Consider the following 144179-nt stretch of genomic DNA (forward strand, 5'->3'; position numbering starts at 1 on the left):
GCAAGGTTAATTGAATATGTGAGAGTGGTCTGGGCGAACCGATGGTCTAATTATCAGCTGACCCCTCACAATCAGATGATTGCCATTGTTGTACTTCCGGTCAGTTCCAGTTCTATCAGCACCGCTTCCTGCCTCATCAGTCTTGTGGGGAAAGGCGGCGAGAAGGTGAAATGAGGGATTTCTGCGAGTGAGCTGGCGAGCTAGACTAGGTGGTCATCTAGTTAATTAGTTTGGAGATGTATGACTTCGAGTAGTACTTTCCTGATTCTGTCACCTGGAGTTGTGTTCAGGATTTAATCTGCAAGACCCAAGATCTAAAACTCAACTTTAAAGATTTACCACCCAGAGTTAAATTTTGAGGATTACATTATACAATTCAAGACTCAAGATTGAAGGAGCAAGATGTAATGTGTAGAATGCAAGACCAGAGATCTAAGATATAAGATTCAACATTGAGAGTTTTAGGATGTACCGATGTACCGATGTACTCAAGACTCAAAACTCAAGAAGCAATATCCAGATCCAAGATCCAATATTAAAAATAATATACCCAAATTGAATCTGGGACTGTTGTTCTTTGTTCCTAGGCTTTTAATGAATATGCCTATCAACTTATATACAGTGGTGGTCGTAGTTATAAAGCTGCATAAACAATTTATCATTCTACGTTCTCTTCTAAGCTTCATTCATACTCATGTGTGAGAGTTGGTGTTTAGTTTTCAGTAAAAAGTAATACAATCATACATATAAAGTGTTGGACTAGAATATAAAGTAATTTTAAGTATCTATATATTAATAGACATGCATGTTTCTTTAAAACCTTTTTTATCAGCTCGTGTGCATCGCAGGAAAAATCTACGCATATTGTTAGGAAGAAATTTTCCTGTAGATGTGCAGAACCTCTTTATAAATTAAAATATGCTCAAAAATAAGCACAAAACATGTATTTAAATTTAAAAGAATAACACGAGCCTTATGTGTTGCCGTGCTGGTGACGAAATATAAACAGAAAATCAAAACAAATGAAAGAAAGAAATTACTCCAATTACATGTTTTATTTACAGTGTGGGGTGAAAATAGAGAAGTACATTACATATTTTTGGTTGAGTTTTCGACCACTGGATGGCCTCTATAGTTCGGCCGCTTAGAAAACGACCTGCGCGCTAATGCTAAACCAATGCTGGAGGAGGTCGCTTTCTAAGCGGCCAACCTATAGTAATGGCATAAACAGTATGCAGTTTCGTTATGTTTTGTGAAGAAACTATACGTGCAAAATTGCGATTTCCCTGACAAGTAAACAGGCAGAAAATCGTAGATCGCAGTACTTAAGTAGGGCATTGCGGTATGTTTAAGATAACCCGTAGAGTAAACTAGATTGCAGAGGCGGAGGATGGTGAAGGGTGAAAGCGTGCAGACGGGGGACATTATGGCGGGAAACAAGGCGATATTGGCGCGAGATTGACTGTCACGGTCGCCATGAAGGTGTCACGGTCAAGGCAGGTTCTTGCACTGTGGTGCAGTACGGAGTACGTTGCAGGCACAGCAGGAGGGATTCTTTGGTTAGGTTGTACAATGCAATTGGAAGCCTATATTTATTTTGCAGATATTCGTATTTTGATTTAAAAATTGCCGTGATACGCTATAAGGCTATTGTACCTCTAAACTTCCTTCAAATCCGATAGAAACCATATTAGATTTGCAAGTACTTCAGACGTTGAGACCTACCATCTTATTGTAAAATCTGAAGTCTTGGTATGTTCATTTTCGGTTGCGCAGGAGGCTGAAGTTTTTTCTCGTTTTGTTTGTCGTACTGGGTCTAAACTAAATTAGAGTTCTTAGAAAAAAAGAATATATGTTTCGTTAGGCTGGGTACCCAATTCTTATATGTATTGCACTGAATTACTGGTAAATTGCTGTATTCATCGCAAAATTAAATCCATCACTATATTTTCTTTGAAAAAAACTAATTATTTTTTTCAAAAATAGTTCAGTCTTATTATTGAATTAAGAAACGAGGTAGGCTTGAAAATTGTTTGATTGTTTGATTTTGTGATTAATTGCGCTGAAAGAAATTTTATGTTTTTGTTATCGATTGTGCGTCGTTTATCGTATCGTAATTTCGTAAGGTAATTTTTCAACGTGTGTTTTACAATTTGGTTGTGATATTACAACGAAAGCCGTAGTTTACAAATATGTCGTTGTAAAAAGCAGTCAGTTCAGTTAACTAACTCAAATATGTTTTATCCTTGTCTGTGTTTTTATATACCTAAAACTTGTCATCGGCCGATTCATACGGCTTTGAAAACAAGATTCGGATGTTACAATACAATATGACGAGAAGACTATTTCCACTATTCAAATTCATCAGTTTAATCTATGATTGTATTCAAGAACCAAACACAAATCGACAATAACTTGACTTCACGCTCCTACTTTCATAAATACAAAGCGAACGTTCACAAATCGTGTACCAACTTCGTGATCGTAGAAAGATTTTGAAAGTGTAACTCTTTCATCACTAAGAACAATGGCACAAAGCTGTATCATTCATTAATCAGTGAAAACAATTATAATCAATGAAGAGGCTACTCCCATTGAATGCAACTCTGCCTAGAGCTCGGTGCAACAATTAAACCATCAGTGGTTAACGCCTCCAGTCACAAAGTGATGGTACGACCAGTTTTAAAATGACAAGTTAACATACTGTTGTAACTTGTAGCATAAGGCTATTTTTCTGTTCTGTTTGAATAATTTTTTTTTTAACTATTATGATAAAATAACGTTATATTTGTAAATTGTTGTCTGTCCACTTACATGTAGTTATGCGACCAAAGAGGAATGCGAACACTATTACAATTTGCTGGTTACATGCTTCAGGTCAGATTATACAATAAGATAAGAAGTTTACTTGAAGCTTTAAGTACCCAAAGTCAACGGTTCAACTTGGGCATTTGCTATAAATTATAATTGTCGCAATAGTACCGTAATGGTTATATAATATTTATTACTAGTGCACATGTTGCTCGAATTCGAGCAATTACAAAGTATTACAGGAGTTATTTCAGATTGAATAACAGACATATTTACAATGAGTTTAAAAGAGTCAACTCAAATATTACCGTTGTGTAACTCAGACCCTGTTTATCTTCGTTATTGATAAACCTAAAGCATTCCGGACGGTTCTCTCCTTCTCAAAATGCCTCGCTGTACAGGCAACACAGGTCATTAATAGAGGGCCAATTGAGAACGAAAAGTCGTTTTGGGGTAGTGTATTTGTAACCAAATAGTTGAAGTTGTCCAGGTTCAGGTTCAGACTGTGTCGTTATCACGATTGCGCCTCCTGTCTATGTTTCGTTGTCGTTGCGTCGGAGACATTTAAAAGAAATAAACAACAAATAATAAACAAATTATAGCTACACAAAACAACGATAAATGCACAAATTTAAGTTACAATCATGCTAACACAATCCATCATAGCAACACAAAACAACGATAAATACACAAATTTAAAATACAACCACGATCCGTCTTGGGGGTTATGTTTACACAAACTCAAATATTAAATAAATGTACTCGTGTTTCATTGAATTGAAAAGTAAATAACAGCAATAAAATTATACAGCTGATCAAAATGTAAACAATTATGTTCTTCATAAGGATAACATGGGAACTTTCAAAGCCACTGGGGCAGAGCCCAAGGGACTTTTTCAAAAATGTAAGGTCAGTTTGCAAATCTACGTGACACGCTCTTTCCAATGAGACGTCAATGGATAAAATCGGTTAAGAAATGGCGGAGGAGTTCAACCGACAAACTTTCGTGTAGCGTATTAATTATATAGATATTTATAACAGCTTAAATTTGTATACCTATGATACTCATATAAATAATATATTTTTTTTAAAGGAGTTGTCGTTCTTTTATTTTATAAAGGGGACAGCCCCCGAGGAGTAAGTGGATAATGTTAAATGTAAGCATTAGTTGATATGGACCGTAATGGACGTCAAATTATAGCTCTTAGTTTAGTTAGTAAAAGAACAAAGCCACAAACCCGACCTCAAAAAGTTGATTCTATCCAAAATGGCGGAGTTTTAAAGTTTCCCCTTAAGTTTTTAAATCCCATTGTTGTCAAATATTGTAGTATGTTTATTCCATATTCCATCGGTATCAGCTGTTTTACTTCTTGTATAACTTAGCACACAAAACACATACAGTAGCTAAGCTAAGCAAAACACTTGCCGACTTGCCAATTACTTATGTAACTTCTACAAAATTAAGAAAAACTCTAGGGTTACACTAATTTAATTTACATCTGAAGAACTACATTGTTAGTCACTAACAAGACCACAAGATCGCGCCACTCATCCTACACTCATCTTCATTCATACTTGGCTTAAAATGCCTACATTTGTATGGCATTTCAGATTAAAGTATTTAAGTGTTGTTACATTCTCTTCCGACGAGGCAGTACGATCAAGTTGTGCACAGACGCTCTAGACACCGGTGAAGTGGAGGGGGGGATCAGCTGTTTATATCACCTCTCTCTAACCTCAAACCCATTGTTGCTTCGGCAACAGGTGAAGTAGTTGAGTGGTGTGAATTTTGCGCTGTGAAATCTCGTGATTTCGAACTTTCGATCGCATGTTCAAACCGCCCAACCTGTGACAGATGAGGTGGATTTTCGAAAAAGTGTTCTCTGAGAAATTAAAAGGACATCCGCAAATGGATAACATCTTCCGCCAGAGAAGAATGCTGGTCCCAAAAAGGTACGGTGAATTGTATTTATATAAAAACCCTATTATACAGTAGATACTTTTAAAATTATTATTCTCTTAAAATATATGTCTTTTAAACCTTGGATGAAAAACTACTCTACCAATTAAAATTAAAGTAATTTTAATTGCCAAAATTATATATCACCAATAATATGTTAAATATTAGGTTAAATAAGCATCATAGGTTTTAAAGTCATGAATAGGCCTAAAGTATTGCTTAATCGTATACCGTAACATGTTTAAATGTAAAATATTGTAAATTATGCAATTTTAACACTAATATAATAGAGGATTGAAATACGTAGGAATTTAAACATAACTACAAAGTATTGATTAGGTTCTGTAATATTTGTTATTTACAGAATATTTCTATTTTAGTTTTTTTAATACGCAACAAAATCTTTACATCTATTTCTTTTAGAGTATATTTATTTATTATAACAAGCTAATAACAAAATTCGATGATTCTCTAATTCGATTTACTCAATCTCAACAATTGATATTCGATTTATCAAAAGTAAAAATTAAAACTCTCGAGACATTTTAGCTTAGTGTACGAATTATTTACCAAAATTTACAAAAATAATATACGTAACATATAGTATACATGCTTGGATTCAAATTTAATTTATCATTATAACAATTATTATAAAACCACTTAAAACTTTCGTAGCTCAAATTAATCTAGGAATAAAAATACCTTGCAATCTTATTAAAAAATATAATACATCGCAAAATTTAATGGTAAATTATATTCACAATTTATTTACTACTGGATTAAAATGCATTACTTTCGTTTCAAAAAACATTGCATAATGTAATGTAATGTATAAAAAGTTGTTGGATCGAAGTTATAAGGAAAAGGATTCCGGATTGCAGAGTATTTCCAAGGTCAAACCTCAAGGTTTTGAGCAAGGCTGTTCAATGATTTTCTTTTCTTTTGACTGTATCAAATTGGTCTTATGTGATCGTTGATCAAATTATAGTTGATATGTAAGTGACACCCATAGTAAATATAGCTTAATGTACTTAATTTTCCATTGAATGTATATTTAACGAGAAATCCGCAATTATTGAAGCAGTGACAACAAAGTTTAGTGTGTGTTTAAAGGGAATGTAGATTATCAAAATCTGGAATACAGAAAGTAAATGCTTAGGATAAGAAATAAAACCATTGACTGTACAGTCAATGTTAAAACTCATCGACTGGGTATTACTAATTTAGGTAGCCTACTGAAATATTGGACATGTATTTAACATTACTGTAATAAATCATAATACCCCCGCCGCAGCAAACCTGCAGACTAAGCGAATTTCCATTTGCCTGATTGGATTTACACTAAAATGTCTTCTTAAAAATATCACATTTATTCCCTATTTAAATAGAATCAGTTTAACACATACTTAGGTTTGCTGCAACAGGGAGGGTAAAAGGGTTTTTTTAATGTAAAATGTTAATAGTTAGTAAGAAATAAAAATATTTTCCAAATTTGATCAAAATATGTTCATAAACAAGCGAACTACAACAGTTTACTTATTCTCCATAAGAATAACATGGGAATTTTAAATTTACAATTTTTTGGAATTTTCTCCGTAACCATTAGGCGCATAATAACACTTCAATATACTAAATTATTTGTTTTTTTAAGCTCTACAAAATGGTTTGGAAAGAAATTGCTAAATTTTATGTTTTTTGGGTCAAAAATGCGAAAAACCTATTTTTACCCGATAAAACCCCCTGTAAACCCCCGTTCCCATGGTCCGATCATGCTGGATCGCGAACTCGTTCGAATAAACGTAGGTTTACACGTTTGTACCAAATTTCATCAAAATCGGATCATTTTTGCTCGAGTTATCGTGCTAACGGACATATATATATATATATATATGTATATATATAAATATATATATAAATATATAAATCTATATATATATATATATATATATATATATATATATATATATATATATATGAATTTGAACGGATGGTGTTTTTGGCCTCTAGGGACCTCAAAACGAAAAAAAAAATCGGTCCCGCGTCCAGGTCTTACCATGAGTACTACGGTAATAGCTTATTCCCTATATGGGAAATTCGCTAAAAAGGAAATTTTTTCTGCAAAACATATTTGTCAAGATATATTAATTAATTGGCCTACTATCTTGTTTACGTAAATCGCCTTTAGTGTAAAACAGCATTACGAACACCGAGTGAAATCAAATATTAATAAACATGAGACCTACGGTAATAGCTTATTTCCTATATGGGAAATTCTCTAAAGTGTATAGTAAAGTAACAGAGCTAACCTACATTGAACACTTTACGTGAACGACCAAACCCATAGCCGTCTGTAGTATTTTATCTCTAGTATATTATATCTAGTATACTAAAGACGGCTATGCCAACCCTCAATACAATGTAAACACGAATAAAATTTACGATAACCAACAAAATTAAACAAGTACAATATGTGTTTCCTTTATTTTTAGTGTCTGTGAACGAAAGTAATCTGAAGAAAGGGTTAAGAGCGATCAATATCCAAGAAGGTAGAAAATTATTGAATGAAGCGTCAAAATAAACAATGACCAGCAACGGCCATAACCAGGGAAAGTGGTCAATGAAAGTGCAAACCACAAAAAGTCGATTGCTTTCATGATTCATTGTTGAGCTAAAGTCATTGTTGTTGACCATCACCTTATTATAGTGGCATATGCATTAGCTGTCAATATAATGGAGTGGATAAAGAGACTAACTGGAAAATAGGTTGATTCAGTTTGACATTAAAACCAAATTTAATATGGGAACGTTTGCCATTGCTAAAATCACTGTTTGTCGATTAACACTTAAAATAAATGTGCTTTTAATTGAATTTAATTTAATGCTTTTAATGGAAAGTGACAAAGCAATAAGATTCCGGTAAAGTTCTGAAGACACGTCTATTGAAATTGCTACTCCCTTACCGAAGTCTAAGGTGCCATAAAGTAGTTAGCAATACACAAATAACAAGATCAAGTAAGTGAAGCCTATAAATACGAAAAAAACATCAAATTTAAGCTCAATAGTCTCATTATTAGGCTTATTATTATTATTATCAATTAAACAATTATTTAAATTTGTAAAATGTGTTAAGCACGATAACCACTCCTAGCAAATGACCAGTTACCTCACCTATTCACAGAAACATTTATGTTAATACTTGCTCTACTTTACGGCTACTTGTTAGCGACAAACCCGGATAATGACTTGAGGATCGTTTGCAACGGTGACGGAAACGTCACAGTGCCTTGTACAAACTGTTACTGAGCATAATCTGTTATTTTTATCGACAAACCCAGATAGATTACTTGAAGTCGTTTAGCTTGGTAATGTTGATAGAAACGTCTCGGTGACTTGAGCAAACTGTCACTGTGCGTAAACTGTTATTTATTAATAACAAATTCAGATAAATTAATTGAAGTATTTTGCAACGGTGACGAATGCGTTATAGACTATCAAGTAAACTGTTTACAGTTTTTAAACGATTTCATCTCGGGAAAAAATCATTGACGCCGTTAATGACTGGCGATGGTTTTAAAATACCGATACATTGTATTTTACTGGTAAAATTAAAGAATATGAATAAAACTTAAAAAAATATGAAGTATAAGCTAATTGTATAATATGTCAACGATTCGTAATCTTTATAACCCGCGATGAATAAATTAATAAATGTATAATTCTGGTTATAAGTATTAACATTGTGTTGTGAAGTTTATAGTTTTCACATCGAATATGGTATTTTTAGGCGTCAATAAACATACTCTATCGTAGATTGTGAATCATCTGAAAGAAATGTGTTAATGATTGTTAAGGTAAATTTAATTTCCATCTGGTTATGTGCAATTAATTGTGATTCTTACTATGAGTTTCTTCTTAATTTACTACCTTTAAAACTATGTTATCGAAATAGTCTAGTTGATCCTCCTATTGGGACTGATGATGATTGGAGTTTCCAATCGAAATCGATCACCACTTACCACCTTTTTTGTATATTTACCGTCTTGTGAGTAACAGTATAAGCGTAAATACAGAGTGTTTGTGAACTCTCTCGAAAAAATTCACAGGATTATTCCTTGGGCTAATACATGAATATTTTACATTATAAACATAGGTCGCCGGAGCCTCGTTTTCCGTCTGTCTGTCTGTATGTGTTTTTTATAAATAACCTTATAACTCGAGTTTGAATCAAGGTACAAACTTTAAATTTGACACAATTGTGTATTTTGACGTGTTACACAAACAAGCAAAATTTCATTTCGTTGACTATAGCCGTTTTAAAATGGTGGCCATCTAAAATCTTTGACCTCAAATTACATGAAAACCACTAGAGTTGCAAAAAAACACAAGAGTAACAAAATTTAGGAAATTTTATGCCAAATCAAATGACACCTAGATTTTAAAGATCGGACAACAAACAGCTGAGTTATACATTTTTAAAATAATAAAAAATTTCTTTACTGGCTTTTAATTGTTATTGTTTATTCTTAAAAATCATCTGATCCTTTCTAAATTGTCACAAAAATGTAAGACAGCTGGTTGGACAGATGATTTTGAGATTATGATCACACGATTATTTTGAGTTATGAATTTTTTTATTAATTAATAATTTCTTTACTGGATTTTAATTGTTATTGTCTATTCTTTAAAATCATCTGATCCTTTCTAAATTTTTACAACAATGTAAGACAGCTGGTTTGCCCTAACAACAAAATTTAGTTTTTTTACTAGATGGTAAATGTATTAAGTGTCCTATTTTTACCTTAACTATTGAGATCTGTTTAAGGTTACGTAATGTACTCTGTATCAGATGATTTTAAAGAATAAACAATAACAATTAAAAGCCAGTAAAGAAATTATTAATTATTTAAAAAATGTATAACTCAGCTGTTTGTTGTCCGATCTTTAAGATCTAGGTGTCGTTTGATTTGGCATAAAATTTCCTAAATTTTGTTATCCTTGTGTTTTTTTTTTAACTCTAGTGGTTTTCATGTAATTTGAGGTCAAAGATTTTAGATGACCGCCATTTTGAAACGGCTTTAGTCAACGAAATGAAATTTTTCATGTTTGTGTAACACGTTAAAATACACAAGTGTGTCAAATTTAAAGTTTGTACCTCGATTCAAACTCGAGTTATAAGGTTATTTATAAAAAACACATACAGACAGACAGACGGAAAACGAGGCTCCGGCGACCTATGTTTATAATGTAAAATATTCATGTATTAGCCCAAGGAATAATCCTGTGAATTTTTTCGAGAGAGTTCACAAACACCCTGTATATGTTTTAAGTGTTATAAGACGTTTCTTTATTTACTTTCCGTATCGAAATAGTGTTATGGTTATTCACTGGTCGCAGGCATTTAAATCACAGAGTAAGCGCATGCTATAAAGGCTTTGTACGAAGGCTTTGCTTGCTCGCACGAAGATTATTATTTTGCATAAACAATAAAATTAAAATACATTTATCTCCCAGCAAAACTTGGCCTACCAGGGGCTAAATAAAAACACGAAGATGCAGAAGGAGTCGAGTAGCACGCAGTAGAACGTGCAACGAACCGAGACTTTCGCGCCAACTAGCACACACCTCCCGCCAATTATAACAGCGGGACAAGTTCAAGGTCCACGAATCTTGGTGGAAAAATCCCTGGGGTAACTGTAGGGTCTGGCACGTTGGTGAATACACTTTTGTATGCATCTACGCCACGCCTTTGGCGTTAAAAATTGTAATGAAACGGCTTAAACCCTCTTCTTGTTACTTACTAACGGCGACCTTTTGTTAGATAGCATCAATCAATTAATTGATAGTTCAATGGATAAAGAAATCAGTCTATAATTGACCTCGCTTGGAATCGACCTTTAGATATTAAGGCGAGCACTATAACCACTTAGCTACCCAGAAGATTTTAGTGATCAAACTCATTAAACTTTTGAGGATATGCCAAGAATAGATGCAGTTAAATTATGTATACTGTAAAAGACTTATAAGAATTATAACTTATAAGGTTAATATATTAAACAGAACCATTCCTCTGTGCACTGTTAACAATAAGTTTCATATATTTTATTTTTGTCATTATGTCCTCATTATAAGGCTTGTTCAGAGCCGAAACATACAAATAAAAAAAACACACTGCATCAATGGCATTTAAACTCAATACCAAACACATGGTTACGATATATTGCCGCACTTAATAAGTGCATTATGCCCATTTTAAAAATTTTAGTCGTTTTACGAACATGTAATGGCGAATCATCATTGTTTAAACTTACTACTGTATTACAGTCGCCCGAAATGCAAGTGGTGCATTAATTACACTGACATTCATAGATTATTTATAATATTTTTCATAATATTTGATATTATATGAAGTAATGTTAATAAATTGAGTTTTGTATATAAATCTTTAATGCATTTTAGTCAGGTCAATTAAAGAAAATAACCCCAAACCAAATATAGTATTTTTTGGATTAAGTTCATTGAACGTATAAAATAACTTATTTCCCAGTAACAAGAAATGCCATAAAAGCGTGCAATTAAATAAAAAGACTAACCTTTTGGAATTTGAGGTACCTAACGATCCGATCGCAGGCTGTAATTTTACCGTCTCAAGGAAGCGGTGCAAAGAGTGAGCAAGATGGTTTTAACGATCTTCGAGGTCGATAAATTTCAGGTTTAAGTGGCTCTAAGGGGTTTTTCTCAAGAAACGATGGTTTATTACCAGTTTATTACTGTGCTCGGAGAATGTCGGCTTATTTGCTTTCACTACAGAAAAAAAAACTTAAACGATTCTTGATGGATTGTAGAGTAGCTACAAACTGTTAATTTGATTAGTAGTTTGAAATGTTGTGTTTTAAGTACGGTAATTTTAAGTAGGTATTTTTTTTTACATAAGATTTAGCATAGAGGCACCTAATTATTTGTACTGTATAGTAATGTTTCTGATACAGCAAAATTCTATTGATGGTTAGCTCTCTCGGCTAAAGTTGTTGCTTTCGATAGCTAAAAATAGTTTGGTAAAATATTTTAACCTTATAAAATAACAAAAAAATTTGGTCCACTTTCTTGTAATTTGCTTTCTTAACTCAATTTAGGCCTATAAACTATTTTTAAAGGACCTTTTTTCCTCCAAAATATATTTTTGTATAGTTTCTTCAGACTTTACCAATTTAGTATATTATACTGTTAACTACACGAAATAGTCTATATTAATTTATATCTATAATATATAACATAATTTTTTCCAATATCTATGGACTAGGCTGTAGTAGAGGATAGCTTATGCGGCATTTTTAAAATCTAAATCCTTCTCTCAACATCTCAACTTCTTTTTGCAAGATTCCGTAGAAATGCAGTAAATCCAAACATTTACAGACAACAATGGGTGTGTCATTCGAACACAGTGGTCCAAAGCGAGAGTCAACAGCTGTTTATTGTCAGCTGATCCGAGGTTTATTGCAGTCAGCTGTTTTGTGCGGACGATTCACGATGACGCATAGTATATACACTGTACAGCACCGAGAGAGAGGTTGTAAGGAAACCGGTCATTATCATGATTAGATTTTATCTTAGTACCTCCATTACCTCATTATAGAACACCGACCGCAGCGCCTTGACCATGAAGTTTGATTTGATTTACTGTGTTTGTACTTAGCATTACAGCAACTCTTTTGATCTTCTTAATGCTGGATAATACATTTCTCGTGGCTATTGACCACCTGCGTTATTCTTTGTATATCGAACTACCGTAAAAAAGGTTTTAGCCCGTCTAACGATATTTAGAAATCGGACAGAAGTTTTCTTTCACCTTTGACCCTGTTACACAGACACTTCAGTTCATGTGATGTTTGAGAACCAATTTTGAAATCAGTGCAATATATTTTACAACTCCTTCATTAGTACACACGTTATTCAGACTTTTCTACGTGAACGCCCAAAGTAGGAAAACCTTTCCGTCTGCCATTCTCCACATGTGATAGTGATACCAGAATGTATCCCATAGTCACCTCGGCGGCGGGGGAGTACAGTGGCCGTTATGTAACGGTAGGATTTGCTGGTTTGCTCTGGAATACCAACCCATGGCCAATCTGAGAAATGGTCGTATCCGTTGCCACGGTCACAGTGTTGTATCTGCTCCAGTACCACGAGTATCGGCTGCAGACTTGCATGGCAGACCTAATGAAATCTACTCTGAGAAAGTAGGAAATTGAGATTTGTACTTAGAAATTAATTTTTTTGTGCCTTCCCTAGTGTCATTTTGTATTAAAAAATCCTTAGGTACTCCTAAAAAGGGAACTTCCGTACATTTTTCTGGATAAGCCGGGAATCGAACCCTTACCTCTCGAATGTTCAAGACACAGTTGTTACACCTACACCCAATAAGTGAGGCATTTTAACTTACGGCTTCGACAAGGCTCTAAAAATATGAGTTCCAAATTAATGTAGCATAGCTCCAGAAAGTATACCTTCCCAACAGTAATAGCTTTTAACGAATATTTAATTAGAAACGACAAATGATATTGCTTTAAGAAATTCAAATAGGATTAGTTCAATTCACGGGGGTGTTAATTATCAAGGATTCAATCAATAATCTATAAATACTCAATAAATAAAAAATAATCCATAGATCAATTGATAATCAATAATCTAGAATTAATAATGCTATTGATTAATCTTGAAGCACTACACATTGATTTCCTATGTAAATAATGTTAATACATGAATGGGAATTTATAAGTGGGACTTTTACTTAGTTTTTAAAACACATTTGTCACGAATTTAAAAATCACTTTATTTTAATGAAAATATGCATGGAGTTTAATACTCTACAAGTTTACTTTGATTGCCGTAAAAAGTTTGAGGAACCCAAGATTTTACAGCTGTGAAAACCCTAATTGTAAAATAGTGTAGGTGCAAATATGTAGCCGTAAGAATGGCTGAACTCAATATATGTCTGATATGGCTAAAAAGTTTAGTTTTTAAATAACATTGCTTAGATAAATACAACTCTAAACTAGCATGGCTCACCGACTGCAGAACTCTTAACTTCGAAACATGTATAACTTTGAAATAGCTTGGCTCAAACACAATTTTTTTTAGGTGGAACTCAGAAGTAGAATGGGACGAACAAATTAATTGTGAATTCGAAACTAGGATAACTCCAAAATTTATTTCACTAGTAATTAGATCTGATTTGATAACAGTGGGCGATGCAGGCCAGTCACTGCTACGATGACCTTGAGGTGATTGATAAGGGTTGTGGCCTTGGGGTTGACTGATAAGGGCACCATCGGAGGTCGGCCAGTCCCAGGTAATGCCAAGGCTGTTCAAACATATGGAGCAATTCACCCACCACTCTATTTGTCCCAACTGTTTATTTTATTACCCGGTCAAATCATTGTATACTTCGTTGTTTGGTTAACTTTTGGAATGTCATGAACATTGTTTGTACTGGAATCGCAAGGGTAGAACGCGTAAAAATGGTTCGATGTGATTTGGGAAATGTTGTAACATTCGCTGCTATCATATACTGTTTTTTTTCGAATAAGCCCGCTTTTTTATTGAAACTTTCAACAATGAAAAAACAGCTGATTGCGAAACAAAAGCTTTATGTTACATGTCTTCCTCGCTATCCAAAATCAATGCTATAGCATTGGAAGCATACATTCAGCCAATTTTTATTTCCGTTATGTTCATCTATAACATCTATGTAACATGTTTAAACAATTACATCTCAATAGTTTAAGTTGTCAGTAATTGAAGCTGATAAAAACACTTCCACCATCCACCATCTCACTTAACATAATTGAAAAGAGAAATTAAAATCTTGAGGTTTGACAAATTAACACGATGCTGACAATTTTGAAAATCCATTTCTCGTAATATACAATCACAAAACGATCCTGGAAATAAAACATAACCTTGTCCGTAGTGCGCTTCTTTGGGAGATTTCTTTCCTGGTTATTTCTGTGAGGTTACCCAAATTTGTGGTCGGAGTCCCCTTCAACTAGCCTTCGATGGTAGTGCCAAATCAGCGATGTGGTTAAGAAAACACGGTAAAAGGGAAATTGTTTTGGCAATAATCTTATTTGGATATTTGGTTTTGAAGGGAAAGATTTGGGAGAAAATTTTAAGTGGTATGAAGTACTGTAGTAGGATGATGGTTAAACCAATAAGCTTCTGGTAACTCTGTTAGCCTAAGAAGTGGTAATTTATTTTATCGGTTTTTGCTATACAGAATATTTTCACTGTTAATAGGACAATATCCGGCAATACAAATGAAGCACATTCTTGAGTGATGAATGTGAACCTAATTAGATTATTACTAACTTAATTGCTTCAAAGTTTGCTTATTTGGGATGAATAAATACATTTAAAATATAAAACCAATTCAATTGTGATTCATTAATAGATCAAGACAGATGTATACAGTTTTGCTGTTTGTTCCCTTTTATGAAACCATAAATGGTCACCCAATATAGGTTTTTGGTTGAGACCTTCCTTTGGCAGAGATTGTCTAGTCTACCCACAATATCAACCTTGTTGACTGATTTTGAATCCATAGTTACAATATTTTTCCAAATTTGACGTATACAAAGCATTAACCATGATGGTATATAGTCAATGGTATTACCTTACAGTGGCCATGATAAAACGTGAAACTACAATTATATATAGTAACATGTTTAAATATTTATGCACGTGTGAACATGATGTTTCTCATGCAGATTTCATATGGATCAAAATCTTGATACAGTAAACCGGTCGTCGACTTCACATCACGGAGCGCTGCCTGTATGATACAATCACCACAGCTGCGTCGGCGGTAATCTGATGTACATAGAGTAATGCCGCGGCGAGTTAAACAAAGAGTAAGAAGCACACACCATGGAATATAAGAGGAAATTTGGTCCTTACCGTGCCGGATCGACATGATGTTTATGAACGCTGTATAGTTTGGTTGCAGCTTACTGTACAATACTTTTTAATATGAAATATTTAAATCTTCATTATTTTCATTTTCGGGTATTATTATTCATTTAATAGGTAATTGCCAAGAACATTTAGTCGGTGCAACGATTTTGATTATGCTAGCCATAAATTAATAATATTTCATCATCGATTCACTTTCCTTATGGTTTGGCTGAAGAAACTTGAAACATATGTTTCGGTCCTTATTTGTGCGTTGCTTTTTGTTAACTTTTATATACCTTGATTTTCGGCTCAACTGCTGTAGTTATTAAACCAACTATACATTTCAATAAAAAAATCACCAAACAGGTGCTTTATGTAACAAGTGCTACAAATCGTTGACTAAGGATACACTATTATGTACTAATATAATTGCGGACTAAAGTGCTAGTTAGCATCTAACGCATCAACGATTGATTTATAATGACATAGCGGTCTTGTAATGCTTTCACGTTGTTCCCAGTAATAGTTGCAACGTCCCTTTCCCATCGTTCCACTGTCCATGTACCAGAGTCCGGCGTTCCTATCTGTCGTTGACGTTCCTGTCTCGGACGTGGCTTCAGGCTTTTCCTACGAGTGAAGGGATTGGTCACGTGACACGTGCTAGAGTTTGGACCGTTTCTCCACGTCAACAATTAATTACCTGCATTGAGAAAGAAATTACTTGTAATGATTACATAATTGAAGTTCATGGCTTTTCAAATTTAAATTTTTTTATACATTTCTGTGTCGGGCAATTATTACATAGGTTTTTTTTATCTAAGTTAGGTGCATTTTGACTAAAATAACTTTTTGAGATATTTGTACTGGAAGGACACTTTGAAGATGGATAAAAACAAATACGTGACTATAATCATGTATAGTTCAGTCCAGTGTCTGGGAAAAGTGAAGGCAAGATGTGTCTTATCTCATTTAGTGTCTTCTCTCATCTAGGACACTGGACTGAACTATTACTGAGTATTATATTTGGGTCCTATATACATGACATAACGCTGTAGTTAATATAACAGAGTAAACTTATTTACGGATTTATTTGGATTATCCACGAATTTCTCTTCTCAGTTTGTTTGGGTAGGTTTAAGTTAGTTGTGAAAGATAAATTATCGACTACTGTAATACAATTTAGCTCCCTCTTATTGGCATATATATAAAACCAAATATTCAGTTGAGGCCTTCTTAGAGAAAGTTCCTTTTTTGTCTAGCAAATATTTACATCGGGTTTGATGTGAAATTTAGTATAGACATACATGTTAAAATTTTTATACGACTAATATTCCGCTCTATATAGTATATATATTATAAAAAATTTGTGTTTTACAACAATATCAACTAATAAAATACATTTAAATAAACAACAACAACATCTTACTGAGTTAAGGTATTTAAGAAATGTCTACATTTAAATTTCAAGCATTTAAAACTGTTAAAAATAAAGTATAAAATAATTGCGGAAAGTTAAATAAAATTTTGTTGAAATATTGAATAACACCTGTTGACGTCCTTCATGAATAAGTAAACAATACTACATAGCTAGTGTGTTTTTAGGGAACCCCTTATCACTTTCAATCAAGGATGCTATTGGCCAATCTTGAAGCAATACACATCGATTTCATATGTAAACAATATTACTACATCAATGAAAATCTATACTTGGACATTCTTCTTAGTTTTCAAAACACATTTCGTCACAAATTCCAAGGTCACTTTGTTATAACTATAAAAAAAACCTAAAAATAAAATTAATTCTTCAAGATAATGTCACTCAATATTTTGTAGTCGATATTTAGAAATACGATTTAATATAGAAATCAATGTTTTGTGGGGTAAACAAGTACGCATCGAATTTTTTTGCAAGGATATTTATTTTGAACTAAATTCATGCAGTTACGTAACTCTTAATAACGGAGTATTCGAATTCTTTTTTTAAATAAGCCATTTTAAGTAACTACAGAAAGTGACAATACTCTAAATAAAGAGTTCTAAAAATCTGAATATTAGGAATTAAAAAAAACACGTCCTCAGGAATAAGTTGAAAGTTTTAAAGCAATGGAATTGTCGGATTACTACTAATACAACGATCCGTGTATAAAACAATGCATTCCATTTTCAATTTAAATTTACAGAAAGTTAAATATAAAATATTATTTTTGGCATTGTATTTATTTAATTCTCTTGTAAAACTAAATGGTTATGGAATTTTAAGCTATTGCTTAGGTTTTCTCATTCAAAAGGTCATAATATAGAAAACTAAGATATGAAATTATTGCACCAGTAGCTCACTTAATTTACTTAACAGTAACACACACTGTGATTTTCTCATCCATCTAGTTTATTTAGGAACAAAAAAAGCAACTGCTTGCCCATATAAATGGAGTATCTACTCTGGTATCTAAATATCAATACTAATTCATAAACATCAAATAGAACAAACAGGTTTACACTTCATCGTAATCAACAGCTGTTAAGGTTTTAGATACTTCAACACCTGTTTCATTGTTGACACCGCCTTCTAGAACGCTCTGGTAAATGTCCAGTCAGCTGTGGCGGTCCACCAGCTGATGATCTGATCAATCTCATCCAACCATCTCACACTTTCTCGATTAAATACTTCCGGTTCCTCTTCAGGATTTCTCTAGTTGTTTCCGACATTATCGGTTATCGCTTGGATCTTGCTGAAACCGAATCGTTGACTTTCTTCCCAGGTGTTTTCCGAGGGCAGAGTTCGCGTAGGCTGTTAATACAGATGACTCTTCACTTGCCGAAGGAGTTGATTTAATAACGGTTTTGGGCGAAAAGAACTCTGAACCTTGAAATGATGATGGCTACTCTTGTAATTGTATTTTATATAATGTAGAGGTTTCTCAGGTTTATTGACGAATTGAAATAGAAAGATTAATCTATCAATGAGTAGAGTCCACGTCTAAGATTTTAAAACGAAGACATTTGACGTGTTGGTTCACATATTCTTAGACAGTTTTAATCATTTATATTGGACATAACTGACGGATACACAAACTGAAGATAGTACGTTTACGTGTAACGGCAAACCATTTAGTTTTATTCCAGTTTATTTTAGAACTAAATTCTTTCTGGCGCTTTCTAGTAAGCTAACCACAAACTTCATTATACTTATAAAAACACCCAACTTATCGTCTACGCTTTTATAGCATGCTGTGCAAGAATTTGTTGTACAGTATTTAATAGTCCAGTGATGGTAATGCAACATCTATAGTATGCGTTAGTCCATTCTGAACCTCTTCTTCTAAAAACATTATTCGTAACCAACCACAAATCAGTATTCCAAATAATTTAGACAGTTCGCAGCAATCACCAACAAACATTGTTATTAGCAATGACACAGAGAGGCATTCCGAAAAACAGCTGATTCTTTCACCATTAGGTAGTTGAAATAATCAAAAGACAACAACTATTGATTAACATCCAATCACCAGCGCACGAGATTCATTACAAAATATCGGTGAATGTGGGTGACTGATATAGTGATATAGAGAGAAAGATCTGCAAGCTCACGAGTCATGTTGGCTAATAGACTCATCATCATCCGAGCGATCACTGCAATCACTACATTCACTTCCTAGTGAGAGACATGCCTTTCGTTCTGCGGGGGTGTAATGGTGTAATGGCGTTGGTGACAAAGTGACGAAATCGAGAGCCAAAGCCTTTCACAAAAGGATTAAGTGCAATTTCGATTAATGGAATGGAAAAGTGCAGTATTGCTTTCAAATTCAAATATTACTAGTTCCTGGTCAGGAATGAGTTTGGGCTCATTTTGTACCCATTGATCATTGGACTAATAATAAGCGATGTCTTCAATAATAGGTCAATGATGTATTGGAACAAAATAAGGAACAGCTGTAAATATGTGTAAAATGACTCTAACGTTGAAAATCACTTAGAAAAACTGCTATCTTGATGTTGGTGCATGCCTGTTACTGTACGTCTGTAAAATGGTGTTCAAATATTGCAGACATTCTAGACTCTGTTATATGCAATTTGATTAAAAGGGAAATGCGACAATTCTGTAAAATATGGAAACGACAAAAATGTGAGACAAATTTAAAGCCATTCCACTCATAATAGATTACAAAACATACATTGTTGTAAACAATTTATTGGACCAAATCATGTAACTAAAAAATTACAGTTAGGCCAAGTTTTTGTTGATTGTCTATAGCTTTGTTAGTGTAGTTTTACATATAATATTTACAAAATACTTATAAGGGAAAGCGATTCAAACCCTGTAAACTATTGTGGGTGTACCGTAGGTAAAAACCTGTCACTCTGAAGCCTATACACTAACAACACTCACAATGTTAAAGAATACTCTTTATGGCCTTAAATTAATTTTCTTTAATAATCACCATCAAAAATAAAGATATCTAGTACTTCTACCAAACTAAAATGTTGCAAGACAGTCTGATTTATAAAATACGATCCAACTCACACTCCCTAGAGAATTATGTAATTCGTTTTCACTAGCGAAAGACTAAATAACATGTTATAACCATTATAGGCTTTAGAGAAACACTATACATACGACTACAGGTCGATGAGAAATTGTAATTCCCTATAACAAATAGTTCGTTAAAGGAAATTGAAATATAGGATTTAAAACGCTCGTCAAACCACCTGCAGTTTGGACATAATGATGATGGAGATGGCAGAAGTAAAGAAAGCAAATAATTGAACTTTATCGAACACAAAACACTACGCTCTCTTTCGTGACGTGAGAAATTAGCGGAAGGGATTGTAGACGATTGTAGACCGTAATGACAAAGTGATAAGGTCGAAGATCGCACGCGCAGTCGCGGGAGGTAGGGATGATTTTCTCTGCAAGGACATTGTACTGTACTGATAGAAATTTGAGAGTTGTTTGTTTATCGTTCCAAATGTATCATATAGTGGCTACTTCGGCAAAAATCTCAACAAAGAAACCCAATATTAAAATGTTTCGCATAGTCGATTTTACTCATGCAATCGCAATGGAGAAGGTCATTGATCAAAATTGTGTGCGTAGTGAAAAGTTCTGGTTATACGCATAAGACTCAAGTTAGCATGTGTTATCTGATGGCTATTACTTTCGAGGTTCATTTACTTGAACTTTTCTCTATTAAAGAAGTCCCACTACTAAAAGTCATGCAATTTATTCCAAACTTGTTACCATTCTCTAACGATTCAACGTTTCATCAACCTCAGTTTCTCAACCAACAATTACACCCAGACGTCTGTATGTACGCAGACGCAGACCTATGGAGGACACGGACTTGGGAACTTCTCAGACCACAATGGCCAGTCCCACCATGGGAATTGGGCAACGGCCTACTTGGGATAACTAGGAACATGGGGAATCATCGGAGTCAAAAATGCCAGAGGTTAAATATGGGCTCCGGTACCGTTACGGTTTTGTTTCCCAAATAGCAGAATTGGAAAATTACAATTCGCGAGATTCGTCATGTGATTTCACGTGTAAGGTCAGTGGGTTGTTGAATTTTTGGTCGTTTGGGTGGATTTTTGTGATAAGGCAATTGTAACGGCCATGGTAGGAGAAAACACTGGTATTGTTAATATATAATGTTAGCGTTAGACAGTTCTCACACATAATATAAACTAATTAAAAGCATGTATGTTCAACAACAATGTCAAGGATACAACACAATTAAATATTTTCCAGGAAAGAAAAACAAATTTTTGACGCATTATTATTATTATTATTATTATTAGTATTATTATTATTATTATTATTAGTATTATTATTTTCTGCTTTGTGAGAATGCATGCATGGGTGATTCACAGTGACAGGTTATGTTCAAACGACTCTTCATGTTTTCTTTTTTCAACCAACTCGGCACTGCCTCTGCAGTGCAAAAAAGTTCAAACATGGTCTACGAACGATGAAAACCAAAGAGGACCAAATATATAAGGAATCCAAATCGTATTCCGTAGATTGTAAAGCAATTTATTTTTACTTTGATTTTTAGTCTGCTGCCAATTACTTTGTTTCAAGTTAAAGTGCCTGCTACAAAGCGCCTTAAAAATAATATATTTATGAATATTTGTAAAAAAATGTTAACATTTTGTTTGTGAGGTTTATGCATCAATTGGACCTCGCCGTCAAGTTTTTTAAACTTGGTGATTCCAAGCTGTTGTAATTTCTTTAAATATATTTGAATTATTTGAATGTTTCAGTTAATACTGTATGGTTTTTAGCATTTTAAATGAGATGTTGTTAAATTAGATAGGAAACTTGGCGAGGACATTTCTTTGTAACGCATACATAAAACCCTGTTGTATTTGAACTAGTTCAACTCCACTTCGTTCTGTGTTCCATCAATCAATTGACTACACTAAAGAATGAAAACATCCAGGTCATTTAGTGAAGAAAGTTTTACGTTTAATTCAGTTATTGTTCAGCTTAATGGAGAAAGTAACAGTTATGAGCTGTGAAATTTTCAGATCGTTAATATTTTCGCTTTCTGTAAATGATCGGACTACATTCCTAACTATTCAAATTAATAACTTCTTTATTAAAGTAGACAGACAATTCATTACTTCGGAACAACTATAAGACAGCCACAAAATCCTTGGGGAGTTACTAAATAATTGTTAATGTATCGAGATGATTTTATTTATCATTTTATGGGTTGAATAAGAATTTAAAATGCATCACAAGATATTTTTTTCAAATATTATTTATCACAATGGCTTACGAGAAAATATATTCTATCGAAAAAAGATTTTGAAAAGCAAGATAGATATTTGTGCATAAAAATATTTCTTACTGATTACAATCGACCTAATACAATAAATACTGTACAAACAATAAGTTCTGGTTACTACAAACTTGTCGTTGTAAATTTTTGTTTGTAAAAGTATTTTACGACTGATACAAAACTGTATACAAACAACGTCCATAACAATATTGAGGTAATATTGCAATGATTGCACAAGAATCATATATAGCTATGTTAAAGTAAAATTTACAAACCTTTTAAAACTTCTTTACTTTATTGGGTCCCCTTTAAAGGCTAGTCAAGTTTAGAGTAATTATCTGGTTAACGGTACCTTACACTGTTTTCTCTTCAAAATATTCCGCATCTTTGTTTCTGTTTCGGAAGCCTAATTGAGCTATTCTCATAGTCAGCAGGACACATAGTTTAACTCATAACACTTTTAAAACATTTCTATATCTCTTTGCTTATATTTTTGAAACCATTAAAGAAAGAATGATAAACTGTATGGCGAAATATACTCATGCATATGTTTACTTTCAACGAAAACAATGGACATTCATTATAGCATTACCGGCACTTAAAACTATTTAACTATTATTTTGGTAATATTTATTTTTAGTGGAAAACCAATATTTGAATTGCGTTTCAACACGTTTAAAATTTTATATATAATAAAATAATATCGTGAAAACCCATGCCTAGTCTGAAATTTTCCGTTTTTGGTTGGAGATAAATTTTATACGAATCGATAAATATATACTTACACCCCTATTAAACTCGTATGGCAAAGATACTTATACAATTAGTAAAAAAATACAGTTTCAGCCATAGTGTACTTAATTACTGAATTGAAACGTTCTGTCTGCTCGACTTATTATATTTTACATGATGAGCCAAAAATACTTTTTGAATTTAAAACATAATGTAAGAAAATAGAGATTTAAGCAATCGAAAGTAACGATTGAATTGAAGTCCAACAATCAATTTGGTGAAGGAAAGTTTTTTTTAATAAGGTAAATTTTTTTGGAATTCCTTGTTGCAGGTCTGCTAAAGTGGTCTATTATAGCAAATGTCGTAAATTTATGATGTCGTTAAGTTCGTTAAGCATTGCTTGTGTACAAATTTACAATCCAATAGACTGATTTTCCTTATTTGTGTTTTTATTATAACATCCCTTAGGTCCAACCCGTTTGGTAATTATAGTAAGCTAACCTCTCAAAATCTACTTAATGAAGAGCCCCACAGATTTTGACCGTTTCGCGGAATATTTTGCGGAAGTGTAATGTGATATTGGCAACACTGGAGGTGTATGTCAACAATCACATTGTTGTAAACAGCTGATTTTGACGTACGCCAGCACAGCTGATATAAGTGTCGTATTTCGTCCTTCGCTCAGATGTGTTAGTTGGTACAATGAACTTGGACTTACCTTCAATATTACCTGTATTTAGTATTTTTTTCGGTGTACAATTTCATTTCCTCGTGCTAGGCAACACCCAAGTATTTTGCTGATTATATGTAACCTGAGTGGGGCGATGTTAGCGAGCATTCAGAGGTTTGTGGTATTTTTTATTGCGGTTGGAATTCACAATTTTTGTTATTTGCAAATGAAAAATAAATAAAGGACTGAACATTAATGTTGATATGTTTTCGATTTTGTGTGCTGTATCGAGTATGGTTTTGGTCAGATTGATTTAAATACATTATTACATTTTATACCTGATACAAAATAAATTTTTTATTTTTTTATTTGGGGTTGTAACTGCCATTAAATATCGTGATATACGTAACCACAGAATACCGTAGCTACCACAATATGGTAGCTAATTCATATTCTGTGATAATACTGAATCTTATTGATGAGATCTAGTTTGCAAAGTGAAATACCGATTTTCTAACATAATTAAGTATAAAGACGCCATTAAAAAAACTAATTTGTAATTAATTATTCGCTTTAGCTTATTCATAGAAACTGTTATACTTAGTAGCTAATAACTAATTACTTTATTGCGACATTGAAAACCTGTATTTTAAGCTAAATATGAATACAGTTGAGTGTAGAAAGTAGTAAGGATACTTAATGTAGCTTTGCTGTGGTCAGGAATTAGCTTAACTGAAGTAAACAAATGTATACCAGAAACTATTATAGATTTAATCAAATCATAGTGGATTTGTATCAAATTGAGTTCTACATTAATAGAACACAAAATTGACGGTTTATGTACTATTTTCAATTAAATTATTGGACCTTTTCCGTTAATTCACAACTACTAGTTTTTAGAGCAATAGATTATTAGCAATGGAAGTAGTAGTGAATTAAACTTTAGGTTAAGCTAGGTTAAGTTAGTGTAGAGTTTAGTATAGAGTGAGAAAACCCTAACCTAACCTAACCTAACCACATTCCACTATAGTGGTAGTGAATTAACGGAAAAGGTCCAAATTATTTACTTAAAAGTCTACGTAATGTAGTTTGCGATTAATGAAGTTGTACATTAGGGATGTCTTGTACAATTTGTAAATGTACTATTAAAACTCTATCATTACCTCTTCACCAACCAATATCCAATCAATAATCGACTCCCCATTACTGTGGTCAATTATACCACCATATTTACTGAGTACATATTAGTGGGTGAAAGTGCAATAGACGTTTCAGCAGGTTGCTGATGGCGTACTCCTGCCTGCAGCTGGTTGTCCGCCTGACCCAGTGTGTAGACCTATTTGTGTGTCAAGGTCCTGGACCGGTCTACGGCTACTCGATACGTCGTGACTTCCTGGTGATACGAGTGTCTTGGTCATGATCACTGGCCAGACCTCAGACATCAGACCAGTCGACACTGACTAGGCAAGGTCCGTGGACTCGGCAAGCCTTAGAATGTTTCAAGGGATTAGAATTAGATCAGACTCACTAGATTTACTCGATGTAACTCGCGGAGGGATTAAGGAGGACATTTCCTATAACTTACAGCGTAATACCATTGGCTATTAGATACTGAAGGTAATACGGTTTCAAACTATCACATGTCTGGTAACAATCATTAATAATTTTTACCAAAGGCTCGATTCCACGAGCGAGTTTACAATACGGTAAATCTGGTCGGCGAGTACGGCATACAACATCCGCTATTAAATATCGCTTGTTCACACTTGTGCCTAAACTTGGTTAGTTTTAGCTCACTAATTCACTAAAAATCCAGGTTCCAGCAGATTATACAAAGCTTATTCTGTAAGTCTTTTAAGAGCTTTTTAAATATCAGCAATCGAGTGAGTGTGGCGAGTACACTGGGCTAGTTTACGAGCTCTGTGTAAAAGCGACGTACTTTTTAATGTATTTTGCCAAGTATCATTGCATCAATGCATGGTAGTGTAAGAGTGAGATGAATTGTGTAGCTCTGTTACTGAAGTCCAATGATCGAAAAAAGCTGAGTAGTTTTGAACCATCAAAAACTATGAACCTTTTTCAGGATTGAATTTAGTATTTTTTGCGTTTAATCTAGACAGTTTCATAAACTACCCTTAATCTAGAATATCAATGATTACGGAGTCATATTTCAAAATGGCCTCCCTTCAAACGTATTGTGTTATTGAAGACTTCCACAGACAAAAACCTATTCCAAGCTGAGGCCAGCCTTGGCCACAGACGAAATCACTATCAAGCCAGTTTCCCATTAGAAACACTTTCCGCACAAGATGCGAAAGTGAAATAATCTAACAGCAAAACAACAGTTGGTGGAAACGGTCCAGAACGGACAATTCTGCAAATCGCCTGCTTTCCCTGACGAGGAACCCCTACGGTGGCAAATTGTAATTTGAACTCGTGAAAGTAAAAGTGTGTTTAGCGGGTCCATTGTGAATGCGCCCGACGTCAAGGACTTGCTCTTATTCCAGTTACGAATGTCCTCTTGTTATGCAGGAACAACTTTCTTTTTAGCGTTGTTTGTTTACAGTCTGGAAGACCAGGGTTGGGCCAACAGAAATAATAGGCTGTTAGACTCGGAACATGCGGATGAATGAGCAAGTTTGTGGATTGCGCAAAGTTTGTGAAACAAGACCAGTTTCTTTCCTCTAATGAATGCAACTTCAGGCCCATGTCATGATGATGTTGTTTCTCTGAATCACTGCAGATGTCTATCTCCCTAGTAAATTATGTACAACAAGTGGTGCTTCCGTGTTTATATTTGCTCCAGGTTAACGAAAGGTAGATACAGAAACTGGCCAACAAAATTCCTAAGGCTAAGCCCCGTGGACTACAAAGTAAACAAATATAATATGTATGTGCGTGCGTGTGTGTGTTTTCGTCCACTATTTATTGTTTGTCTTTTTACTATCCAAAGTCAACATTCTGTTAAGATAGCATCATTAATGCTGCAGGCAAGCACTATAATAACGATACTAGGCTATCATACAATTTACAATAAATTTAAATTCGTCATTGTATTCTACTACACACCTGTTTGAATCAAACAAAATTGTATAGGACTATGTTTTGCAATGATTTTGAGAGGTAGTGTTTTACCAGCATCGTAAAAATATAGGAAAACACATAATTAACATTTTAGGAAATTTCCATTGGCCGTTTACACTCTCAGAAGGATTCTCTGACATTTTTCATCGCACCAAAATTAAGAAAAGAAAGTGGGACATCCAAAAGAGGATGAAAGCAGCAAGATCCAGCGAGATAGTCGGTCAGGCTTGTCGAGGGTGAGAAGTAGCGCGTGCGGAACATCTAGTACTTGACCACCCAAGAGGAATTCATTGTGTGCTCTATGTGAGGCGCAGGCATCGCTTACTCTATGGCGAGTGTTGATCACTTGACAGAGCGAGCAATTTGGAGGTATACAGTTATCTAGACGTGCCGTGGAGAGTCTACTATAATAGGCTTGATCGATATGGTTTAAAATCTCTATGATAACCACTGACTACAATTTACTCTATGGCAGATGGAAGAAGTTTGGGATAACTTTACAGATAGAGCAGTTTTAAGGGTACACTTATCTTGAAGAAATTTGTGTTTGTTTGATCTAATGTAAAATGTAATGTTGACATGTTGAGATTGTTGCAAGATCTAACGCTCCTAAGGTTGTTTGCTCTGTGGAAACCACTGACCATAGCTGACTCTATGTCAAGTGTTAGACCACTTGACATAACGAGCAATTTAAAGGGTACTCAGCTATCTATAAGCGTCTTTGAGGGGCATTCACTTCTGCTTAATCTAACATAGCTTGTGATATACGATGTTTGCTCTACGGTAACCACTGACCATAGCTTACTATGGCCTATGTCAAGCATCGCTGAAGATCGCAGGCTTTGTTTTATGAGTTCCTTGCTCCAGGGTAGACTAGCGGTCCATCCCTAATTGGCCTATCCGTGATGGTCGTTGCCTCCCGTGCTTTCACGAACTAACCATCATCTCCGGCAAAAAGGTAAAAAGTTTGGTTGCAGGGGTGAAGAAACTGGAGTGCGGAAGTTTGCAACAGGTTTGAAATATACCAGTTTGAATTATCTTCTTTGAAGCATATGATACATAACTGTGGTTGTAGAAAAATATGTTAAATTTATGTGGCTTACAAACTTGGATGTGTTCTTTCGTAACAGTTCCATGAAAGGACGTTTGATAGCGCACCGTTTAGGGGGTGATCTTTCAAACTTCTGTCCTGAAGAACTAGGTCAAAACTCTGTCAATAGTTTCAGGCTTTCGGTCTTTTTTCTAGATGGCTTGTGATGTAAGTTGTTTGGAGACTATTTAAAACTGTACGTGTATAAATAAGATTAATCTACTTATGTTTAGTTTTGTTTATCACTAGAGACACCCCGGAGGAAGGATGGGACCTCATAGTTACCTTCGTGATCATATTATTTCAAATGCAGTAATTCCTAAAACTCACCAACCCCCAGCAAAACGTTCAGGATTTGGTAATTTAATGTATGGATCCTCACGGTTCCCTCCTTTCGCCTCGCAATCATTTCACCTCAATCCTTTATTATTTGAGGACCCCCTGTAACTCTCAACAGTTCTCTTACTTTATCTCCTCAGTATTTATATAGTTAGATAATAGATAATTGGATAATTCTCTTAGCTTTTAATAAATCTGGAAAAATATAACACTTCGCAGTTTTTTGTTTTTTTTTTAAGAAAGATCTGTAAGCTTTTCAAGATTCCTTTACTCAAAATCTGGCACTTTCCTTCACAAGCATATCACCTCTTCGTCCCCATCGCCTTATCACCATTGTTTTTCTATAAAATAATACAAGTCCGGCTTTTCAATACTCTAAAACTCAAAGCACCAACTACCCATCGTTACCTCCCGAGTGCGCCTGAGATCAGCTGTCAGCGCGGAGACACTCAAGATCAGATCGGTCAATGTCAGCAGAGTGACAGTCATGGTCAGCTGAGATGCTGTATTGCTGATAGCAACTGCTTCAGCACGCCACTCACGCCACTGCTGCCACTACAGCAGCCTTTCATTTCCCCGCGTTTCCCGCCCACGTGCAGTCTGTCATCGCCATCTGATATAACTGTAAGTGATGCGTGCGGTTGAAAGATGACATGCACATTGCTGGACGTACTGGCAATAATTGGGAAAGCTTCGTATTAGAAAGAATAGTGTTTCGTTATTCAATCGTTGTAAATTATTCATGGATTGGGGAATGTGAAAAAGTGGAATTTCTAAGGTACATAAAACATGCATCTGTTTGATCGATTATAAGAAACCGAGATCATTGACTTAATTTCATGAAGTATAATTCTTGTCTATATCGACCAGCCTTCGCCATATTACTCAAAGATGACAGTTTAAAAAACACCTAATACAATGTAGTGTTTCTTTTTTCTCTAGATTTCCATAGTATGCTAATTTATGAGGATATAAAAATCAGGTAAAGAAAACTTTAAGGTCAATTTGCTGACCGTTGTATAAATTGATTACATTTTATTTCTTAATTTTCTTATATATTCCAAACAAATACAACCTAATCTATCTGTAAACTGGTTTTGTTGTCTGGAGTCTGGAACGTTACCCAAAAGGTTTAAGATTAAGGTTAAACGATAAAAACCCGCACTGTCATTCATGGTACTCTTGGGTTATCCAGCAAAGAATCTTCTTCAACAAAGGCACCAGATTTTACAAAAAAAAAAAAAAAAAAGTCTAGTGATATTATACAACCTCAATTACCCTAAACATTGGGAAACATTGGCTCTCCGAATAAAATACGTAACTACGTTTCTCCATTTAAGACGTCGTATGAGGAAACATTAAAAACTAAAGTAATTACGTTGGTCTTTGGTTGCCCTGGTTGACGGATTAATGAAAACATATATGGGTGTTCGCCTTATCACCATACTTATATGGACATCCTTCCTAAACCTATAAGGACGTGATATTCTTCCTAGATGTGAATGTTTTCCTACACGCAGATGTGAGGGAAATGGCGAACATCGCCAGGAAACATTATCATAATATACAGTGCAGAACATATGAGTCACGAGGCGATAAGTTATAAGTGAAGTATTAAAACGTTGAAAATTGTGTGTACTTATTTCTGGTTATTAACCTGTTTAGAACTGAATAAAACAATCTAATTCTATTTATAAACTATTCGTAAACAACAGACTGTCCTCTAGTTTATTTACCAAAATATAAATAATGCAATGTAAAATTTAGCATATAAAACAAGGATAATTCAATATAATTGACAACAACGATCTTAAGGGTTGCCGGACAGTGGACACATGCCAAACCAGGCTTCAGACTTTACGAAAACAAGTCTTCTCCCTGAATCCGAATATAATAAAACACCCAAAAACAATAACAACAAAATGTGTATGTTATTTTTACTGAAAATGCAAAGATTGAATACGTTTTGTTTGTTTATACAACAAAGTTGCATGAATTGAATGTTTGAGGCTACGAGGTCTGGAATTTGTATTCTTGTGGTCCCAAACGTTGGTTCGTGACGCGGTGTTTAGAGAAGCTAATTTATAGAATGGCTGAAGAGACCTGAATACCACACAAAGAGTTGGGTTTTGTTTATTTCAGTATCTTTTTAACACATTATGCTCAGTATGATAACTTAGTACAACTAATTTTACTTGACTTAAAAATTATAGCACAATATATAAAAAGAATAATGAATAGATAACGTGAAGACGTTAGAAAGATAATTTACTGCCTTTACATATTTTCTTAGACACTTTTGAGGATTTATGGATGGTAAAAAGTTAGTAGGCCCCACAGAAAATTATCAATAGATCACAGTACAAAGTTTACTATTATCACGTCATAATAATATTCATCGTCACGAATCAAAAAGGATTATATACCGAATCCAGGAAGTAAAACAATCAATATACACATTAGTAGGGGTGTGATCGGCCTATTGGATGCAGCGCGAGGCTTCTCCGAGTTCAAATCCCGCCAATCGTCAAATGCTTTTTACAATGAGATAATACTGCAGTGACCCTAGCTGGGTTCGGAATTCACTTCAAACTGTAGGTCAACTAACCTTGAAAAGAAAAAAGTTAAAGTCATCTCAGACAAAAAGGACATTCTGGGGATTGAAGGACTCCCTTCACTAAAAACAATAAAAATGTAATTTTTGATAACAAAACCAACTTAAGTATTGATAAGTAGTGACGTGTAGTGGATATGTATCACGAATACTAGACAAATGCCGCTTGGCCCGAAAGTAAACGAAACCCCTATACTAATAGCATTAATTAATATGTGGTTTTGTTTACTTTTGGGCCAAAAACTTCATTTGTTTATGTTTATGATCGATACCTGGTCTTTTCTAGTATTCGTGATATGTATTGATGCTAGTGATACTGGTTGAAAACGGAAAACTTCATGATATAAATGTTTATCAACTCAACTTTGCACTATCAAAGTTCTACTAGGCAGAATCACCAATTTTTACTATGCAGTTTTATTGATATCATACGAACAAAATCTGTTTAGTAAATGAGTATAAATATTAAAATATGTTTATTAAAGCATAAGTCTAAATTACCTGGAAAACGCTAATATGTGACAGTAGACAACCTTACATATTTCCAATAGGAATGGCAATGTAAAGTTTTGGCGCAAATATAATACAAATCGCTTGCTATGTGTAAGTATATTTGAATACACAATTACCTAACTTAGTATAGATAAACCGTACATAAATCCCATAATACCACCGAATACCACGACGTCCCTGTATCCCCTTCCCACAACAATGCTACGGTCCGTTTCCAGCTCCGGCCACGTCCCGCAATGACCATAACTGTCCACACAGTTTCTCCAGTCTCCAGGTCCAGTTCGCTACTTTCCCGACGTATTTGTTCACGTCCAGATTGTAGCAGGGAATTACTATCCGCACTGACCCGAGAAACTCGGACGTGAGGGTCAAGTTGACATGAGGGACGGGCGTGAAACCGACATACCGCGGCGAAAACGTCTAATAACTGTCCGGAGAGATGAAGATTTGCTGTCTCTTGTTCTAGTTAGAGTGTGTGGGATTTTGCAGTTTTGACAATCTAGTAACGGATTAATCCAGAGTTATGTCAGTTGCTTTTGTTGGTACGAAACTGAGCCCGGAATTTCTTGATCATTGAAGATTTTGATAAATGATTCTGGTTGAACGTAGGCGTTCTAGGTGATCGTAGGCAGTCACAAAGCTACACATACCATTTTCTGAATTCTACACTGTCTTATGTTCGTATTCAGCTTTAAAAATGTGTACCTAATCCGATGCTGTATTCGAGTGTATCGGTCCATTTGAATCACTCTGTACGGGTTATACACAGATATCAAAGACTTTGTTACTATGTAAATTGTATAATGTTAAGTGTACCTATCTAAAGTGTATCATTTAGTGTGACTACTGTCTACTAGATCTCTCGATAACAATCGTGACTTTTCATAGGACCTTTCCCTAAAGAATAATTTAGGATATGCATTTATACAGTGTGTTTCCAAATTGTCTGGACATATTTTGTGGACTTGTTCCATGGGCTAAGACAAACATAAAGTATGGGTGCCTAGATAATAAGTAAGTAATGCCTAGATTTCTGTCTGTTGGTGATTTTTGAAAATTATTTTATATCTTAGGCATTTTTCAATATAGAAAGTTCTAAATTGGTAAAAATATGTAGTTTAAAAGGTAAAAAAGCTCAACAATTTCGTTAAAATATCTCAAGCCATTTCAATATGGCGGCCATTTAAAATAGTAAAATTTCATGAAAACCGCAAATATTAAGAATGTTATTTTAATAATAAAAAATGTAGAAAATTCAAATCCAAATCAAATGAGACCTTGTTTCTTGAGTTATCAATTGTTCTACACTCGGTTAAACGCAATTTAAAAGGACTACCTTGTATATTGTATAGGGATCATTTATTGAATCTTGAAAACCATGAGTAGCTTGTTATATAAAATGAAAGAGGAAATATTGCACTGCTCAATTTCTCCTTATTTTGATTAAATACATAACTTTCAATTGTAGTTTCTATACTACGAATTCTGCTGGATTGTGTTTGTATTACTATTTAGAATCACAATAGAGTCTGAAAAGGTCGACTAAATTACACGTTATTCCAAACAACTTAATTTTGTCACATTCTTTCAGATGGTTGATTTCAATTTCACAGTCTTTGTTTTCATGCAATCAAGCTCTTTTCAGGTTCCATTCATAGTCTAAAAGTTGTCTGAAACAATGGAAATCGCAGCCATTGTTAGTCTAATGCTTCACGGTTATTAAGCACTCTGATCTTTGACCCGCTGGCTCTGTTTATTCTAAAGTATAAATTCACTTTCTCGACCACATTTACGTTTTTGGAACGAGACTACTTGTCGTAAACTGCAATGTATGGCTTATCAGTGCTCAAGAGACTTCCAAAATGAGCTCCTGTGTTCGACGATGTGAAACATCTATCATAGATTTAACATACTGTACTCCATTACAGATTCATAATTTAGGATCAGCTGAAGGCAGTTCAGTAGATGTTTCTGTATCGTATTCATTTAGACCCTTTTGAGGTTTACTGTTTTTCCAGTTATTTCATCAACTTCAAAACCTATTAGGGCCAAATAGAACGATTTATTTTTGAAATTTTGCTTAACTACTGATTAGTACAACCTATAAAATTCACACTTAACACACATTACACACATCAGAATTGACTGCAGTTTTTCATAATAAAATGGGAAGCCTTCTAGCAATATCCAAATAAAGTTGCTATGTTTCTATGATAGAATGGGGAGATCTCCTTACCCGCCCATCCAGCTACGTGATAGAAGACTGCTGGATATAACAATAATGCGTTTAGGGACATAGATGTCATATAAAGTAGACTGTTATGGTGAATTATATCAGTGACACGTATTATGTAAAAACAATCGGTACTTTCCTGTTAAAGGGAACATTCATTATTATCGATGATTTTTTCTCGATATATCGATATTAACAAATTGAAACATATCAGCTGACAATTACGAAAAATATTGTTCAGTATCAACAAACATTAATGAAATGAAACTGTTCTAAAATAAATAACCTAACATAACTAACCAAACTTGCTGTAACATTTAAAAATTCCGCGTTTATAACTTGCCTTTTATATTCAAACCCAATCGGAATTTTTAAATGGTACAGCAAGTATGGTTGGTTATGTTAGGTTAGCTTAGAGCAGTTTCATTTCTTGTTGTCAATTTGTAATGGATCGGAAAACAAAAACATCGATATATCGAGAAAAAATCATCGATAATAATGAATGTTCCCTTTAACAGGAAAGTACCAAACAATCACTTCACTTAGCTCTACACAACAACTTTTACTAAAATGCAAACGCGCAAAAGAAAACAACTTTAGTAAAGGACATTTCTAAGTGGTAGGAAGCAGTTATTCTCGCCGACGTATCCTTCGCCCTGTAGGATGCTCATCTCTTCCTAATTGGGTTTAATTTGAGCTAACGACATTGCGGTAATTGGTAGTCTTTAAGTGTGGCAATTAATCTAAACAATTTATCCGGTAGCTGCACACTCATGGCGTGGCTGGATTCAAAGATAATTTGTTGGACTGTGGTATTGTTTTGGTTTTAGTTTCGTGGGGTTCTTAAGTTTAATGTTCTTTTTTGTAGGTTTTAACTCTCTTTGTAACTGGGTCAGAAACTGAAGAAGTAAAAAAACAGTACCCTCAAACTACCGTCGAAAATCTGTATGTATCATAAGCTTGAGGAAATTACGTCACTGTTTCGAATGTAAGCTAATAATCATAACAGTTCCATCTGTATATAAATACAAACCTGTTTAAATTCGGAGCGGTGACGTAGTCTGTTTATGTTTATGATCCATACAGTTATCTGTTCTACTATACGTTTAAATACACTAACTTATTTTACAATTTGTTGACAAAATATGCTTACTGTTTGATTTGAATTAATTGTATGCAGGGGTTTAATCACACCCTTTATCAAATTACAAACTAAGGCAAATGTGAACTAGGTGGTTTTTTGTAGCCCTGGAACAATCAATATTTACTTCTAAAATTATTTATATGATATGCCAATAAGTGAATTTAATATATTTTTAAATTTTTATAGAACACCTTTTAGAGAGGAATAACGATTAGGTATTCTCGTTTGAATACTTAACTTTGTTATTTGAGTTGGAAAATTTGAAACCGTGTTATAATAATCACAATTTGTATAAATAACAAGTATTGTATGTTAGCAACATCCTCAAATGATTTCTAGAACATCGTTATCCATTCAGTATCTGAATTTACAAATATACGACCTATTATTGTTAGTAGAACTAGGCCAAACTAAAGGTCAGACTTTGAAAGTACTCACTACGCACGTCATATATTTGTCAAGTACTCGCCTTTAATTTTACACGTCAGTTGGCGTATAATTTGAATCCGTAAAATTAAAGTTTATCTCATCCTATTGTGGGCCAATTCAATGACAAAATCGTCCAACTCTTTGCATCACGTTACAAAATGATATAAATATTCCAAGGATAAGGTCAAAACGCATGATATCATACTGTTCGCAACATACATTGTTCACATGCAAATTTACCTATTTTATTGCGTGTGATTGTTGATGAAACAGTGATTTAATACGTTGACCTAATCCAACCAAGGTAATATAAAGGCAATTTAAACCATTAAAGTTGTATATTTTATAACAACGGTTTTAATGCTAAGTGAATATTGAAAGTGATAAGATTACTTTAAGTGGTCATTTAATACTGTGTGGCTTCGAATAGTTGCTGTTGAAGAATGGCCTCTTGGCACTGACGTCTTTATAAAAAGATATATTTTTAAGACTTTCTTATTTAGAATTTTTACCAAACTCTTTTTTGCCATCCTTTGCCATTCTACAATTGACTAAATCCTCGATTCTCCATTCTCTTCCACGTGCATCGCACTCGTCGCACAATGACTCTGTTCATTGAATACAGTAATGGTTGCTAATATAATTGGATTGATATGCTTCTAAAATACGCTTATTTTGACATTTTTATTTTGCCTTTCTTACCACACCATTTCCCCCACATAAACATCGTGAACTTTACTGTGCGCATTTGTTATATTCCGTCCTGCTTTCTGAACTCAATTTCAATAATTTAACACTTTTACATATGTAGTGAGTTTTCACAGAGTTTTTTGTTTGCAGGACCAGTGAGTTGGTAGCCCTGATGGCCATCTCCAGCACCCTGTTCCTGTTCCTACACACGCGGGAACTACACACTAAACTGCGGCAGATGGAGACAAGGGTGCAGACTGACGACCTCACTGCCAACCAAGTCTCAGGTTCGTGGTCAAAGATCTTTTATAATATCATGTCTATATTTCACATTATAAACTTTGAAAATAATTTTGCAATTTTTGGAAACTCGAACACCACTGCGAAGTTAAAGGAATTAAGGAAGGAAAAAAATAGATTCCAAAGAGGACCGCGTATATTGTCTTGACGTTAAATTGTCTCTACGTCAAGTAGTTGTCTCTTCGTCAATTTGACTTTCTTGGACCACGAGAAAACTTGACGTTGGACGTTAGCAAGAAAGGATACAAATTGACGGTGGCGTACCCGTCAAGTTATAGTGATTGAGATTTTTGGATAAAATGTTAAGAAGAATTAACAGTTAAGACAAGGAAGATTCTTCAAGAACCAGCAATAAGGGAAAACTGTTATACATTTGATTAATTAACTCACTCGTAATGCGATCAACTTTCATTTGAAAACTACATACCTCTCAAGGATTAAATAACGTCGTCCATATCATTATATAACTATTACAGTTGTATTTGCAGCTCAGTACTAACTACGGATCGTAATAGCTACTACAGCTAGTCGAAAGTACTTAACAGAATGACAGTACTTAGCTAATGAGTGGCAACTACATTAGCTTCTTATACATTACTACATTACCTCGTACCTTCTTCATAAGCGTTACGCGCGTCGGTGCTTTTTCGCGGGAGATATTAATGCCTCCAACATTATTCAATGTATATACTTATACTTGAATTATTTACAGGATGGTAAATTACGTAAAATATGTTGCATTTGTATCGATTTCGACCATTTACGTCGGATATCATCAGGCCAATAGGAGACTGAGATGATCGGAATGACATCCTAGCTCAATACTATTACTAATTATCCAAGGACAAACGCAATTTTAGTGTTCTAAGTCTTAAGATGTACCTGATCAAAAGTCCATGATACATATTATTTTTGTCAACACCAATCATCTTGTAATTAAATAAACAAATAGGCTGAGCAGTATTGGAAGGGATAATTTTCATCCTTATTACATGTTGTTTAGGAAAACCTTTTTTATGTTACCGTCTAACCTCAAAAAATTATGTGTTACTTGCAACATAGACATTTTAAATCAAAATATTGGTTATTGAACTCATATTCAAAAGAACTTCTCATAGATAAGTCCAAAAATGGAAAATGTTCAAATTTAAAAGCACTAAAGAAAGTAATTTGCCTCTATACTCCGAAAATCTCTCTTAGATTCCTGTCTCGTAATTCTGTGGTACTAATTAAAACTCATAACCAGAGGGGAGGCTATTAATTATTTGGCATGTAAATATAGTATACAGCTTGGGTGACAGTTGACTTTTACTTCCGTCATTTCTATCCTTTCCTTCTTGTAGAGGTGTAGCGAATCGCTCATAGCAGTGATTGTTCAAGAATTACTACTTTCCATTAATTGCTCATTTTCACTTTCAATCCATTCCCTTTGCGCATTCCCGAAAAAGAGAGCCCTTCAATCGAGGTGTTAGATATCTTATTGGGATATTATTATTTTTAAAAATCTCAAAGGCTTTTGAAAATTAATAAATTTATGTAATATCTTTGGCATCTTTGATATCTTATTATATAATAATATGCAAAATAAAAAAAATAAAAACATAAGTATATGTTTTGTAATATTTAAAAATGTGGAGTAAAGTTAAACTCAAACTACAGTACTGTGATGTGTGTTTGGTTAATTCCATCGGATACATGTGCACTACACAAGATGTTCTTTACAAATACCGAGCTCAATAATACAGATCGATTTACCACGAATGTAGAGATGAGATGAATGGTTATTGTATCCGACAAAAAATACAAGGATTTCAAAAATAATTCGTTGCTTAGCCACATTTGATTTTAATCACTGAACTGAAGTATTAGATAACATTTTTAGAAGAACTCGTATTACCATTATTGAAATTATTTCAAGATCATTCACGTGACAACACTGCAGATTTACCAGCACGTACTATAATTTAGTCTTGGTGAAATGTCTTCAACATTTTTTGTAGAGAACGCCGCTAGAAATCCCTAAATTAGTGGTAAACCAAAGAAGTCTGTAGTGTCAAACCGCATCTCCACATGTTCTACATTACCGCATGTGCAGGAATGTCATATAATTTTCTTTGATGACAAATAGTAAAAGGGAACGAACCTTGAAACAAAATGTCGATCATTCAAGAGGGTTCTTCAACCACTTAATTGCAGTTTAGGTATCCTCGGTCTCTTTAAACCTACAGCTTCACAAAGGCATTTTGGAAAGGTGTTTTAAATAGTGCGCATCCTTGGACCCGAATCCGCTCATAATTAACTGTCATCCTTTCCAAAGGATCGTCCCGTAACACATCCTTCATGATCCTTACATCACGAGGATGACTTCACACCTTTCTAGTGGGTTGTGCGTGCGAGGAATTGCGCAAACCGTTGCACAAATTGGCGCAGTTCGTTACCGTTTCGTAGCCCGTATTAACATGGTAATTAGCGCAGTGACGGGGTGAAGTGTTTTGTCAGCCTTGCGAAAACGTTGGAGAAGAGTTATCGGTCGACAGTTCGTTGGAGTTTGTCCGCCCTTGCTCCCTTTGTGCCTTCAAGGTTAAAGATTGTCGTAATGGTCGTGATTACTGATGTCTACTTGGAGTTAAAGGATAAGGGTCTCTGCCCTTAGTTAATCGATTGGGTAGACGTGTGCAAGGTGATTGCAGACAACTCTGTGATCGACGTACCACAAGGCTAACTGTTACAATGTACATGATTCGATCATTCGACAGTCTCTCTATTTTAGACTTCATCAGCCATTTGCTCTGTCTTCGGCTCTCTATGTTTTTGTGCAACATAGCTGGAAGAAACATGGACTGGTGAAACTCATCTGGTAGAACAACAAGAAAAGATATTGGAAAGCTGAGATGGATGGGACACGGAGATAATTGATAAATTATTGAAAATTCGTAGGCCTATTGCTAGCTTTCTGAAATGTGGAAACCCTTTTTTGAAGACTCAACAACCATTTAAGTGTCCTGTAAAACGTGTTATGATGATTTTCGATTTTTTTTAGTAATATTCTTTATAGAACAAAACAAGGGCTAGACGAAATTAGCTACTGGAGATTCATGAGAGCAAAACGGTCTTTGCATTTTGTGAAATGGGACCAACCTATATAGATTGTTCCGTGATATAATAATAACATCTTTCACGTCCATTAATGGATGGAAAAACATTTGTCATAGTCCTGTTGTATGATTTCACACGTCTTTGTTTTTAACAAGCAACTAAACTCACACATGACTTTCCGTGACCCTGAGCGAACAATGGTTTGGCTTCTCACATCCTCAAGGTCTTTGTCCGGGCGGCCAGCGAACCGAGCATATAAGAAAAATAAACATCTCTATAGGTACTGTATGTAAATAGAACCGATAGCTATATCTCCATCGAGACGAATACATTCCATTCCAATGTTTATCTAATTTATCTAAACACACTGAAGTAATTGAATCACATTTTAGAAAATGAAATCAATTTATTAAATCATCTTTGTTATATTTGGATTCAATATAATACCTTCGATTATGCTTCTATGAACCCCCATACCTCAGACTGTTACGTATGTAGTATAATTTAAAATTGGAGTTTTTTTTACACAATGCGTGTTTTAAACTAAAATCTCTTATCAAATTTACGATCTGTTAGTGTTCATTTGCTGATGATCGGGTGATGATGTTCCTATTTGAGAGGATACTAAATAAAAGTCTTAAAATGCTTTATACATTAGTTTTTTCTTTACTTTTGTTGTTGGAAAATGATAGCGTTTGAAACTAGTAGTTTGGTAGAAAGCATATGGATAAAAAATGTAAACATAAAACGCTTTTATTCGCTTCGTGCACGACCCAAGCGATTTCTATGTGAACAATGCAAATGACTAAATTTGAGCATTGTGTTGGTGCAATTTAGCGTTGAAATGACTGTTTAGATAAGAGAGGTTGTTCTATACTGAGCTTAGACCTATATTTCTCCAACAACAGTTTATACTTAAGGGCAAGCCTGATGTGTGGTTTCATATATTTGTGAAGTTCCCGATATAGGCAATGTTATAACTTGGGTGGATAGCAGGGATATTATGCATAAGAGATAACTGAAAGTAAAATATGGACAATAACTTTTAAATACTTCTGCTGTCAAACAATTTTGAAACTCTTCAGATGCCATTTGACAATGACAAATCAACCGACCTGCAAATGATTTTGGAGAAGACATGATTCCTCCTGAAATTCATGATGAGCTGTTTCCACCGCATCTTGTTGTTAAGTACTGATTTCCGACGACCAAAATGTCTCTGCAAATCACCATATCAACATCATGCTTATGATTTCAAATCAATTTGATCACCTAGTGATAGTCCCAATTATGATAATACAATTCTCATCGTGATTTTGGAGTCCTCTTTGGACATAAATCCTCTGACAGAGACATTTTGTGCTTTCTCTTCACAATCAATTTTTACTTCGAAGATGTTTGTCATCTTGAACTTCACTTTGAAGATTAATCATCTAAAAAATACCTTTACAACTTTCAGACTTGACAGTTATCGTCTTACTTAAGGTTTCATTAATCAATCTTACATGTTAATTGACTGATTTAAAATTTTTTGGATTGAATGAGTTAAAGAACTAGTGGTTGCCTATACCATTACCATCATAATATCTTCAAATTTCTTTTCAACAGAGATTTCCACTTGATAGACTTATGTTGCTTTCAAAAATTAATCATATAATTTACCTGATTTGAGAAAGTTTGAATCAAAAAGATTATCTGCTATAAATGTCATGATATTTCTTAAATATTCAAATATTATTTTCATTCTTCCTGGCATAAACTTATTGTTGTACTCAAGACCAGATATTTCTATTCCAATCAGTGACAGGTAATAAACCCAATTAATTATCCATGTTCTCCTTACCATTGGACATTGATCTTCAAGAATTTGAATATTAAAATAATACCTCAACTCTACACGATTGTTTCTTTATAGGTATTTTGCCCTTAAGCTTTCCATAGTCCACGATCTCTACAGAGTAGGAATCTAGGCCCAGCCATTCTTCCTACTTCAGGTGCCTCCAAATTCGTAGGTGCGGACCTAATCCCAGTAATCGCTGCCTCCTGACTGTTCCTCGCTTCATTACTTCTGAGCCTCACCGCACGAGGGCTCCACCCCACACCCGCATCTTAACCTACTGGTCCACATTCTTGCCTCACTCGATCTTGCCTCTTACTTCACGAACTGCTAATCCCGCATTCACGCACTTTTTTCACGAAGAGTTAACTTGTCTCATACAACACTCCTATCCTAGAGAAGACTGCAGACTGCAATAATGTCTAATTATATGTAAGTATACATTATAAACTATGATGTCGACAGAGCTGGATGCGTAGTTTTTGGAGTTTTTCTTTTGGACGATGAGTGATGAAAGAATATGACACCTAAGTACACCTGGTTTTGGAAAATGAATAATAAAATAACTAGGTGTACAATGCAGTTGTCTGCTTGCAATATTGAGCGGAGCCAGCATATTCAATATCAATGATTTTTTTGCATTTTAAATAGAATGCCTATTTGCAGAGGTATCCAAAGTCAATCATAAGTCAGGATTAAGTGAATGAATCGTCTACTTGCAGGAACCGTATTCTATGTTTCATCTGGTTCTCATAAATTAAATGTCTACTTGCAGTATCCAATGCCAATGATATATTTGGTTCGCATAAATGGAATGCATATTTACAGATTCTAAAGTGAATAGTACGTATGGTTCACGTAGACGGATTGTTTACTTGTAGTATCCAAACCCAATGGTACATGTAAATGAATAGTCTACTTGCAGTATCCTCAATAAATCAATGGTCCATTTATTTTGTTCACATAAATAAAATGCCTAATTGCAGTATCCGAAGTTAATGGTAGGCTTAGGCCTACTTCTGCTTCACTTATATGGGATGTCTATGTGCAGTATTCAAAGTCAATGATACGTCGGGTTCAAGTCAACGAATTGTGTTATATTTGGTTCACATTAGTGGAATTCCTATTTGTAGACTGCAAATAGGAATTGAACATGTTCCAATCAGATAGATATTCAAAGTCTACATTAATTGCACGTCTTGCTCACATAAAATGCTGTAAGTTATTTACAGATTGCAAACGCAATATGGTGCATCAGCCTAATTCCGGCAACCCTTATTATTGGTTTAAGTCCTGTGGTCCGAATATTACCATTTCAGATTTATACCTTCCCATATGGTTGGTTACATGACTGTGCCAAATTTCCTGCAGATCGCTTAAGCCTGTCAGGTGGAGCCTGACCTGTATTTGTAAAACAAAGGCAGTGAGTGTAGTATAAGAGCTTCGCTTCACTCCGCTCAATAATTTCGATACTGCAAATGAATCATGGTAGGCCTAAGCAATACCTGTATTATTAAAAGGCAATAACGATTATTATTATATTATTATTACCCATTGTATGTAGAATTTGCTTTTCTTTATTTTTTTTCAATGTCTTCTTTCTTCATTATTAAAAAAAGAATCATTTATTTGTACAGAAGACTTATTTGCATTGAACATTCATAAAACTCACCAATTCAATTACCTCAATAACTGTTTACCAGTATTATTGTTGTGAGGGATTGGGGTTAGCCTCACTTAGTATAGGCCTATAACTTAGGTCTAGTTTTATTTTAGCAGTTAAAAGTAAGAAATTGTCGTCAACCACTTTCAAAATTTCCCTATTGTGCAATAAAATTTATCAATACAACTATTTTATTGTCTAAGTTACACCATTTAGTCTTAAACCTTACCTGTAAACCACGTGGTTGTGATTTCATTTCGTAAAACGATTTTGTATTTTTAGCTACAAGAACATTTTTTACAAAGTTTCTTGCAAATCAAGGGCGGTGTGATTTTTGTTGGTATAATTATGTTGTAGTGTTTTTTTAATTACCTCGTTTTATCTTCTCCTTCTCCAAGCAACATAAACTTAGGCCTAATTAGTTAACTATTCATTGTTGTTAAAAAGAACAGAACCATTTTACAATTAAATATAAACGGCATGGAGTTTAATCACTCAATATAGAACTGATTGTTAATCATTTCGTATTACATACAATATACTATAATATGCTCTTTAGTATTATCCAATTTTTTCTTTTGTACTGTATTTATCATGTGGTAGATTTGTTGACTAATGTTAAGGCTCTTGTTTACTTTTTAGTGTTTACTCGCAAATAATGACATGGCGACCAATTAACCCATAAGGCCCATGTTAAATTTCCAAAAGTTTGCATTCATGTAGGGAAAAGTCCTATGGTCCGATTTGTACCGTTTCAGATTTATACCTTCCCATGGTTGGTTACTATGACTGTGTTAAATTTCATGCAGATCGCTTCAGCCGTTCAGGAGGAGTATTTGTAATAAAAAAGCAGGAGTGTAGTATAAGAGCTTCGCTCAATAATATAATCCAAATACACACCTGGTTTTTAAGCCAGGACAGTTTATATAATGTCCAATGTTTTACAAGTGTTGGGTCCTGTTTTAGATAATGTTTTTTAAGGCTGAAAGATTATATTCAATATAATATAATGACTCTCAAACAAGGTGATACATATTGAACTGAGCCCAGTTATGATGTTTGATCTATTATTATCATTGATGTTGATATGTCCGGCAAAAACTCCCTTTAGCTACAATTGACAATCACATCTTTTACAGAAGCTACAGGTGATACAACCTTGTACAGATATCTAGCATCAAGTAATGTGGTCAAGTAAGGTGAATCACGAATATATCAGTCAACTCTGTCCCATTTCTCCTACGGCAGTCGCAGATGGAAAGCTCTCGCCGGATGGCAGATGCCACTACGGATGTGACGACCTTTGACCTTGACTGCTGACCGGTCGCCAAGAGAAGCATCTCGCCACACGATGGATCAGTTTCGGCAGTGAAAGTATGTGAAATTCGACATGGCAGACCAAAACCGGCTAGTGTTACTTGGGGAGATCGGTGACATTTTCTCGTTCACTTGAGAGTGCTGGCGACAGCAAGTGGGGAGTATACTGCGTAGGGTGATGTTTTTGGGGTTGGTTCACCTCCAACTCTAAGTGGTATCAGGTTTTTAGGTCGGATGAAAATTGACTGTGGCCACTGAAGCAGTCGTATATGGATCAGGTGAAGACATGTATGGAGAACATGCTTATATTTATATAACACTTTCAGGTTGGTATTACATCTGCACACTCTGTCATTGGTTTTATGGTCAAAGAGCGAAAGGTGGCGTAAACTTGTACATATCATTTTTAATTTAAAACAGTGGATTAGTAGTTTGTAGATCTTCGTAAACATTGCCTAACATTTTGTAATATATTTCCTATATTATATATATAAGTATCAATATATATAATATCAATATATATAATATAATATATATAATATCAATATAATATATAATATTTTATATATATATATATAATATCAATATGATATATAATATTATATATATAATATATATATAATATATATATATAGGTATATATATATATAATATATATAATATCAATATCCTATATATAAGTATCAATAATAGAGTGAAAAAGGGCGAAAGCACCACTTACTTCTCTGAGGCTTTGCACATCACAAATATTAATTTGTATCCCAATATATTCATAGTTGCTGAGTTGTTACTGTGCTCACCTTGTTTTTTTACGTTGCCGGATTGATCCTGAGTAAAGCTACTGAATATTTGATGGTTCAAAACTGGATATTTTAATGAACGGCCAAGCAACAGCTGGAATTAGTAGAGGTATCATTTCTGAAACAAATATATCATTACGAAAACCTACATATAATCCGAACCAAAGCTATACTTTCATTAATATTTCGCAACACTCATTTCGCCTGCCATTTTTGGAGTCTTACACATTTTGCTGTATCAGCGTCGCAGAATATAAACAAAGCAATCGCTCAATTAAAAAAGAACTTGAAATTAAAAAAAAAATGTAACCACGCAATAGGATTTGTAGTACTTGTAAGTAAGAGGTCAAAAAGTAATAAGCAAAAGAGAAAGAGACACTCTCCGTTTTATAAAATGACATAACAAATTGCAATACTATAAGTCCATACAAGGATGAATCATGCTTGCATGATTGTAAAATAACTATTCAAGGCATAATGACCAATCTATTTCTCTACCAATGACTCTTTGATCAGGATTAGCCTACGTTCGGGTTATCGGGATTTGGATTAGTAAGCCTCTAGTGTGCTAATAAAACTACGATTTCATTCATAGTGTTACGTCTTAACAAGGAATGAGGAATACAGGAAAGTACTTAATGATAGTTACATAAAAATATTAGTAAGGAATAAGGAAAATCTGAAACTGAGACTGGTCGAAACTTTCTCAGATGAAAGTGTTTCCTCGTTTATAAAAACTTTGAAAGTGGCCTAGAATAATTTTGAGCTGGATAGTAGAATTCCAGATACATTTCCAATCCAGTATCTACTTCCTCAATCCTGTTTCCTGTGTACATTCCGCAAAAGAATGTGAACCTGCAATGATGTCCATACATTGTCCGGTGTAGAGAAAGCGAAATGCGAACACGATTAATCCTGTTAGAGTTCAATAATGAAATACCTCGTGAGTTAGATAGAGTTAATGGGTTATTGCAGACATTTGATTAAGCTTTTCTAATCAATAGTGTAGGGTTAACACACTGTGTAAATTAAAAGCAGTTTATGTTGTGTGAATGAAGTAAAATGTATTTTGTTAAATTAGAGTAGAGTTAATAGAAGTTGAGGTTTTGCAAAGATTAGAATTGCCAATTATTGTTTTACTCTTTGGTCTTGGTGCGTTGAAGACTCGCAGATTGAGAAAATAGTTCCAAGGTAAACGCTACTTCCAATTACTGCTGATGTAAGGGAAACTGGTTATTCTAGCGTGTAGAGCTGCTCACAAATAACTATTCAGAATTTAAACAGAAAACACGCTATTCCAACCTTCAAGGAGAGGCTAGGCACATATTGTTTTAATAGGTGTAGTTTGGTATGTTTATGGTAGTTTTCACTTTCAATATTATTGCTATTTTGTTCGGCTTTTTAGTGGAACAACATGATTAAATACATGAGTACTGTATGTACTTTATTTACAAAATTAATAAATACTGTAGGTTCTGTATTTTTATTTCAAAATTGTCCTTTAAAAGGGGGTTTAAAATCAGGCTGTATGCATGATGATAGTATATTCGTAGAATATTAATAGACATTAATAATAGTTTACGTACATTTTTTCACAATATGTATACAGAATCATAATTGTCGTCACTATGTACGAAAATTTCTTGTGTACGTTTTAAACTAAATTTAGCTTTTTCCAGCGAGGCTACAACATAATCATAGGAATGCAATATCTAATATTATTCATAGTCAATAGTTTTAGCAACTGTGATAGTTGATGGGGAAATAAAGCATGCTATAGTTAAAGAAAAGTTTACCTCATAAAACCTGATTAAAATGTTAACGTTGAAGAATTGTCCAGGAGCCCATTCGGCTTACAACTTTATCACCTCCATCACACCATAACCATAAGCCTTAAACCATCTTAATATGTTTTATTCTTCTTGCCTCAACTCTAAAATTGATATAAAGTTTATCCGTGTTAGTTGTTATTGTGTTAGTTGTCCGTGTTGTTATATCCATAGTTAATGGATCATGCTTGTTTAAACTGCCCGTTTAGCACTCGATTCATTGTTTATTTTTTGCCATCATCTTTCCAAAATCTTGTAAATTTTGAATAGTCAATTGACCAGGTTTCAGTACTGGAAGATGGAGAGGAGCAGAGTATAGGTGTGGTCGACGCGACAGCGATCTTTAAAGCTATAATTACCATCGCACAGCATCATTTCAGGGGCGCTTTCACCAATTAGGGTCCAAATACTGAGGACCCCAGGGGTTCGTAGCTTCTCTAAGCATCATAAACCCCTTTACGAATTGTAACTATTATGTTAACTGCCCAAACATTTTTATTCATGAGGCAGAATCTGTATTACTTCTTTTGTGTCCTATTTAACTGTATATCAAATTGGATCATGTGACTTACTTGTTATTACAGTTTATTTTACGCTTCCTTACATACGCGTTAAGTGGCTATTGTGCGTTGTATTTGTACAACTTTAATGCCTTATAAGGAGATCTATGTAATCTGTTTTCCCGTGAGCAAATTAAATAGGATAGAACGCACGAATATTCTCTGATAAAAGTTGTGACAGAGGTATCATCAAAAATCTTCTTTTCAATTCTGTGAAATATTGGCATTATTAAATCAATGCACATAGTTAAAATTTCTTGTGATAAACTATCTTCTCTACTGAACAGCAGAGTTATAACTGAGGTCTGTGATGTGTTAAGGAAATATTTTCTATGCTGATATGCTGCATACCTCCTAGACCACGAAACTGCAGTTATGTCGAGCAGTTGTTGGGGTTATAACCATCACACCAAGGGTTTCTACATATACCTCCCGCTCTATCACTACAATCACCAAGTCATGAATATTACGTGTACAAGATGCCATGTTACACAGGCTGGGTGTTGGTGTTCGTGTCTGAAGTATCTACGTAACACTTCTGCAAACATTTCTGAATTCATAGGTATTTTTTTTTTTAAGACCTCAACTTTACGTCTACGTGTACTAATGATGAGTGAACTAATGGCATGGTACTAATGGGCGTGATTCAGTTGCAGTGAAGAATGAAATTACTCACAATGGTAAGCCTGTGATGGTCGCCGTGTTGAAGTGCAGGAGGAGCTCTCGACATGACTGAAAAGTTCAGGAGGTGATCTGGAATTGTCACTCTTTTCTGGCCTTCCTTTAAATCAGAATCTTTATCCAGTTCGTGCCCAGCAATTTCTGGCGTAAGTCCTGTGTTGAATATAGGTATTTAGAAGATGATTGCATCGCTGAACTGACGACAATAGGCCTACGGGTCGACTTATCGGATAAGTCACAGAAAGTCCATCTTCAACTGAAGTTGAATTATGTACACAAAGATGGCGGAGTGTAGAGTATGCCTAAATCCACTTTTAAATCTCGGTGTAGTTGAAAATTGCCGCATGTGGTCCATAAACAAGATAGTGAGGCAGAAGAGAAGGTCTTAGCCTAAGACCTGAATACCAATCTTTATATTTCCAATGCCAAGTCCAAGTGCAGAGATAACACCCACATTGCACGGTATCGCGCCATCGGTCCAACCCACCACACGAGTCTCTCGGCCGAGAAATGTGGATCGTCCGCGAAAGTTTTGAGAGAATAGTTTGCCCTTTGACCCCTAGCTACATCCGGCCACAGCTGGCTGTATCATATTATATTGCTGATTTGCACATAATGGATGCGTTATTGAATAAAGCCATTTAAATTCCTTTGTTAGCCTTATTAGTTAGCCGTTTTGAATCCATTGTAATTTAATATGCCTTACTGTCTTTTTGTGTCATTGGAGTTTCTAAAAGGTTTTTATTTTTAATAGGATATATAACTGTTAATCTGTTCAGTCATTAGTAGTATGTTTAGTTTATGATACTATACAGTATATATTCTGCAGCAGTAGTTCTGTATGAGGAGGTTACATTTAAACATCTAGATATTAAATAACGTCTTGATCAGCATTGGGTGTACGTGTTATTAAATTTACATTCCGTATTAAGATATTGTCAACGTTGTATGATTACAATCCTTACTACACTTGTATAGTAGCTTAAGTCAACTCCATGGCTTGGTATATGAGTCTTTGCCATGATTTCATAGTTATCATGAGCTCGTAAGGTACTCCAGCGTCTTTTGGACGGTTCAAAATTGAACCCTTTTCCTCCATGATTAGACTTAATAACTCCTGATAAACAACTGGTCTTAGTCATCTTATCCATTCCAAATTCAAATTGAGGCACACCTATATGTGTCCCATCTTCGAAAACTATACATTTTACCCGTCATATTAGATATTAGTTCGCAGTTCATTCGTCTCACTACCACTTCCATGAAGAAGTATTCGTGTTGTCACCTTAAGCTCGTCACAGGTCGCTGCGTCCGAATAGGCCTTCTACAAAACATTCCCACAATTACGGCAACTAGGTATAAATCTGTGTGCGCCTGAAAGTGTTTAAAAGTAGCGCCATCAGGGCCGTGGTCGGGCCGTGATCGCCCGAGCGCAAACCCGTGTCTCCGAGTCACCCTCGCCTTCGATTTTGGAAACTAAATTAACCATTACGTATCGAATTGCCAAAATAATCAGTGGTCCTGTCAAGTTAGATCGGAAGTGAAACTATTTGAACACTTTTTACCAGGAAGCAATATTAGTATTGACGACTGCATCATATTTTATGTTGTAAACAGAATATAAACGTAATAACACGGCAATGATAGATGCAACTGACCATAAAAGTAAATGTTTTTACAACTGTTTCATGTAAATAAAGTCATTACTTGTAAAACTCGGCCACGGTATATTGGTTCACATTAATCTTTTCCATATTTCAGACAAGTAATATTCAACTTCTTCTCATTCAACAATTAAGGTGCAACAATTTTCCTCAATCCCAAATCTTCTAACCTATTAACAGACCGTAGCATGATAGGTCATAATAATGACTATAATTTGGTTCCTTTGGAATTAGTTTCCTGTCTGTCGCGAAATAGGACATATAGTGCACACCATTACAGTAAGATAGTAATTACTATAAGAAATTCACAGTAAAAAGGTTCTCTACAAAATTGTTACTTTATTCGAATTTTAGGCTGTTTCATATTATTATTGCATTTTCTACTACTTGGCTTAAAATACCTACTTTGTATGGTCGCCATTTGATTGAAAAGTACTTATAATTCATTCACATAAATTCATGTCCCTGATAACTAAACACTTCAATCAGTATTGAAATGGCCTCTTTACAAACATGCTGAACCCAAGGAGAATGCACTTTATATCATTATTGCTTCCATACGAATGTCCAATTTAATCTACTTTAAGAACATGACATTGTATAAACGAGCGACAAACGGAACCTGGAGACCTTTGGACAACCGGTTCGCGGATCTTTCTGCGACCCACTTAGTACCAACTGTCGCAGAATCTTCCGCAGCCAACTTGTTCTCCTTGGGGGATTTCATCCCAAATCTGGGATAGTTAGTACGTGGGATGAAAACTGAATTCAGGGGTGCGTAATGATTTTCGAAATGTGACAATAGTATATTTTGTACCTAGGGCCGAAAATGACCACTATGATACTGATTGTGTATTTAATATGCATTCATGTTTTAAGAAAGTAAGCGGGCAACTGATTTTGTGGCTCTAGGGATGCAAAAACCTGCTCGGTCCCCAAATGACGATGACAGCTGGCATGGCCAGCAAAACGTAAAACAGATAAAAACATCATAGTGTGGTGAAAACAGATTTAAGGTTTTCCGTTGGCCGAATCAGAATGACATTGTGTAACAGTTGTTCAACGATCAACCTATAAGTTTAAGGGGCATTTTCAGAAAAAAAGGTAGTGGTTGAACTAAATCAATCCAAAAAGATAGACCTTTGTTCTGTGAGATCATTAAAGATGCACTAGATTTAGTTTAGTGAACTAAATTTGCAATCGTGATTGTAAACAAGCGTTTATGAAAGGAAATTAATTATGCGTAAAGATTCTTTGGAAGTTACTTCGATTCTTCATAATTCAATTTGCTTAGGAAATATTTCCTAATTAACAACCTGCGATTCTTTATAGTTGGCTATCAGTGGTTCAGTGATTTTCGTGAACAGCACGGGCTAATTAGAAGAATTGTACACACCAGGTGATGCGAATCCAAATTACGTTACGTTGGGTTTCGTAATTGATAATCATTGTAGATGATATAATCTGTATGTTAGCAGTAAAGAAAATAATGTTGGGAAAGAGCTTGTTTTATCTGACGAAGCCCAAAGATATACTGTATCTCGAATTGAGTAGGTGGATTTTATTATATTTGAACATTATTTCATCACAACACCAAGTCTCACTGAAAACCTGGTTTTTGTAACAGCAATATCGACATTTCTCTTCATCCGCATGAGACGATTTATTATCGTTCCCTAAAATCTACTTTCAACGAAATTGTTTGAATCCTGAAGCATTTCAAAAAAGTTATTTTGAAGCATAATTTGCCCACTGTGTCAAAACTACCCATGCAATAAACGTGTTATTGATGAATTGGGGAATTCCGTTCGAATCCGATGGTATGAGCAAAGTGACATCAAACATTGTTGTGCTAGGTGCTAATTTTAGTTCGGAAATTTTGTAATTATCATGCCCGTGTTAGATTATCATATGTGATTATTTGTTATTGACTAAGGTGCTATTCAGCTAGGGATGATCGTGACTTCTGTTCTAGATATTCGGGATTAAAACTTCAAGCAAGACTTCTGAAAATTGTTATCACATAGAAAATAATGTGAAACACTCGAGAAGAAGTGTTTAACGAAATTGATACTGTTGAGTCTACCTCGGTAGTCAATGGCTATATAGTCCTTGGTTTGCATCTCTAGTAACCAGAAGATAGCTTCATCTAGACAATCAGGAGTCATCATGTGGTCAGAGGTTTTCAAACTAATATACTGTACGTGGTTTTCTTCGTCGGATAACATCCCGTTCATGGCTACAACCTTTCCAGTATAAGGTTAAATAGATTAGTAGTGGAATCAATCGCATTCATTTTTTGGAAATATGAATTCGATAGGAGTTTAAATTATTGACTTATGAGAAGTGTTACATCCTTTTGACAAACGTAATGATAATAACGTCATGACGTAACTAGGCTAGTGACCTGTGAGAAAGTTCTGTTCTGTAAGTAAGGGTACTAATTCAACCAATCACAACTGAACTTTTAACTACGCATGTTTACTATGGAACCCAACTTAGATGTTGTTCACCTATCTAGAAATAAAGGATACATAGTAAGTCTATTTCTCTGTGTTATAGAAACACCAGCATTTAAAGTTGTATGATCTCTTTTAATTGTTTATCAATTCAATTATCAGTTTCCAATTATCAATTATCAATCATTGATATGGGGACGCCACCTCTAGGTGCGTATTTGGACTCAAATATGGGTCGCCGGATTTCTACCCCCGGATATTTACCCCCATGAAAAAACGCCTACGTCACTTTGACGTCACATGTATGGGGGTAGATTTCCGGCCGCGAACTTTTAGGATGGATAAATTATTATATATTCAATCAAATCGCATTTCACGGTTTACTTAACAGTTGTAATTAATCAAAATTCTAATAAACCTGACACCGGAACTTTACCCCCGGACATCTACCCCCAGACATCCACCCCCGGACATCTACCCCCGGACATTTACCCCCAGACATCTACCCCCGGAAATCTACCCCCAGACATCTACCCCCGGACATCTACCCCCGGATATTTACCCCCAGACATCTACCCCCGGATATCTACCCCCGGAAATCTACCCCCAGAAATGTACCCCCAGTGGTCAAATCATAAATGTCCGACCCCGGAATTATTTATTTCCGACCCCAGGAAATCTACCCCCCGTGCTACACTACGTATCGGCCAATATTCATTGTTGTAGTTGATTTTAGTAATTGGTTTATAAAAATAATCAATGGCTCTTCGTTTAATAATTACCCTCTAATATCTAGTATTAAGCATGTGATATGTCGTTGTCTTGTTTAATGTCATCTATCTTCCCAATTCATTAAGCTGTTACTGAATTAGGTGTCATTTTTAAGCTTAAGATTCAGTGCAACGCAAATGGTAATTAAAAAGGATATTTTGGTAAAGGGCTCCAAAAGTTTAACCATAAGCATTTGATTTATTTTCAGGCAGTGATTTAAATTGTTAACTAATTTTCACATACACTCATAGCTAACGGCACATGTACGAGCGCAGATCGTGAAATTTAAAACGTATCACTGAAGGAGGTTATTTTCTGATTACTAGTGGTAAAAATGCAATTAAATGTTGATAAAAAGCCTGCCATAGGTTGATTAATGAATTAATAATTTTTTCACTATCAATTACCTCCTAGTAATACAAAATAGCATAATCCCTACGTCGTAGACACAATCCGGAGTTCTACATTGGCTAAAAAGTCTAGTTGTTTACACAAATAATTAATCGTAAAAAATAAAACATAAACATATTTTATGATTGGTTCTGGTTGTCAATGCTGGTTGTGAAATAACGGAGAATAATGAAAGACAATAAAATTAGATATTTCGGGATAGGGAAGGTATTTTTACCTCATGGTTCTTTTGGTTTTACGAATTTATTTTAATGAAATTAGAGTTAAGTATGGACATTGCTTAAAATTATATATTTTTTGGTCATTTTTACGTTTCATACATTAAAGAAGCCAAAACAAGTCTTTATCTCAATTTCTGTCTGGTCTGTCAAGGCCCAGAAGGCATTTTACGTGGCCTCTTCTCAAAAACTAGAGCACCGATCGTGATTCGATTTAAATAGTCTTTTTGGATTCGGTGGATTGACAAGAGTAACTTTAAGCCATTTAAATATGGCCTCTCTACTTTTGAATTAAAATAAATTTTGTCAAACCCCCAATTTTTTGCATTTTTGTCAAGTTTAGGCTACTCCTAATGTTTACCAGTAATTTATGAAATACTAGCTGTAACCCGCGGGCTTTGCCCCGTTTAACTTCTTAATTTTCAAGATTATCTCGTTCGCATGGCTCAATCACGTCCTGGTTGAAGTTTGTTCGCTACGCTCACTCACCTTTAGGTTGGAGCTCGTTCGCTACGCTCACTCACCTTTAGGTTGGAGCTCGTTCGCTGCGCTCACTTGCCTTCAGGTTAGCTCGTTCGCTACGCTCACTCACCTTTTGGTTGCAAATTAGCTGTTGTCATAAATGTAAAAGAAATAATAGTGCTGCACCCTGTTGGTAATCCTTGTAACTTTAATGCTATTGAACATCATAGAACAGAACCAACTTGTTTAATTGAAACAGCTGTTAAGATTCAATAATTCCATTTCTCATAAGGTTAACATGGGAAACTCCAGAGCCACTGGGGCGGAGCCCAAAAGGATTTTTGAAATAAGAATATGCCTATATGTTAATCGGGAATGTGAGCTATCATCATGCCAAATTTCAGCCCAATCCGACCAGTATTTTTCGCGTCCACTTGTCACAAACATACATCCATACATCCATACATCCATACATCCAAACTTTCTCATTTATAATATTAGTAGGACTAATAATTTGTTTGGAGAATACGACATCAATGAAATAACGAACAGCTGTGAAAGATGAAAAGCTGGATAAAGATGATTTTTTCTAGCTGTCACTGGAAATTTGTTATTACATTTAGTTTACAAATACTGCAACCATTTCCGACACGTTTTGTAATAAAATCCAAAACCAAGTAAGATTAAAAACGTTGTGACTCACGTAAATAAAAGGATCAAATAAATCGTAAGTGCAATAATATGTAACTAGTGTACATGTTGCTCGAATTCGAGCAATTGCAAAGTATTAAAGGAGTTATTTCAAAATGAATAACAATGAATATTTACAATGAGTTTAAATGAGTTAGCTCAAAGATTACCGGTGTGTAACTAAAACCATGTTTATCTTCGTTATTGATAAACCTAAAGCATTCATCCGGCCGGTTTTCTCCTTCTCAAAATGCCTCGCTGTACAGGCAACACAGGTTATTGATAGAGGGCCAATTGAGAACGAAAAGTAGTTTTGGGGTAGTGTTCCATCTCTTGTTTACAGATGCAGACGATCTATTCTGGTTTTCAACCTGACTTAAAAATGGAACTGATTAGTAATCTGCTCACATTTCACCTTTAAAACTGTTACTGTATAAAGTTAGTCAACCAAAAAAATCCAACCAAAAGAAAGTTGGTCAACCATTGGAAGCACCTTCTAGGAATAAATCAAAGGCTTAGGGGTCAACCTTTTGAAGCCCTGATCAAAATATCCTTTTTAATTACCATTTTGCTCTGCGCAAGATCTTAAGCTTTAAAATTACACCTCAATTGTAACAATCCGCGAAGTAGGTCGGGTGAAAAAGGACTGTTACAGCTTATTGAATTAGGAAGATAGATAATGTTAAACAAGGAAATGACATATCGCATGCTTTAAACTGGATATTACAAGACAATGCTTAACCGAAGAGCCGTTGATTTCCGGGGGTAGATGTCCGGAGGTAGATGTCTGGGGGTAGATGTCCGGGGGTAGATATCTGGGGGTAGATGTCCGGGGGTAGATATCTGGGGGTAGATGTCCGGGGGTAGATTTCCGGGGGTAGATATCCGGGGGTAAATGTCTGGGGGTAGATATCCGGGGGTAAATGTACGGGGGTGGATTTCTGGGGTTACATATCCGGGGGTAGATTTCCGTGCTATGGCAAATCACTTCATAATCAAACAATTACATGTTGATTATTTAATAATATATTGGGGGTAAATTTCCAGTCGCGGGCTGTTTCTCGACCGTGTATAGGCCCCGCCCCTCGTGACGTCAAAATGACGTAGGCGTTTTTTCATGGGGGTAAATATCCGGGGGTAGAAATCCGCTACCCCTCAAATATGAGTGAAGGATGAGTCTAGAATGGTGTGAGATGATCTCTGTGTAGCTGTGTTACTGACTAAGATCAGCTGTTTCATTAGCCAGGACCATTTATTTAATGCACAATGATCAAGAACAGCTGGGTCCAGTTTCGGACCACCAAATCTGACTTTTCTCAGGATCGAACCGGCGGCCTTTTGACTGCTAGGAGAGCACTATAACCACTCGGCTACCCAGCCAATCCTGTTTTGCCATATGACGTTGTGCATTAAACTAGAACTTAAGTCCGTTAATAATGTATGGATATAAATATAAAGATTCAAAAAATATTTTAATAGACTCCACATCGACCCTCTATGAATTCTGTGTGCTTTTAAAACTGCATTTTGAGTATCGTTCTATTTGTTTATACACCACCAGTGAATGAAGTGCGATGATATCATATCTCTATAAATAATTAAATAAAATGATTGAGTTGCGCACTGAAATGTTACTATGTATTGGTTTTGACATTACTCTGTAGTTAGCGATTATAAATAAATATATTTTTACAAAGTTTTTATACTAACATTTTAACGATCGGTTAATTATAATAGACACATACTGCAGTAAGTACTGGGTGATATTTCAGGTATCAGCGGGATTGAATAGCCTCTATTTCCAAGACAAACTATTGTGCTCTAGATTAGTGTATGTTTAACGTAGTATGATACACTAACCTTAATATCTGTAATCACTAATAATCGCTTAGCACTCACGTGTTTACATTTAAATTTAAATGCTACTCTATTATGAAAGATTTGCCAAAAAGATAAGTGAAACATAATTATTTTCGATATCTAGAAGATCTGTCGGCACATCAGAGGATTTAATGTGAAGCCCTCCCCTAATACAAATAAACCAAATGCAAATCGAAGATAATTACGGATATGGATGGTTATAGTATCCGGTTTTCTCCGGGCAAAAAGAGCTATAATGGGCTGCGCTATTACCGGAGAACACTTTGTGCTAAGAATGTTTTGTCTTTGATCATAAAAGATAATATCTTAATATCGTGAACGCGTGTGGCTGATGGTCGGATTTGCTTTTGTTTTTGAGTTACTTATGAGCACATAATATCTCTGTGGATGCAGTTACTTGTATGTAATTTTATGGCTTTGTAGTTTATTTTGTAGGTAAGGTGTATCCATTAATTATGTCTACAAAAAGAGTCACAGTTTGTTTATAAGTCCCGTGATAGAGTGCGGTAGTTCTGCCCTACGGTCGCGGGTTCAAATCCTACAAATGGCCAATTTCTTTTAGTTAAGTGCTACTGAGGTGACTTCGTGGTTCGGAATCCAGCATTTAGGAAAAAATGGAAGTCACTAAGATTATAACTAATTGACCTGTATTGGAGCACTCCCTCTTCTAAAACCATTCTGTATCTGTAACGTCACACATGTTGTTTGGAGGCAAAATATTCAAACAGTAAAACAAAACGTGTTGATTATTGATTTTCTAGTTACTTCTGTCTCCTTATCCGCGTCCTGTCAATGGTAAACAGTACTATTTGAACTCACAATTTTCTTATAAATTTATTTCTTGCGGTTAAAACGCAAAGAGCTTTTACTTTTCAAAATACAAATGTATTAAACCAACAACAATGATGAAAGATCAATAATGAATAAGAGTTGTAAGTTATAGCTTTTCTACAAACTTGGCTTGAATAATTGAAAATATGGCCCGTAAGGATTATGATTACAAAATATTATTTGACAGGTGTGCGGGTAGAAAACGAAAATCTAAGATAATGCTTGATGTGCCTACAAGCAGGCGCCATCATCATGGTTAGAATATAACGGGTTTGTTCAGGATTTAGTTTAAAAAGTTCGTTTCGTCAAGATTTCACCACTTAGATCCTACAGTGTCTTTCTAATTTCTTTATTTAAGTGAGTGTTATAATGTAATCGTACAATGTACACAGCCTACAAAAACCCTTATATTGATGGTTATCACAAGATTAGGACCCAAAAATAAATATTTTTATTAAGTGGAGTTAAATACGCGTTTCTAAAAAAAATAACATACGGGGTAGCATAAAACAAAATACGAACGAGTTACAAGGAAATTATTCTTATCAAAAGATCTTTATGAAATCTAGATAAAACTTACCTCTGCAATGGGAGGTCTTCGTCTGATATATTTTGATGTCCAGTAACCTATAAGCATAGACAGTGTGTTTTATCTATGCTATAAGCCAGTATAAATCTTTACCCTAGTATTTAATCTATGGCTCCACAGCTTTGAGCCAAGTGCAAATTAAAACATCATTATTAAATGGGTAAGATTCCTCTACATGACCGTAGACAAAAATGACCTACGATAACCTAAATCTTGAGACATCTAAACATAATTTGACAGTCTTAGCGACAGTTATGTGTGACATTGTGTCCAAATCACAGTTATGTGCCGTGCAGTGTTGTGTGTAATGCCACATGAATGTCACATTAGGGTCAGAAACTGTTACAATTGTCGCTGGATTTTACGATTCGGCATCGTTTCAGGGTGGTCTACCGTACTCAGTTTATATTCTTCCTGATGGGTTTGGAAAGTTTCTATCTGGCCACAAAGCTAACACATTACTGCCTAAACGTGTTTAATCCATAAAACATTTTAAAGTACACTTAGTTTAACTAGTTTATAGTTAAGTGTAAAGATGGTGCGTAAATTACTTCTTCAAAGTAGCATTCTTAAATTAGATTCCAATCGATCATGTGAAATCAGTAGTACCCAGAATAAACCAGTACAACAAAATACTCTGAGTTAACCTTGTATTTTCCTTGTCGTTCCGATCATGTTTTTGCTTGAATTGCCGCAAGCTATGACCCATGACATCCTCTTTACACGAACTTGGAGAGGGAATTGTCTGAATTTAGAGTTAAAGACGTTAATAACACGAGTATATCTTGTCTGTCAGATCTGCGTCTAAATACGGAACAAGCCTTAACTTGTTTATTCTGTCTTGGTTACGTATTGAAATACTGTGGGAACTGGGAAACCTAGGCTAAGTATTCTTTGATTTAAGATTATGTATATAATTGAAATACCTTGTTATGTTATGATATGCTATGTTGATTAGATGTTACGATGTATATAAAAAGTTTGCCTCTCTATTTTTACGTGCATTACCCGACCCGCTGATCGGCTTATCGGATGTACATCCGATTGCTATGGCACTTAGGAGAAAATGGTCTATTTATGCCTGGGAATGTTTCTTTCATCCTTCCGACTTTAAAATCCCTTTAGGCTCTTCCTCTCGGCTTTCGAAGTTCTGAAGTGGTGTGATTTAAATAAATTTTCACTGTGGCCCATAGCATAAATAGTACTACTTGTATTTTTATTTGTTAAACATTTCAAATGCTTTTTATTTTACACTATGACACAGATAATGGAACAAAAATGAAGCTTAGAGTTTACCTGAGAATCTAAAGATAGTTGACTCCATCCTGAGTGAAGTTTTCAGCGTTTTGGCGGTTCGTTGATCTTGATCGTTGGTCATGGTCAAAGAAACAGCTGATCTTCGTCAGTAAAAAGATGCACAACGAAGAAGAAGAACTTCATTCTACACTCTTCTTGCATTCAAATCCTTCTTGAAGTGCGCACTTTCGCTTTGCTGTCTTGCTCCTGTCGCTCACCTAGGACCGGGCCTAGAAGTAAAGAATAAATAAATCAAAATATTATTTACTAGCTGTTGTCAGCAGCTTCGAACGATTTTGTTTGATTCTAGATAAATAATTGAAAATTCGAGTCAGGTTAAAAGACCAATGAACTAAGTTGTATATGTTGATTATATGCTAATTGTATGACAATATTGAATGTTTTGTTGTAGGAGGAAGCGGGATGTCCGCAGTCAGCGCCATGATGAGGCAGCTTCAGGACAGTGGCGAGGTAAGCCTTTTACAAAAGTAAGTTTCAAAAAATGAGATAGATTTAGATTAGATTGGTTTGGATTGGATTAGATTGGAGTGGATTTTAAGGCGAAGATGTGTTTTGAATAATGATATAATGGTACACCCAACAATTGAGTTTTTTTTAACAAAATATTTTATATTGTCTTTGGTCCAGGAATGATACTTCAAAAGTTCAGTACAGATTTCAGTGATACCAAGTATATTTTAATATTTTGAAAATCTACAATATTTGTCATATAGAGGTTATAGTCTCTAAACATAACTGTAAAGTTTAGTAAATTTATTTACTTTAAAATTTTAATATGATTTATAATTGGGTGTTTATTACTTAGTGTGGTCAACCAAGAAAGCAAAGAACTTATGAAAGTAGCTTTCTATGATTTATGATAGAAGTTTCGTAGTTTGCTATTGCTGTTTGTATGTCATGTAGCATACAAGATCCTCTATTTATGTTACATAAATGTATCCACAAGCAATTTACAGATCGGCCATTGATGCAGCTTACACTTTAAGAGATGTATTTTTTTCAATTGCAATATGGTACTTGTACTAAACTATTTACTGAATAAAAGTAGGATAACCTATTATTGCAGTTACCAAAATCCGTGATATAGTTGATAAACGTGAAAACAATTTTTTTCTCATCACATCCCTATTTGCATTGCGAGCCCTATTATTTTCATTGCTTCTGCTATCTCTTCTAGGTATCTTAGAGAAACTATAAATACCAATGAAACATACTAAGAAAACACAAAGTCTAACGCAAGTCATTTTCTTCTTGCACAAATGTCATTACAACATTTTACTTGAATTCACTAAAACATCACCATCTACAAATAACCCCATTTTCGTATGGATGTAAACAAAATTGCATCATAGTCATCTGTTTCGATGTAAACAATAGTAAACTTGAAAAAGTTCAGATGATTGACAACAGAATTCAGAACAAACTAGGAAACTTTAAAAGCCTACGACGATCACGGAATATCATCCAAACCCGCAAAAGGCACATCTAGAGAAAAAGAGCTTTAAATTGATACCCAATATGCCTACAAAAATAAATATTTAGGGGTCGATTTGCAACAAATTCTTTTAATAATATAGATTGGTAAAAAAAACTACTGGTATCTGTTTTCATGATATAAATACAAATATAAATAAATTGTTTAAGTCTGTCTATAGGCTATAGGGTGGGGTTGAAAAAGATCTTTTTATGGTAATATTTTAATGGTATTTTTCTACTAGATAATTTGTTAATTTATTTAAAATCAAGTGATATTTTCTTTATTGTTAATGTAACCTGGTAAATGCTTTAAACATTTCAGTCCCACTTAAGATATTTTATTTTGCATTGGAATGATGATTTTTTTATGCCTGCCTGGTATTGTACTAGTGGCTTTTAAAGTCAGAGTTTTCTAAATAATGGTTTGTGATAATAGACGTGTCTAAGATTTACCAGCCATAAACTACCTAGTTAAAATACCAAATAAAATAAAATACCCACCGTAAAAATGTCTAATTCTTTTTATTCACACCAATCATCATTGTAAAGGCTATCCAAATTACAATATTATCCTAATGGCCCATTTTTGAGGTTCAAATATTGTCCAAACTTGTCCATATTGGTTGAGGCATAAAGGCAACTACAAAGGAGTTAAATAAAAATAAATATTTCATAATCTTTATTTTATTTTTTTTATCTAAAAAATGACTCAAGGGTAAGTTTATATAGATAATAATTTATTTATTTGTGGGAACAGGATTACAAAATTACTCCTTACATTCTAATGATTTTCAACTATAACATAAACTAAGTACTAACCAAACTTCCAATGTAAGATGGGTAAATGTACCATGACTGATTTTCTGTTTTTAGACTGTTTTGAGATTTAATTTGGAAAGTTTTTATACAGAAAAAGCTGGTGTTTGGTAACAAGGTGCAAGGTGCATACCCCATCCTCGTCACACTTCTTCCCTGCATTTACCTTTGGTTCATACCAGAAATTGTTTACATTGTAAATCTAAACATGTTTCAGACAACTACTAATTAATACACAAGGATACAAACAAGAAAATACTGAAATAAACTAAAATAGCAAATTGCAAAAGATCGAAACCACAAACCACAAATGAAAGTAGATTGCATTTTATTTGCATCAGAACTAGTTTGGTTAGGGAGTGTGAACACGCAGCAAGTAGCTCATCTTCATCACTTTCATCTTGCCTTACTTTGATGGTAATGGTACCAGATGATGGTAGATCAGGTTATACTTCCCGTAAGTGGATAACAGCCCGCAGATACCGGATGTGTGGGAAAGAGGTCGTGGATTGCCAGACGGCTGGTCGCTCTCAGGTGGTATGCAAATGAATGTGATCCATTGAAAAGTTTGCAATTGAAAGAAAAATCATCACTAGAATGGTTGTCAATGCTTTTCAAATTAGATTTTTTTTTTTATCGTATGAAAGTTTTTCATCAGTAATAATTTTATAATTTAGTCTATTCTATTTCCAAAACAATTTCTAGCAACCTCCTTGTTACCACGACCAAGACCTTAAACATCTTAGTACATGCTAAAGTCTAACCGCCCTATGTCTAGGCTTACATATATTTCGTTTGACTTGTTCAGCCAGCGCTCAGAGTTAATATAAATTATAGAAAAACCTTCAGTTAAATGCAGTTGTATTTGCAATATTTTGTTCCAAATCTTAAACCTCCAATAGCATCTACCCGCCTCAGCCCAAAAGCGGTTGAACAACGTCTATGTCCCACCCGGTCCCACCTTACCATCCTAGGATGCTAAGGCTCTGGCCCGGAACAGTTTTACACATTTTCTTCAGGCTCCATTGGTGATTGGTGGGATTAGAACCTGGGACTTGAGGCTCCGAAGCCCTGAGCCTTACCACTCATTAGGTGGCAACAAAGGCTGATGATTGTTAAGCTCTGATCCTTTTCTTTTCCCAAATTTCTACAAAATTATGCTTTCTGTTTTATAGATGGACAGTCTAGATGTGTCAGAACTAAATAATACCGCAAAGGCTCGCAAACAGCTGGTGTTCTTCAACCGAGTGCCGAAGGTTGGCTCCCAAACGTTCATGGAGCTGCTACGCCACCTTGCCATCAGGAATAACTTTGCTTTCCATCGCGATCACATTCAGAGGGTGGAGACCATCAGACTAGCACCTACTGAACAGGTAAGTTTGGAGGAAAATAGTAGAATTGAAAGTGATATGGGTTATATACTTTTGCCTTTCAAGCCCTAAATTCAGTTAAGATGGTTTTTAAGAAACTCTGTTTTGGTTTTTATCACTGTCAGCCACCGTAGTCACGGAAGCCTAAGAAGAGTGGTTTTACTTAGGGGAACAGAAATCCTTGCTACCATATACATGTTTCAAAAACAAAAAGAAATTGTACTGTGCACTTACTTTTTTGATTTACTGGAAGTATAGGTTGACGCTAATGATCAACTCATGGTTTCTGAAATTCAAGGAATAATCTTTCTCGACAACAGATAATTATGGCAAAATGTTGATGTTGAAATCTCACTGATTATTGTTTATGGACTCTGGGTGACACCTGTTCAGGGGCATATAACCTGGATATAAAATTTTGTACAGCTGTACATTGGTGGTTTCATCATGTAAATTTGTAAAGCAGGCGTAATTTTTACAGACATAGAGTGGGGGTTGTCTTCAAATACCAATGAACTATTGAATACAAATACAAATTTCCAAGAGCACATTTTAAGAGTTTATTTTAAAGACTAGCAGTATTACTAGAACTTGATTTGCGGGGGAACGCGAACGGCGTTCTGGGTACCTCTCTTTCTGAAGGATAAACATACTGGCATTATTATCATAAGAGGGAAGGGGGTCATAATTCACTGTAGGTTACAGTTAATTCCGGCACCTCATTTTTTACAAATCGAGCACTGAACTTTAATGATCATTTGAGCTAAGCAGTAATGGTAAAGTGAACATTAAAAGCTAGCAAAACCTTTTATTGCTGCCAGAGGCTAGCGCTTATAGTTCATAAAGTATGATTTACAGCTAAGTAGAGTTGTAAAATATCTCTTCAATTGTGTTTTGTACTATCATACTTATCACCATTCTCCATTTAACAGGGCTATTTTGTGCAATAAACCTAGTAACATCTTCAGAAATAGACCAGATTGTCTATTAACAGTAGTGGTTTAATGAGTTGTGTCGTGACACTTTATGACACTATTCTTATTGACTTGCTCTTAGACTCCTACTAACTATACTAGTTAGTAGGGTACCTATTGTATTCATGTATGTATTATACTAGAAGGTGATAAAGAAGTGAGAACATAATTAATGGTTTGACATTATAATGACAAGATCAAACTCTCGCTTTGAGGCTCCACTGACCCTTAACACGGCCCTGAACTCTTTTCAAAGTCCTATGTTTTAATAAGGTGACCTGTGCTCTCCCCGAGACGATGGTGAGCGTTACCCCATTAAAAAATTCACGAATACACCACTGCAGCTACAGCTACTAAACAGGGTGTCCCAGTCCACCCTGCCGGCTTCTGTAGCACCAATATGAAAGCAAATAGAAACATAACTGCAACTTAAACCCCCTATGTTGACCCCAAGGAATTCAGCAAAATTATTTTTAAACCAAAAAAAAGCACATAAAAGGGCAGATTTTGAGAGGTGGGATGGTTTTTTGGGTTTAAAAATAATTTTGCCGAATTCCTCGGAGTCAAAATAGGGGGTTTCAGTTGCATTTAGGTTTCTATTTGTTTTCTTATTGGTTCTATAGAAGCCCCTGTATAATTTTCTCAATTTAAGAGTAGTAGGGAAGAAGTTAAAGGTGATCATTGGTAATGAAGACAAAAAAGAATTCAATAATCGTGTAATTTACCGTGGAAGGAAATCCAATGAAATAAAGTTGTCCTTTTTTACTCTTCTAGATAAGTATAGATACAAAGCTTAAGAGGTGAACTTTATACAGAGTTACAACATTATCTCATAGCTTGAAGCCATCAGTAACAGGCAAGATTTGATCCCAAACCCTCAGTGCAGAAGTCCTAAGATTCTTCCACTAGACCAGCCGTGCCTGGTAATACAGACATACTATATACTTTTTTTTAGTGGAATCTAAACAGAGTTGACATATGGCAAATTCACATGGATAAGAACGCAAGAATCCTTGGTAATGGTGGAATTTGAACCCTAGCATCAAAAACGAAAGTCCTGCCTTGTAACAAATATACCTTTATTACATAATACCATACTAATAAAAATACATTTTTGTTTCAGTTGGGGTTGGCAACTATGATTGACCAGTATTCCACTCCATCAGTCTATGTCAAACACATCTGCTTCCTGAACTTTACTCAGTAAGTTTTAAAAAGGTTTACAACAATTGAGTGAAGTGTATCTCGAACCATATTACAACCCAATCATAGTCAGTATCAAGGATTATGTAGTCGGCATTTCACTAATCGTACACTTATATAAATTGTATTTGGCTTGAAACATGCCTTATTTGTGCCCTTATTCCTAGTGTAATTGTTATATCCCTTCAAAGAAGCTCCAAGGTGAAAGGCTTTACTTGTTGTGCTCTTTCGTAACTTACATAGAGTTTGTCTCATCGGTTTGGAGCAAAACAAATTACTGTATTAAGTGTTAGAGTTATAGTAATAGTCTTACATGAGTAATTTTTGTACCTGCTTAATTGTTTAACAGGATGGCTCCAATGCGATGATGACCTAGTAAAACTAAATTTTGTAGACTCCTTTTTTGTATCTTATAAAATCCGAGTACTTGATTGATACACTCAACTAACCTCATAAGCCATGCCACCCAATTGCACGAATGCTATAACAAATTTTTTGCTATAACATGTGTTTCTGTTTTGTTAACGAACGTTGATTGGATCAAAAGTAATATTATATTTAATTACTAGGACCGAAAGTGGCATTTTCCGGCGCACGCTCAACTTTTTGTGTGAGGTGAAGCCGAACACAGGGAACCCCAATTTCACGTGCAAGGCAAAGCCGAGTATGTGAGAGCAATTTTCATGTACGAGGCAAAGCCGAGGACGGTAATAATGGAGCAAGTGCCGTATAATAACTTTCGGTACGAGTTATGAACGATACTTTTCATCACGATGCCAAAATTTACAAACACAGAATAGCAGACCACAGTATTATTACAACTATTTTATTTCTCAATTAATTTGATAGAAAATAAAAATAATACCAAAAGGAAACCTAGGTATTTTTTTTATTAATCTTTAAAACATAAAAAAAATGAGAAAATATTCTAAAGGAAACCTACGTATATTTCTCCATAAATTTTGTCTAAACATCAAAATAAAAGAATAAAACAACTTTTAACAATACATACAGCTGATTCAAATCATTAAATTAAACCGTAACAAAACACTAGCGCGTGTAGTGAATAAATTGAGAACTAATTTGGAGCAAGGGAAAATCAGCTGATCGATTTTCCCTCGCCCTAAATTAGAGCTTGGGAAACGACTACTTTCATTGATGTCAGCTAGTTACTTTCGTAACGGAGTAATGAAAATTTTATTCCAAGTCCTCTTATTCCACATTTGCCAAAGAGAAAATGCCTAGAATTATACATAAATTACTAACTCAGCCACTAATGTTATGGTCGATTCACAAAATTTAGTCAGAAGTTCCCTCACTACTTTTTTTGCGTAATGTATATGTTGCAGCTGATTGACGTTTTGGCAAACCTCAGCTGTTCAGCTATTATTTTAAAGCTAGTATTAAGTGAGGGGATAGATTTCTTCCCCTAAAACCGTCTAAAATTTTATATGAACGAAGTATGAATTAACCTAGTATGGAATACCTCATATACTAAAAATGAACAATGAGGAGATACCATACAAACACGTTCAACTTAAAGAACTTTATTTCTGGGGTCCAATAGATACATTGACTTTGATGGTTAAAATAATTGTTTCTTGGCCCCCCCTAAAAACCTGAACCTGAGCCTGGGGCCCCACACTGCATTGTCTGCAGGGATGTAAAATTTGCCACTGCTTCAGAATCAGATAAAAAACTATTGTGTACAAGCATTGAATTCTATTGAAGCACCATGCTAAACAGTGATTGTTGTGTACAGTTTTGGACTGCCCCAGCCCATCTATGTGAATCTGGTGAGAGACCCAGTGGAGAGGGTGATATCCTGGTACTACTATGTGAGAGCTCCCTGGTACTACGTGGAGCGCAAACAAGCCTTCCCAGACATTCCACTGCCTGACCCTGAGTGGCTGAAGAAGGTAACTCGTGGCTCTCTTACTGCATCATCTAACCTATAATTCCTCTAGCACCAGACATAAACATCGGTCATCAAGAAATTTCAAAAACTTTTATTAAAACAATTAAGATCACCTCATTACCTGTCTATGGCAATGCTTGAAGGCTGGCCTGAAATAAATGTTAGACTTCTAGGATGAAAATTGATGGAATGGATGGATTATTTGAGTTGTTTACACAAATGAAGGCTTTGAACTTTAATACTTTGATCAATAATTGTCACTGTATGTATATGTCCATCAAGATTTTTAGGATGAAAGAACCATGGTAAAAACAAGCAAAAATAAATCAATGGGTCTCAAAAAGTTTAAGACACGTTTAGTTATTCACTATTGACAATACAATTTTTTATTTTCAATTTTTATTTTTGTTTTCTTAATCACAAGAAAAGCTACTAAGAATCTCATCTTGGATTTCTCAAATGGTATAAGGTTTCCTAATTAATTATTATGTTTGGCCATTTCACCTGACGACCAATACATTTCATGTTTTCTTGCCACAGGATTTTGAGACGTGTGTTTTGAGAGGAGACAGAGAATGTCAGTACCTGGAGGGAGAGACTAGGGAAGGCATCGGTGACCATCGCAGACAGAGTATGTTCTTCTGTGGTCACAGTGAGGCCTGCACGTGAGTAAACTGACTATCATATTGTTTGTGACATACACAGTAGGTAGTGTATAATGTAGGATTATCTCAGCGAGTACAGAGATAGTTGGACTTAGAGAGAGACTTTCGTAAACATTCAATGCTGAGTATCACCAGAGAATTTGAGGTATGGGAACTAATACTTAATGAGAGTTGTATATGGTCCCATCCAACACCTCAAACGATAACTAAGCCATATACACCTAGAATTATTAATTTTTCGTTAACTCATTAAGTGTGGTAAATATATCAGTGAGTGGGTTCTCACCCAGGGCCTGAAATCATTTTTTGTCACAAGAAGTGAGGATTTAGGCACAGATAATATAGGGGTTATATTATCTGTGATTTAGGTCTGAAATAGTGTTTTGAGCAGTTTTTCCCAATAAAAATGGCGTCCAAAATCACTGGTCACTGGTGACCGGGCCAGCCCGTGCAATGACAGTGGCTGGGACGGGTGGCGTCGTCCTGTAATCCAGCTACTAGGAGGTCACGGATTGTGGATATTTATAGGTATGCACTGTGGATGGGATACTCCCTGGTGTGGATTAACGTCCGCACTAGTGAGTATTACGACTATCCGCAGTACTATCCTGATAATTAGACCAATTCGTATATACCAAGGAAAAAATGTGGTTCGGATTCCACTATAAACTGTAGGTCCCTTAGTTGCCATTAGCTGTTTGGGCTATTAATTAACAGCTGTGTCTAAGGAATGTCGCCTTAGTCACTAACAAGACTACAAGATCGCGCCACTCATCCTAGACTCATCTCCATTCATACTTGGCTTAAAATACCTACATTGTATGGTCGCCATTTCATAAGAAAGTATTAAAAGTATTAATGATGTTTATGGGCAATTCTTCATTTTTGGTGTTCCAAACACTGTTTTTCACACTAAAAATGTTAAATAGTACTATAAATAATATTAATATCTATAATGATGTACAGCCCCTTCGTCTCTCCCAACCATTTTTTATTTCAACAGCAGTGAATCATGAAAGAGCACTGCTTTATAGATTTGATCGATTGATTTTACCCCTCATTTAATACCTTGCCATTTTTCCAGACCTTTCAACACTGACGGAGCCCTGCAGAGAGCCAAGCGAGCCGTGGAGAGACATTACGCTGTGGTCGGAGTGCTGGAAGACCTCAACTCTACATTCACTGTACTGGAACACTACATTCCAAGGTTCTTTGCAGGCGCTAAACAAGTCTATACAGGTAATGTAAACATGCTTTAAAAAGCTTTTCTAAGAAGCTTGCATTTTTGGCAGAGGAAGAACAAGACATATTCAACTATACAATACATAGCTTAGCATTTTAAACAAAACATTGCAAGGTTGTTCCATAAAATTTGGTTTACAGTTAAAGGTTAAATTGGTGACATTATGTATTAGGTTAACTTTTAAAGTGATCTTTTTTAAAACATTATAAAATGTCTCATTACAAATAACTTCTTTTATATAATGTGCAAAACGATAAAAACATAGACAAAAAGAATTAAATCTAGACCAGCAGCGCTACGGTTAGCATGTTCTGGTGTCCACCGCTAGGAGTGCTGAGTAGTCACAGCGCACACCGCTGCAACGTCTGCTGGTAGTAGATAGCGAGGAGACGATGAAGGCAGCGAATTGAACACCAAGTACGCTCTAGCGGCATATCGCAGAATCTTCATTGACAGTCTATATTTATTCTAATTGTTTATGATAAAACTAATCTCTTAAGAAATAACGGTGTTAACTGTTAAGTATAGAATACTGTCAGCTTAACAGATGTGTATATGATTGTTCAGAGTTGTGATTTTTCTATCATATTCCATTTCCAGTTCTTGTGCCTTATTAATTCTGAACCTTATTTTCAGAAGAGCTCGACAGCTTTAGGAAGATCAACAGAAACACCTTCAAACCTCCGGTGAGTGAAGAAGTGAAGGACATGGTCAGAAGGAACTTTACACGAGAGATAGACTTTTATCTGTTTTGCCGTCAACGTCTACACAGGCAACTTTTGGCCTTGCGCCTACCTAACACAGGAACATGAGGCGACCTGTACGCCTGCCTCACCTGCAAACTCAATGCGTACCAGCCTACGCTTGTATATTTGTCTCACCAGGCAATTCTGTGATATGTGGTGGAGAATTTTGAAAAGTTGGAATTTGAGACCTTTTTGGGTATTCCGATGTCTTCAAAATTAGACGGGGAAATATTAAGATTGTCAAACAATCAGAGAAATCAATTTCTTTAGGTCCAAGAGACATCCAGGATGCAAATTGTACTAAAATTGTTTATATACGGTAACTAAAAAATGCTGATTGTGTACATTCTTCTATATAGTTTGTATGGTTCATTGGAAACGCATTGCTGTTACAGTATCAAGAATACTTTCCTTTTCAAGGATGGTGGGTTTATCTGTCACAAGTGTGCTTTCTTTGGCAAAAAAAAGAACTTTTATTCTTTGATAAAGTTGTATTTTTTACAGTTTGATGCATAACTAAATTTATTTAGGTTTTGTAATTGGGAAGACTATTTCTTCTATTGTATTCTTGAATAACAAAACTCAATAAACCAATGGTAATTTGCTCAGTCTCTAGGATTGCTGTGACAGGGGTACATATTCCCCCTAAGGTTTATTCCTGTCATCACCTGAACATAAAATATACATCACATTTTTCTAATATTTCTGTGGTGTATGGTAATAAAAACATCAAGTGAACAAGACTGTATCCACCCTACGAATGATGTGTTTTCTTTTGATAACTGAAAAGGACATAAAACATAAACATCAAGGATGAAAAAATATTCCTACCATTTAGTGAAAAATGTTATTTAACTTTGAGAACCAAAGAATATTCAAGGTACAGTATATAATACCGAATACAGCAATTCTTTTTAGCGGCTATACAGAGTATGTGTTTAAATTAATTTGGAACAGTGTAACTGTTTGGTAATGATAATATATATTTTTGGATATATGATCTCATTTTAAACCCTTAAAAACACATAAACTTCCATATATTAAAGTCAATTATGATAATTCTACATTGAACAACACTCTTTATAGGTAACATTTTTTGGATATTTATTATTAATCAAGACGTCTTTTTTACTTAAATAATTTTTGCTGTTTATTTGTTCCATACCCTTACACAATTGAAGGTTTTGATAAGTTATCTTGTAAAATATATTCTTAAGTCATAAATTGTCTACAATACTTGTAGAATTCCTTGTAAATATATAATAAATATTTTTTGTACACAATTTCTTTTCCTTTATAAACATCTTGTCCCCCCAATAGATTAATTTAACTTATTTGTTTTAAATAACTTGTGTTTTTTATTGTTTCCTCTAGCACGTCAGATGCAGAAGCCTTGGACGGTCATGTTTCATATCAAATCAAGCATGGTACCGGTTACCCCCTGTCCCACTTGAATTTCAAAGAGACGTTTTTCATAAGTTTAAGTTACGATTCCTTACTACGGTAACTCGCCTTTATTAATCTAACAGTAGTTCATGTATGTTTTAAGACAACAATAAACAATAGACAATTCTTAAGAAATACAATGTCGTCACAAAAATAAGTAATTAAAGTTCTTGCTTTACAGAGGTAAAATGTGTGATAGTTGGTTCCCCGTAAAAACTCTTTCATCGAGTAAATGGGTCATCTTACCAGTCATTCCTCAAGTTGATGTTTCAGTTTGTTTCCTGTATCATTCTCACCCCCAAGGTCAGGAGCGCAGATCCCCCCAATTTCATACTGCACTTTTTTCCCTCCCCCCTCCAAACTTTAACTAATCTTTCAAGGATTTGCTAAAGAAAAAAATAACAACTGACTGTAAATATTAAATATTTGGCCTTAGAATTATGATGAAATAGTCGCAATCTATATATTAATTTGAAACTGTTTTTCTTTGTCACAGCTATTTTGAGAGAACGGCTGGGCGTAGAAACTCAGTAGAGGTGTCTAAAGAAAGGTCTTGGTCTGTAGATGAGCCATCAAAAGAGAAACATGGTGAATTCCCTTGGGGCTCTGCCCCCGTGGCCTTTAAATTCCCATCCCATGTTATTCTTAAGGAGGAAAACGAGGTTTTTGTCACAGCTAATTTGAGAGAACGGCTGGGCGTAGAAACTTGGTAGGGGTGTCTAAAGAAAGGTATTGGTCTGTAGGTGAGCCCTCAAAAGAGAAACGATGTAAATTTCCTTGGGGCTCTGCCCCGGAGGCCCTTAAAGTTCACTCTGCAATTTTGTTTACATTTCGACCATATGGATAATTTTACACTACTTTTAATGAACCAGCTGTTAATATTAAAATTGTATTCAAAGGTTTACTGAAACTGTCAAAATTAAATGTTTACATTATTATTTATGATTTTAAATGGATTCTCCACTGCACGGCAAGTTTTTTTATAGTTTCAACAAAATGATGAACTTATTATGTTTTGTTCAAAAATCTATGCTTTATTGCTCTTAGAAAATTTTAAATTATGAAATAAATGTGACTTATCAATTTCAAAGGAACATATAACTATTCCTTATCGGGTTAGCTTATACATATTTTAAGGTTGGCACTTGCCTTTTTTCCTACTTTCAATCACAATTTATTTTTAAATTCAAGAAAGAACACCTGAGATTCATTTATTGGTATGACAGTTTTTGATAATCGGGTTGAAAATTGTGTCATAGATGAGTACGTTGAGGATGAGAGCTGTGTTCAAGTTTTGGAATAGACTAACTACGGAGTCTATGGTTTTGGTAAAGTAGGTGAACTAATGTCAATTCAGGTATTTAAAAAAAATGTGTACATGGTTTTTACTTTGATGTACACATGTAGCTAGGTTGAACAACGCATCTAAACCTCACTACATACAAAACATTTGGAAACACAACAGTGTCATCACATCTCATCGCATTTGCATTATTTGTTACCACTGCTGGACTAGGTTATGGATTTGGTTCCGCAAATGTTCAAGATTTGTGATAAAATTTCCTACAATTATGGTTCATTTCAATCCACGAAATACATGCACAGCTTTATGTGATCTATATGGCCAAGACAAAACTACCCCATAAGTTAATGAATTATCAAATAAGAACAGGATGATTACATACATGGGTCGATGTGGCAAGAGAAGGATTTAAAATTGCTGAGATCGAAGTAAGAATGTTACTGCTTTTTGGAGAATCAGATATCTTTATCAAAAAAAAGATGAAGATTTACATCTTTTAAGATAAATCCGGATACAATCTGAATGATTTTCCTAAAGCAGATGGAATTAGTGGTTTAAATTCCCATCCCATGTTATTCTTATGGAGGAAAAATGGGTTTTTGTCACAGCTAATTTCAGAGAACGGCTGGGCGTAGAAACTTGGTAGGGGTCTCTAAAGAAAGGTCTTAGTCTGTAGATGAGCCATCAAAAGAGAAACAAGGTAAATTCCCTTGGGGCTCTGCCCCAGAGGCCTATAAAGTCCCCTCTTCAGATTTGTTTACATCACGACCATATGCATACATTTACACTACTTTTTAATGAAACAGCTGTTGTGATTTACTAAATTTCTCAAAATGAAGTATTTGCAATGGTTTTTGCTGATTGTAGATGGTTATTTCATTAATTTGTAGAAAACACTAAAAAACAAGGTCAGCTTTTGAAAAAAGATAAGATATTTACAACAAATTTTTATTATATCTAACTATGTTGTGTACATCTTGATTATTTCCATAATCTTTGAGTTGACTCTTATGAAGTCATCGGAAATTATTTTAAAATAACGCCTGTAATGCTTCGCAATTGCTCGAATTCGAGCAACAGGTACACTAGTACTTGGGTTATTTTGAAATAATTAAATAACCATAACCATTGAAGAGAAACAGGGAGGGTCTCTTCACCGAAACCAGAAATTCACAAAATGGCCACAGCTGCTAAAAATTATGGTCCAAAAGTAATTGCAAATTTTAGTTTTTCCCCATAAAATAGCATAGTTACTGACACCTGTACAGCTTACCCATGATAAGGGTTGCTGGCAAGCTAATTAGGAAAAAGTATATCAGAAAAAGTATGTCAGATTGCTGATACAGTTTTTTTTACTCTGAATAGAAAAATAACTAAAAACAATAAGAGTTTGTTTCTTGCTAGACCAATTTATAGCCTTGCAAATTTCAAAAATAATTTAAAGGTTATAACTTATCAAAAGTTGCAAAATAGCAAAGCCCAACAAACTCCTTAACATTGAACAGTATTTAAAGTTAAAAATATTTCTATTTAACAATCTATATATTTAATACACAGTTGTAACACTGTTTTCTCAGTAATTACTGGACCGATCTACAAGATTTATGTCTCAAATTAAAGGGGATAGTGTGTAGATTTGCCGAACTTCCTTGGAATTTACGTTTTTTCTAAGGGCTACGACCTACAGCCCTTTAAAGTTCGAGTCAATACAATTCTTATTGAAGAATATAATACACAGTTTATAAATTATTCGTCAGCTGTTTAATGTTTGTCAGACATTTGTTATTATTTTTATAACCTCACTTTCAGTATGCAATTATTAAACTTGGAGTTTCTGTTTATAAACACACGATTTTGATCAAGGAAAGCGTATTTGTTAACTTATTTTTGAAATGTTTTAGTTTTCCTGCAAAGTATCTGAAGGAAAGTGGTAATTGAGTTTAAGTTTGAGTATGGAATGTGAAATAATACCCATAATAGGGAACGGAAACTTATTGTTTTGATCGATATAATTTATTCTCTACGGCCACCAGAATAATCATGGGGAAATCCGCTTGCAAGTTGTACATATAATTGCTAATGAGTGGGAAACATACAAACATTTTATAGTTGGTGACGAATCTTACTCAAGATCAGTGTTAGACGTTCAGTGGTACCAAACTTTACCTTCTCGAGATGGCGAGTACGCTGGGATACGTGGAACTACAATATATCAGTGAATTTTTTTTCAAGTACACAGGGAAGTTGCTTGAGAAACTGTGACTTAACATTCGGTTCTGGCAAAGAAGTATGTGACTTGATGTTTAATGGCAATGTTGACTCGGGTCATTATAGCGTTATAAAACTTTATACTGTAAATAACCCCAGGGTGTGAAAAGTACAAAAAGAAAAAGAAAAGGTTATCATTAACCGGGCGTAAAGAGACATACCTAACGAAAAAAAATGTAGAGAACCATCGAACTAAAAAGGTAAAGAGCAGTGTTGGTGTTAAATGTGCTCTGGAAGTCCCTACAAAATAATACCAACTCTTTTGAATTGGGGTCGTTAGAGTGGATCTGTCACTACTTCAAATCTATGAATTTCGAGTCAGAACAGACTAACTGGGACACAGAAATGTTTCAGTTTTTCTGCAAAGTGATCTGAAGGAATGTGGTAATTGAGTTTAAGTTTGAGCATGGAATGTGAAATAATATAGTAGGGGACGGAAACTTATTGTTTTTATCAATATAATTTATTCTCTATAGCCACCAGAACAATCATAGGGAAATCCGCTTGCAAGTTGTACAGATAATTGCTAATGATTGGTAAACATACAAACATTGTATCGTAAGTGATTAATCTTACTCAAGATCAGTGTTCGACGTGCAAATTTTACCTTCTCGAGATGGCGAGTACGCTGGGATATTTGGAACTACAATTTATCAGTGAACTAGCTATACCCTAACTATATTTGTTCGAGTAGGCCTACACAGGGAAGTTGCTTGAGAAACTGTAACTTACGATTTCGGTTCTGGCGAAGAGTATCTGACTTGATGTTTAATGGCAATGTTGACTCGGGTCATTATAGCGTTATAAAACTTTATCATTAACCCCATGATGTGAAAAGTACAAAAATAAAAAGAAAAGGTAATCATTAACCGGGCGTAAAGAGACATACAGAACGAAAAAACATGTAGAGAACCATCGAACTAAAAAGGTAAAGAGCAGTGATGGTGTTAAATGTGCTCTGGAAGTCCCTTCTAAAAAATACCAATTTTTTTGAATTGGGGTCGTTAGATTGGATTTGTCAGTAGGCTACTGCAAATCTATGAATTTTGAGTCAGAACAGACTAACTGGGACACAAATATTTTTTCCTTATGTTGTCACAAGGGGAAGGTAAAATGAACTCCTTATCAACATTTTGAGTTAATGTCAAATCTGATCAACAGCGACTATAAAAAAAGTATTAAGGGTCAAAAGAGACAAAAAAAATATTTGAGTAAAATATAATACAAATCTGCATTTGAAATGGCCAGTTCTAAGTCTCACTTGAATCAACATCTTTCTGGTAGTGGTAGTCTACATAGTTTTAAAATCCACGACTCCTTTTCCATCAAATTGGACCGTTAATACCCTCAACATTGAACAAAGTATGCCCAACTATACGACGTAAACACAGCTTTTACTCACAGTATGGGTCAAAGATTCGTGAAATGCAACCAACTGCTGATGCGTGATTTACATGTAGGCTAAGTGACCATCTTTATTCCATACAACAAATGTAATGAAAAAAACGACGAATATAGGAATATACTTGAGCAAATTATCTAAATATCATAAATAGCTGCTTATTAGGTTATCAGCATTGCCCAGTTCGTATACTATTTATTTTTCAAATGAAACTCGAATTAATATTAAACATTCATTTGGTTAAAATAATATATGGGTTTGATTAACATAAAATAGTTTATACAGGCAAACTATCAGTTCTATTTCATGTAAAAAATTAAACAACCCCTAAATAAAATACAAAGATAAACAGTATTTGTAATTATTATTTCTTTTATTGCTGACAATATTCCCGTGGCGGAGCACGGGCGGTTAACTAGTATTCTGTTAAAAGGAAGTAAGTGAGAAATATGAAACACTTTTAATTAGGCAGATTCCTTTATTGAAAATATTTCAGTTCTTAATAATCAGGTACATTTAGGAAATCTATCAATATAGAATTCGATAACAATATATTCAGCTTCATAATTTACAATATATATGGTTTAATTTACTTACACTTTATCAAACAGTCTCTCTAGATGCTACAAACATATATAGTTTAACAGATTTATACAATGATTCTTTTGAACATCAATGTTAAGAGAAGAAAGAGATTCTAATGTAGCCTAAAACCTAATGTTATAATCAAATCAAATAAGAAATGTAAACTAATTAAACATGATTTGAAAAATCGTCATAACAAATTAAATACTTAACATAAAAAGATTACAGTAAATATGAAACATGTCCTAAAATCATGAAAGCTGCCAGTTTCCAGTAGAGTTCAGTATGATGTAACTATAATTATTATGTAAGTACTGTATAAGTTCTAAAACATTTGCTACTGCAAGTTTATTTTGATATATTAAATATATTTGGGTCACAATATGTTTAATCTATGGTTCAAGAGAAAGGCTAAATGATTATAAAATGTGATTGCAAAATTTTGGAACAAAGATTTACATTTGCATAATATAGTCTAGATTAAGTACTGATGTGGTTGAGGTGAATTGGTTTTGCAATAATATCTAGCAACAAAGAGAGTAAATTGTAAATAATTGTGATGGCAAAAAACTACAACATATACATTTATTATAGTACTACAACAAATTTACATGTATAGTCCTAATGTACTATTTTAAAATATATTTTTTCAAGTTTATTGAAGGCTCTCAAATTAGCTTTCTCTAACTTAAACTCTAAATAAAAACTTAAAATTAAATCGAGTAGTATTATTCGTCTATAAAAATATACATATAGTTACACTCTTATTTAAAGTTTTGTTTAATATTTATTATTACAGATATTTTTCTGGTAGAGAAAAACATGCAGCATTTAAGGCTACATATGGCACCATAGAAACATCACATATACCAGTAAAATATACAATTAAAATCTGCCTTTGTAAAATTTGTACATAGAGCACCAAATATTATACATACAATTTACACTAATCTAAAAAGAATAAAATTATAAACACAACAAAAATAGTATATAAAATATGTGATTCTTACTAATACTTAACTTACTAACATTGATAAAGATATACAGGGTGGCTGGTGATCAGTGTTAAAAAAATGTTTTTTTTTCGGTGTATGTACAAAGTAAATGAAGTGTGTTGATGCATGTACTTGTACAGTAAGATGTTCCAAGTAAAAAAATTGGCTTCCCAATGAGTTATTTAACTTTTTTTCTAAAATAACCATGTTTTTCAACACCATACAGCAATTTCTTAAATACCTGCTAACGGATTTGAGTAGATGATGTCATTTTCGTGTTCTAGATTAAATTTTGAAAAAGAATAATTGAAAATGTTGGAGGATCAATAATAAAAACCCCATTATAAATAGTTCCAAAGATTAAAATTAAGGTATATTATAAGATTAAAAATAAATTGTCTGCATTTTTCAATACTCTGTATACAAGAAGGTAGCATAATATTGTGAAACAGTGCCATTTAATAAGCTTTCCAACTATTGAGGCTGAGGTCTGCTTATGTTCGCTTTAGTGGTTTGAAGACTCCCAAAACACAGGGGTTTTAACATTTTAAATAGGTAGTAGGCATGTAGTCAGCAAATACTGTAAAAACAGTAAAAAATTTCCCTGTGTTTTCTAGTATTCAAAGCACTGAAACAAACAAAAGCAGGATCTAAACTTCAATAGAGTAACATGTGGTTTTAAAGCTTATAAAATGGCGCAGTTTGAATATATTTTGATACAGGTTGTAGAAAAATGCAATAGACCAATGGTTTTTTAAACCTTTATCATAGACCTTTAATTTTGGAACTGTTTACAATGGGGTTTTTACTATTATCCTCAATCATTTTCAATTATTCTTATTCAAAATGTAATGTAGAACACGAAAATGACATCATCTACTCAAATCCGTTTGGTGGTTATTGAATTGAGAAATGCTGTATTGTGTTGAAAAACATGGTTTTTTTTGTAAAAGTAAAATAGTTCATTGGGAAGCTATTTTTTAGACTTGGAACCTCTTATCACACTTCATTTACTTTGTACTTATACAAAAAAGTTTGTAACTTGATGACCAGCCACCCGCTATTGTTATTTGAACACAAGGAATTATAAAGAAGATAAAATTAAAATGATTCAAGATAAATAGTAAAATCCGCTTTAAACTTTGGTTCTAATATTGACTTTTGAAAACTGAAGTACATTCTATCAGTAGTTAAAAAAAGATCTAAATAAATTTGGCAATATTGTACAGTAAAAATTCTCATTGGACCATTTTCACATAATCTAACTTACGACCAAAATTGCACTAGCTAAGTTTTAAAGTAAATTATGAGTTATCTGGAAAGGTTATAGTTGTAAAATACAACTTTATTTTTTGCACTCTGGATTTTGTTGTATTTACCATAGTATATTTTTGCCCCTCTTGACCGATTTTTACTATATCAATTCATCAACCCAACTGAGGAAACAGAATACTATGTCCTATCAAGTCAATGTCTGCTATATTATATTTAAATAAATGTATCATCTTAAGTTCAATATTCAGGCACTGATCTTGCAATGGCATGGATGATAATCGGTTTAAAGTTAAATACAAACAGTGGCAAAGGTTGGCGACCCTGATAAACTCAATGACTAGAGATAGTTACTCTCAATTACCACTTATCTAAGGACAGTTTCAACTGGATTAACCACCATCTGACCTACAAACCCGCAAAATATTTTGCAACAGGATTTGCACTCATTATAAACATGTTATTTTTAGTTGTCAAGCGAAAAATGACTTGTTCCTTGGGTTTGACCCATTGTAATGTATAAAAAACTGTATGTGTTTTGAAAGTGAATTGTCAAAAGGGAACTGCAGTTGAAATTCTAAGCTAAATATTTTTGTAACCATTTAGGGTAAAAAAACATGCTCTTTCTTTATGTTCACCATGAAAAGAGTCTGTTAAGGTAAATTTCACTGTTACTAAGGAGCATATAAAAACATGGAATCACAATTAGTGTATGTATGTATTTTAGACCTTAATGGAAGGATATCTGTTTAAAAAAAAAACTAATGATGTAAATAAATAATGCAGAGTTATTCTACACAGAAAAAAATATATTGATTATTAAATTGATTCATAAAGCTACTGAGCTCATGTTCTTCTTTCTAATAGCTAGTTATTTGTTGTGTAATGGTATGGTAAAACAACAGATCCAAATTTTTATGGAAACAATTTCAAAAATAAAACCAATATTGTTAAAAAATCTTGAAGGCCTTACATGCTATGACTTAGTTTCTACTCTTAGTCTTAAAGGCAGGATCCCATCAATGGAACTTGTTCATTTACATTGTTATGTCTACTTCTGATACCCTAGAGTGATCTATGAGTGAAAGTGAGTTTATGAGTTTTTTTAATGAAATGGAAATTTTGATGAGTGAGGTTTTCCTCCTTGCTGTAATGAGTGAGATCACATAAAGGGATAGAGTAAGTTTTACAGAAAGTTGTACACCCTATCATCACTGACATTTTCTGAGGGTTAGGGGGATACTTGACACAGCCCACAGAACGATACCAATAGTTTTAATTGCATGACTGTCTCTTATTAGCCATGTACTGCATAGTGTAAGTGGAATTGAGTACTGTATAAAGAAGTCTTCTCTCTAAAGAATACATACATAATTTAACTATTGAGAACACATGAGTATAACTGCTATTCTGTGTAACATTAAGGAAAACCTCACCAGCCTTTCTGTGTATTTAAATTTTCAAATTTAGAGGAAGGAGGCCCAAGTTTCGGCGGGACTTGAGGGTATCTCTGGATGGGCGATGGGAACAGGCTGCTGTAAGCATTCAAATACGTAGTTAAGTCCACCGTTGCTGTCCCAAAACTGAGTGCCGGCTGTGTGGTAGCGGACAGCAAACTCCATCTTCTGTCCAACACTCAGCGTGTGTGCGTAAAGAACAAAACTAAACTTGTCGGAGAAACCATCACAGGATTTGGGAATGTACCTGAGAAAATATACAGAGATCTCAAAATTAATACCAAAGAGGTGTTTTAGTTGACAACACTAACGGAAATTATTCATCATATAATTAACTATTTATGAGAAAAAAGATATAAAATGTTGTGGTTGAAACAACAACAAAAATAAATAACAAAGTTTATAATTTCAAAAGACAAACAGGTATATATTGTGTACTTTTCTTTTTGCTAAACCGTTTCTTACCAGGGGAATAAAGCAGCAAGCTCCTTTAAGTTTAAGCAAAAAACATATCACATAGTATGATTTATCTGAATGTTTAAAGTAAAAAAGTTTCTGATAAATTTATGAACACAAACTATTACAAATGGTCCTCATATATTTCCCGACAGAACCATAATTCTAGCAAATTCCTTTCTCTAAATCCACACATCGACACATCATCATATTCTCTTTCATTCACTCACCTGGCCTGCAGGTCAGCATAGTTCTTCCAGCTGTTGATGGAATAGCGGATGTAAACACTCTTGTGGAAATCAATGTTCCGCACCCTGACAACTCCTGTGATGGCAAACAGGTTCATGTCACTTACTGCTGCACTCTCTAGGCAAACGTTATTGGCCATCACTCGGTCCATGAAATTGGGAGAGAGAAACGGTTGAGGGAACAATGGCACCAGAACCTTCTGGGTCTGAGGAGTCATCACACTGGAAGTGGCTTGTGAAGATGGAACATCGTCAGGTAGGTGCAAGTCTGAATAGGCTGAACTGGGCACCGTGGGTACCTCGTCTTGGAAGGTTTTGGTATCCGTCAAGTCCAATCCCAGCACGTCTGCGAACCTTGAATGGATTCATATTGTTACTTTTTGGAAATAAACAAATGATTTTTCCTACAGTTACCCGACAAAGTGGGCTTCCTTGCACTGATTATAGTACAGAAAGCTGCTAACTGCTGCATTTACTTTGTTTTTGCCGCACACTTTTTACTTTGCCGTAAAGTTTTTTTTTTTTTTTTTAACCACACACCAGTATTCCAACCAAACAACACAAAACAGCGTGCTTTAATTATGCACGTAATCCGTGTACGCTTAGAAATAGGTAGGCAACACTTAAAGATACTACGACTACGATCAGCTGGTCCCCCATTTCTTCAATGTTTGGATTTAACCTAGCCTAAAAACGTGTTGTACGGTGTTTGAAAGACAAATTATTTATATGATTTATAGTAACTGTAGGAAAAATATAATGTGTAACACGAGTGCAAAATGCCTTTGCTGCACTCCAGAAACTTTCCACAGTCGCCTACAGCTCGAGCGTAATCATTTCCGTCGTGTGCAGCAAAGTGCACTCCTCACTTCACCTACTAGTTACAAAAATCTTGCTCCCTGATGTATGTCTTCAAAGCTTTACATTAAAGACAGATATGCAACACTTTACTGGCCAATTGGTCAAAATCAATGAAAAACTACACTTAACAAGAGATAAATTCTTTGAAACTCTTTATCACTCTTTAGTGCTTTGAATCACTTTACTCTCTTAGTTTTCTTTATTTCAATCATACTTAAATTATTCCAAACAAGTCAATAAAAATTCATTAAATGTTTATGTTTACAGTTTATTATTATTAAAGTTTAAATTAGAATTAAATTCAATATATTAAAAATTATCAAATTCTATTATATCACATTGTATATTAAAGAATATTTCATTATAAAGATTGGCAACACTGTTAATGCAAGCAGTTTAACTAGCTCAAAAATAAATGTTTGACAATTAATTTATTTGAAAACAACATCTGAGACATGTGACTGTGATGAAGATTGAAAAGAAGCCAAAATGAGTAAAAGTGTAATTCAAGCCAAGAAAATTATTATAAAATTTGTATTCAACTTCAAGAAGATTGAAACAAGAACAGTAAGTGATTCCTTTTATGTAAACAAAATTTACCAATAACAAATACAGTCCAATTACTAAATTAAAAACTATTTTTCTTATCTCTATTTTAGCCATTAACCTAATTCATTTTTCAAATAATTATCAAAATTTCATGACACTCTCTGAGAGAAAAGTGATTATATGGACAACATACGAGTATAAAAAGAGCATAGGAAGGAAGAACTGGATGAAAGAAAATCAAATTTAGTAGCTATCGCTGTCAGTTGCAAAACGCATGCTGCAAGGTATTTTTTAGTCCACTGACTGGATTTTTAAAATTTTGACTACATTGAAAGTTGCAGGCTTAGTCTAGAACATATAATATTAAGATGATAGTTTGATAACCTACTAAGTATCAAGAAAGCGCTAACAAAGCCTTCAAACCCCTCAAAATCTACTAACTCAGTTGTCATGAATTTTGCCTCTTCTTAAACTGATTTGAGGGAACAAAACTAAACTCTGTCACAAACCTGACAATCTTCTTCCTCCCTGGAGTTCCAGGTGGCGTTTTTCCACTTTTCAAACTCGAACATCTTCGGAAGTTTTTCCTTTTTGTTTCAATGTCAAATTCTTCATCTTTTTCTGCAGCCTCTTGGGATTGTGTAGGCGTCGATTCTCTTACTTCGATACTAGGACAAGTAGTCTGTGGGTCTTCAATAGTTTTTGAATCTGCTACCAAATTCTTTGCTTCTTCAGTACATTCAGAATCTTTTGAAATCTCCCTTTTTAAAACTTGAAGGAGATCAGAAAGAGAAACACTATCTTCTGTCTCAGGTAAATATCCGTTAGGCTTCTGATGGGAAAATTCAAGGTGTGAATCTTTGAGTTTATCGGGTTCCTTATCTGCACTATGGTTTATACTACTGCTAATTCTTTGGTCTTCTATCTGGGGAACTATTGACTCTGTATTACTGGTAAAAGTAGACTTAGCCTGTTCTATATCACAAAACACACAATTTCCTAATGTTTCTGTCTCTGTTTTATCTGATGTGTTCCCAGCACAAACCAAATGCGTTTCTAAGCTTACAGCACCATTACAAAGTTCTAACACCGGTTCAGCTTCTTTTTTATCGATTTTGTCCACATCTTCCACATCAATCCAGGTGTTGTTGTTCTCGACAATATCACAGGTTTCTTTCTCGGCGATTGTTTCACTTGGTTGAATTTCTTCGCAAGATATGACATGGACTCTGGTGCATCCTAGGTCTGCATCTATGACGTTTGTGTGTCCGTTTGTGAGAGGAACTGGTTTTTCAGTCTTAAGGTGGAGGATAGGGATTTTCTTCAGGAGTGCTGATGAAGATGGCTGAGGAAGCTCCTCGAAGGTGTCAAAGTACTCGGATCCTGACGATTCACTTCGCTGGAGAGGAAGACCATCTTTGTTTTGGGATGCGATGAAGATTGGCTCTGCAAGTTCTTCTTGGGGACTCGCCAGAGATGAGTCAATGTCGTAGTAGACCTCAGTGCTCGACTCTACCCAGCTGCCCCCGCCACCATCTCCAGCCCCGCCTAGGGAGCGCAGACGCCTCGTCAGGTGACGTGCAAAGTCTTCAGCGCGGCTCTTGAGCAGCCCGCCTCGCTCAGAGGTCATCTCCTCGCTCCAACAACCTGCGGCAGAAATTATATTTAAATTACAAAATATTCTTATATTAACTATGTCTTATGATTTAGGTACGACACAAATAAAATAAATTTACCAATATTTTTGTAAAGGCAATATTGACCATGTTTTGGATTATTGCACTGATATTATAGTTCTCGTATTGGATTTTAATAACATAACATAATAGTCAGTTTTAATTTTCATATTGATTTTTTGTTGTTGTTGTTGGTGTCAGAATCTATCGTTGTCAAACGCATCATGCATGACTCAGCTTAGTCAATAACTTGGAAATCAGGATGCCACATCACATAGCAAGTCTGGTATGTCAATTGAATCTGACGCGGTTGATGCTGTTCATGAGTTATGTTCAATTCAATATGATCAAACCAATGGCTACCGGTGTGATATTAGATAATGCAGTATTTTAATAGATCAACCATTTGCAAGTCCAATGGCATTATGCACTTGTCTGAGCAGGATTTCTGTATATCGATAGAAAGGTATGATTCGAGGTTGTTAAAATATTGGATTAGATTCATTTTCAATGCTTCCGTAACGATCATTTTTTCATTAAGATACCCACCGTGATTCTTTATTGGTTAACTCTGCGTTTATGAAGTCAAACCACTTTTGTTCTAAGATGTGATAAAATGCTTAATATTTCAGATTTAAAATAGCGCTCGTTCGTCAGAAAAACGTTTTGTAATCTCACACAATCTTAATCCTGCAAAACCTCAATTTCGGCCCTGGGTGCAAAATAGGTTCACTATTCAATTGCGGTGTAAGATATTAAATTATAATCTCCTAATAATTGTAAACATGTTACAAACTTGTACTTGTTCCTAAAACAAAAATATTCACTATCGTGTTATTAAAATAATATTTTCGGCTAAACGAGATTAAAATGTATATATAAACCTACAAGATTCCTCAGAAAATTTCCAATCTAGGTCAACTGACTTTACCCTCGATTTAAGGTTAAGTTAAACAGTATACAGGTGTAATTCAAGTCAAGCTCAACTGGTTAACTAACAGAGGCTATAAATAGCATCAACAACCGGTTTAGGCTTCCTGAAGACGGCCTGGACGTACGAATGCCACAGCTTCTAATCAGTAATCAATATCATGTTTTGGACGACGGCGATCCGCGACCAGCGAGGAAAAGTCTGGTCAGGCAATAATAGATTTGGGTGCACATGAGCAATATTAAATTTTGCTAAATATAAAAATTAAATATTGTGTACCAAATTTTATTCACGCAGATTCCGAAAAAGATAGAAAAACGGCGAATAAAGTACAGTAATTTTGAATCGCGGGCTCAGTAGGTAGCGCTACGGAAAGGCAGCGATACTGAGGCATTGCGTCCTGGTGCTACTAGTAAAATAAATATGTTATCATGCAGCAGATTCAGGTTCAAGCTTGTATTGTAGGCCTACCACAGACAATTGAGGGAGTAAGTACTTATACCCTTTAATTATACCGGCTCAATTACCTTACTGTAATTAATTACCCCTCGCTTTGTTTAATACTTTCACGCTCAGACCAACAATCACTTAGACCACGTGTTGGTCTTATGTGATTTGGCTCAGACCCGAGGCCTAAAGTGGGCGGGAAGGCGCAAGGTTAAGAAATGGGTAACAGATCAGGTCACAAACCTCTTTAGAATTCGGCTACTATCCTGGAGAAAATAAAGACCTCCTCTGTATCCTGTACTAGTTAGATTGATTTGTTGACTGGCTACGCTTGAATGCGGCGTATTTTTTATTTTATTTTAGGAGAGATTTGCTTTTTTTTTACTTTCTCCCCCTATACTATAGTAGGCTATATGGAGAAAGAATTGTTTTCGTAAACATTTTCGAGTTTGAGTTTTGAGTGTATATATTCGTTTTGGGTCCCCCTGGACCCAAAAAATTTGTTTTCGAAGTTATGTCTGTGTGTGAGTGTGTGGGCGTGCGTGTGTGTGTGTCTGTATGTGTAGATGTGTACAGAGCCTATGACCACACCTGTGGTCCGATTTTTATGAGTTTGGTATGTAGGTAGTAATTCATGGTATCTCCAGGAGTTTTTCCTTTTATTTTATTTTGATTGTTTTTAATGGTGATTTCCCCATAAAGAAAACACAAAATAACGAAAAGATATATTTTTCTCAAAAATAGCCCAACCGATTTTGATCAAACTTTGGTATTGTATAGCCCTTTAAATTATGAACAAAGTGGTATTTTTTACTCCCTTGCTGTAAAAATGGGTCTGTTCAAGTTTTCGTGATAGGTACTACCTATACGTAAACCGGACAGATATAAGACACAAATTTTAATTATATGATCCTTAAGGACAATCTAAGGAGTATTTTAATCTATGATATGGAACAGAACATCTGTCTACGTTTAGACATTTTCGTCTTCTCATCCTGAATATATTACAACATGGGTCCTCTGTTGGGCGTTGACCTGCCATCGACCCCACACACGCACACGATCCTAAACATAACCTTGGTTTTGGTTGTCTTTTAAACGAGAAATTATGGGCTTAAAAATGTGTTAACGTACTAAATGATTACTCAGTCATTGCAATGTTATCGCACACTTGACCTTTGTACTACTCTGTCAAATGAACTTTACTCTCGCCAATATTAGGTATACAGGCTTATATATATATACACATATATATATATATATTTATTTATTTACATAGATCCATGTTGTATGTATGTATAAAACCCTACTTTTATTTTCTTATAGAATGGACAGTGTCGGCTTTACCCTGCGCAACCCCTAAACTATTACATTTTGGACAAGATTACATCATACCAAGTAAGTTTTCTTGTAAGTAAGCATATTTCGAGTTTTGATACCAAGAAATGGTATATTAAATTGAGCCAATATGACCTTAAAACATTACTCTTTATTAAGTTATGAGCGTAACAATAAATTTTCACAGTTAGTTGAGTAATTATTGAACGGTTACCGGTTATGAGACTTTTTCCATTCAGCATAATAAAACTGGTATTATGACACTCCTTAGTAGTGTGGAAAGTATTGCTTTGTGGACATTGTGGAACTAATTGATGGTTTTAGACATAATGACACTATGATATTATGAAACTCCCCCGACTTGTACATCCAGATTCAAATTCAAAATTAAATTAAGGTAAAACACCCTCAGAATCGGTTTTTGTTTTAACACAACTCTGCTGACTGACTAAAAATCATTGAATATACTGTAAGTTGTTTAGGTCCTACTTTCTGTCACACTTAAATATCATCCTACAACATGATAAACAATTCGTCCTGATCAAATAAAACTTCTATTAATCGTTCTTTTGGCAAACCTGCTTCTGAAAGTTTAAAGCGAATTCTCTTTATTGATACAGATTAAGTATATAAAAACTAAATTCTCAAAGTGCGGGACAGTTCACTGGATGCGGCGTAGAAATAGCTTGACACTGGTTTATAAATAGTAGTCATATCGCAATATGCACACAGGGAACACGGCGGGCCCTCGTGTTCGGGTGACTTCGGCAACCTCCGGCTTGCAACAATCGAACAGCTGTGAGCGACAACGCTCCAACCCGGCACACTGGCGCCACACTGCAAACTTGCCTGAAGTCATTGCATTTGTATTGTTGTGTTGTGGCGCGTTGAAAGTTGCCCTAGGAAAACATTATGGCGTATTTTTATCCAAATAACTAAGGGTTTTTAGACTTGTCATCCGTATTAATCAGTTAAGGACAATTATTACTTTATTTTAATGCATTTTTCTGTCCTGGATTAATGCAGGTGTACAGATAGTTTTGACGTTGACCTGTTTTTTTTGTGTTTTTTTATTCTACCACGTTAAATATTATTTCATACTAATCAAATTATTAAAAAAATTAACTATTTTGTGTCTATTAGTGCAATGATTAGTAATTTTAATAATTTAAAGCTATTTAAATAATCAATAATCATAGAAAACTTACTCATTTCTATAATTTGCGATTGTTGCGGACTAGCCGAGGACAATTTAAAGTATGATTTTACTGGTATACGTAGAACGTTATTATGTTAGCTCTATGCCTATCTAAGTTTCATTTAACAAAATAAAAAATAAATATATCGTTTCAAAAAGAAAAAATAGTAAAAAATAATTAATATTAAAATTAAATCAATGATAACATGTTGCTTGTCCTCTGCAACGGGATAAAGCACACACCGTATCATTTAAACCCTATCGGACCCGATAAATATTTGATGAACATCATCGCTCTGAAGCCGGAAGCGCATATCAATACAATGATTTTACCATAAGGTGAGACGCCTACTTGGATTAACTATAAAATCAACGCTATAAATACAGAGGATGTGCCACCACTCTCAAGCGTCAGCGGAAATTAAAATTGTCTACAGCTGATCCATTGATTCTGTCAGTTCAAGAAGATTGGTTATAACCATTGACAAAAGAAGTGCTATAACCGGAAGGACACAATACGTACTTTTATATAGGCCTACAAAGTAGACAATCTACTATATACGATTTTCGAATCTTCATTAGATTAGCGTTTAAAATAGTATGTCATTTGAACTGCATAGTAAAATTGATAATCGCAGGACGAACGTGTATTGTTTGTCTATATTGCCGAATAAAAATTAACTCCAACATACATTTGTGATTCATAAACACAATTAGACTGGAGCTCTTTGAAAGATAACAAGGGCAAACAACGGTATTTGTCTTGCTATGATAAACGTATCTGAGCATTCCCAGGCTATATTGGGAACAAATATTTCCAGGAAATGCAACTTAAATGTATTTGTGATGTTTTGTTTTCTTGTTATCATTAGCTATCGCCCAATCTAGAAACAAAATGCGAACGAACTGTTTGGAACGGGTAAAAAAATTTTGCTGACGATACACAAATACTGACTGTCAGTAGATAAAGTGATTATGTGAGTGACTTTAAATAACCTATATTTTGATTCGTAATTTTAGTTCCAGCGGTTCAAAAGTGCAATTGTTTTTTTTTTATTTACCTGCAATACCTCAAACCCCCAGTCACAAAACCCCAAGTAGTTATATTAGGGAAAAGGACTTAAATATTTGAAACGATCACGTGAAACTGCCAAAAAATGAAAGTATTTTCTCAGTTGGCATCACTGGAACTAAGTTTCCAAGTCAGCTGAGAGTCTATTTATACAATTTACGCGCTGAGCTACAGAGAATTATGTGCGCTGGTGAGGACTTGGCAGCCCGTTTTGCGTACATTGCCACCTTGTTTTCCCTAACTATTTATGTAAGTCATTCATTGGTGTCAGGTTACCTAGAGGGCTTCAGGTGTTAGGCAATAAATTAAACAAAAATTAAATGGTGGACAGCAATATGACCAATATGATTTTTTTGCGAATGTTGCACTAAGTGTTGACAGAATTATTGGAATCTGTAAAAGGCTCGGGGCCTACGTGCACATTGGTGGTGGATGTGCCAAATGTGTGAGTATTTATCCCGGTTGCGGGGTATTTTTTGTTGGATTTTGACTCATGATCTGGATGGAAGTAAGCATGTGACTATTTATTTTTGTTTAAGTCATATTTTCATGTTTATATTGATTAATGTCTTTGTGTTTTCTTTGATTCAATTAAAAACTAGTTTCCCATTCTGTCTCAATTTGATTTTATAATCATGAGTTTTAGAGTTATTTCACATTTAATATGCTCTCCCCTTTATTTTTTGTGTGGTGGGATGAAAATAGATCCATGTCTTGCTGATGGAAAAAATAAATGCCGTCTCTCGACAGTTTGGAAAAAAGTGAGTAAGGAATACTTTTTTTAGAATAGTGAGAGAAAATGTAATAATTTTTCAGAATATTGTGGGGAAAACAGGAATAACTTTCCAGAATGTAGAGTACAAAATGTGCACTTTTCAGAATAGAGAGGAGCAAGGGATACCTGTTATAAAGTAGTGTGGGAATCAAGAGTCGGCGTTCAAAATGGCACAGAACAAGGATCACTTTGTTTCAGAATTCAAAGAGGTAAGAGATAGGCATAGTTTCTAGAATAGTAAGGAGGAGGGTAAATTTTCCAGAAAAATTAGAGGAAAAGCGGAAAAGTTAATTTATAAAGACGAGGGTAAAACAGAACACTGGAGTGTTTGGGGAAAGGTACGTTTCCCAGAATGTATGGGGTAGAGAGACACTGCCAGAAAAGTGTCGGGTAAAAGGGGCACTATTCAAAACTCGTTGGAAAAGGGATTTTGTCCTTCAAAAAGTGGTGTGGGATTTTACGTTAGAGACACAGGGGTATTTGTGTGTGGGTGGTGTGGTGATGTTTGTCTGTCCGTCTGCTGTCCGCTGGACTCAGGCCAGATCTGTCATGTTTGCAACACCTCCTGGCCCAAACATTCTTGATTGATTGAAAGGCTTCGTGACATCACGTCCATCAACAAACTAACAATATGTTTAGAAAGGAAGGACTTCCGATTTAAAAACCACGATATATTCAATAATTTGACATTTAATAAAGGGGGTTTGCACTGAATAATCTCACATAAGTACGCATTTGGTGTCTTCGGGGGAGTTCGGGTGCGATCGGCAGTCCTCGGGAAGTACTTCGTCCCGAAGGCAAAAAATCACAGTAGAACATGGAAAATGGTCTAATCACTTTTGACTCCCATCACCGAGTTGTATTTCTAATATTGAATATTTACACGAATGATACGACGATAGCAAATATTAAGGTCTAGTGTGGATCTTAATGTCTTCTATTAATCCCTTGTTATTTGAATGGCCTCAATTAATAAATAAACTATAACTATATGTTGTGCAAACTGCTGTCATGTATTAAAGAGTAGACACTCTCAGTATTTTATTTTATTTATTTATTCCAATGGCAAGAACGCCAATTTACAATGTGGATACATAATGACCATGTGGTAACAGCATGCATGTTATCAGAAAACTTAAATATAAACAGATTTAACTAAAAGCAAAATCAGTGACAAGAAAACTAAATACTATGAAACAATAGGTCCATAATATCCTATAATATCATATTATATGTCTATAATCTAAGCTACTGCGTATCGTATTCTCTTTTTACTCAAATATGTCGCAATAAAAGATGGAATGAAATTGGAATTGGAATGCCGTATAATCCGACTCAAAACAATTATATAATCAGGCATTTACTGGTGTTATCTCTAGGTAAGCTTATTGCAGTCGTAAAGGAGTTTTCAAGTACAAACATAACCTATACAAGTTCTTCGCAGTTGCGACATAAACTTGTCAATCAAGTTTTTTTTTTCATTTTGCTATTCAGTATTATTCCTTTGAATCTAATGTAGAAAAAATGTGACGTCGTTTTTAAACAGTGGTATAACCAGAATGTAAATAAACTTAAAATATTTAGTTTAGTTTAGTATTATTGATAGTACAGTAAATGGTTCTACTAAATTCCCTGGTTTACTGTTTTAAATCAGCTGTATGAAAGTTTATGAATAGCTTAATTGAATTTTTCTATCAATAGTCTAAGATAGCATGTGAAAAGCAAATGTAAACTTTGAAGAGTTAAAGTTGCAGAGAAGTAAAAATCGTAAAAAATGATGCAATACTAACAACAATGTGAGTTTTCCGATTGCTTAATTAGGCTCAACAGCTGTTCGGTTGAATAGTTGGAATAGATGAATACTAATGCATTGTGTATTGTGTTTGGTTGCCCAGAGAATTTAAACCCCCTATTTGAATACAAACAAAATAATTTTACCACACGAGGTTATAAAATAAGTGTTTGTTCCTCAAGTAAATAATACATGTGTAACTATTTCAAGACCTAAACACGGGTACACTAGCTCGTCCCTAACTAAAACACCAAAGTATATACTGTAATGTTGAAGAAATACTTGGGATGCAAAGGCGAAGATCACTGAAATACGGTCCGTGTGGTGTTTGGTGTTTGGGTCTGATATACCCTGATACAAATAAAAACTCTAATAATCGACAAAAATATGATTTGACCTATTCGAAAGTCACATAGTTTGTACCCAATAAGCTGTTTTTTGAGCGAAGATAAACCAACGAATTGCACGACAAGTTTTCCTTTTTCTGATAAGAATGGACTTTTAACTATTATGGATGTATAGCAACTGTCTTTGAGTTTCCCCTTCTCGATGCAGGTTATAATACATTGAGTGGTTACTGTGTTCGCCTTTCTCACTGGATGCCGCTGGTTCGATCCTGAGAAAAGTAAATTTTTTTGTTCGATGTTGGAGAGTTCGCGAACCAGCATGATCGGACTATGGGAACGGGGGTTTATGGGGGGTTTTATGGGGTAAAAATATGTTTTTCCCATTTTTGACCCTAAAAACACAAAATTTCACAATTTTTTTTTAAACCATTTTGTAGAGCTTAAAAAAACAAATAATTTAGTATGTTGAAGCGTTGTTATGCGCCTAATTGTTACAGAGAAAATTCAAAAAATTGTAATTTTAAAATTCCCATGTTATTCTTATGGAGAATAAGTCAACTGTTGTAGTTTGCTTGTTTATGAACATATTTTGATAAAATTTGGAAAATACATTAATTTCTTACTAAACCACAGTACCTTTTAATATTTTACATTTAAAAAAAACTTTTTTACCCTCCCTGTTGCAGCAAACCTAAGTACTCATTAAACTAATTCTGTTTAAATAGGGAATAAATGTGATATTTTTAAGGAGACATTTTAGTTTAAATCCAATCGGGCAAATGGAAATTCGCTAAGTCTGCAGGTTTGCTGCGGCGGGGGTATTTTAAAATTAATATGTATGAACAGTTAGTAGAATGTGAATAATTTTATGTCATAGACTAACCAACACATCGGGAACACATTTCTTCCCGATGTAAAATTTGAAGATTGTTGTTCATCTCTAGTTCGGGTGCTATCAATGAAATGTTAATTTCATTTTTTAGGGCTAATTTTATAATTTGTGCTTTATTGCTTGGTTATATAACTAGGAGACGAGTTGTTGTTAATGATTACATAGTTTTATTTGGTTAAACGAGGTTTTATGTAACTGAAATAACAAAAAAATTGTAAACAAAAAACACGATTCTAAGAGGCATCGGATGGAACTAACAATAACATTGTCTTCAGCTTAAGGGAGATTGTTTAATATATGGTTATGTCATGCCTTGTATGGCTTTCCAACCAATTTTTTGCCCGTTGGTTAAAGACAGTTTACGCCTTCCTTAAAGAGTAAAAAACAGTGAATGATAACTGGGGCCCATTTCATAATAAAGTACAAACTAATATTATTAGTAAATCAGCTGATTGCCCAATGCAAATCTAATGGAAATAACAAGTTACAAGTTGTAACTTGTAACTTGTAGTTTATTATGAAATGGGCCCCAGATGTGTATATTTTTGGTCAACAAAAAGTCATAATATTTCCCCATGATCGAATTTACAACCTTCTGGTTAGTAACTCAAACGAGTGACTACCAATACAATGATGTTAAACGGCTGATCTAATAAATAAAACAAACTTCAGTTCAAAATGTTATTACAGTAGCTACTTTTTAACATAATCACTTTAGGCCCGTTCACACGGGGCGAGTTTACAAGCTACACGCCAGCGTGTAAGAAGCCGGCGAGTTGGCGAGTGTGCTTGTATTCGTTCACACGGAGCTTGTCCACTCGCCAACTCGCAGACGTGTAGAAAGACGCCGGCGAGTCGGCGAGTGCGCTTGTAGTCGTTCACACGATGCTTTTTCCACTCGCTCAGTCGCTGGCTTGAACCAAATCCTCCAACATCTTTGAGTAACAAGCGCACAAGCACAAGCAACGGTGTTCACACTGGGCTACTTTACACGCCTACTCGCGCAAAAGCTGGCGAGTTGGCGTGTAAAGTAGCGGCACCGTCAACTTTTTCCAGAGCTTTTTTACAAGCAGCTTTTGAGCGAGTACGTCGTTCACACTGAGCTATTTTACTAGCTGCGTGTAAAAAAGCCGGCGTGTAGCTTGTAAACTCGCCCCGTGTGAACGGGGCTTTACTGGTAAAACTAGAATTAAGCCTAAACAAACGTAATATAATAGGCCCAGCACCTAACAAGACTTATTCAATGGAAACAGCACATCTTGAATAAGTACACAATTTCAGCGCTCAAAAAAGGTGAAAAAAATAAATTTAATGTCTGATAAATACGAACTCTTTTTAATTTCATTTTTAATTCAATTGGTATATTCTTATTCCCATCGAGCGCACTATTTTGGCTCCGATATCAATTATTTCATGGTATAAAATAGTATATTACGTTACTAGTCCTGAAAATAAGTGTTTACCGGACGAGTGTGGTCGTTCCCGTGCGAGCCGAAGTCGAGTACGGGATTACCATATACGAGTCCGGTAAACACATTTTGGACGAGTTACGTACGATAGTTTACGCCATACTACTCACGAATACTATAAAAATACCGGTATGGATCATAAACATAAACAAATGACGTTTTTGGCCCAAAAATAAACATTATTTAACATTGCTTAAATGGAACTGCCAAAACATATGTTCAATGTTATTAGTATAGGATTCGGGCCAACAACGTCATTTTTTTATGGTACGTATTCTATGGTAGTACGCAATGAAACACTTTTTAAATAAGCTGGCGGCAAACAGCCGTTTTCTGGACTAAATCCTTGCGTGGGAAGTTCGTCAAAATAGTGTAGTGTGGCTTAAAAGTAGTTTTCAACTAAACGATAAATATTTTGGATTGTTAATTTTTGTGTCTCCTCAAATTCAATGTTTGTTGATGTCCTCTTTAAACATGGTAAAGATAAGAGTTCTGTGTTTTTTATTAAAATTGAAAATAGGTGAATGGGGTTTTCATAAGTTTGTTTCAAGAGTTTTGTTGGTGGGGACATTGTTTACAATCCGTTACCCATTTAGTTCGTCAAGAGAGGAAACTGTATTTTACAGCACTGTTCGAGCAGTGCATATCTTCAAGGTAGCGCAAAATAATTAGCAAGGCGAGGTTAAACGCCTACTTAGGGTACTATTTTTATCACAACATACTCGGCCCATTCATTGCTACTTACTCGAACTATTTTCCACTAAGACCGTAACTAGACATTGAACAAGTGAAAACGAGAATTTGTACAGTTAAATTAATAAATAATGAGTTTTGTAGTGTCATTGCTAAAATAGTCTGCTAGCGAAGAAAATGTGTTTAAAGGATTGACGACCGATTCAAACAGGAATTGAAACGTGAATATAGTTTAAGAATAAGCTTTTTAGAAATAGAGAATTGTCTACAAGAAATTGAAAGTTAATTTTCAGCAACGAGGGATTGTTCAAATACTAAGTAGTTAATAATTAAGTGGAAAACTGTTAGGTATTTTAGCAACTCAGCGTAAAAAAGTCATTGTTTACATTCAATAACAATTTCAGTTGTCATTGTTTGTTGTCATTGTTGTTGTTATTGTTTTAGCAACTCTTTGGTAGTAAAAGAGAACTGTTTGTTTTAGTGTAGAGTAGAGCTCTTTATTGTTTATAAACAAATGTTTAGCAGTATTTGTAGCTGTTTAGTAGTTGTGAAAAACTGTTTATTATTAGTAGTGAGATTAATTATCAGTTAAATATTTGGTACATATCAACAACTCCTACTTTCTTGGCTATAACAAGTCGCGGATTTGGCTCCAGATGCAAAGCATTCCAGATTTCATTGCTGTTTGGCCGCACTTCCGTTTTTCCCTCCAGAAATAAATTGCAAACCCTCTAGTAAACAAATTAAATTGGTTTATTTATAGAACTAATTCAAAGTGCAGCGTTATTACCGTGTCTTCATATTTTACCCAAAAGGGATTGATGGCGTTAGAATTTCGATTTACAAAAATACATTTAAACCAACTGACACAAATACAAAAACATACATACTATATAGGTATGATAAGTTGTTAGTAAGGTGGGAATAGTGATATAACAACGAAATGAAGCGAAACAAAATGTCACTGACAATTGGAAACATCTGTACAATAGGCTACAGAAATTGCAGTAATTAAACATACTCCCATTTTGATTAATCATTCTTTTGTACGCCATTTGACTACTAAGTGCCAGACAGTTTTGTACCTTGACATCTTCCTTGTCTCTTGAGGGCAAGACTCTTTGAACTTTGACTTCAGTCTGGTCACTTCTCTGTTGTACGATTTTATGTTTTTGGTGAATATTCCTGCAGTATTGAAGGTTATTTTAAACCCGGACTTAACATTGGGAGTTGGGAGCAATATGGACTTGAAGTTAAATATTTACTCCGAAGACGGACTGTCGATTTATATATTTTTGTGTCCATTGTCAACGACGCAGTTTTTTTGTTACGCGTATCCCGTCTTTTACTTGAAATATCTAATATTCTAAGGTTTGAAAAACACCAATGATATATTTTTCGACGTGGTAAAAAAACTATTATTTTGCCGACCGATCTTTCGCTTATGCTCTACACTACATTTGCTACTAGATAGGACATTGGTAGGTTAGACAACATACATTCTATTCCCATGATGAAAATGCTGTAGCATGTTTTGAATGAACATTTATGTTGATTGATTTCGAGTTTATGATTTCGCAAAATTTTTAGTCAAGCTAAAACGAAAAGAGAACTTATTTTAATAATATTATTACAGAAACGAATGAGTCATATAAGTTATCATAGTAACTTACCTTATCAAAAGTCAAGGGAGAAAATATAATTTTGACAGAAGCGTGGGCCTACTTAGTAAGAGGTTCATTTACCTATTTTTTTTTAAATTTGAACTACAAAAATTGGCTACAACTAGTTGGCTATATAAAATATGGGATGTCTACTTTACTACTTAACTCAAGTTGATGGTAATACTGTACAGTTTATTTATGTCCGTTGACAAAAGCCATCTGGTGCATAAAAACAATAAAAACTTCACATTTTGGATCAAAACTTCCACTTAAGAACTATATAATATTACCAATAAAAAAAAACCAGTTGCAGTAAAACCATAGACAAATAATATATTAATTAACTATTAATTTTCAAATTTAAAACAATTTGTCACAAACAACTATTCCTTACAAAGTTTCCAATTCATATCCTATAACTTTTCTCCATCCAGCATAACAAAATATTTATCACAGGTTTTCATTGATAATTTTCAACCAACGTGTCAGTAATTGTACAAACCTGAAACGTAGAGAAGCGCACAGTCACAACACACAGACTACGAACACTACTAGAGCACAAGGTTAAAGCAAGGACGTCTAGCAGACGACAGGGCGCATGCGCGAGCCGGCTGCGCGCCAACCAGCTCTCAAACAGCTGATCACATAACAATCAAACATCTGTTTACTGTCCATAATCAGCCCATTGTTGCGACCACGTGATACTTATCGCGTTTGTTTACATTACGATAGTTTCTGACTCATAACTATGAGATGATGTGCTGAGATAATTTTTAAGTCTGTACTGTACCTTACATTGTTGTTAGTTTAACTTCCATTTACTATACAATTAATTAATTATTTAGGCTACTAAATTGTTGATATTACTGTATAAGAGAATAGAGATTAGTAAAAAAAAAAACACAAATTTATGGTCAACTATATAATTTAACTTACTTTTCAAACATCATACGAGTTAAAACATTATATTTTTTGTCATGCTGCAAAAACAACCGTTTTTAAATACAGCCATTGCGGTAAGAAGGTAGGCCTACTAATCCACAGGGCCGCCCCAGAATAGACGCCCCGGGCGAGAATTAAATTTCGCCCCCTCCCCAGAAGAGGTATTTAAGGGGTTTGCGTCAATAGACCCAACGTCCGATATATCGATATCGAACTTTTTGCAAGTATTTTTTATAAACCCTTTACATACAGTTTGGAGTTTGTTTAAATATAGGAATGGGTCCATAGATGGTCAATATAAACAATGTTGGCAATGTTACGCTGTTAGCATTTAAAAAGAACTATATTTTTACAAAATGTTGTAATTTTGCTTTAGTACTTTATTTTGATTTAGTGATCCGTGATATCTCCAGGTTTTTTTTTTGGACATTTTGATTTTTAATTGTGATTTTCCCATTAAATATAGGAAAATCTTTTTACAAAAACGGCCTGAACGATTTTAATCAAAATTTAGCATGTTACGGTCTTTATGTGGTTTTCCCATAAAACCTCACAGCTACTCTCACCGCTTCCCCATGATTAAGGTTGTTGACAAGCTAATGGGAGAAAGTATATGTGTCATATTGCTGATACCGTTTATTTATAGTAACATTACAAATGGTAAATTTATTTGAGTTTTTCCTAAAAGAGTTCAAGAGCGATTGGAAAAACAAAACAACAACATTTAAGTTCCCAACTTTGTGGGGCTGAATTTAGGAAATTAAGGAAGACAGCAAAATATATTAAGGAAAAGAATTTAAATTAGAAAAGACAATATTAGATAGTATGTTTACAGTGTAGTATACTTTCCTCTATAGCAATTTTATTTAAAGATTTGTTGTTAAATCTTACTAATATTATAAATGTGAAAGTTTGTGTGTTTGTTTGTTTGTTTGAAGTTCAATCACGCATAAACCACTGGACGGATTGGGCTGAAATTTGGCATCATGATAGCTCACATTCCCGATTAACATATAGGCATATTCTTATCTCAAAAATCCTTTCAGGCTCCGCCCCAGTGGCTCTGTAGTTCCCCATGTTAACCTTATGAGTATTCATATTAAAAGGGGATTAAAGAATTTAGTCAGCTGTTTCAACTAAAATAATTGGTTCTATGATATGCGAAAGCATTAAAAGTTATAAGATTTACCAACAGGGTGCAGCACTAATTTTTTGTATACTAATGTTAAAAATACCTCAGCTGTACTTATTTGTTTGTTGTTCTTTCAATTTATTACCTTATTAAAAATCAGGTGTGATTATTTGTTTGTATTACTGTATTCTGTTTTGTTTATTTCAGTTTAACTTAACCATGAAGTCAAACGGGGTGAAGCCCTGGGGTTACAGCTAATTAAACCATATATTCAATATATTTAGACAAAGTTGAGGGTAATCGTTGAACATTCAGCATTCTATTTTGGTCCCTTCTTCAGGAATAGCTCGTCTCCAAATACATTCACAATGCACACATTCACCTTTGCCCTGAAAAATCAATGCATTGTTCTAAACTGGACCGAGCTATCCTTTGTAATCATTATATAATCAACTAGTTGCTTTACATGTGCTTTGCAATAGGTAGAGGATGCAGAAAAGAGTAATGTGGTTATTTAAATATTTATTAACAGAAATAATAATTACACATTCAGCTTTGCTATTAGAAACAAAACTCATTTTACATGTTATAAAAATCATCCTGCTCATAACTCAGATAAAGGGGTCAAAACTGTCACTGTAAAAAAGCACAAAAAATCATACTGTTGAATTTAAAGTAATTTACTCCTTTTCGTAGCCAAGTCAAATGGGTAAGAAGTTCATTTGTTCATTATTTTTGGTTGGCTAGATGTAGTTAGGGACATGTAATGACAGGATAGAGTAAAACACAACTTGTGAAATTATATAAAATGTATGATTTATATTTTCATAACAAAGAAGAAGTTTCAACACTTATGACTGTCACAAAAAGTCGCATTGAAAATGTACACAATAAATTGCTGTAATAGTAAAGGGTGATTTTTTATTGGTGCGGTTTTTAAAACTAAATAAAAAAATGAAAAACAACCTGCATTGACATAAAAATGCATTTATTTGAACTACAGTGTCATGACATTAATGTTTAAAAATTATTTCTGGCATATGTTCTCCATTCCGTTTGCGTAGAAAGCCCAATCGAGAAGTCCAATTTTCGAATACCCTTTCCAGCAGCTGTGGTTGAATTCCGCCAATAACTTGACGAATGTTAGCTTCCAAGTCATTTAAAGTTTGTGGCTTGTCAGCGTATACTTGAGACTTAACATATCCCCACAGAAAGAAGTCTGTTGGCGTGATATCACTTGACCGTGGGGGCTAGTTGACACTACCTCTAAATGAGATGATACGTTCACCAAATGTTTCTGCCAAGAGGCCAATTGTGTCGTTTGCCGTGTGGCACGTCGCGCCGTCTTGTTGGAATCAGACATTTTCTAAATCCACTTCAAGTTCGTTTAGCTGAGGAACGAAAAAGTCCGGTAACATTGCCCGATAGCGTTGAAATTTTAAATGACTAGGAAGCTAACATTCGTCGAGTTATTGGCGGAATTCAACCACAGCTGCTGGAAAGAGTATTCGAAAATTGGACTTCTCGATTGGGCTTTCTACGCGAACGGAATGGAGCCCATATGCCAGAAATCATTTTAAACGTTAATGTCATGACACTGTAGTTCAAATAAGTGCTTTTTTTATGTCAATGCAGGTTGTTTTTCATTTTTTTATTTAGTTTTAAAAACCGCACCAATAAAAAAAATCACCCTTTATATTACGTTACTAGCCCGGTAAGAGGTGTTTTACTGTGCGAGCACGACAGATTTTTGTGCCAGTATGGTACAGCTTTCTGGGCGAGTAAGGTATCTTTATATCATACTACACAGAAAAATTAGTACATTTTTATTTTAAACTCATAACACAATTTATTTCTAGGACATTAGAAAAATTATAATATGTATTTTTTATATTTCAGAAAATAAAATAGGCTGTTGCAATTAGCTGTTTATTGCATCAGCTGACTAAGTGCACGGTAAAAGTAAATTACGTTACTTTTCTGTGTGTAGGCACGGCAAGGGGCAACTTTCCAGCCTATCAATACGGATGGAAAAGTACCAATTTCTGTGTAGTATGATGTAAAATATATGATAATATAATAATATATAAATACCCTTGATGCAGAAAACCTGCTGCCTAAGGGAATTTATAGTTGCTTATTTAGTTTATTCAAAAGAGTTAAGATAAAAATTTACTTGACTGCAGGTCCCATGCCCATTATAAATAACATTGGTTCGATGAGTAATAAGGTTTGCTGCTACAATAAACCCAAACTAGATTAGCAAAAATTACCTGCGATAAACAACAAAATGATCAAAATTTTAATTTTACCAATGTAGATGGGTATGCAACTGTGCATATTTTGACCCAAATATAAGTTAAGAACGATTGTAGATTAGTGTGAGATGCCTTTTGTAGTTTTTAATATTTTTGGACTAAGACAGCTGTTTTTAAGCCAGGACCATTTATTAAAAGCTCAATGATAAAGGTCAGCTGGATCATTTACAAATAGACATCTATTTAATCTACTGTAGAAAATAATTTTGTTTTACTCAGCTGATTAGTGGATAGTACGAATAGTGACATAAAAATGAAAAAGTAAATCGGTACAGAGCCTAGGTCTTAACATGCCACTTATGACTTTTTCCCTAAGGAAATTCGCTGAAAATAGAGAACTCATTCGATTTAAACTAATATCAAGTTAACTTCATGACCATTAGATACATCATTATTTGCTGGTCACTATGAACTAATAATAATTTACATGTAACATGACAAAAAAACTTGTTGATCAGTTGCGCTTTCAAGAATTGAAAGGTTTTGTTTTACCATACATTTCCCCCCACAATCACCATTATAATTCAGATATAATTCACTCAGAATCTTATCAAATATTAAATAAACACACTTTCTAGAAGGTAACTATACCTGTATGTACAGGTTCCTAACTACACTGCAGTGTTTCACTATATACAAAGATTAGACTACTTTAGCCTTATTTTTTATAGCTTAATACTCATAAACAGTTATATGGAGTAGTTGAAAACTATAAAGTGTGTACCAATAAAATACCAAAAGACAACTTTATATATAATCTAGTAAAAGTAAAATTTGATGCGGGAAATAAATCTAGATAACATAAAGAATTGATCTGGCTATTTACAGCATTCTTATAGAGTATTTAGTGTGGGTAAACTAGTGCCTAACTAGATTTATTGCAAACAATTAATAATTGACAAACTAAGTAGGGAATAATTGATCCTACTACTTATAGCAGTTTGTAAAGCACCGGTATTTAGTATAAAACTAGTAAAACCAACATTCATAGTCAAAATCAAAAACAAATCAAGTAAGTGCAGTTGGTAACATAATTGATCTTGTTATTTTTTAGAAGTTTTGTAATGTTCTCGGTCTTCATGTACACCATTGAAACTAAAATAACTCATAGCTAACAAATTATTTTACAGCAAATAGATAAAATAAGTAGATACAATAATTGATCTTGCTATTTACAGCTTCTAAATTTCTTTAGTCATAGATTGAAAACTGTAAATTCAAACTTTCTATTCAAGACTTAAACTTAATAGGAATAAATCTATAATTAAATAACAGTCTATCACAGAAGTCTTAGACGGAGGATGTAAGTAATGTTCTTCTGTCTCGGCGGAAGCGTCCAATCAAACGCCAGAGTTCTCTAGACAGGTTGTGCGTCAAACTTTTGTTTTTACTGAGGACATTGAGGTAAATGCCAAGTAGAATAAGTAAGCCCGACCAGACATACCTAGAAAACATCCAGTTATTACTAGATAATTCTGAAATGTAAATCTTTGTAGAAATTCAGACAGTAATGAAAGATATTTTACAACAAAGGTGTTTAAATACTTTTACCCAGTAGGGTTGTCAATAAAAAAAAGTGTTTAAAAAGTCCTTGTTGACTATGAAAAATCTAGTGTGTTCTTTTAGAGGAGACATGGTAAAGCCCCCTTCATCCAGGTGCGGAGAAAGGTCATATGATGAAGTATGAATCTACTTCTGTGATTACTTTTCCATGGTAGGCCTACTTTCTAACGATAATGAAATGAGTCCGGAATTATTGATGAAAAAAGAAGATTTGATCAAAATCACAGCATTTTTATCACTGCAAATGGTAAACTAGCCTGAAGCACCTTTCTGCAACAATAAACACTCAAAATATTCATAAAAAGGAATGTTATTATCTACTTACTGGAATGTAAATGGTTTGGCGAAGAACAGGAATGATAGAATGATAGTGACAGCTTTGCGACATGTGGTCACAGTGACTGCTACTAAAGCACCACACGTCTGTACGAGAGTCAGCACTATCTGTATACCTAGGTATCCTGTCACTGAGAACAGCATAGCATAGAGGTAGACCACTGGGTGCTGTCAACAGATGTGCAAAATTAGTTAACTAAATCACTGATCAGTAAAGGAACATTGCAAAAATTTAATAATTCATTGGAATAAATAGGTCATACTGTAACTAGTTTTTTCAAAAAGAATAACAAATAAAACCATGGTGCGCGAGACATGTGTGGGTAACCACTCTGAACATCCGAAGTATGTCGGATCATTTACAGTACATTGATCATTCCAGAGTCCTCTGGACTGAAGGCTGAAGGACACTGGACCATTGGAAGTTCACTGGACTGACTAAAGTCTACGGGATCATCTGAAGGCTACACTGGAACATTATAAGTTCACTGGACTGACTTAAGTCCACAGGGTCATTTGAAGGCTACACTGGACCATTGGAAGTTCATTTTACTGACTGAAGTCTATGAGATCATTTTAAGGTTACACTGGACCATTGGAAGTTCACTGGACTGACTGATGTCTACTGGATCATCTGAAGGCTACTGGATAATTTGAAGGCTAACCTGGTCCATTGGAAGTTCATTGGACTGACTGATGTCTACTCGATCATATTATAAATCAGCTGGACCATTGGTAGTCCACTGATTTTCAGCAGTCTATTGGACCATAGTCCATAGCACATTTCAAAGTCCACTGGACCATCATAAGTTCACCAAACCTTCAAGAGTCTGCCAGATAAAGACAATTGAAACGGTAGTGTGTCTACAGTAAATAGTGAGCCAGATGTTTGATAAACCATCAAACTAAATTAGTCTAAAAACAATTTTTTTAAGCAAAGGTCAAAAATATTTTCAGTTAAGTTTTATTGCCCTCATACAGCCCTAATGTCTTGCACTAAGTCAAGACCTTCTAAAAACCCAATCATTACCATTAAACCAGTATATAACAATTGTGAATTGTACAAAGTCAAAATCTATTTTACCCTGGCACAGAAGGCGAAGCCAGCCCAGAGAGTGCCAGATACCAACATGGCTGCCAGGAGGTAGACAAAGCCAATGGCGTACGAGTAGAGAACAACCTCAGTGTTGGAAGCTCCGTGGGTCTTCATAGACTTCTCCTGGACGTTCCCGATGACTGCATCACACACCAAGGCACAGGAGATCATCCCCACACCTGCAACAGGTCTTGAGGTTAGATCAGAAGTTGTTGATGGGGATGGCAGTGATTTCTAGATACAAAATTTTATAATGTGGCATTTTTGCTAGTAAGCAACAAAAAGTTTATAAATTAAGCTAAATTAGGGATGATTATTTATATAGCAAGAACATGAATAAAATACCCCTACTGCAGCAAACCAGCAAGCTAAGAGAACTTCAATTGGTCTGATTGGATTTGGACTAAACTTTTTCTTATTTAAACTAACATGTCAGTTTATTCCATACTTAAATAAATTTAGGTTTGACAAGTACCTAGGTTTACTGCTACGTAGAAGGAGAATAGTGTTTTTTGTAAGTACAGTAGAACCCCGGTTAACTGAATTCGGGTTAACCGAAACAGTTTGATAATATAATACAGGGATAAAATGGGATTTAATTAAGTTTTAAGTTTTTTCTAAACCATTGTAACATTTTTGTAACTGAAATAAAACATAATTAATTTTGCCTACACACCGTGGTAATAGGCCTACATATCAATTAATTCAATTAGACTATTTTTTAGCATATGACGGCTTAACCGAAATATTGGTTATCCAAAACGGCTCTCCCCCCTTTATTTCGGTTAAACGGGGTTCTACTGTAACATAAATATTTACATACATATTTAGGCCTACTCATTCATCAAATTCGGTTCATTTAATCAAAATCGGTTTACAATTGAATACGCAAGAGGAAGTTAACACTAGGGCTGTTTTTTCCCAATGTGGCTATAAATTTAATTCCCAATGTTATCACGATCGCAGAAAGAACCTGCGAAGACTGAATGACCGCGGGAGATGTTTAGAATTTTACCACGGGTACAGAAGATGGTGATGATGATCCTACAAAGTTGGAAGATCTTCATTATTTGGTGGGGATCGCAGAAGAAGTTCTATCATTCTAAAACTTCAGACTCTCTTTGCTGTGACTTTCAGATGTTCACCATGGCAAAACTTAAAGAAAGCATAGGTCTTTCTTTTGGTTACACATGAATATACCAGGTGTCTGTTTAAGAACTAATTGTCAAAGTTAGAGTCATTTTATAAAAGCACCAAGGCAAGCAACAGAGCCAACATCATAAAACAATAAGAACATTTTTACAAAAGCATTATTATTTACCAAATTTATGAATTAATTAAAAATTGGCATAGCAGTTAGTGATGCTTTTCAATGATAGGTTGATCTTAATGCCCCCAGTACACTCTCCCCGAGACGCTCGCCGAGTAATTCGGGCGAGAGCTTATGTGAGGTTACCGTGTACACTCTCGCTATGTCTCTCAGTCAAAATGGAGGCAAACTTCGATGTGGAAGTAGCGCTTGCCACTCGTGCAGTCTCGGGTCCTTTGACTCGTGTCAAAAAACCGACTCCAGATGGAGCGCTGGCGAGCATGAGGCAAGACGAGGCGAGGCGACCCGAGTCAAGGCAAGAGAAGACGAGCACACTGAGTTCACTCTTGCACTCGCCAACGCTCGCCTTGCCTCGGCGAGAGTGTACTGGGGGCATAAGAGCAAGACCTAGATTTTGAACTAAGCTACAAAAAAAACCCCCTATTTTCTATGACAAAATACTGGACTAGTCTAGATTCAAAAGCAGTAAGCAGAAAAACATGAAGAAGCTATGTACGAACTTGGAACAAACCAATGATATTAAAGTTGGGCGAGAGCTTGCTGTCAGCTAGAGTGAAGAGTGTAAGGCCAAAACTGAGGGAGGCGGCAGCAAGATAGTCCAGCATGCCATATTTCTTCTGCTGGATGATAATGGACCCGATCAGACACGGGATCAACTTGCAGCATTTGAAGATTACCTGGAATTTAGTAAAATAGTTGTAAAGCAAATATCAGGTATTTTCCACACAACAGATTTGCTCTACTTCGGCCTACATTTGTTTGGATGCCAGATGGTGTGAATGGTCTCGGATAGATGTCAGTCACCCACGATTGAGTTTCCATTAACAGTAATCTACTTGAGCTATTTTTCCAGTAGTAATATATCAACAAATACAAAATAGCAAATACTGAACTTCAATTATAAGGTATGAGGTATTCAACTAAAATGTTTTTCGCCCGATCACGTCATGTCGTGTCCCGTAGGCCTACCTTTTTCAGTATTTTATAGCTAATATTTTTCCAAGTAAATATACAGAGATATCCTTTTGGTGGTCGAGCAATCTTAGCAGGAAGTTTCATTTGATCATTTTGACATTTTTGATTGCCCCCCCAAAAGGGGGAATTTGGGGGGCAACTAAATTTTTATAAATGTAAACCCCCTTCAAGTGACACATCATTTTGAAGTGTTTACAAAAACTTAAAGAATAGTGAAAACTAGAGGTCGCTATCTCTTCTCTGTCCAAAATGGTAGACCGTCAAATGTTGTGGAAAATCAATGGTAAAATTGTTAATATTGGCTGCCATTTTGGATAGAGAAGAGATAACGAGCTCTGGTTTTCACCATTCTTTAAGTTTTTGTAAACACTTCAAAATGAGGTGTCCCTTGAAGAGGGTTTACACTTAAAGTTTTTGAGTGTCCCCCCAAAAGGGGGGATTTGGGGGACAACTAAAAATGTTTCAATAGAAACCCCTATCAAGTGACACCTCATTTTGAAGTGTTTAAAAAAACTTAAAGAATGCTGAAAACCAGAGCTCGTTATCTCTTCTCTATCCAAAATGGCAGCCAATATTAACAATTTTACCATTGATTTTCCACAACATTTGACGGGCTACCATTTTGGACAGAGAAGAGATAGCGACCTCTAGTTTTCACCATTCCTTAAGTTTTTGTAAACACTTCAAAATGAGGTGTCACTTGAAGGGGGTTTACATTTAAAAAATTTGAGTTGCCCCCCAAATCCCCCCTTTTGGGGGGACACTCAAAAATTTCGAAATGATAAAATGAAACTTCCTGCTAAGATTGCTCGACCACCAAAAGGATATCTCTGTATATTTACTTGGAAAAATATTAGAGGGGGGGTCTTGACTTTTTATTCACCCTGTATATGGGTTAAAAGAATCCGAGTATCCATTCGGTTGTTATGACAACTGTTCGATCATTACGAAACGTCCGGTCAGCCGGACGTTGGCACTTTTGGCTTGTTCTAAAAACGTCCGGTCGGCCGGACGTCGGCACTTTTGGCTCGTTTTAAAAACGTCCGGTTCCCCGGACGTTGGCACTCAAAGGGTTAAATGTTCTTTTTTATGTCCGTGTACGTGTTTGTGTTTTGTTTATTTATTTATATCTATTGACGACCTTCGGATGAAGCGAGAAGACATCTTATAACTGCCTGAAGATGACTCCAATGTGAGTTGAAACCGGTAGCAACTCAGCTACAAACAAGATCGCATAAATGCAGGTATTTTACACCAATTTATAGTAAAATGTAGGCTTTAACCCTCAAAATAGACTCGATCTTTTGGAAATAAAGCATTGGCTGATATTTCATATTCGTTGAAGCAATCCAAAGCATTGGTGCGGTCTCTTAAATATCGTGAAATGATTCTGAAGTGGTTCGGTCAACCATTGCTGTACAAGCTAGGTGTACAAAAAAATAAACAGTATCATATCACTAATTCTCAGTTTAAAACCGATTTGATTTTAAATCAAAATGAAATATTATTACTTTGTAAGACTGGACAAATTATGGTTTGCTCTAGGCCTAAATCACTTTTATAAGATTTGTATAAACTACAGGGTGGCGAAAAGTCCCTTTACACTAAAGATAAATTTAATAAATGTTCTAGTGTGTTAGGGGAAGGGAGAATTCTTCACATTCTACCCCCACTGTTTCCTTACTACTCACGTACGATTCGTACGAACATTTGCTGATCTGTCGTGTTTATAACAGTAGTGTGTTACGTACTGCAATATTGTGTAAAGGGACTTATCGGCCACCCTGTACAAGAATAATTCATTAGTAGGCCTATTCAATGTACTACTGTTTTTACATAAAACTGAAAACTTTCTGATATGAATGTTTTCCGAGGTAGGTGAAAAACAGGATTTAAGACTGAACTGAATTTTAGGAGTTAAGAGGGAACCACCCGCCGTCTGGTTACTGCGTAAACATGGTCCTAGAAAAAAGAACCTCGTGCATTAATAAAGGGATCGAGTTGAAATAAACAGTAAAATATTCACAAACATAAACTATGCACAGGATGGACTCAAAATTCATAATTGTTTCTTTGAGGTGATTTGATTACAAATAATTTTTAAAATCTGTAAATTAGTCTTTTTCACATGTGATTTTAACTACTAAACAATAGTTAAAAATTAATTCTTCCCCATCCATTGCAAGCTCTGGTATGTTAAGAGCACAAAAAGCACACAATCATTGGAAACAAATTACTTTTAGAATGTTGAGAGCTTTTACAATAGAGGCATGTTCAATCCCGAATTATATTTCAATCCAGCCATCTTGAATTGAAATTCAGGCTGCTAGGTAGAAACCCCTTAAGATTTAGTAAAAGTAACGTACTGTTAATGACTAACAATGAAATTGAAAATCAGGAAGAAAACTAAGAAATCCCAATTACCTGCGTAGGGTAGTTCAAATAACCCAAGGATGAATTTGAAAATCCCATTGTACCCAAAGTAAGTAACGCCAACAGCATGTAGTTCTTCATTGGAATGCTGAAACATACGAATATACCTTGTAAGTTTGTAATATCATACGAATTATCATGCTCCAAAACGGGGGAATGTAGCCTGATTTTACAAAATTTAGTAAACATAACCATTGTGCAAAAATAAAGTTTATTATGTAATAGGCATAGTATTTTGAATTTGGCCTACTGTCAAATAAAGTTAACTAATTATTTTAAAATTGAAAATATTACTGTAGGCCTACTATTTTACTTCGAGTAAATTTTGTTTGTTCATGGGTTTACGTTTATTTTTTAAAGCCGTGAAATTGCATTACAGTAAAACCTCTCCTAATCCGAAGTATTTCGGATCAAGAGTAGTTTGAACGATTGAATAGGATAGTTCGGATTACAGAACATACCTAATGTTGCTTTTATATAACAATAGCTAAAACATGGCTAAAATGGATCGTAATTGTTAGAGGAAAAGTGAAAAATGTGTTATAAATTAAAATACCATAAAGGGAAGTTTCAGTTGTGGGCATTCAGTCTCAATGGCTACGTGGTCCGTTGAGCATCGTGTTTTCGCAGTGGAAGAGTTTTTAACGAGTCAATTTTTGCTGTGACGTGTGCCTTTTAACATCCCACCTCGCGGTAGTGTTCTTAAGCGAGATAAGATATTTAGTTGGGTGCATAATTTCCGCACTACTAGTTCATAAGTGCTGCAAAATGGACGCCTAGACCTCGAACAATAAGAACGCCTGAGAACGTGGAGCGTGTGAGACGCGATGTCATTACGAGCCCCCTGTCGATATCAACGATACATCGTGCTCAAGCTCTTGGGAAGGATTCTTAACAAAGAACTGAAATTGCACCCCTATAAAATCATGGTGGTGCAGAGGATTCTCCCAACAGACCATCTTCAAAGGCTTCAGTGCAGCCAATTGATGTTGGATAAAACCTTATTATCATGATGTCTGATGAGGCTCACTTTCACATTAACAGCTACTTCAACAAGCAAAATTGACGTTACTGGGCGACACTAACCAAGAGATCTACACCAACGGCCTCTCCATAGTGACAAAGTGACGGTTTTTACTGTGGGGTTTCTAAATTAGGGATAGGGCCTAATTGGGCCTCACTTTTTTGAAAATGAAAAGAAGCAGGCGGTTACTGTTAGTTCGCAGTGTTATGTAAACATTATTGAAGAATTTCTTCTTCCACAGCTTGAAGAGAACAATTACGACATGGACAATATGTGGTTCCAACAAGACGGGGCAACTGCACATACCGCTAGAATATCAATGCAAGCTGTACACGCTCTGTTCCTGGCCGTTTGATTTCCCGCAATGGAGATTTCCATTTTCCCCCTTGCTCACCGGACCTCAAGGTATGTGACTTTTTCTTATGGGGCTATTAAAAAACACGGGTCTACATGAACAAACCCCGGTCCATTCAGGAGTTGAAGGCAACAATTCACAACGAAACCACATCAATTCCTGGTGATGTGCTTGAGCGGGCAATGCGGAACGTTAAGTACCGACTCCAAGAATGCGTCTCTCGAGAAGGAGGGCATTTGATAGATGTAATTTTTAAAAACTAACTTTACTAATTTTTTGTTGATAAAATTCCATTATAACTACACGTTTTACACTTTATTTCAATCCAATACTGTACCTTTAAAATTGACAGTTTGACAAGTATTTTAACCCTCCAAGTGTCTCTAGTTTTGGTCTTAATGTTCGCCTATTTATTGCGCAATTGCAGGGTTTTATTAAAATGTATCTTAGAAACTTAAAAGCAATGTAAAGTATACTGTTTTATATATCATTTTGTTTGGAAAATTATGGGCTTCAATGTAACATATAAAACATTACAAAAAAATGTTCAACAATTTTTGTGGGGTTAACATTTCTCAAAAATTATAAAAAAATGAAAAAAAAAATTATGTTTGCGCTCAATAAATTGTTATAATTTATAGGTCTACAAATATTTTAAAATAGCCACTTTGTTCAGAATTTTATGAGAATTCCAAAAATATAATAACATAAGGAAGTAGGTTTGCAAATAAATAAGTTATGATGAGCAAAAAACAGATTTCGGTACATAGCGTTTAGCTAAGAATACATAGCCTAACCATAGTTCGGAATCTGGCTGATAATTTACATCAATATCACTAGGCCTACCTACTTCTTCAGGATCATCAACCAGCCCTTCAAAATCACTTAAATCTTCTTATAATACACCACGTGTGTCACTACTTTTGATTTTTAACACTAAAACAATTATAAACGTAATAAAACACATCAGTCATCGGTGCGAGGTTAACCAAGCACAAATATGTACGTCAGCTGTCTGCTACAATATTTTCGGAACTAAAATGAAAAGCGTATAGAAACAGACATCAGGAGAAAGCTCTGAATCTGCTGAAAAAAACTATACCTAACTCGATCCAGTTCAATCCGATTCAGTCAGTCCCAGAGCCGTCGCCGTAAACAGTGTTTGTGAGTCGCAAAAGCGACACATAACATTACAGCGGATGTGTTATGAGTCGCTTTTACGACACATAACACTCGGAGGGTTAAAACCACCCGATCCATCTGCGCCACACTGTATAACAGGTTTAAGTTAAAGATAAAGTTAGCTAGTTAGTATAGCTTTAAATTTAAAAAAAATTATGATAAGCCATTGACAAATTAATAACTCTTTAAATTATGAAAAAAATTCTATACTTACTGCCTTGTTGTGTCACCATTGAGATTACTCTCAGCGAATCCAAATATTGTATAAAATGCAAACTGGACTAAGGTTAGGTACCACCCATATGGTTTGAAGCCTTCTAGAGTAAAAATGAGCTCCTGTAAAACAAAAAGTTCAAACTATTGTTAGTAGACAAGAAAACAAGTATTTTAAATCTCAATTAAAATTATAGACCTAAGTTATTTGGTTTTTTTTTTACTATGATTGCCTTCTGAACTGTTGTGATGAGTTAATATAAGACTAACCTTACCTTAAATGTCCCCACAGTTTTAACACTATTTCTTGAAAACTACAAACATTTATAAGAAAATAGCTTCTTCATGTTCGGATACAAAAATGAGGTAGTGGACTTGGGACAGATCCTCAGAGAACCTATGATGAAATATTAATTTGATGCTGCAGTACTGTAAAGCTGTGTTTACACCAAAGTTGACAACCAAAAGTTGACAACTAAAAGTTTACAACTAAATGTTGCTTCTCACTAATTTAGAGCAACTAGTGGAAAACTTGTTGCCAAAGAATAGGCGCGAAATGATCAGTACAACTTGCGCAAAGCGCGTAGCGTGGCAACTAGTCTTCAACTTTTTGTTGTCAACTTTCTTAGATCTTTACCGACTCTCCGTGGGAAACCAAAATTTAATGGAAAACTTGTTGCTCCACTAGATGACGACAGAAAAAGTCGCTGCATTTTATAGAAAAAGCATAAAATAATTGCCGAAACTAGTGGAAAACTAAGTGGAAGACTTTGGTGTAAACGCGGCATTACTAACCCTCGTTTCTAGAGTACGGTAAGCGAGCCCACTACCTCATCAAACGAAGCTACGTCCTCTCCTTTGCCCACTGTCAACATTTCCAGCTTTAGCTTAGCTTAGAGTTTTATGGTATTTGTTACCAAGGTTAGACTACAACCATGTTACCAAGGTCAGGTTACAACCTTAACCAAAGAGAAGCAACCTTAAACCCTAACAAATACTCCACTGCAAGATTATTCACTTACCTGTAAGTAACCATAGATCAGGTAAAAGGCGAACACACCAGCACAGCAAATAAAAAACTGATTTGTACTACTATATTTGCTAATATCGTAGTACAGGACACGTATTGCCTGGTTATCCTTTCGGAGAGTATTTTTATTTGGTTTAGTGTCATTATCAATTCCGATTCTAATATCCATTGAAAAAGCAACAACGTATGAGCAAAGTTAATTTATACAATCATCATAACCCTTTACGTTAGATATAATCAAACAATTAACAAAATCTTCGGAGATTATGTTTCCTTAATTATTTAAAAACAAATAATACTTGTTTAAAAAGCATAACCTCAAAATTATCGTGAAAGCCACACAGACAGACAGACAGAATACAGATGGCAGATCCAAAACATAGCAGACGTGAAGCGTGTCAAAAAGTAAACAATCTTCACCACTGTGACCAACTGAACACATTCGTCAAGTAAACATAATGTAACTTAACATGTGTACAGCAATGAAAGTAGTGTAAACAAAACTACAATCGGCACGTTTTAACCATAAAAATGGTATGCGCAAGAATATTTAGCTTCTTAAAAGTCTCTCGTGTGCGGTAGGCCTAATTTGCCAGTTTTTAGTTGTTACTTCTCTACACAGAGTTAAGGCAAGTAGGCCAACAACAACCTTTAGAGATAGGCATTTATGGATAAAGAGATAACCTAGAATAACATGTTTCCCAAAACGCATTACCTACCAAGATATTCACCTTTGTTATGTTTATTTACAACTAAATAAATAATCACTTTATGAAACATTTTATGGGAGCAATACCTATCTGAGAAAAGATACCTAATTAGAAAACAGTTGTTACTCATTATTTTTTTAATAGTGGCCATTTAAATTTTGTATTACATACTTAGATTACTAAAATAACAGCACATTTTTAGTTGTACCATAGATAAAACATACTCCTCAAGTAAAATACGCATGGAATGTATAAAAAAATGTATTTTATCCCTAAAAATATATTTTTTAGGGTTTTATAATTACTACTGAGCGGAATCGTCTAGAATTTTAATGGCGTCTTCCCACTGGTGTCATAATTATTCGTGCAAAATTTGAACGCTATAAGTGCAACGACGGTTCTTGAGTTTTTGATACGAACGCACAGAGTCACAGACAAGCGGACAACTTTTCTCCGACTCCGCTATTATACACGATACATAGATTCATTCACTTCGTTCACTCATCTATAAATGTCCCTGCCTTTTCTATAACATAAGATATTGTTTAGCGATTTTAGTTATAAAACTAATAATAATACCCCTACTGCAGCAAACCTACTGATTAAGCCAATTCCCATTTGCCTGATTGTAAGTTTCACTATAGATTACTCCCTTAGTAGATTTCTCATCAATCAACAGTCCTCAATCCTCAGCTGATTCCAATTTTATTGGGTGCCTGAGAAGCTAGTAAACGTGATAAAGTGTGCATATGAAGGATATGAGTGTCAAGTAATACATGAGGGAAAACTTTCACAACCAATAAAGATAGATACAGGTATGAAGCAACGATGTATCCTTTCACCAACTCTTCAGTATACTTGATGCTAAGACGTCCTTTAGAAGGACGGAGAAGAGGAATTCAGTGGAACCCACGTGATAGGTTAGAGGACCTGAATTTTGCTGATGACCTGTGTCTATTGTCACAAATGTTTAGTGATTTGCAGGAGAAAACTTCAGCTTTAAACCGAATAGCAACAAAAGCTGGACTTAAAATTAATGTCAAAAAACTAAAGAAATGAGGGTAAACGAAAGGGTCCAGAATCCTCTAGTTTTAAATGAGAAGCCGTATAAAGAAAGCAAATTGAGCTTTAAAAGCTCAAATGTACCCATTATGGAAAAATTAAAATATATCAAAGGAAAATTAAGTTGCGACTTTTTAATAAATATGCCAAGTCTGTTTTACTATATATGGGTGTGAAAAGTGGAAAACTTCAGTGACAATGACACGGCCATAGGCTAGCAAGTATTTGTAAATTGCTGTTTCACCTCCACCCGGCTGGCGGGTGTCGTTTAACTGGCAATGGGTGTATGGGACCTTTCATATATGCAACGGCATGTGTCGTTGTTGGTTAATCACTTGCCCGGCTGCTGGGTACTAGTCGAGGGATGCGGGGCTTCTCATCGTGTACTTATAGTTCAGTTGTTTGTAGTTTTGTGTGTTCCTTTTGGTTATTTGTTTGCAAAGATTTGTTCATGTCAGAAAAAATCCTTGAAGGCAACTATTTACTGAATTTTATTTAGTTAAATTCAATAACTACTTATTGAATTTTATTCAATTCAAATTGAGTAAAATAAAAATTACTGTAATACAATATAAATGAAGTTTCAGTAAAATTAATCTCAAAGTAACATTGCAATCGCTCTATTACGTTACATTTCAATCCCCACGACACACAAGTTTCACAAGCTGGAGTACAACTGCCGGAGTGCCGGTGTCGGCGTTATGTGAAAGGTGCACCCGTGCCGGTGCCGGTTGGAAGTCGGGTTAACGGTATGCCGGGTAGATGTGATTGATGTGAAATGAGCGAGCCAAACAGATTTTGAACATTAGGTGGTCAGAGGTGATTTCAAACAAGGAATTGCTTGAGCGAACAGACAAACTGCCTATAAATGGGAAAATAAAGAAAAGGAGATTGATTGGCCACACACTGAGAAAACCAAACTATGCCCTGGAAAAAGAAGCACTTGATTTGACCCCAAAAGGTGAAATAAAAAGATCAGAGGAAGGCCAGGAGAAAATTTGTAAGCGAAGTGTTGAAAGAGAGGCGAGACAGGCAAGAAAAAGTTGGGAAGAGTTGAAGAGAAGTTGCTACTGACATGCACCAGTTGAGAATCTATATAATTAATACGCTACATGAAACTTTGTCGGTTGAACTCCTCCGCCATTTCTTAACCGATTTTATCCGTTGATGTCTCATTGGAAAGAGCGTGTCGCGTAGATTTGCAAACTGGCCTTACATTTCTGAAAAATCCCTTGGACTCTGCCCCAGTGGCTTAGAAAGTTCCCATGTTATCTTTATGAAGAACATAATTGTTTAGATTTTGATCAGCTGTATAATTTAATTGCTGTTATTTATTTTTAAATTCAATGTTTACTATTTGAGTTTGTGTAAACATAACCCCCAAGACGGATCGTGTTAGTATGGTTGTATCTTAAATTTGTGTATTTATCGTCGTTTTGTGCCGCTACGACGGATCGTGTTAGCACGATTGTAACTTAAATGTCTGCATTTATCGTTGTTTTGTGTAGCTATAATTTGTTTTTTTGTTTTTTTTCTTTTAAATGCCTCTGACGTGACAACAACGAAACGTAGACAGGAGGCGTAATCGTGATAACGACCGCAGCTACAGAACAGTAACGCGTAATAGGCTTAACTCATCACAGTCAGCACCTGACCCTGGACAATCTCAACTATTAGGTTACAAATGCACCCTAACACTAATCCAAAACGACTTTTCGTTTTCAATTGGCCATCTATCAATGACCTGTGGTGCCTGTACATCGAGGCATTTTGAGAAGGAGAAAACCGGCCGGAATTCTTTAGGTTTATCAATAACGAAGATAATCGTGTTCTGAGTTACACGCCGGTACCTAATCCTTGAGTTGACTCTTTTAAACTCATTGTAAATATGACTATTATTCGTTTTTAAATAACTCCTGTAATACTTTGGAATTGCTCGAATTCGAGCAACATGTACACTAGTACTAGTTAAAGCCCTTATGCTCCAGTGGGAGTTAATGGAATTAAGTAAGACTGCGGATAGTCGTAGTATTCACTAGTGCTGCTGACGTTATTCCACACCAGGGAGGATCGCATCCAAAGTGCATGCCTTTAAATATCCACAATTCAGTGGGATATTAATATTGTTTGCAAACTTACAATTAGGTAAAACAAAAACCTTACCCGCACATACCAAAGCTAGTTTATAACTAACATATTTGAGATTTTTGTGTGCAAAATAATTTATTAATAAATAAATATAAATCAATAAACAAATATATATATATTCTCAATTCTGTACAGTGTAGTGAAAAATCCATAAACAAGCAAACTACAACAGTTCACTTATTCTCTACAAGAATTTAATGTATATATTTTTTGGCATTTTCTCTTTAACTATTAAGCGCAGACAACGCTTCAATGTAATAAATTATTTGTTTTTAAGCTGAACTAAACGGTTTGGAAAGAAATTTCATAGTTTTATGTTTTTAGGGCAAAAAATTATGAAGCTCAATTTTCACCCCATAACCCCTCCCCCCTCCTCAAATAAAAGAAAACATACATCGTTTGATCATGCTGGTTTGCGAACACGTCGAATAAATGGTGAATTGGATTTTATATACGAGTTGGCTTGTCTGTTTTAAAGGAAAACAATTAACCGGGCTATATTATTTCACAAAATACAACGGGCGACTTTGTTTGTTTTAAATCACAACAAAAACATAAACACGCAAAACATTGTTTATTATTGTTACTGTTAAGAGCAAAGTACTTTATATCCTATTTTTGACACAGTGCAATGCAAAACTCATTTGTTGCTTTATTCTGTGCCTTGTTTACACTTTTAATACATAGCCTATAACGCATTTACATCATAATGCACAGTATAAGGTTGGTGAAATTCTTCAAATAAATAGCTCGTTTGATTAGCCAACGCAACTTATTGACCACTTTTATGAATGAAGGAAATCAATAGTTGCAAAACCGAAGTTTCAAAGTCAACAAACTAGACTTTCAGTCATCAACCTTCGTTGGGTCAACGGTCTTTACATCACATGAATATCAGCATCAGTCCTGCCTGCAGTGTAGCCAACATGATGCAGTTGATTAATGCAAACACCCTGCGAGTAAACAATCGCTATAATTGTTTACTCAGTTTTATAACGAACTGCGAGAAATTGTTTTCGGAATTTCAGTCAATACTTTCCTTCTCCATATAAATGACTTTAGAGTAATTTTTAGCTTTCTATTACCATTTTACGTGGTTTGCTTGTCATAAACCGATGTGGCCAATTTTGGAAATTTTAAAGGTTTATGTTTGTAAATTTAAAATACCCTCGCCACAGCGAACCTGCCAACTAAGCGAATTTTTTTGTCTAAGTAGTTTTTCAATTAAATCTATTTAAATATTATTAGGTTTAACGAGTACCTAGGTTTTGCTGCCACAAGGAAACTAATAAAGTGTGTTTTTTAGTGAAATATTAATATTTTAGTATAAGATAAATACATATATAAACCCGGACGGACACATATATAACTCTCTCTCTCTCCCTCCCTATGTATGAATATAAATTAGAACAAATGGTGTTTTTGGCCTCTGGGGACATTAAAATGGAAAAGTATTCGATAAAACTCAAAACATAGTTGACTACCAAATTGGTGGTTCCAAGGGTAAATGCGTATCCTACACTAAATAATCCCTTTAGGAAGAACCATCAAACAGTCATTAAAAACCCAAACAAGAACAAACAATGGTCTCGTGCGTATATTCAATGTTGACTTTTGGAAACACAACACGTTTCCATACAACATATACATAGTTTACTTTTTGGTAGCTATTTTTGCGGCTACTTGAATATTTTACGTAAACTTGTTGTACACATTTCTGCTCTACTTTATAGATTGTATGTACAGATTATAGCTTACCTTTCCTTTACCAAACAATATATTCAGGAATAAACCAACTAAGGTAAGTCACTAAATGTACAATAGTTTGAGCTTTAAAAGGTGTTTAAGTTATCACAGCAATGCATATTTAAGTACTAAAATACTTGTTACACTTCTGGAAGTTATTTTTGCAGCCATGCGTATATTTTGTGACATCAAAACTGCTTGTGGAAATAAAGAAGACAGTGGACCAGAGGCCAGACAAATGTAGGCAATATTTCAGCCCCATCACTCTTAGTTTTGGTTTTTGATTTATCCCTCTCACTGTCACATGATACTGTCAATTGTTTGTCCAGGCAGTCCAGTTTTTCTTTTGGATAATATCATGCATTTTAAAGCTAAATGTGTTAATATATAGTTGTTAATATATAGGCCTTACGCTTTGTGAAAATAAAACGAACTGCACTTACGTATTTGTAACTTTTAACTACATAAACGTGAGAACCCATCTACGATACGATACCCAAGTTATTATTTAGTCCACAAAAACGAACGGAATATTTTCGTGTGTGACGTGTTTTTAGTGTAATAGTTTCAATTGAAATTTATTGACTACCTTCAAATTAGTGATTGATTTTCACTCCTTGTAAGCCCAAAGATGGTCCAGAACCGAAAAGATTTGTCACTACAAAACCAACAATCTATTACTTTTTTAGGTAGTAGTCTAAACGTGACCAGCATGAAACAGGCTTCAAAATTGTAATTAGGATTACTGTATGTCAATTAATTGCTATACACTCTGCACTAGAGCCACTTTGATACACAGTGTATGAATGTGGCGCTACCAACTGCCCCATTGATATCGTCGGCGCATGAGCACCTGGCGCAGCTCCGCGCCGCGACGGCTAGTGTCATATTGCCGCCGACCCTGCCAGCGCCCCGACGCCGCTGTAGCCTCCGCGCCGCGAATATGACGGCCCTCGCGGCCTACACCATGTTTGTGTGCGGACTGGCGGCCGTCGTGTGCTCTTGCTCTGACAACTGGCCTGGGGAAAGTGCGGGTGAGTTTAACATTATTTTAAGAATTTTTCTAAAAAATAATAAAAGGGATTTTTATATAATTTTGAAAGATTGTTGAAGTAGTTGGGTTGTTAGTTTTAGGTTATTTAGTAAGTATAATCATACAACGTCAAGTTAAAGTTTTGCCTGGTGTGCTGAATAAATTATTTATATACAAATATAAAACTACGCTCCTCAAAATGTAGACTAATAATTTTAATTAGAAAGCATTGAGTATTAAGTATAGCCTATAAAATTAATATCATTTCATTAGATGTTTGAGTAATTCTAAAAAATATCAAGCAGGTAAATTTAATTAAACATAATTTGTAACTCCATCAAACTAATATGGTAATTTGAAGGTCATGAGTGGGACAACTTTGGTTATCTTATATTTGTTTATTTGGTAAAAAGTATACAGATCCAAGAACTAAGTTAAACATTTAATAATTAATATGTTAATAAAGCTTATATGGTAAATATAAACGTCTTTATTGAAATTTTGTCCATTCCGTTTAAATTTTCTTCCAATCGACTTAACAAGCTAATGAATGAATCAGTTAAGCTAAACTTCTAATTGTAAATTTGGTGTAACATATTTCCAAACCAATATAGCCTACTCGTATAAAAGTGATGATATAATGGAAATTATCTTTTCAATGAAATTATAGCGTTTTCAAAGGTATGATTTAACTATGGTTATTGTAAGAAGCTGTTGAGAAATTAGTGCTGCTTATTATATTTGTTGGTTTGAAATAAGTTACTACTTTCACAAAGCTAACACAGCATCGAGCTAACACAAACAGATGAATCATAACATAATATTATCATTCAGGTATATAATAAACTAGTCTATGTTATACTCTTTATAAACTAATGTAACACTTATTTTATCCTACAAACTTAGCCTACTAAATTAAGTAAAGTAATTTATTTTATAAACTTTATAAAATAATGATTCAGACATTTTAATGAACAAAAGCTACACAAGAAATACGTAATTTAAATTTACAATAAAATAAATCTAACTTTCTATAACACAAAAGTACTTTTAACATAATACACTTGCATGAACTTGCAAAAATATCATCATCGACCCCTGAAAACCCTGTTTTATATTAGTAGCAATTCTAAATGTAACATGCTCTTGTATCTTTATTTATCAGTTTTGTTTAAAGTACTATCCCGAGAAGTGATTATAAGCGAAATGTGAAGGATATTATAAGCTATCAGGATGAATTATAAGTAAAACTACACTTAGATATTTTTATTTAGAAATAATTTTGGGAGTGAAAAGACTTGACAACACTCGTTAAAACATTGGTAAGCTGCATTTTGTTTGTGGATCCACTCATTAAACATTTTTACTATGGATGTTATTTTCCACCCATTCTGTTTTCTACGCCGGTTGTTGTTATGAGATGTCACATAGTCTTTTACGCTCTGATGAACTAACGTAAACAAAGAAAATCCTTTTTCGATTCTCAAAAGAGGTTCAATCATGTATTAAAAGAGTGGACAACTACTCCTTTAATCTAAGTTTTAATCTGGAACATTCATGTACACATCCTAGTGGGCTAGGCCTGTGCGTTGAACCATAGAGCTATGGTTGAACTTGTCATTAGAGCAAGGCACCGTACATGAATGAACAGTACCATTGACTATATTGTACACCACATTATGGTACATAGTCTATGATGGTACCAAAATTGGCGGCAGCAGATCTCGAACCCATTACTTCATACTCATCAAAAGCATGGATTATGATGGGTTGATTATCGCCACTCAAATTCATTGATTTAACCATTTTTGCTGACCGCTGCAACAATACATCAAATATAATTTTTATACAGTACAGGGTGGTTCCAAATTGTCTGGACTTATTTTGTGGACTTGTTCCTTGGGCGAGACAAACATAGAATTCCATATAAGTATGGGTCTAAAATGCCTAGATTTCTGTCTGTCGGTCTGTTTGTGACTTTAAAAAATTATTTTACATCTTAAGCATTTTACAAGATATACATTTTAAAATGTAAAAAATGTGCAATTCAGAAGGTAGATAGAGCTTAAAAAATGTTGTTCCAATATCTCAAGCCATTTCAATATGGCGGCCATTTAAAATCTTTTCTTCAAAATTTAATATGATACCGTATTAATAAAAAAAAAACACTTTATGATAAAAAATATATAAATTTAAAATATAAATCAATGAGACATGGTTCATTGAAATTGGATGACGAACAACCGAGCTATCCGTTTTTTTTACATTCGGTTACCCAATTTTTAAGGACTACCATACAACTCAAGTTAGGTCCTATTAAATTGCATGACCGCAAATCTAAGAAAAAAACTGGTATTTTGGTTGTTTGTCATCAGGTTTTAACAAAAAGGTCTCATTTGATTTGGATTTAAATTCTCTATCATTTTGTGTAAAAACAATTTTATGAATAAATACGGGTTTCATGAAATTTGGCAGACCAATTTTTAAATGGCCGCCATATTGAAAAGGCTTGAGATATTGGAACTAAATATTAAGCTCTTTTTACCTTCTATACCTACATTTATAACAATTTTGAAATCTCTATTTTGAAAAATGCTTAAGGTATAAAATATATTTTAAACATCACAAACAAACCGACAGACAGAAATCTGACGGAAATCTTGGACCCATACTTAAATGGCAGTCCACCAAATATGTCCAGGCAATTTGGAAACACCCTGTATATTAAATTACTGCGTTTTAAAACTCACATTTATTTTTAAGACAATAATTCGTTCGTCAAAGAGAATATTACACGTTCAACTAGTTTTAATTTACTCATGCGTAACTAAAACAGACTTCGTTCATAGAGTAGCCGTGTTCAATGCAAATTACGAAACTGCTCCTTTGACACAAATGAATGTGCTTAAAATAAAGCACAAGGGGAAAATGTCTTTAGTGAAATCTTTTCCGTTTACATTTTCTTCCAATTGACTTAAAATTATTTTACTAACCCAAAGAATAAAATTAATAGTTGAATTAAGGCAAATGTACAGTATTTTAATAGCTTAATGATAAATATGGTAGGGTAAATGACTATTTAACTGTGAAAAGAACGTGTTCAGCATTGAATTTTCAGTAGGTTTCCGGAAGCCTATTCAGACTGGTCTATGCTAACATGTACTGTAATTGCTTGCTTTTAGAGCTAGAAACACATTAGTCCGTTAAAAGCGGTTAAATGTCGAGTACCGTGACAAATCTAAAGCATACTTGGGTTTTATTTATCACACAAGTAATTAAGAGTACTCTAGAAACCATTTCCTCAAGTCTACTACTCATTGAAATCTTTATCTACAGTAAATTTTAATGGTAATCTATATATTTAATACGCTAGGCATATTTTTGTCATAATTGTTTTGGAGTGGTGGTGCTATTGATCACCACGTCCAAGGTGTCGTTATAAAGGTCTTGGCATGTAGTTTTGCCATCAAACAAAAAAAAACTTTGGAATTCCATCAGGGCTCTGCCCCAGTGGCCTTCAAAGTTCCCATGTTATTCATAGGGATAAAATGTTTGTTTACATGTGAACAGATGAATACTTTCAAATTGACACTAATATTTGAAACAACTGGTTATACTAAAATTTTGCACAAAATCAAAACATAACCAATAAAACGTTTGACTTAATGGATACTATAAGACGTTGACCAGGACGGCCAATAGGAGGAGGTCAACAAATTTTAACTGGTAAACGAGAACGAAATACGAATAATACTATTGTCGTTGATAGCCGAATACAGCAAGCACCCTTCCGTGTTGGGTTTACGTGTGCTCTCCAACAGCCGCCTGAAGATTCCACATTCAATTTAGGACTGTTGGATAATCGCTGCATAAGCTGTTGATTTTGGAAAACAAGGAGGCGGGTAAGACTAAAAAAGGAAACAGAAGAGAGGAGATATTAGATGAGTGGCAAATGCGTTGGGAACAGAGTGTTTTATGTTAAACAGAACGTTTTAAAGGTAAACTTTCATATGTATACCTAACATCAGAAAGAGACTGGAACAAGATTGGGAGATGGACCATTATGAAACGCAGTTTGTCACAGGACATGGAAAATTTCAATGCGATTTTGTGAAGATTTCACATGGTGGAAGAGGAAGTATGTAGATGTGGAGAAATAAAAACCACGAGTCGCGTATTTATAAATTGTTCACATCAGGAAACAAATAGAAGAGAACAGGAATAAGTATTGGATAAGAGAGGTCTAGAGATGAGAAAATAAAACATGATGAGTGACAAGGAAACAATTGAGACGTTTAGAAAAGTAGCTAGGGAAATAGGAAAAACCAGGGATACATACAGGTGTTAAAAAAAGAAACAAACAAAAACTAGGAGAGAAAAGGAATGAAAACTTGCTCATGAAGGGGAGAGGAAAGGTTAGAGCGAATCTCAATGATCCTAATTGCTCAGAGCGGTATGGGGAAGGGAGTCGTGCTGTTAGGCTTTTGTACACATAATGTGTCTGGAGACCTAATACGGCTATGAGTAACGCTATTTGTAGAAAACACTATTTACATTAAATTTTGATTATATCGATCTGTTATGTAGGCTACATCTTGAGTATTTTCATAATATTTGAGTCGAACATTTTAAAGTCATTAGAAACTATGACTGTTATTCGTTTTAAAATAACACCTGTAATACTTAGCAATTGCTCGAATTCGAGCAACAGGTACACTAGTATGAATATTATGAGGAACATTGTACACATTAAACTTTTACGTTCTGTTAATTATTGTCAGAATAGCGGTATACTGGATACGGTACACACTGATCTTATGAGTGGGTTTGATTTCTACTGGTCTGTGGGTTTTTTGGGGAGATCTCATTCGGAGGCCTGAATAAATAAAACTACAAAAACCTTTGCATTATTCTTTTTCTCATAAAAATAAACACTTGAAGTAAACCAACTATAATCAAAAGTATTGCAACATACAATGTAGTAACCAGAACATAGTAACCAACTCATAAGGTTAATATGCGAAACTTCAGAGCCACTGGGGCAGAGCCCGAAAGGATTTTAGAGATAAGAGTATGTCTATATGTTAATCGGGAAAGTGAGCTATCATCATACCAAATTTCAGCCTAAAATCCGACCAGTATTAAATGCGTGATTAAACTTCAGACAAAGAAACAAACCAACAAACACACAAACTTTCACATTTTTATAATATTAGTAAGATAATGATATGGTACCTTTTCTTAATAGATGTGACTGAGACATATTAATTTAAATCAGCTTCAACGTGTAGGCCTACGGAGAAGTATTCAAAATTATCTTCTGAATTATTGGTTTATTTGGTTAAAACATTAAATTTTAGCTCATAAAGTGTCGGATGAAGTTATTACATATTCGTCTGGAATCTCTGCACTGAACTTAAAACGTAAAGCAGATGGAACCTAAAAATTGTATATCGCTAAATATTAATATATTTTGGCAACAGCAGGCGGCATTTCCGTAGCCGTTTGGTGATTGGGGATCCACCTACGTTTTGCATTTTCAAACGAGATGTTATTTTCCACCCATTGGGTTTTCGACACCAACGGATGTTATTATACGATGTCATATTGAGTTTGACGCTCTGTTAAACTAACGGGAACAAGGAAAAAATTATTTACGAAATTCAATCGTTTACGTATAATTTTCCCCAATCGTACTGTCGGTTAAGTCAACAGCAAGCTAGTTTTAAAACATGATATTAAAGTTGACCCACTCGTATTTTATATTGTTGCCAATCCTCATAAGAAAATTCAAACGTTTCATATTGACTTTGTCCGATATATATTACAAAACCTCATCTGATATGAATAGTGTCCCTAGATGAAAACAACTCAATTGTACTATTGAACTTACTTTTACGTATAATCAAAAGGTAATGGGCACACGAAAACGTAGGAATATCTGTTTTAAGTAGTTTATATTGAAGTATACTAATGTTATATATAAGTATACTCTACCTCAGTGGTGGGGAGCGAGCTAAGGGGAGCGAGCTGGCGTAGTGGTTAGAGCGCGGGACTTCAGTCCCTAAGGTCCCGGGTTCGATCCCCGCCAAGTCACCAATGGATTTGATCTATGTGATAATGCCGCAACCCCTAGGTCTAGCCTGAAGTAATGTGAAAAACAATCCCAGGCTCGTGCCTAGCGTCCATAGGACAAAAAAATAAAAATCTCAGTGGTAAATCACGTGTTAGTTGACAGTTTGGCTCTGAAAAGACATTTGCCAGCTTTACATTTACAGTAGATGCAGTTGTTGGAAGCTTATACTGGTTGGGTTGGGTTTAACTGGAGTTGCTCGCTTTTAGAGTTAAAACACCATGAAAAGCGACAGAATAATAGCTGAGTACATTGCAACATTGCTAGGTAAGCATTTATCCGTTGTAGGTGTATCTTGTACTTCGTACAAATAATTGTGCATTGTGAACAAATTATGTTTATTTATGTTTGTTTTATAGTGTTTGTAACTTTAGGTGAGCTCATATTTGCATTATAAAAATGCTATGTTAAACATAAAAATATCTTCAATATAAACATTTTGGAATTATTATTCTGAATCAATCTATATCTAAAAAGTAATCGTTCCTTTTTTGTTCAGTCGGAAACGATTACTCATATTGCGGTAAATATTATCATATTTTGTAGCTACTGTATATGTTATAGAAACGTACGGAAGAATCATATAATTTTCTTATGTGATACTATTTACTATTTACTATTTATTTTTTTATTTATTTCTTATGTGTTTACTATTTTTCTTATTGTAGGCCTACAATATAAGATAATTTGTAGGTTTACAATTTTTTAAATCCTTATGCATATTTAAACATAGAACGTTGTACGATTTTACTTGGTTATTCTTCATAATTTTTCAATGTTTCCAATTACAAATCGTTTATTAGGACCCATTTTTTCGTTTGAATTGGTTAAACGTAGCATACGGGTAGTCATTATAAAAAAGGTTTGAGGTGAATTAACATCATATTCGGTATATAGAAGTTTAATTGAATGTGATCACTGATATGAATGCTTAACACTAAAGCTTATCATTCCCAACCAACGAGAGATAAATTAACGTTTAACCACCTTAAATCATTTTCATATTAGACCTTATATTCATAGGACAAATCAACCATAAAATACTGCATTATTTCACACTTCTGAAGGTTTAGTTAAAGATTTCCTGCAAGGCTATATCATTGTCATTTATTTATAATTAAAATATTATATTAGGTATCTCAAAAGTTAAGGTAAGGTCAAAGACACTTCAATCAATTACACTCATAAATTAGTTCAGAAACTCCAAAACGATTCTTGGACTCAAACAATTCTATTGATAATTACAGTTTCTAAGTTGAATCGCTTTTTGAGAGTCGTTCACCATTGTTAACAGGATTAGCCAAGTTTGAAGGAGGATAATCAAACTCAATAACTTTGAATACTTTATTAAACAGAGTCATAAGAGACATTTTCAAAATCAGCTTGAGCTAGTTTCGGACCATCTAAAACCTGCAAAATATTCTAAGAATGGAACATAAAAACCGTCGAATTTCGGGAATGATATCTTGAAATGTATGTAAGTTTCATACAACATATTTATGAAAAACACACTTTTGAACTAATCAAATATTAGTGAAGTATACTGAATGTTGAACTTTTTTTTAAAGCTCTCTCTCAACAAATAGCTTTAATGTGTTTTATTATTCACAATCGGAACTATGAGGTACTTACTATTCTTCATTACGTAATTCAAACACGTACTACCACGCTAGGGGCTGTATGAAATTAAATTTCCATTGTAAAGTGAGGTAAGATTTCTAAGAGTCTTCTTTGCATTCAACTCAATTGAAAGCAATGTATTATTAGTTAATTGTATTCGAGAGAAGATTGAGAATAAAAATGCATTGTTACTCTATCAAAACATGAAATACATGTTTACTAAAATAGTATTGTATTGTTGAATTTGACGCTTGTTAGTAATATTTGCATAATGCTTAAACACGAATTAATTTGCGTCTCGTGTAATACCTTGACACCGTTTATGTAATAAATGCATAACTATTATGTAATATTCATTTATAAATTTGAAAAACACCTAGGTGGAGCTGACATACTAATGAGGGGGGGGGGTCCCTTTGTACGAATAAAATTACAACAAAATATTTTTTAATGAAAACACCAAGACAATTATTATATTACAAACGATGTATCCACCACATGAAAACGATTTCTTTTGGAACGATTAAATCGTGGCAACCCTTTATTAATTATAATGTTCGGAATGGAATTACTCTAAATTACTTTAATATGGAACAATTAATTACTTATTTAAACCAAAAGATTAATATGGTTCTATTTATTAAAATATTCCATTTATTAATATTATATACAGCATAAAAAATAATAAATGACCACTTTTACAGTACTTTTAATCTCTTTATACGAATGAAGACAATGAATTTAACCAGCCCAAAACGTGATGTCAACAGCTCGTGTAAATTATTGTAGACAAAAAAAAAGAAGGAATTTAATTGCTGTGCAGTATGTCATAGGCCTACTAAATATTTATTAGACATGAATTGAGTGTCATGAACTAATATACGTTACTAGTTGCGTGTAATAAGTTAATCTAATACATAAAAAGTAAATTCATGAAAAGCAACAGTTTTCTTGAATAGCAATATAAATAACAGAAAAACCAAATTTAAACTTAATTTCATCTATTGAATGGGATTTTAAAATTTTGTAACGAAGTAGGCAACTAACTGTGTAGCATATAAGACCACGCTAATTATTACAATTGAAAAATTGCTGTTTGGATAATTCTTGGCAAAGCCTCGCTCTTAAACCTCTAACGTTGCCAAGACCGCTTTTCATTAGTTATATAGTTTCCACTGATATTTTTATAGTTTAAGCTTTTAAATCATTATTTCTATGTAACAGGAGTTGCATTTTTAATCAAGATTTCTTTTTATCCTTATTATTGCATTTATATCAGCTTGGTCGCAGATTTAATGTTAAAAATATTGAATTGAATATGTTTATATACATTATATAAACGACACGTCGTTATTCATAATGTACTCGACTACATGTAGTTATATAGCAATTGATTTAAAAAAGGACATGGTTTAATATTGTATTACAACTTGTACTTGTGTTTACCTTTGATACGTTTTTAGCTTAAGTTGTTAACCCTGCACATGACTTGGTGAAGTAGATTGGAAATAAGAGGAGACAAAAACGGAAACACTTCCCGGTCTGATCAGGTGGCTAACACATTTTCTTCCTTGAGTGGGTTTAATTTTGTGTTTCTTCATACATTCGGACCTACTCTATGCTTCTTGGTGATTTAATGTTTTGAAATCAATGTAATGGTATTTTTATACCTTGGAAAAATCATGTTAGCTAGTTCAATGATTGATTGATTGATTGATAGATATAACAACTAAGTTCCTTAATAGCTGCATTTTTTTATAACTTTAATGTAAATATTTAACGTTTTTATTCTTAATGGTTATCAATTGTACAAATTTGAGTGTAAGAGTAAAAGAGTAAAAGTGCTCAATAATTAAGGTTTTACGCTCGTTTGTGATAAAAAAATGTTATCTATCCATGTTGCTGAAGCGCCATAAAGATTTATAATTTAGTCTTTAAACATCGTGTTTAGTGATGTAAAGAATAATTTTATTAATAATAATAATAAACAACTTAATAAATGAATCTCCTGGTGTGTTCTTAAGACGGTAATTAGTTAGTAAGTTACTTTTGAACAGAACACAATATGATTTCAAATTCACTCTTGCGCTAACTGTAATCAACTTCAGTAGCTTTGATGAATATAAACTGTAAAACTATTTCTTTGAATACAATTGTAATCGATCTTCAATATGCTGTAAAAAGCGATCTATCTTAAATATTTCTTGGAAATCTACAAGTCATCTTTAAATTCCTTTAAGTTAGAAGAAGTCAAAAGATATTTTAAAATTAAAATAACGGAATATCCATCGTAAACATGTAACAGAAAAAGTCTCGTTACATAAATAAAAATGATAGTAGATAAAAAAAGTAGTCTGCTGATGACGGCCTGTTTCATTCTTAGTGGTTTTCATTTCGACACTAAATAGAATTTTAAATATTTACCAAAATTTAACCTTGATATTTTAAAATCACTTGAAATTCAACCAAAAATTACGTAAGGTTAAAAAAACACGAATTCCGTAATAACTGTGTTATGCCGCTAAGAGAAACCCTTTAGGCACTTTTACCTCATCAAAGTGAAGAGGTTTTTGAACTGGTTCATTTAAACGGATACAGTTTAAAAGATTCTGAATTTAATGCTCAGGCTCTGTGTTTTCCAGAAGCTCAGATGAGGATAAGATCAGCTAAAAATTGACAAGCAAAATGAGCTCCTAGTAATAGCTATGCTAATATGTATGATGTAGGTCAACATTGAGCCTACTTAGTTCTAAAGTTAATCATCTTGAAATTATTTTTTAGTAGTCTATTAACTTATTTATAGAATATTTTAACTTTTGGTATTGCATAAACACCAACTGCCATATGTATTTTGCTCACGTTTCAGTACTTATTTTTAAATTTGATTTTATACAGCAAACAACATCAAAAAGCGTGTGATAATCAAAGTTTTTTTGTGGGAAACAGGTCAAACTATCTTTAAGATTAAACATTGAATAAAAGCATAAACTACGTTAGAAAACTTCGCAATTATTATTGCTCTCAATTCAAAGTTCCACAAATAATAGTAATTACAGTTTCCAACTTTCTATTGCTTCTTGAGCTTTGTACACTATTGTTGGCAAGAATATCCTAGCTGAAAGAAGTATGTCAAATGCAGTATCTTGATCTATGGATTGCTTTTGACAATAACAATCGCTATTTCGTAAGAACAATTGATGTAATACTAAAACCAGAAATTATCATTGAGACATACAGACGCTTTTTAAACCTAAAAGTTCCTCTTTATTTATTTTGAACAAAATCAGTACAGTAGTATGTTTGAATAATCAGTTGCAATTGCCAGCATACCGAACTAAAATATTGTTTTCGCTGCGATAAAAGTAAATAGTTAGTCACATTATTTTACATTTAACGTGATCTTAAAGACTAACAAACACTTTAAGTCCAAGACAAGAAATAACTTTAATAAATAAAAACATATACTATAAGGTACGTTTACATACGACCGTTTTTTAAAGTATAGTAGGTAGCCGTTTCAGTTCAGTTCTTGGAATTGAAAAGTTTCACATAACAACATAGTTTTACTCATAACAACACGGGTAACGGACCAATGAGGTTCAAGGATTGAGAGACAATAAGTAAATTTGTAATGATTTGAACTTCAACTAATCAGCTGTTCAGGCCAATTTAATTGTTGAGTGGTGCAATTAATTAGTGTTTGGTACTATGTTTCGTTTCATCACTGTAAGTGGTGATGAGAGGTTATAAACGAAAAGATAACCTCTCTTAGAAGTTATGAGCAGTGATTTTTAGTAATAAAAAAACTGTCGTAGGTAAAGTTGTGTACGCAACTCGCTGAAATAGTGTTAACGACACGAGTAGAAAATTTTAGGTACGAGCCTTACTATTTTATCACTCTGTATTCGAAAATTGTCCATTTCCATTCACCGAAAACCAATGGTGACCAGCTGACTTTTTCTAACATAAACATTACTTTCGCCAGACAAACAATACTTTGCCTGACATCAACAAAGTTTATTTATTTGATTTATTTGTTTGTTTTGGCAGTTTGTTGATGTTCAATCAGCAGAATTAATTGAAAAGCTGTATTGTGTTTAGATTATCAATACGAATAAATTACGAAATATCAGATAATTATTTAAAGTTTTATAAAGTAGTTTTTTTCATCGTGATAAAAAGTATCGTTCAATACTCGTCACGAAAGTCCCATTTCAGGGCAAGATAGTGTTTTACACGCGAGTCGAAGTAGTGACATATACTATTTCATCATACTGTCCGGAAAGCAGCGGTTTTTAGTTCTCTAAATCAGCAAAATCAACGTTTTCAGGTAACTTCAAATAGGGAACAGAAAAAAAAACATATGGTAAACTTTCGGTTTGCTAACATCAAAATTAACGTAAACATTGATGAAAACATTTAATAACCTCAAATTATGTGGTACAATTTTACAACGATTAGAAGCTTATTTCCACAGTATGATGAAAATAGTTGTTCATCACACGGAGAAAAAGTGTGTTTTGGCACTCCAAGCTCAGCTGCGCCTCACTTGTAAAACCAGATTGCGTACCAGAAAGAGCCACTTTTGCTCCTAGTGATGAAAACTACTATTCGACATATGCATTCACAACGAAAGCTGGTTTATTTTATAAGGTGAAAACATATTATTTTCTAATACATCATACTTTCTAAAATATGATAATGTAAGCAAATCACACCTTACTTTACACGTATTCAGACAAACACAATAGATGATTTCAAAATTATTCGTAGAAGAATCAATAAATCGCTGATCATTCTCAAATGAAATTCAAACATGTAACATAACTGTGTAATGCTAGGCTGTGTAACTTTAAACTGCTTCCATCGTAAAGCGAGTTGGAAAGGTTCTTTTTCCATCAAAATTGAGACCCGTATAATTCCTGTTGCTGGGAAAAAAGATTAATCATTAAACATTTCCAGTCCCCTTAAATCTGATTTATACACTTTGCAGATTACTTCATCTGTGAACATAACCTTTTATTTGGATTAAATTAGTTACTTTCAATATATTCCAAAAAGATATGTGTCATACTCTTGAAAATCAGTAGTAACTTTAATAAATAATATAATAACTTTAAAATTGTATAATAAGCACCAAAGAAAAGCTTATTAAAAAAAGAATCATGTCAAAACATTGACGGCGAGGAAAGTTTACATGAAAGGAAGAAGAGAGAATATTTTATTATTTTGTCTTTCACTTCTTTGTCCTCTCTTTGTATTCTTTGTGATTGTAGTCAATGTCACCAGGTCTCAGTCCATACAATACACAGGGATGCAGCAAATATCTTTACAAAGGGATCTTTTATGGCTTGTGAACCCCAAATGAATAATGTTTGTACCACTTAATTAAAATGAAAGCTTAGAAATTATGATAATGTTAATATGGTAAAGCAAGGGTCTGTGTGCTGATTAATGGAAGATAAGAAACTATATTCATTTTGTTTCAAAACACTGAAATAGTTTAAATTCATTTAACATAACATTTGTTTCAGTTAAGATGAAAAATATCATCGACTATTTTTTTTATACAAGTTAACAAATTAAGTTTCAAAAACATACTTTGAGACGAAAGTGTTGTAATTGCCCGCGAGTAGCTGTGAATTCCTTGATGGGGAATCTTTAGGGGGCTTCCTGTACAGATAAAATCCTACTTATAATATTATAAATGAGAAAGTTTGGATGGATGGATGTATGGATGTATGGATGTATGTTTGTGACAAGTGAACGCGAAAAATACTGGTCGGATTGGGCTGAAATTTGGCATGATGATAGCTCACATCCCCGATTAACATATAGGCATATTCTTATTTCAAAAATCCTTTCGGGCTCCGCCCCAGTGGCTCTGGAGTTTCCCATGTTAACCTTATGAGAAATGAAATTATTGAATCTTAACAGCTGTTTCAATTAAACAAGTTGGTTCTGTTCTGTGATGTTCGATAGCATTAAAGTTACAAAAATTACCAACAGGGTGCAGCACTATTATTTCTTTTACATTTATGACAACAGCTAATTTGCAACCAAAAGGTGAGTGAGCGTAGCGAACGAACTTCAACCTGGAGGCGAGTTAGCGTAGCGAACGAGCTAACCTGAAGGCAAGTGAGCGCAGCGAACGAGCTCCAACCTAAAGGTGAGTGAGCGTAGCGAACGAGTTCCAACCTAAAGGTGAGTGAGCGTAGCGAACGAGCTCCAACCTAAAGGTGAGTGAGCGTAGCGAACAAACTTCAACCAGGACGTGATTGAGCCATGCGAACGGGATAATCTTGAAAATTAAGAAGTTAAACGGGGCAAAGCCCGCGGGTTACAGCTAGTTACACATATGTAGTATTTTCTACAATACAATATGTCAACAGCCATTTGTACAAACAGTACTTACAAGAGTTACTTCGTTGCTGGCATTATTAGTACATGTAAATTCATAAACAGTAAAGTCAACCTTGCCCCAAAGACTAATGATATGTGATGCAAATTCTTGCTTGAAAAACAATATAAATATCAGGAAAACAAAATAAATTAAGATTTGTTTTTAATTTGGTAATGAAACAATACATACTAACTGTGCTGCAATAAGGTCAATTTCGTTACTATTGTAAAATTGCTGTTTGGATGATTCTTGGCAAAGCGTTGCTCCCAAAACCTCTAAAACGCTGCCAAGAACTCATTTAATTAACCATGTAGTTTCCTCTGGCATTTATTTTGTGTTAACAACTCTTTAACGATTTAAAACCGTTTGTTGAACTTGCTATAAACCTTCGTTGTTTTTGAAGACACTTTCATTTTATTCATTGGACCTTTTAAGTCTGGGTAGCTGAGTGGGAAAGCGACAGCTTTTGAATTTTAAGATTCCTGGTTGGATCCCCAGTGTGGCTGGTTTTAGATCCAGATGGTATTTTGTCATTAACCAATGATAAAAAGTGCTATGTTTGATAATAGAAGAATATAGAGCAATTTTGGGCATTTCTATACAAAGATATCAACAGTAAAAGCACACAAAATAATATCAAATGCATTTGTTATGGAATTTAGTATATGACGGAAATTCTATTTTTAAGAATAAGTGGTTATTTTCATGAATAAGGGTTTAACCCTAACTAAAGGTGAGACTTCGGGCTCAAGGCAGTAGCGTCGTGGGTTCGGATCCTGGTCACTGCCACAATCTTACACACAGTTCACCTTTGTACTGTACCGGCTCACCCCTTGCTTTGCTGGATACGTTCCACGCAGAGATCTGTAATCTATGTGGACGGGCAAATGGAAGGTGAAAAGAGGCCGCCAACCTCTTAAAAAAAGGACGTTTATTTTTAAAGATAAGTACAAAAACGGTTACTTCTCCCCGTAATACGCTTCGCAGGAACCTTGTGGGTTATTTTTGCCCCTCGTCGCCTGGCCAGAACTGTCCATCAAAACTATCAAAACATTCTGTTAATGTTCACAACGCAGTACACGTTGTGTAAGTTTGCTTTCTGCGTATCAACATCACATGTTGGTTTGTTCGGTCTTGTAAATTCATACTGCAGGACTTACACGATCCATACGATGAGTATTACGACATTTACTAGGAATGTTATCCAAACACGGTAGTTTAGAGGAAAACGCTAAGTTCCTGGAGTAGGTCATAACAGATGAATGAGCTTGTCACAGTTGAGGTTTCATTAAACACGTTACAATAATTAAAATTCCTTGTTCAAACAAGAAAATAGTTTTAGAACATCACGTGACACGTATTTATTTAGTATAGCTTTGATTTTGTGCAGTTAAACAATTTGTATACACTTATATAGGAAAATATGATGTAAAATTTAATGTACAAAACTATAGAAAAATCGTTCAAAAATAACGAATTCTTAAAGTAGACTATAAGACCCATTAGTTGGCTATTTACAGATTGGAAGTAGGATGTGACAAAAACGGAAACACTCCCGTGACTAATTTAGTTTGCTTTCTGGTTTGCCGCGAAGGAAATTTTTACTCAATTTTGTGTGCTTTCATAGTGTAAGTGGCTGTGATGCGTGTTTAGAAACTCTGCCACATGATCTACTTTGAAAAGATACAATCGAATTCACATTCAAATTTTTGCCCTACCCGGTTATTCTCCCTTATCGGAAGAGAAGTAACTTTTTACTCAATTATAGTTTTTGTTTAGTTGTTACGAATTGAGGTAGCCTATTCATTAATTTACTACTTAAATAATTTACCAACTACCCTACAAATATGTATTAAGTACTGTACGTTTGATTGAAATTAAATTGGATATCATGATTGAATTAGATCAATAATAAACTAATCTTGCCCTTATCAGTTTTAGTTTTCAGTAGAGGATGAAGTTTTACGTATTAATTTTCCTGTATAATATCGAAATAATATAAAAAGAATATGACGATTTAAATAACTATAAAATAAGTGTAAAACCTTGGTTTTAATTCGGTTTTAAGAAAACAATTCGACGATCGGAAATGATTTAATTAGTTAAACAACTATCACTATTAACTAATTAACAATAAATTCAATGTGATACTGAATAATCTATGGAACTAAGAAACTGAGAAACGTCACTAGCCATAACTTTTTTTTTTATTTGTAAATGGTTGCACCATTTTTACATGAAAAATACAATAATCTTACATACAGAATAAGCAGAAAAAAATCACATGCCAGCACAGAAGTAGTGAAAGAAAAAAAACTGGAAAACAAGACTTCAATAACAAGATATAAAAAGATAAATAACAACTATAAATAACAAACTATGAATAACAAACTATAAATAACAACTATAAATAACAAACTCACTTCATTAACACTTAAGATGTACTTTGTATTTTCTAATATCTTGGAACACTCAACGTGCCACACCATATCAAAGATGCCAAGTCACTACTTAACATTTAATGTATTAAAGTTCATGTTGCACTATGAAGTTTGTCCACTCTTTTCAGAATGTTATACCGTTATACCAAAAACAGACCAAGTTTAGCGAACCACAGTCACTCATAAACCATCGTAGTTAACCGTATCTTTTATTGGTCGTATCTTTTATCTTACATTGAAGCAAACAACAGAACATAAGTTTGATAGAATTTTGTATTCAATGGCCCTATTTTGATAATAAGGTTCAAAATGATAATTATGTTTTATTTTGTAATTAATCAGATAGGACGATTGTTCGATTTGTTTTAAGCATTATTTTTTACATTACTTTAGGATCTAAAAAATGAATTTAATTAATTAATTGATTAATGAATTCAGCGTTCATTTACTAATATAAAGCTGAAAATACAAACATTTTATTCAAAATACGATTATATTCTAATTGTTCATTATTTTTATGTTTAAAGTAAATAAATTGAAATAACTGAAATAAATTGAGTTAGCCTTCTTAAGTAGCCAAACTTATGAAATTAAGTTATTACTTTATTTATTTCATGTTTAGTACAACAATTTGGTAAATGAATGATCAATATACATGTATAGATTGTAGGGTGCGTAAATTAGGTAAAATAAATAAGGTTTATAGCTATGATAGTAACTGGAATATTTAGATAGTTAGCTAACTGCTTGTGGGCAAACTAACTGCAATTTATACACCACGGAATTCACTAAAGGTTGAAACAATCTTACAATGTTGTATCTTAGTTATATTTGTATCACCACGGTTTTCTTGCCAATCACTGAAATCAAGGTTTCTAACGAAGCAAAAACAAATCTCTTTCTTGTTAATTTAGACACATATCCTGGTTAGCGTCACACACACATTTGTAAACCATACAATTTAAGCTATTAAGAGAGCATAGTACTTCATAAAATAAAATGCTTGATATTGATATTAGATCAAATGGATGATTCACATAAATTCTACGATTTTAGTCAAACCTATTTTTCTACAGCTTCAAATACAAACTTCACAAAAAAAAAAGTGAAAAGTTAAACCTGAAAAAAATAACAATCTTACTAAAATCAAACGAGTTTTCTTAATGTGCGAGTAAACAGTATATTAAACACAAACTAAACATTTTAATCAGCTTCTTTATACTAATTTATATCTCTATATTGATTTTATTCATAAGAATAATATTGCAATTTTTGGAAGCCAGCGAGCGAAATAAAGTACCTCCGCCACAGCAAACCTGCAGACATAGCGAATTTCCGTTTGCCCGATCTTATTTTCACAGAAATATTCCCTTAACAACGTTAGATTTATTTTTATTTCTTTTCCAACATAACTATTGTGTTATATCGGCAGTGTCTTGGTTTTTCAGAAGTGTATTCAGAGTAAGGTTATATTTACATCACCGGAATTGCTTGCTCTTAGAGATAGGAAAATATTAGTTCATGAAATGTCGCCAAATATTGGAGATTTCCACCAAGTCCAAGTAGCCTATAGCTGCTTGTACATTGGTATGTACATTGGTTTTTATATAATGTAAGTTACATTAAAACTATTATTATTTTTGTGTTATAATCTATTGGAGTGAATTAGAGGCCAGTATATTGGTTTGCAGTAACATTTGGGCCTACTGTTTCCGCTTACTTACTTTTACCGGTTTTAACCGATTTACGTAGGAGCAAGATATTTAGTATGTACACTTTATAAAATGTCAAGTTTCAAATGCTTTATTTTGCTTTGTTCAATTTTATAAGGGTTTTAATAGTATTTAAATCTATTGGTGAAAACTAATTAAATAATGCAGGGACGATTAAGATAAGTAAAAAAATTATAGGTATATAGGAATATAAATAAAAGAATCTGCAAGGATAATGTTTGATTCTTAAGTCAATTAATTTGATCAGACACCAAACTTGGTTGAGTATGTGTTTTCTAAAGAATTAATTGAATTATGTACATGCTCATCTTCTACTGTATATTTGTTAAGCGCTTAGCAGTATAGTTTCAACTGACAATCATTTTGTTGTAATTAGTGTTGCACTGACGAGCAATTAGTTGTGTAGGTCTAAAGCCATTGTAAAGCGATTGTTAAATTTTGCTTTAACGTAGTTTCTGAAAATACAAAAACATACTTTAATTAATAAATATTTTACAATAGTGAAGAGTTTAATAACTGACAATTCAGATAATAAACAAAAACAGTATTTTCAAAAAATAAATATGCAAGTTTTTTGTATATGAAGAAAAATGAAATCCATCCTATGTCTTAGCTAATTGTGATTGAGCTTAACTAACTGATGGACTAGTTAATTTAAATTATATTCATAAATAATTCCATCTCATGTGTTTTACTTTCAAGTAAATTTAGTTGCAAGTATCGGCAGCAATCTTTTTTTAATATCCTAGTAATCATTAGAAATAAATTATTCATTTTCTTCATTAAAACGTCCTTCTAGCTATTAAGTATTATATTAAATTTATTAATAAATTCAGAACCAATTTAAGGATGTTAATGATTGTCTTAAAACATTTACTACGTCAATCTATAAAGTAGACGAGTACAAATTTTCTTGTAAAAAATCCCTACTACCTAACTATCTTTGACTTCATATGGATATTGTTTTGATAAAGTAATTTATGTAGAACAATTTAATTAGTTAAAAGGGTTATGGAAGTTATGGAATAAATAACATCACAGGTTCAGAACCTAACTTGAAAGAGTTTACACCTTTAACGAGAGCTTAAATCAAATGCATCTCCCAGTAATAAGGTTCACAGGAACCTTGTGGGTTATTTTTGTATCTTTGTCGCTTGGCCAGAACTGCCCATCAAAACAATCAAAACATTCTGTTAATGTTTTACACTGCGTATTAGTGAAGTTTTGTAGCTTGAATTACGTTTGCATCCTGGAAATTAACAATAAGCGTACATTTTCGTCTTTTTAGTATGACATTTCATTTGTGTGCACAGCAAAAAATGTATTAGCTACAATTGTATTTGTTGCAATTGCATCTGTTTGACGAATGTACAGTAGGATCCATGGATGGCGAATAAATATACAGTAACTAATATATTGGTTAAATAGGTCTAACGTGTTATGCAGGAAATAATAAAAATATGTGGACCACTATTACTATACTACTGCGGTCACAAACTTATCATCACGTAACTTACGTCATAAAAATATTTAGTTATCACATTATAGACCAAGACGTCAACATTAAAGGAAACTGAAGTCTAAACCAATTTCATACATAAAACTGATCGCTTTTAAAGTAACGTGGTTTTGTGACATAGTTTGAAAATTGGACAAGAGAAATGAAAACACTTAACGAATGATTGGGTTGCTGTGTGAGTTAACGACATATTGATTGACAAAATCCCATCTGATGTGTTTCAAAATACAACACAACTCATACCTTTAACGTTTAAAGTATTGACTTAATAATATGCATGTACTAAGATGAAGCAGTTGGAATCGTTCTCTTGCGTGACGACAAATTTATTACCTCAATTAAATACAGTTAATTAAATTAACCTGTAACTGAAAATATACATAAAGAGAACGGTTGAAATGTACTTTGAGTCAATATTTACTACGTAGTATTTACCATTTAATCTGTTGCTTCAAATCTAATTGACATTGGTTAAAACTTAGTATAGAAACTATTACAGGTCGCACACCCTTGTTACATGAATTGAAAATAGGATGAGGAAAACGGAAACCATAACCTCCGGAAACACTTCTAGAGTGGACGGATCTACCGTCTGGTTTAGCGGAAAAGACATTTCGTCCTACGATAGCTGTTTACTTCAAGTTACAAGATAAACTTCGTGCAACCGTTTAACGTAGTAAAATTGTTTTGATTATTAGGATCTAAATTAGTGGATATTAATCACGTTTTTAAATATATTTTCATGATTTAAGTAGTACACATTGTTTTATCTCATTCTATGCTGCTTGTCATAGCTTTCAAAAGTTCTTGTGATATAACCCAAAAGTGGATTTATATTTTGTACCTATAGGTTTATATCATTAACAGTGCAGTTAATATGAACGCTCTAAGAAACAATATCCTCTTTATCAAGATTGCTTCTGTAACAATGATACCGATGTATTTTGTATTACCTTGCTAGAACACATGATGATACCTTATCAAGACTGACAACTCTCAATTTAACATGCAAAGTTCTCTTTGCACTAAACATTTTGTCAACTTACATGGCTCTACTAGTGTGTTATACTCCAAAACATGCCAAGTTTAAAGAACCACCCCCATAAACCATCGTGTAGTTAACCGTTTATCGGTCGTATCTTTTATTTTACAACCAAACAAACAAGAACATACGGTGTTTTAATATAACTACAAGTCAATTTTTACACTTGAAAAATATTGCTTTATTATCTAGTTCCAAATTCAATTTATTGATAAATACATGTACTGTATTTACATACCATTTCGATTATGTATTCCTTTAGCTATTAACTTATTATTTTAGTGTAAAAGGTTGAAATGCAAGTATATTAAAAAAATACCGTTTAATTAACACTTAGATTATTTTAAGACTTCTCGTGATCAAAGTAACTTCATATTTTATACACGGTAGTCTTTTCATCACTCAAGGCTAGGACTCATAAACAATCTTATAAACTCAGTTATTTATTTCATCGTGCAATATATTCGCTTGCCAGTGAGAAACATCAAGGTTTTGGTTGGAGCCAAAGAATAAATTTATAGCTTGGAATGCAGACACTGCATTTCCTGGAGTCAAGGGTTCTTATTTTATTACACAGATTATAAAAACTCCTAAAGTTATCTAGATATGTGATTTCAGATCTTTCTAGAACTCTCAGAGAGAAAATTATCAAAATTCCTGATAATGTTCAATAACTTCAGCAGTGTTTGTTTAGTTACACTTTTCACAGAAAATATAGTCCTTATATCCTTATTATACCTTATATCTTTACATCCTTTCTTTATATATTTATGTCCTTGTTTAACGCGATTAACGTAATGACATTGTAGATGATGTAAAACGAAAGTTTGTGATTTACGAATTTTATTGAAAAGGTTTGTAAAATTTTGTTTATTTTTATATGACGTTATAAAATTTCAAATTATATTAATTCAAGAAGAACACAAATGGCATTAAAATGTAGTTACATACAGTAAATATTTAAGAAATATAAAATTATAGCTAAAAAAATCTATAGTTATAAAGCAAATTTTCTTTAATGTTTAATTGGACTCTCAAAAATTATCTGTTCCCAGTACCTCCTTGAATTACGAGGACTTTTACATATCCATTTCTATTTGTCAAGGTTTGTTACATAAGGAGTAGACCTCTGTAGGAGTAGAACTACTGTAACTCCTGGGAACAATAAGTAACATATTTTTTCTGCTATGGTCCCTTGGACCCTTTGGGGGACCCTTTGGCCGAGAATTCATTCTCTACTAGCCTGCAAGTGGTTCAACATAGTGGATGCCAAGATCTTACCCGGTTATTTCAGAAGAATTGTTTTGGGTTGAGTTAAGATGGTTAAGTCTGGTACATACGTGAATAGTCTTTTTCCTCTTCCTGATGACTTTTAAGAGGAGATCCTCCGTATTTTTACCATGCATAGGTTATGACAAAAAAAGGAAATATAGAAACTACTGCTGAATTTGAGGAATTTTTAGGAGTGTGTGGCCAGACAGACCAATATTAAACATGCATTTGGCTGCAGTTGATGCACTCTTGCCAAACTAACAGAGTGCCAATATGTATCAAACAATGAGATTGCGGCTTACTTAGTTGTTGTGATTAAAATCTTCCAAATACATTGTGAGTTTGTGATTGTAATTTGTACCTAAAATATACAAATGAGGGTCCCGTTTACGAATTGCGCATTTAAATAGGGCTCAAAACATGATTCCAAGGAAAACTAATCCAATACATTACCTCTTTACCCTTTCTAATATGATGTTTGAGGCAGTTTTTAGGTTAGTAAAGCTACTATTTTACAGTACATAAATCACATTTGTTTTTTTAGATCCGCATCAAGAGTGTTTTACAAAGCATACTCCCTTAGTAGATTAGTCATCCTAATGGAACAGCTGAAGCCAATTTTATTGTTAGTTCTGTACGTCCAACTATAGAGGTTATGTTTTGTTTACAATTTGTTTCTTGTTATTGCAGTCATTTAAAACCTCTTTTAACCTAATAAAACGATATAATCATAAACAATAACTGGTCTCCTAGTTATATAACCAAACAGTAAAGCACAAATCATGAAAATAACCCTAAAATAATAAAAACAAAATGTTGTCTACACTAGCGATCAGTGTGGACGTACATGAACTAGACTCAAAAAACAAGCTTCAAAATTTACAATGGGATGAGGAGGTTTTACCTACCTCTAACAGGTTACGGTAATAACAATTTCCATAATCCATTTTCATAATCTTTTGTTAACAATCAGTTCAACTAAAGAATCAGATGTTCACATCTAAACGTTGTAAAGAAAGTTGTTCAGCATCACTGAATCTTTTAAACTAACTGTAGATGCACCACTCATCATACACTCATCTCCATTCATACTTGGCTTAAAATACCTACTTTGTATGGTCGCCATTTCATCGAAAAGTATAAAGAATTAGATATAAGTCAAACTCTAAGTGTGATAAGCCCTAACAGAAGCCCTTTTAGTTACCATTCGACACCTTTTTAGATCATAAGCTTTAAAATTACACCACAATCGTAAAAAAATCGGCTGTGTGTTAGGTGACTGAAAAGAATGTAACAGAAAACCCCTTGCCGTATTAAGTATATAAATTTATTGTCAAAAGCATACATTTATCACGCTTTTGATATAAATGAAACTAGCTAGCTTTATTGTACAGTAAATTCTAAATAAATGCTAAGTAGGATTCGCTTCGTTTTAATTATTCTGGGTAATAAGGATGGAGAGTAAAGGAACGGTAAACTTATGCCGAAGAAAGTTATCTAAAATACCGACAGAGAAAGTTTCTCTGTTTAAGAATTCCTCTGAAAGTGATGTTTTGTTGTTGCATCGTGGTATATTTGTCTTGGCTCTCTGTAGCAAGTTGTTACATTAAAATGAATTTGGCTATACACAAAGTAACGCTTGCTTCTGACTGATTTAACGTTAACAGCAATATGCATTACTTCATCAGTACGTAGACTAATATATTGTTTGTTTGAAAAACAAAATTCTCTCAACTAATATTTTTTAATACAAAACTAATAAAATTCCTACGATATTTCCAAGTCCGCATGTCTGCTAAAATGGGAATATATATTCGTACACAACTATTAGTACCGTAGTCATAATTATGTACAATTGTCAATGAAATAAATGTATGAACCTACAATTTCGTATACTCATATGTTGTGGACTTGGATGAATAATTATTTTTGTCACAAACCCGGCGAAACAGGTAATAACAAAGAGTTATGATAACGTAAAATATTGCCTACATTTTTCACTGGACATGGGTTCACTCTTTTTAACAAAAAGTTGCTACGGATATATCTGCAAAAGCAACTAACTAAAAGTATATAACAAAGGCAAGTTTAAGGTTTTAAAATATTATTTATGGTAATAAATTGAGAAATAAAACGTTTATAAAATCATATTACATCAGGTAAAGTTAACGGTTTAGACTTGCATAGTAATCGGAAAAGAACTATAGGATATCATTATTTAAAATCTCCTTTACTCATGAAAAATCCTTAAAAACACACTGATTTGTTAATTTTGTATTAGAAATCTTGTATTCTTTGATCCTTGAGTTAATTTTGATGTTGATGAAGTAAGTAAACTAAAATAGGTAACTTCTCTTAAATCCGGTGTAGATTTTCCTTGATAATTGTTATTAGTTAATTGAGAATCATGTTATTTCC

At 34.3% G+C, this 144179-nt stretch overlaps 3 protein-coding genes across 4 annotated transcripts; 1 reads left to right on the forward strand and 2 right to left on the reverse strand.

Annotated features, from left to right (window-relative positions):
• Positions 1-4580: 4580 nt before the first annotated feature.
• Positions 4581-71117, forward strand: LOC129005553 (heparan sulfate 2-O-sulfotransferase pipe-like). Of its 2 annotated transcripts, none has more exons than XM_054434463.1 (9): positions 4581-4764; positions 36198-36334; positions 59815-59873; positions 62891-63088; positions 65183-65262; positions 67025-67181; positions 67721-67845; positions 68930-69084; positions 69725-71117. In XM_054434463.1, the coding sequence occupies exons 1-9, from the start codon at positions 4667-4669 to the stop codon at positions 69898-69900; spliced, it is 1185 nt and encodes a 394-aa protein (XP_054290438.1). In that variant the 5' UTR covers positions 4581-4666; the 3' UTR covers positions 69901-71117. The 2 variants fall into 2 exon arrangements, with proteins under 2 accessions (XP_054290438.1, XP_054290439.1); XM_054434464.1 differs by having other exon boundaries at positions 69728-71117.
• A 5602-nt stretch (positions 71118-76719) lies between these two features.
• Positions 76720-97503, reverse strand: LOC129005567 (glycogen-binding subunit 76A-like). The gene is made up of 4 exons (XM_054434481.1): positions 97473-97503; positions 83186-84323; positions 81249-81620; positions 76720-80809 (listed from the first exon to the last, which is right to left on the reverse strand). The coding sequence occupies exons 2-4, from the start codon at positions 84304-84306 to the stop codon at positions 80572-80574; spliced, it is 1731 nt and encodes a 576-aa protein (XP_054290456.1). The 5' UTR covers positions 84307-84323; positions 97473-97503; the 3' UTR covers positions 76720-80571.
• A 4194-nt stretch (positions 97504-101697) lies between these two features.
• On the reverse strand, positions 101698-113215 carry LOC129005557 (adenosine 3'-phospho 5'-phosphosulfate transporter 2-like). The gene is made up of 7 exons (XM_054434467.1): positions 112892-113215; positions 111871-111992; positions 109087-109183; positions 106199-106364; positions 104346-104536; positions 103251-103429; positions 101698-102806 (listed from the first exon to the last, which is right to left on the reverse strand). Exons 1-7 carry the CDS (start codon positions 113066-113068, stop codon positions 102653-102655), a joined length of 1086 nt encoding a protein of 361 aa, XP_054290442.1. The 5' UTR covers positions 113069-113215; the 3' UTR covers positions 101698-102652.
• Positions 113216-144179: the final 30964 nt, after the last annotated feature.

This window comes from Macrosteles quadrilineatus, unplaced genomic scaffold (assembly GCF_028750875.1).
Source record: "Macrosteles quadrilineatus isolate MER2022 unplaced genomic scaffold, UCM_ALF_1.0 Scaffold_23__1_contigs__length_1887923, whole genome shotgun sequence".
Classification (NCBI taxonomy): domain Eukaryota; kingdom Metazoa; phylum Arthropoda; class Insecta; order Hemiptera; family Cicadellidae; genus Macrosteles; species Macrosteles quadrilineatus.

Bases quoted from the DNA above. Each gene is read 5' to 3' on its own strand.
- LOC129005567 (XM_054434481.1), bottom strand. From the start codon at position 84,306: ATGACCTCTGAGCGAGGCGGGCTGCTCAAGAGCCGCGCTGAAGACTTT. The intron at 81,621-83,185 runs GTTTGTGACAGA...AATCCATTCAAG, and splicing joins GGGAGGAAGAAGATTGTCAG to GTTCGCAGACGTGCTGGGAT. The intron at 80,810-81,248 runs GTGAGTGAATGA...ATATTTTCTCAG, and splicing joins TATGCTGACCTGCAGGCCAG to GTACATTCCCAAATCCTGTG.
- LOC129005553 (XM_054434463.1), top strand. From the start codon at position 4,667: ATGAGGTGGATTTTCGAAAAAGTGTTCTCTGAGAAATTAAAAGGACAT. The intron at 59,874-62,890 runs GTAAGCCTTTTA...TCTGTTTTATAG, and splicing joins AGCTTCAGGACAGTGGCGAG to ATGGACAGTCTAGATGTGTC. The intron at 63,089-65,182 runs GTAAGTTTGGAG...TTTTTGTTTCAG, and splicing joins GACTAGCACCTACTGAACAG to TTGGGGTTGGCAACTATGAT.
- LOC129005557 (XM_054434467.1), bottom strand. From the start codon at position 113,068: ATGGATATTAGAATCGGAATTGATAATGACACTAAACCAAATAAAAAT. The intron at 104,537-106,198 runs GTTTGTTCCAAG...GACCTGTTGCAG, and splicing joins GCCCAACTTTAATATCATTG to GTGTGGGGATGATCTCCTGT. The intron at 102,807-103,250 runs GTAAGTAGATAA...GATGTTTTCTAG, and splicing joins GCCAAACCATTTACATTCCA to GTATGTCTGGTCGGGCTTAC.